The 144,179-nt window shown below is 37.5% G+C and overlaps 1 protein-coding gene across 5 annotated transcripts; it reads left to right on the top strand.

The window, feature by feature from the left end:
- Positions 1–45,854: 45,854 nt before the first annotated feature.
- On the top strand, positions 45,855–111,199 carry Gpbp1 (GC-rich promoter binding protein 1). Of its 5 annotated transcripts, XM_071612592.1 has the most exons (14): positions 45,855–46,080; positions 47,328–48,282; positions 59,878–59,970; positions 65,471–65,590; positions 81,864–81,987; positions 82,112–82,335; positions 86,199–86,265; positions 87,333–87,392; positions 94,797–94,981; positions 96,138–96,278; positions 97,697–97,864; positions 98,310–98,497; positions 105,650–105,752; positions 110,708–111,199. In XM_071612592.1, exons 4-14 carry the CDS (start codon positions 65,528–65,530, stop codon positions 110,864–110,866), a joined length of 1,482 nt encoding a protein of 493 aa, XP_071468693.1. In that variant the 5' UTR covers positions 45,855–46,080; positions 47,328–48,282; positions 59,878–59,970; positions 65,471–65,527; the 3' UTR covers positions 110,867–111,199. The 5 variants fall into 5 exon arrangements, with proteins under 5 accessions (XP_071468693.1, XP_071468694.1, XP_027793903.1 ...); XM_071612593.1 differs by lacking the exon at positions 59,878–59,970 and having other exon boundaries at positions 47,328–48,294; XM_027938102.3 differs by lacking the exon at positions 59,878–59,970 and having other exon boundaries at positions 45,856–46,080.
- Positions 111,200–144,179: the final 32,980 nt, after the last annotated feature.

Here is a 144,179-nt window from a genome sequence, read left to right as displayed (position 1 = left end):
TGTCACCAAAACAGAGACAAGCCACACAAATACAGTTCTCTCATACAAGACAAAGGTGTCAAAAACATACATTGGAGAAAAGATAGCCTCTTCAGCAAATGGTGCTGGCAAAACTGCAAATCCATATGTAGCAAAATTGAATTAAACCTTGTCTCTCATCCTGCACAGAACTAAATTCAAAGTGGACCAAAGACAGGTACTAGAACAGAGACCCTGCACCTAATAGAAGAAAAAGTAGGTCCAAATCTACATCACGTCAGCCTAGGATCTGACATCCTTAACAAGACCCCTAAAGCTCAAGAAGCAAAAACAAGAATCAATCAGTAGGATGGAGTCAAACTAAAAAGATTCTCAGCCAAAGAAACACTCAATGCTGGGTATGGTGGCACATGCCTTTAATCCCCAGTGGCTCAGGGGTCTGAGACGAGAGAATCTAGAGTTCAAAGCCAGTCTCAGCAATAACAAGGCACTAAGCATCTCAGTGAGACCCTGTCTCTAAATAAAATACAAAATATGGCTGGGGATGTGGCTCAGTGGTCAAGTAACCTTGAATTCAATACCTGGTACAAAACAACAACAAAAAACACACTCAATAATGTGAGAGAGAGTCAACAGAATGGGAGAAAATCTTTACCACATGCACATCAGATAAGGCATTAATCTTCAGGATAAATAAAGAACCCTGTGTGTATATATGATTACACTACCAGTGTCAGTCTACATCATGTGCAACCAGAAGAATGAGAAGTTATACTCCATTTATGTATGAAGTGTCAAAATGCCTTCTATTGTCACGTATAACTAATTAGAACAAATAAAAAAATAGACTGTTCAGTGTCAGGTCAATATAAGCTGCAAAGTCACAGGCATTTCAGTAAACCTTTTCTGTACTAAATGCAGAGTTCAAGAGGTCCCATAAGCCAGAAGGACCACATCCAAAGGGTTGTCAAACAAGTGCTTCCCAAAGTAAATCTTGAGCTGTGTGTGTGGCACTTGCCTATAATTCAGCAGCTTGAGAGGTTGAGGCAGAAGGATTGCAAGTTCAAAGCCAACCTCAGCAACTTAGTGAGACCCTATCTCAAAATAAAAAGTAAAAAAGGCTCGGGGGCTGGGGATGTGGCTCAAGCGGTAGCGCGCTCGCCTGGCGTGCGTGCGGCCCAGGTTCGATCCTCAGCACCACATACAAACAAAGATGTTGTGTCTGCTGAAAACTAAAAAATAAATATTAAAATTCTCTCTCTCTCTCTAAAAAAAAAAAAAAAAAGGCGGGGGATGTTGCTCAGTGGTTAAGTGCCCTTAGGTTCGATTCCTAATACCAAAAAAAGAATAGCAATGTATTTGGTTTGTGGTTCTGAAGGCTGGGAAGCCCAAGTCCATAATGCCCTTCATGCCTCCATGTCTTTATGTGTTGCTCCTACTCTGATCCTGCTTGCCTACCAAACCTATAAGAAACATCACCTTGCTTCAGGTTTATCCCAAATGTCTTCTGATTTTCAAAACCTTTACCAAAATATTTTTCTCTAACTCCTCCAAACAGAGGTTGTTCTCTTACTTCTTGTTTTTATTATGATTAGTTTTTATATTTGTCTCCCTTGATTAATTGCAAATTCATTCAAAGATGAAAATGGATCTTATCAATTATTTTCCTTCCCTATGGTTCTACTATTTCAATTCCTCTCCTGTCAGCACCTACAATCTTCATAACTCTGCCCTTATACAATACCATCTCTGCAAAGTATCTTGTCTTGCCCATTTCCAATGCCCACATTCCCATGGCATTTGTCCCCTTCCTAACTAGGTATTCTTTATTTTGCTGACTCCCAGCCACTTATTCTAAGGGAAGAGGTAATTACAGCAGGAATACTGACATAGCCATGGGCATCTGTGGAGGTGCCCTTGTCTTTTGTATCACTCAGCCTGATAGTTTTTTCAGTTCTCTGGCCACTGTACCAAGTGTACATAGTGCCTAAACTGGTTTGAAATGCAGATCCATTTTTCTGCTTATTACACCCAAATGCTAGTCCAGGTGAGGGATGGAGTACCTCCGTTAGATAAGGCTATGAAGAAACAAAGGCAGGGACACACAAAAAAAGTGAAGACGGAGGCCAAATGCTATTTGTGTTAATTAGCTTGGTTGTTGAGAATGTGCAAAACAGTGAGTGACTGAGACAAGAGCTATACCTGGCCCCTACCTGTTACTTTTTTTTTTTTTTTTTTTAATGTTGATGTACCTTTATTTTATTCACTTATTTATATATAGTGCTGAGAATCAAACCCAGTGCCTCACACATGCCAGGCAGGTACTCTACCACTGAGCCACAACCCCAGCCCTGCATTGCTTTTTGATTCAACTTTGTTTCTTTCTCTTGCAGTCACTGGCAAGGTGGTGCTTGAGACTTCCTGTGCTGAAACACATCGTGCAGAGTTTTCTCCAGGAATAGGTTAGAGGGTGGAGCCCTATAGAAGGGAAAGTATGGATATATGCCATGGTTACAGTTGAAGGAGTGTCTAGGTGAAGGAGTAAACCATGCAGCAATTCTGCATGGGGAGGTGGATAGACAGTTTTCCTAACAATAGAAAGAGTAAAAGACCAATTTTAGTTATTTATTAAGTTTTTGCAATATGCCAGATACTTTGCATTCATTTTCAGATTGATTCCTCGAAAGTCCAATGAACTATGTATTATTTCTATTTCACAAATATATAAAAAAAAGACACCAATTTATTGGGTGCCAAGTACTCATGGAAACTGGAGTTCAGAACAATTAAGTGAATTTGCTCAAGGTCACACAGCTATAAAGCAAAGCAGTATTTTGGATTCAAGCAGTCTGATCCAGAACCAGTACTCCTGAATGCTAATAAAGAATTTATAGCCTGGGCACGGGGCGTGGTGGTGCACACTTATAATCCCAGTGGCTCAGGAGGCGAGACAAGAGGATCTCAAGTTCAAAAGCCAGCCTCAGCAGTGAGACACTTAGCAACTCAGTGAGACCCTGTCTCTAAATAAAAATACAAAATAGGGCTGGAGATGTGGCTCAGTGTTTGAGTGCCTCTGAGTTCAATCCCCATTACAAAAAAAAAAAAAAAAAGGAAAAAAGAAAGAACTTACAAATTTCCAACTAGCCACCCTTATTCTTTCTGTGTTCTTGTTCTTGACCTCCCAAGCCTCTTCAACCTTCCATTTCTGACTTTCAGCACTTCCCTGCTCCCTGTCAGCCCATGGGGCCACCTTCACCTTATCTGGGATGGTACTTGCCACTCACCATTAAAAGCAACATAAAGTGAAAGTATCCTGCCAGTATCTGGGCCGTCCACTTGTTACCCATAGATGGGTCTCACTTTATCTCTGTGAAGCACATTTAGAGATAAAGCTGCTGAAAGGCAGTTTACTTAAGCTTTTATTCCCCTTCCCAGATGTTTGACCTGGCTGCTTCTAGTAACAAACCAAAACTCACAATGTCCTGGCAAAGAGCTGCTGAAGAAAATTGAGGTGAGAGGGGCTGGGGGGGTGCAGCTCAGTGGTAGAGTTCGTGCTGAGCATACACGAGGCCCTGGGTTCTGTCCCCTAAGCATACATGCATGTATGCACGTGCACACACAAGCACACACACAAAGACTATATCAATCTGCAAGTCTTTTCAGGGCACATTGTTAATTTATGTAAATGATCATTAGCACACCAGGTTAGTTAGTGTAATCAAAATAGTAATAAACTCAGTTTCAAATTCATGCACTCATTCATGTTCTTCCACAATCCGGTAATTTCTACTTATTTTCCCACCTTATGCAACCATGTTGACATAAAATAACAACTCTGTTTTAAAGGAAATGAAAAAAAAAATAAGTTTTTTAATCTAATCTGAGTGCCCATGGCCTGGGAATATGGATTCAAGTTACCTTAAATAATGTGTCCACTGTGGAAGAGGTTATGGGAACTTTTACAGTCACAGAACCAAAAATGTCAGAAGGGACATGAGTGTAGAGCACCTGACTAGCATGCACAAGGCCCTGAGTTTGGTCACCAGCAATGCAAAAAATAAGTCATAATCAACTCATTTATCAAATACATTGCTGGAATTCAGATAGATGGGCTACAGTATAGTGGGGGGAATCTATAGATTTTATAGCATTCTCAGCTTTAGAGTTGATGAAGACCACAAGGCTGCAAAGCTTAGCAGTATATTCTGAGACATTAACCTAATAATCATGAGAACATTAGATCAGATAAAAATAAGGTAAAAGGCCTAAGCTAGCCCAAGACAATTTGAGCCCTCAACCTATAATACTCCGTCTCTCCGTAATCATGATGTTCTAGTCAATCAAGGGTCAACAATCTATAGGATCTTTAACAGAGATGTGGCTTCTTTATAGAGCTTCCGTTTACAGCAACATTCTAAGGTTTTCATTTGCAATGAGTAATATAACTGCCAAATAGAGAAGTCGTGCATATTGTCTGGCCAGAGTATTCTACGTCTTGACAAAAGGTGTAAATGAGTAAAAGAAGAAATCAACTGGATTAATGTGGAATTAGAGCAAGAAATTAGATGATGTTCATATATACCGAGCTGAAAAATAAAACAGACACTCCTATCCATGAGAGAAAGTCTCATGTATCTATAGAAGGCACACACACCTATCTGGAATTTACAGATCCTTCTGTGGCTAGTGGGTGTGTACCCCTTTTGCTACTCAGATAAGAAGGTATGATATCAATTTTAGTTCCTGGGAAAGCAAAAAATATGCACATGCTAACCCCAAAACCTATAAATATGTTAGCTTCTATGTCAGGGTGTTTTTCTCCCACCAACCAATTCTTCATCATCAAACATTCCAATTCCATTCTGATACTAAATACCTGGCATTCAATCCCACAAGATTGTCCCTGCTCAGATTCCACTTGCAGGTCCTACACCTGGCCCCCCAGGAGTTCTGACTGATGAGTTCTTACCTGAAAGTTCCCATGACTGCCTCCTTAGCTTTGATAATTTTCTAGAACAGCTCAGAGAACTCAGAAAAACACCTTGCCTTTATTATTCAATTTACCATAAAGATAAATACAACTCAGGAATAGTCACATGGAACAGTCACAGGGCAAGGTATGGTGGGCAGGGACATGGTATGTCACCTCCATGTCCTCTCCAGGTGTGCCACCCTCCCAGAAAGCTGATGTGTTCCCCCATTTGGAAGATCTGTGAACACTGCTGTTCAAAACTTTTTTTTTTCCCCAGCACTTGAGAAGAGGCCGTGTCCCCGTGATGCCATGGGGGAAAGACTCCTCCAGCTAGGAAGAAAACATGAATCAAGGAATACAGGTGGCCTCTAGAAACACTTCTAGAGCAATGGCTCTTCCCTGGATCCTCCAGAGGGAACACAGCCTTCCCGAACCCCTTGATTTAGCCTAGTGAGACCCATTTTGAACTCTGAATTCCAAAGAGTAATGTGATAAATCTGTGTTGTTTAAAGCCACTAAGTTTATGGTAATTTGTTACAGCATCAGTAGAAAAGTGACTGTCGCTCTGAACTCACCTTTTACATAAGCAATATAGACCATTCTGTATGTCAAATCTTCCTTCAGAAAAAAAAATGCCTCATAATTGTATAGCAATAGTCTTCAGTGTCTAACAGAATGCCTAAATGAATGCTCAAAAGATATATTTTCCCTCCTTGCTTACTTCCACACATAATTGTATGATAGCATGTTCTAGGAGCTGGAAGAGATCCCTGCCCTCAAGAAGTTTACTTGTATTCTTAGCACTTAGCACATAAGACAGCGTTTATTATTTATAGTTCATGGCCTAATAGTGTATTTTATTTGGCCTGTGTATTGGTCAATTTTCTGTTACTGTAAAAAACACCTGGATTGGTAATTTATAAAGAAAAGAGGTTATTTAACCCACTGTTCTGGAAGGTCAAGGGCATGTACCAGCTTATGCTTAGCTCTGGTGATGGTCTCATGGTGCATGGTAGGAGTGCAGGTAAAAGAAAGAGGTCATGTAGCCAGATAGGTAGCTACAATGAGGGAAGGGGCTAGTCATGTTTTGGGGAGATTTGTTTTGTTTTCTTTTGGTACTGTGGTACTCTACCCCAGTGCCACAGTCTGGCTGGGCACAAATGCCGCAGTCTGGCTGGGCACACAATCACGAGCCACCACACAGCTTGTAGATTCAAACAGCAACTCTTTATTCCCGAACTCACACCAGCCGTCTACAATCACGTTCTGGGGAAATCCACGTTCTCTGCCCAAATCCACCTTCTCTGCCCAAATCCACCTCCACTGGGCTTCTATCTCCAAAATATACTGTCTGAATCCCGTGAGAATTCAAGGGGAACTCAGGCAGCAGGATACGCCCTATTCCCAGCAGGAATAATCTTAAACCTTAAACCTGGAACCTAAACCGGGAACGCCCTAATCCGCCTTGGTCCTTGAGCAAGGTCACCTACATTCAATGTCACTGCAACATGGGGTACGCTGGCAAGGAAATTGTCATACCTACTTGGCTAATGGCTCCCAGCACCCCAGAGCTACACCCCCAGCCCTTTTTATTTTTTATTTTGAGATATTCTTGATAAGTAGCCCAGGCTAGCCTCTAACTTGGAATCCACCTGCTTCAGCCTCCCAAGTCACTGTTCCCAGCACAGTCTTGTTTTTTTAATAACAACACTTTGGTAAGAATTAATTCAGGATACTATGAGAACTGCATTCCTCTCTTCTGAGGGTCACATCCCCAATGACATCCTTCTAGGCTCTGCCTCTTCAAGGTCCCACCACTTTTCAACCTCTTCACAAGCTTGGGGACCAAGCTTCCAACATATGAACCTTGGGGTAGAACATAGCCAAACATAAGTGGGTTTTTGGTTTTGTATTTCTCAGTGCTGAGGAGTAATGCAGGACCTGTATATGCTAGGCAAGCACTCCACCCCAGCCATAGATTGAGTTTAAAAGACTTTTAATTATAATAATTCCAACATAGAAAAGGAGAGTATACAAACCACTGTGTCCATCCTGCTGCTTCTACAATTACCAACATTTTACCGATCTTTGCAAATTGTATTTTAAATATTTGAGTTAGTTACCCATAAGTAATTGTCAGGAAATGTTAATGAAATTTCATATTGAAAGAAAAAAACAGAGCACTGGAGCACTGTTCAAAGGCACAAATCAACAGTGTAGATTATATTCACATTGTTATGCAATAATCTCTAGAACTCTCTTCATCTTGGAAAACCGAATCTTTGCACCCATGAAACAAGCCCCTCTTCTGCCTCCCCCCAGCTCCTGACGATCATTTCACATTGTCTCTATGGATATGACTATTTTAGATATCTCATATGTTTGGAATCATACATTATTTGGCCTTTTGTGACTGGTTTATTTCACTTACTATAATGTCTTTAAGGTGTGTTCATCTTGTAGCACATGTGAGAATAATATTCCAATATTATTAACACTAATATTCCAATTTGTGTATATAGCACATTTTGTTTATCCATTCATTCACTGATGGACACGAGGGCTGGTTTCCCCTTTGACTGTTATAAACAATGGGGCCATAAACATGTACATGTGCAAATGAACATGAACACGTACAAATATCTGTTCAAGTTCCTGCTTTCGGTTGTTTTATGGCATGCAAATAGAATTTATTTTACAGAAGTGATAAATTTATCTTTAATTTTTGCAGAACCTCTATACTGTTTTCTGTAGCACCTATTCCATTTTACATCTTCACCAATAGAGCACAAGGGGTTCCAACAACCTCATCCACACTTATTTTCTTCTTTTTGGCCTAATGGAATATTTTATTTGGCCTGTGTATTGGTCAATTTTCTGTCACTGTAAAAAACACCTGGATTGGTATTTTATTTTATTTTATTTTAAAATATTTATTTTTTAGTTTTAGGTGGACACAATATCTTTAGTTTTTTGGTTTTTTTTAATTTTTATATGGTGTTGAGGATCGAACCCAGCACCTCACGCATGCCAGGCAAGGGTGCTACCACTTGAGCCACATCCCCAGCCCTGGATTGGTATTTTATAAAGAAAATTAAAATTTTATTAAAAAAAATACCAAGTTTTACACTTGATCCTAGCCAAAAGGTCAAGAAGTGCTTGTACCAAAGCACAGTCTTACATGAACATTTAAAAGGAAAAACAATTGATTTTTAAATGTAACTTAAGATGTATACTTGTGGCAACCCTATCAAAAGTAAGGCTGGAGATTCTTGCATGTGAGTGCCTAATAATAATTATCACAAAGAACTCTAGAGTCACAAATGTGTCCTGAGTCAATTTGAGCCTTGATCTCATAGACCTACATAGCTAACTTACTACATAGATAAACTCCATCTGTTTTTCATTGGTATAATTACTGTCTTTTTAAAATTAAATTAAATTTTTTAAAAAGATTAAACTTTCTTTTTAAAATTAAATTAAATTTTTTAAAAAGAAAAGGCATATCTATATATATCTCTATCTGTATATATATCTATTTATCTATCTATATAGATAGATAGATAGATAGATAGATAGATATAATATATAGATAGATAGATAGATTTACTGTCTTATTTTCAGAGATTGGTTGAAATATGAATTGTTTTGTGCTAATTACTTACCAAAAAAAGTCATACTTTCCTGTCTTGTTTATTGTTATCTTAGCATGATTCATACTCTATATTTACTTTGTCCAGTCACCTGCCAACTGCCACCATGGACCACCATGGACTGCCCTGTTGCCAAATACTCTTAACTATCCATGCCCCATCTGATAGAGAATAAAGATTTAAGGTCATTTCCCCTAACTTTACCCTATTTCATCAGGAAGCAGCTTGGAGATGTCATTGCCCATTTCTCCACATCAATGGAATGTAGACATAACTTTCCCATGTTCATATATGAATATATGACCAGTGAAACTCTACATCATGTACAACCACAAGAATGGGAAGTTATACTACATGCATGTATGATATGTCAAAATACATTCTACTGTCATGTATATATAAAAAGGACAAATTAAAAAAATTAAATGAAATGTAGAAATTGACAGTGGGGAACTATAATAGTGGTCCACTTTATGCTTTGAATATAGCTCTTACAGTTCTGCAAAAAAATAGAAGTGATTGTCGTTTTTTTAAATAATAACTATCCTCATGGGTATAAAGTGGTATCTCAATGTGGTTTTCTTTTGCTAGTGACTAGTGATGAATAAATAAATAAATATTTTATTATATATAAATATATATACCAGCCATCTATATATTTTCTTTAAACAAATGTCTATTCTGGTGGCACATGCCTGTAATCCCAGAGACATGGGAGGCTGAGGCAGGAGGATCACAAGTTTAAGGCCAGCCTCAGCAACTTAACTGACCTAGGCAATTGAGTGAGAACCTGCCTTAAAACAAAAAAAAATAAAAAGGGCTGGGGATGTAGCTCAGTTCAATTCCCAGTAACCACGCCCCCCACTTCCCCAAAAAAAGAAAAATCTACTGTTATATATACCTAAAAAGAACAAATAAAAAATTAAATTAGGGGGCTGGGATTGTGGCTCAGTGGTAGAGAGCTCACCTAGCATGGTCAGGACCCGGGTTCGATCCTCAGCACCACATAAAAATAAAGGCATTGTGTTGTGTCCATCTACACCTAAAAAGTAAATATTTTTTTTAAATTAAATTAGGGGCTGGGGTTGTGGCTTAGTGTTAGACCACTTGCCTAGCATATGTGAAGCATTGGGTTCAATCCTCAGGTCCATTAACAACTAATAAAATATATTTATCTATCTATATCTATCTATCTATATCTATCTATATAGATAGATAGATAGATATAGATAGATAGATATAGATACAGATAGAGATAGAGATATATAGAGATATATATAGATATGCCTTTTCTTTTTAAAAAATTTAATTTAATTTTAAAAAGAAAGAAATATCTATTAAAGTGTTTTGCCCATTTCTTAATCTGAGTTTTTGTTTTTTGTCATTGAACTGAATAATTTCTTCACATATTCTGGACATTGGACCCCTATCAGATAACTGATTTACAAATATTTCTCACATCCCATAACTTGCTATTGTTTTTTAAAGTTCAGCTTATCTATGTGGTCCCTTTGGGAATTTGAATTTCTTAACCTGGCTGAAATTTTCTCATTGCAACATCTAACATACCTCATGAAAAGAATACATAAGCTACTTCCATTAAATTTTGAATAATTTCTAAACTCTTTGGTTAATATTTGAAAACAATTTCTTTTGTTGTGTCATTTATGTAAATCAAGTGACTGACCTCATCTATTACATTTTCTCTTTAACTTTAATTTTGGAAGCACCTTGCTGTAATCCTCAGGCATTTGTGATTTTAGCTTCACTGATCTTATTCTACCAATTATTTTTATTTTATTTATGTATTTATTTTTGGTACTGAGGATTGAAAATAGGGGTGCTCTACCACTAAGGAATGTCCCCAACCCTTTTTATTTTTTATTTAGAAACAGGGTCTCACAAATTTGCTGAGGCTGGTCTCAAATTTGTGATCCTCCAGCTTCAGTTTCCCCAGTAGCTGGGATTATAGACATGCACCACAGTGCCTAGATGATTTCTTTTTATTTTGTCCTGAATTTTAACCACTTACTTTAATTTTGACCTCTGTATCCTGGGGCAGAGGGGTGGACTTTCAAAGCCATGCTCAAGTTCTGCAATTTCACTGATACCTACTTGGTTAAATGCATTACTTTTCTGAATTTTAAAATTGTAAACAGTTGCTTCTTCTGGAAGCAAAATTAAATACACAATGGGAAACAGAGGACAGGAGCTAATAGAGATGTGATGTGCTTTTGATATTATCATTTCTCTTCTGAGTAAACATTTCTGTGTGAATACTCTGTGAAAGCCACAAATTGAATCCATCTAGCACTAAGCCAAAGAGATTTAAAGCACAATAGAATAGCCAAGAATAATAGAACAAAGCAACAAAATGAAAAGAATATTGCCTCTGAATCTCATAAGAGAGAAGAGTTATTTATTTTAATTGTTATAACAAAAACACACAGATTTTTTCAGCTGTCAAAAATCAATCTTCAGAATTAAATTCCATGTTCAGAATCTCAAGATCTCTTCTCCCTCAGGAAAAAACATCCTAAACACCATCATATCCTTTGCATTCAACACTGAATTCAAATGAAGGTTTTGAGGACCCCAAAGATCTTATTTGGGTCCAGACGATTCTCTCTGAGGTCAGACCAGTCCAAGTAGTCATTATTACTGAAAGCAGAAATCAATTCCTTGGACAAGTTGTGCACAAAAAGAGGAAACCTGACAGAGACTGCTGTAATTTCCACCAACCAAAATAACAAAGATTCCTTCAGGATTCTAGTTTTAGACTGGCCAGTGATCCTGTCCTTTAGAAAATAAGCCAACATCTCACTCAGATTTCTATGGGGGACATAATTCTACACAGGAGATGCTGACATTGTCGTTGGAGGTCGGGACCTGTCTATGACAAAAAGTAAAATTAGAATAATTTATGAAATTGAGACTGAAATATTCCTCCTTCAACTTTTGCATACCTCCCTTTGAAATTCTGTTGACCACTATGAAATCCACAGATTTCTATATGTTCTGAAGTTTCATTTGAAGACCTGAATCTTCTAAAAGCATCATGGAATATTTTTTCTACAGACTAATAAATTCTAGGTGGAAAACAGGATGACATGGGTATGAGTTCTCTTTTCGGAGATAAATGTCATGAGATTGCAGCCTGGCACTCTTTTTCTTGTTGTTGTTACCAGGGATTGAACCCCGGGGTGTTTTACCACTGAGCCACATCCCCAGCACTTTTTATTTTTTATTTTAAGACAGGTTCTCACTAAGTTGCTTAGGACCTCACAAGTTGCTGTGGCTAGCCTTGAACTTGCAATCCTCCTATCTCTTGCTATTATTATTATAGGCATGTGCCATTGTTCATGGTTGAGGGCTGGCACTTGAGTCAGACTTGCCTGGTTTCAAATCCTGGCTCAGTTATTGATAGCTCAAATGACTTTGGGCATGTTACTTAACCAATGCGAGAGATTTGGTTCTTCATCTACAATCTTATAACAAATCAAATCATTCCACTCATGAAATCATGAATGGAATTTTAAATATCTATAACTATGAGACAAATTACCCCAAATCCTAGTGACTCAAAACAACAATTTATTTACTTGTAATTCTGCATTGTTTGATGGCGCTGCTACCTTTATCAAATGTCAGGTCTCCATCTATTTCTGAGCTCTCCATTCTGTTCTACTGGTCTGTCTTCCTATGTAAGTTCTATGTTATCATTTCATTGTGACTGTGGGTAAATGTGACTGGTTGCCCTTGATCAATTTTTTAATAGATCGTTCAATGAAATTTTATGAACATTACATTTCTTCTTTCTTTTCACAATAGGTATAATTTATCTTATGGAGAGGAGCATATAATTATTAGTGAGACTTCTTTAAGAATGGTAGACGGCAAAGGGACTTGGTGGCCCACCTGTAATCCTAGTGACTCAGGAGTCCAAGGAGTACAAATTGCAGGTTCGAGGCCAACCTCAGCAACTTAGTGAGACCCATCTCAGAATAAAAAATAAAAATGTCTGGGGGCTGGGGATGGGGCTGGGGCTGTAGCTCAGTGGCAGAGTGCCTGCCTTGCACATGTGAGGCACTGGGTTCGAACCTCAGCACCACATAAAAATAAATAAACAAAATAAAGATATTGTGTCTATCAATAACTATATATATATATATATATATTTTTTAAATGTCTGGGGATGTAGCTCAGTGATAAAATATCCTTGGATTCAATCCCTTATACCAAAGTAATAATAATAATAATAATAGCAAGTAAGTTTTAGTCACAATTATTTCCCCCAAGAATAGAAAAATCATTAATTATATGTTGAGTGTCTTTAGGTCTTCAGATCCATCGAGCTACTAGATGACTTATTAAATCCTTCTCACAAGGATTTTTTAGGTTACGAATTTCTTCCTCATCTTTTATTCAGTCCCAGCAATATAGGAGCCCATGAGAGGAGTGGGTTAGTTATCTCATCTACTGGCTTCATTTTGGAGAGATTTGTCTTTACTCTTTGTTATTATTTGAATCTCAAATATTCCCAAAGGCCCATGTGTTAAAGGCTTGGTCACCAGCCTGTGGAACTAGGTGGTAGCACCTTTGAGAAGCAGGGTCCAGAGTAAGGAAGTTACGTCCTTGGGGACGTGCCCTTAAAGGACCTTGACTCCTTCATTTCTCTTTTTGCTTCCCAGCTTCCATGAGGTAAATAGACCTCTTCCATTACATGATAGTGTAACATGTAATCCTGTCATGATACACTATCCCTCCACAGGTCCAAAGCAATGTAAAGGTCAAGCAAACATCAGAGGAAAAGACCACCAAGAGACTGTCTCATGCAACAGCAAAGGGTTTATTGGGGGTCCAGCATGCTGGGGCTCCAAGCCTACCTCGAAGAGGTAAAGAGCAAAGAGCCCCGAGAATAGCTTGAGCAGAGCTTATATACATTCTTTGAAAAGGGCAGGGACTTCACATACAGCATAACACATCACCTCACGCTGCGGGAAAATCAAACAACAACTCTAAAACATGATTAGCACATTCACTGGAGGGAACAAGTTAGGTAGGGGTGATTGGTCAGTACAAAAGGGGTATTCATTTGAACTGATTGGTTTAAGCCAAGAAGGGTGTACATGCTGAACTACATGGTTTCCCAACACGTTATCAACCACCATAAACTACTGGGAGGGTCATCTGGCATCCCAGGTATTTCCCTGTCTCATGCTGATTGGTGGCTGCTAGGGGGCTGCTAAGGATCCCCACCTAGCCTGACTGAGTCAGGGACACCTGGCGCAGCAGATCTCTCCTGTAGATAAACAACTTAGCAGGGTGGGAATGTGCCTAGGAGTGCTCTGTGGGTTTTTCCAAGGACAAAGGCCATGTCCCTTCCTTGGACAGCTTTGATCTGAGATAGAGGCTGGTTTTTCAGCAATAGAGCCAAGTGGGGGGTTCGCCTCCCTGGGCGGAGGCGCGGTGCCGCGTTCCGCCCGCATTGGGCTTCCTGAGCGGTGGCGCGAGGCAGTGACGGTCCCTGAGCTCTCGGCAGGATGGAGGCGCCCGCAGCGAATGGCGGCCGGGGACGGCGCAGCCCGGGGCCCCGCAGGCCGGGACCAACGGGCTGCCGAAGCACTCGTACTGGCTGGACCTGTGGCTCTTCGTGCTCCTGGACGTGCTGCTCTTCCTCTTCGTGTACCTCCTGCCCTGATGGGTTTGCTGACATCCCAAGATCACTGGATTGTGGAGTGAATTCTGAAAATGAACTACAGTCTTCTTGAACAAAGAAGATGGGATTGTGCAGAATTTCAAGTCTCCAAGGGATCTTCCTTTCTTTTTACATATTCTTCTAACTCATTTGGGGAACTACTAAATGAATAGTGATCTTATTCATAGCCAAGTTCTTAAAACTAAATTCAGTGTTTCACATTTAAACTCTTTTCAAACACCTGATGTCTTTATAGGGGCTAGTGTAGAAGTAAAATTTGTACTTCAAAGCTTAGCATATTCACCAAGAAGACAGTAATGTCTTTACTGTTGTAAGGGTTGGTCTGGGTTTAATTCAGTCACATAAGGGGGTGTGTAACTAGGTGAGGTGAGGTAGTTGTAAATTCCAAAGTTATTCAGGAGAGAGAAAAGGATTGGTATTCTGAGATTGTGTAGAGGCTGTCACTAACACAATAGAGTCCACATATTGGCTCTACACATGCTGAGTTTTTAGGTCTTTTTGTGACCTTTGAAATGCTGGTGGATGAGGATCACAAAGGAGATGGCATTAGATAGTGGAAAGCCTGCCTGTACCCTGAAACAGGAATGTTTCAAGCCTGTTTTTTTTTTTTTAATTATTGTATAAGGTATGCTTGTGTCCAAAACATTTGCTTTCATAATGCTTGTAACTTACTTGAATACCTCCGCTGACAGTGTGATATTTACTCATCCTACAGAGCCCTCCTCTTTGGCCGCAGCATTTTAAACATAGCTGTAGGCCAGGCAAAAATTCTTTCCTTTGTAGAGATTGTTCTGTCTTTGCTGTTCTTTTTAAAAATCTAATTGGTATTAAACTCAAATCTAATTGCTATTTAAATCCAATTATTTTACTGATCTGGGGTGCTCAGCGGGCATTTCATCAGAAAGATCACGCGATTTGGCAGATGTGAACTGTGTGAAGTAGTCCCCTCCCTGTGATCAAGGCGTCAGATCCAGGGAACTCTGCATCCTCTGCCTTTCAGAAGGGTGCTCAGGGTCAGGGTCAGGCCTGGAGTTGCCCTTGGATGATCAGTTGGCCTGGTGACTCTTAGTTATGCCTTCAGGGTATTGTTGCTCTGCACAGAGAGCATTCTGTGGAAGGTGTGGTTGAAGCATCAGGAGGAACAAAAAAGGAGATTGTACTGAGTGTAATAAATGATTATGACCTGCTTTTCTGCTGCTAACAATTTTTATCTAATAAACATTTACTTACATAAAAAAAAAAAAATAGAGCCAAGTGATCATGAACTGAAACCTCTGAAACTGTGAGCCAAAAATCAACGTTTTCTCTGTTATATCTCAGGTATTTTGTCACAGTAATGGAAAGCTGAATAACAAACTTCGTTTCCTTTGATTTCTTTTGGATACAATCTTAATATTTCATTCCCTTCAAAATGGATTCCCCCAAGTTTTAGGTCTTCAACCTGAAACTGCCACTTAACAGTAGATACTTTGTCTCCAAATGTTAACCCCTTCCCTCTATCTAATCTCCCAGTTTATCTTCTGCCTGGCAGCTTCCTGCCCCATCTTCTTAGCTCTACCTGCCTTGTGCAAAGACAGGTAAAAATGAGAATTTGTAATCACAATGTCCTTCAAAGAAGGGTAGAGCCTTGTAAGTAAAAGCCTTTTTGTCCTCTTGAACATTTGAATGGGTTTGAATATGCAAAAATGGGTCCTGATCTTAGCTTGGAATTAGAGGCCAGTGAGAACTGCTGTGTTCCATATAAAGAATAAGAATTTGAATTTAGGGTCTGCAATACAGGAAGAAAAGGATACTAAGGTAATATGGAATCCAGAAAAGAGGAAGAGAAACAAGCAAGCTACTGTGTTGCTGAACCCCTATACATTTAAGAAGCCAATAGAGTAATTCTTGGAAACAGGACTCGTAAAATATTCCAGATATTTAAGGAGTTCATATTCTTGAGCTGTGAATATCCATATCCCATTCATCTTCCTCAGTTTTCACTAAAGTAAGATTTAAACAAACAAACAAAAAAAAACCCTTATGTTTACAGATACTCCTGTGTGGGTCAGGGTGGGGTAGGGGTGTTATGCATATGTATCAGTTGAGAGCCCCAATAGAATTGACCAATGGATTCAGGTGGTGCAGAATGAGACAGCCTGTGGAAAACACAGTGAGACAATCTATTAACTAACCATGTCCAGTGGAAGCAGGAATCAGAGTCAGAGGTCATAACAAAGACAAGAAGGAGAAGGAGGAAATAAAAGAGGAACGGGAAGAATATCCGAGCGGCTCAGGAGGCTGAGACAGGAGGACCAAGAGTTCAAAGTCAGCCTCAGCAACAGGTGCTAAGCAACTCAGTGAGACCCTATCTCTAAATAAAATATAAAATAGGGCTGGGGATGTGTCTCAGTGGTTGAGTGCCCCTGAGATCAATCCCCAGTATGAAAAAAATAAAATAAAATAAAGGAGGGGAAATAGATGATATAAGGCATCCAGGATTTGTTTTATATGTAAGGATGGCTGGGAGAAGGCCATACCTACCCCCAAGAATGCACCTGCCTCCCGGCATTAGAGATTCACAGAAATCCTAGGGAGGGCTTTGGACTTCCTACAGTAAAGCAATTTGTATCCAACTCAATCCTTTCTAGAGCTTATAACATAGGAGACTTAAGCCAACATTTAGATAGTTTTTGTTATTTTTATATTTTAGAAAGAAAAAAAATTATTTTTGTTTCTTTATTTGCAGCCAAATTTAAAAGTTAAAATATTGCATTTTCTTGTCAAGTTTCATGTTTTATAGTTTTCTTGCTATTAACATTAAAATATGTAAACAGATACTTATGTATTCTGAAACCTGTAAAAAAAAATTTATTGTGTACTAGTTAATCAAACTGCTCTAGTGGTCACCAGTGAAGAACCAAAGACTAACTGTAAATACTGCATAGTTATGAAAATATTGAGGACAACAAACCATTCTTGTTTTCTTTTTCTTGGTATGTGTTCATATAGTCAACTGTTCTCCCTACAGACAGCTTTAATCATTAGCCCTTACTCCCAAACAGGGAGGCTAGGCCATGGTATAAAAGTGTATCCTAATTTCCTTCCAGCTTCTAGTCCTAAAAGTACCCTCAAATTCATCATGAGACCATATTTTTATGGTGTTTTTCATGAATATCATAATCATTATAAATATTTTAAAAGGAAAAATGAGGTTTACCAGTCAAAATGTTTCTTCTGTGACCCTGAGTTTTGTATCATCTCTTTCTAATCCCTGACTTGGACACTTGCCAGCAACATTCTTCTTTTCCTTAATCGTACACTACAGTGCTGCATTGTTACTTAGCTTCCTCACTAACTTTCATTGCTGGTCTTTGCAAGTTTGAGCTCATCAGTCCCCAAACTGGTCTTACACCTCTCTAGGACTTTCCACAATGGACAAGAAACAGTTTTATAATTATCCTTCAAGGACTCATCTGATTATTTCCTCAATAGTTAAGGCAGCTCTTGGCTGCCCTCTTCTGGGATCAGGTCCCCAAGCCACCCATTCCTGTTGACCAGCAAACCTTTAAGTCCAAGGTGCCCTAGGAGATGGATGGGACAGGTGTAACAGTCATTTGGCTATATGTTTTGATTTTCTTCTGCTGCTGCCATAGGATCTGAGTAATGCTATTTTACATATATGTATCTATTTTTCATTTCTTAAATACCATAGCTATTTTACCAACAAGAAATATTATAGATGTGTACTATTGCTCGCAGCTAAGACATTTTTTAAAACTCTGTGTGTGTGTGTGTGTGTGTGTGTGTGTTGCTGGGGATTGAACCCAGAGCCTCACATCTGCTAGGCATTCATTGTATCACTAAGATACATTCTCAGACTCTTGTAAATTTTTCTAAAAGATAACTTCTCACATTATTCTGGGATGGCTATTTTTGTTTGTTTGTTTTTGGTACTAGAGATTGAACCCAGAGATACTTAACCACTGAGCCACATCCCAGCCTGCCGCAGTCTGGCTGGGCACAAATGCCGCAGTCTGGCTGGGCACACAATCACGAGCCACCACACAGCTTGTAGATTCAAACAGCAACTCTTTATTCCCGAACTCACACCAGCCGTCTACAATCACGTTCTGGGGAAATCCACGTTCTCTGCCCAAATCCACCTTCTCTGCCCAAATCCACCTCCACTGGGCTTCTATCTCCAAAATATACTGTCTGAATCCCATGAGAACTCAAGGGGAACTCAGGCAGCAGGATACGCCCTATTCCCAGCAGGAATAATCTTAAACCTTAAACCTGGAACCTAAACTGGGAACGCCCTAAACACGATTATCTTAAAACCGGGAACACCCTAATCTGCCTTGGTCCTTGAGCAAGGTCACCTACATTCAATGTCGCTGCAACATGTCAGCAACATGGAGTACGCTGGCAAGGAAATTGTCATACCTACTTGGCTAATGGCTCCCAGCACCAGCCTGTTTTTATTTTTTCTTTTGAGACAGGGTCTCTCAAAGCTGCTTAGGGCCTTATTAAGTTGCTGAGGCCATCCTTGAACTTGCAGTCCTCCTGTCTCAGCCTTCTGAGCTGCTGGGAGAGGTGTAAGCCACTGTGCCTTGCTGGGATGAATAATTTTTAAAGATTTAAAAAAAAAAAAAAAGAATATGCTTCTTTTCTTTTTTTTTTTTTTAAAGAGAGAATTTTTTAAATATTTATTTATTTTTTTTTTAGTTACCGGCGGGCACAACATCTTTGTTTGTATGTGGTGCTGAGGATCGAACCCTGGCCGCACGCATGCCAGGCGAGCGCGCTACCTCTTGAGCCACATCCCCAGCCCCAAGAATATGCTTCTTAAAGTTTCCAGTTTCTAAGTTGGCCCAACTAATCATCTAAGAACATAAAAGGCGTGTGCGCGCGCGCGCGCGCGCGCACACACACACACTTTTCTTTGAGATATAATTAATAATTAGATTGCATAGGATCTTTAGACTTTTACTTTCATCTATTCTTAAGTTAAGGACATAGTTTTTTCCTAAATTAAGAGCTCTCTTCTTGGTTATGTCAAGGCTATTTTGAGGTTGGAGAAGTGCAACAACAAAACAAAAAGAAAAGAGAATTCTCTTACATTGCTGGTGAGAGTATAAAATTACATAATTAGCAAACTCTGTGGCAGTTTCCACTACAGTGACATGTTTGCCATTCTATAACGCAGCATGTATACTCCTCAGTATTCACTCAAGAGTAATGAAAATGTCTACATAAAGCCCTATAAGAGAATGTTCATAGCAGCTCAATTTATAATTGCTCCAAGCTAGAAACAACTCAATGTCTACTAACCTTTAAACAAATAAACAAATTCTGATACACTCGAAGAGTAGAATACTAGTAACAGTAAAAAGAATAGCAAGGCATGGTGGCCCAGTCCTGTAATCCCAGTCATTCATAAGGCTGAGCAGGAGGATTGCATGTTCAAGTCCAGCCTCAGCAATCTAGCCAGATCCTGTCTCAAATTTTTTCAAAAATGAGAGAGGAGAGGCCTAGGGAATGTAGCTATGGTAAACTATTTGCTTACCATATGTGAATATGTGAGACTTGGGTTCAATCCCCAGTGCCACAGGAAAAAAAAGAAAAGAAAAAAAAAAAAAAAAAAAAAAAAAAAAAAATATATATATATATATATATATATATATATATACATACACACACTCTTTGACCCTATTTAGTATAATGTTCTAGAAAAGGCAAATAGGCAAAACTTCTAGGGTATAGTGGCAACCTTTGGTAGGGATTTGATAGTTACTGATGGGAATCAGCAGAGAAGAACTTTCTGAGAAGATGGAAATATTCTATATCACAGGTAGGAACCCATTTGGTACCTCAAAATTGGTGTAAAGATTATTTTGAATTAAGACATTTGAGATTCAAAAAATGCAGAAAGAAGTTTTCTTTGAATTTGCCTTATCTAATTAAAGGCCAAAACTTCTGAGAAATGAGACCCACCACCAATTTCCTCTTCAGGGAAGTTTCTACTACTAGAAAAGAGACCAAGGGAAAAAAAATCTACCATAAATCCCCTCTCCAAGGGAGTTTTGTGGTCCTGAAAAAGACAGAAAGACATGCTCATACCGGTGTCTTTTTGCTTAAAGACACCAAGTTTTAGCATGGTTTGTTATGAAGAAATAGATAACTGATAGACTCTTGGAATGACCACGAAGAAATTCTACTCCGGGAAAGGCAGGCTTGAGTTGGGCTGGGGTTGGAGAATTTCTGCCTGTGGGAGGTCAGTAGAGTACAGTGGTTAAAACAGATGAACTCTGCAGCCAAACTTCTCTGGTTAATAATCCCTGATCCACTACCCACCTGTTGCATGACTGTTGGCAAGTCACTAATCCTCTCTGTACCTATGTCTTCTCGTCCCAAAAATAGGAAAGGCTGGGCACAGTGATGCACATCTATGATCCCAGGAACTCAGGAGGCTGAAACAGGAGGATCACAGAGCCCCTGAGCAACTTGAGACCCTGTCTCAAAATTGAAAAAAAAAAAAAAATTGAAAAGGGGTTGGGGATGTGACTCAGTGACTAAGCACCCCTGGGTTCAATCCCCTTTACCAAAAACAAACAAAAACTAAAATGGTGGAGGGAAGGTGCGGAAATAATGGTAATGATTGTTGGGGTGGCAGCCTTCCCTTCCCTCTCCCCTTCCATGGTGGCCATGGGCGGGGACTTTCCACCTGGCTGAGGAGACAGGAACTGGCCAATCAGAAGCTGACATGACAACCGACCTCCACCACCACGGGTTCCTGCTGGCTGAAACAATTGCCCTGTCAACTTATATCAGCCCTGACCAACCAGCGACAGACAGATACCCCGTACTCGGCTAGGCCAACTTGCTGTCGGTAGCTGCAATTTAGATGGCATAGGCCTCCTACCTCCAGCTTCCCTATTAGCATTGTTCTTGCCTTTCCTGCCTATGACTTACCCAGCCCTCACCCTTTCGCGGACCAGTGAACCTCACCTGGGAGTGCCCCCCAATAAACCTTCTTATTCTTATCCCTTCTTATTCCTGTTCTGTGGTTCCTGATCTCACGCGCTCTTTCTGCTTTACAGTGATAACATTCCTCCCACATTATTGTTGTGGTTAAGTAAGTTAATATATATAAAGTAATTAGAGTAGTGTTTGGCATAGAGTAGGGTTTGGGGTTTTTTTGTTTGTTATTTGTTGTTCTGTTTGTTTGTTTGTTTGTTGGCTGGTACCGGGGATTGAACCTGGAGGTGCTTTACCACTGAACTAAATCCCCAGCCTTTTTATTTTTTTTATTTTGAGACAGGCTTTCACTAAGCTACTTAGGGCCTCACTAAGTTGCTGAGGCTGTCTTTGAACTTGTGATTCTCCTGTGTCAGCCTCCTGAGCCACTGGAATTACAGGCAGCATATGGTAAGTTTTATCTTTTTTTTTTTTTTTTCAGAGCAAAGATATCTTCATCATCTTTTAAAATTATCAACTGTGATTTACTCTCTATAGAGTATCTAGGCTTATGAAAATACTGTTTTGCCCTTCACATACTTAGAAATATTAAAAGGGTCTGGTAGTGTGGCCCAGTGGTACATAGGGCCCTGGATTCAAACCCCAACACAGCTAAAAGAAAGTAAAGTAAAACATGTATGAAAACATAAAATTACACCAAGTTTAGTTTAAAAATCTAGTTGATTTTTATTTGCAATTCTAGAATCAGGCAATACCTTTTTCCATAAAAGAGAATGAAAGCTTCAATCAGCTCAGCACAGGAGGCTGGTGTTGTAGGCAGAATAGTGATGAAGAAAGCAGAAACACAACAAAAAGAGATTGTCATTGAACTCAGGGGTGCGTTACCGTTGAGCAACATTCCCAGTCCTTTTTATTTTAATTTTGAGACAGGTTTTCACTAAGTTGCTGAGGGTCTTGCTAAAATGCTGTCCCTGGCCTGAAACTTGTGACTTCCCACTTCAGCCTCCTGGGTTGCTGGGATTATGGGCGTGGGCCATCATGCCAGATGGGTCCTTTCAAAGTTATTTTCTTTATAAAGCTTAAAACAGGTGACTTTCTTATCATGCTAAAACTGGCCTATTGGGGGACTTGGCTATTCTCTCCTTCTCAATATTAGATAAACAACTTAGTTTTAGCTTGGTGGCATGGAATTTTAGCATGAGTGACTCCATTTTGGTTTGATCTGTTTGGCCTAGTACAGGATTTCAGTCCAATCCAATAGTCTCCTTATAATTTTATTTAACACATTGCATGTGAAAAAAAAATGATATCAGGTCCTTCCAAATAAGTCAGTTATCAAAAAGGAATACTTGGTTTAAAGGCAGAAAGGTAAAATTTGAAGACAATCAGAATATTATAATGCAATGGTAGAAAACATACACTACACTTTTAATTCTATGTGAATATTTCATAACTTTGAAATTCTCTTTTCTTTTTTCCTTCTTTTCTTTTTCTCTCTATTTTCTTTCTCTTTCTTTTTTTCTTTTTTTTTTTTTTTTTTGTGGTACTAGGGACCAAGGGACCTCTCACATGCTAGTCAAGTGCATCACATGCACTGCCAGCTCTTTTTATTTTATTCTGAGGCAGGGTCTAGCTAAGTTGCTGAGGCTGGCCTCAAATCTGTAATCCTCCTGCATCAACCTCCCAAGTAGCTGGGATTTCTGGTAAATGCCACCACACCTGTCCAGAATTTTGCCATTCTAATTAGCAGAACCATTCACTTCATGAAATATCCACTCTCATAAAACAATTTTTCACTTTTTCTTTTTTAGTCTATAGACAGAATATTTTTTAATTTTTTATGTTTTAATTAGTTGATGGTAGAATGTATTTATACACTTTGATATACATAAATGAGGTATAATTTCTCATTTTTCTGATTGTACAGGTTGTTCGGTAGGCAGAATTTTTTTGTAAATTTATTTCTTTACTCATTTTATGAGTAATAAAGTTATCTCTATAGGTATTTTTACCAATTTATTTCCTTCAATCCAGGTGGATCTTTTGGGTGTTTAACATTATAATTATAATTCTGTTTCTCTCTAGATGGGAAAAATGGTGTGGAGATTTCACTGGAAGAGTGGTTTGGCTACCTAGCTTGCAGCAGAGGCAGAAGGAAGACAGGCTACTGAGGCGGTGTTGCTGAAAGCTCCATCCTTGTCCCCCAGGACAATCCAATAATGAGGACATGATTTTAAGAAAAAAGAAAAATGTTTATTGCTTTGCTAGCAAAGGAGAAATACAGGGGACTCCTGTCCCAAAAGCTGTGATTCTACTCATCAGCAGGAACAGGGAACTTTTGAAGAGTTCTACATGAAAGGCTACATTCCTCCTATTCTCTGTCTGAAGTTGTGATTTACTTGTTAATTTGGGGGATAGTCATTTCTGAGATCTTCTGGTACCATCCCCAAAGTCTGGATTACTTCATTCCCATGGTGGGACAAATAACTATGCCTAGGTTGGGGAATAAAGGGAACACTGTTTCCCCAGAAATTAGGGAGGGGGAGAGATTAGGGAGAAGCAGAGAAAGGAAGAGAAAGAAACACATTCATTTAAAAAGTAAGTTGTAGGGGTTAGGGTGGTGGCTCAGTGGTAGAGCGCTTGCCTAGCACGTGTGAGGCACTGGGTTCAATCCTCAGCTTCATGTAAAAATAAATAAATAAAATAAAGGTATGTATCCATCTAAAACTAAATAAAATTAAAAAAAAAAAAAAGTTGCAGTGGCAGAGCAGCAAGGGCTTTATTCAAAACATAAAGTGGACCACTGTTAGGTCAGGACCCAGACACACAGATGACACACAGATGGAATAGACCACCTCTACCCCTAATCAAGCCCCAGATACTGCCAGTTCACCAGCAACACTGTCCTAATAATACATGGTTAGAGACTCTAACCGTGTATTATTAGGACAGTGTATGATTTTGTGGTGTTTTTTGTTTGTTTGTTTTGTTTTTTGCTTTAAAATACTATGCCAGCCCGGCGCAGTAGCACTCATCTATAATCCCAGTGGCTCAGGAGGCAGAGTGAAAAACCAGCCTCTACCTCAGAGCAAAGCCTATCCAAGGAAGGGGCATGACCTTTGTCCTTGAAAAGACCCACAGAGCACTACTAGGCACATTCCCACCCTGCTAAGTTGTTTATCTACAAATAACAGGAGAGATCTGCTGCACCAGGTGTCCCTGACTCAGTCAGGCTAGGTGGGGACCCATAGCAACCCCCTAGTAGCCACCAATCAGCATGAGATAGGGAAATACCCGGGATGCTAGATGACCCTCCCAGTAGTTTATGGTGGTTGATAACGTGTTGGGAAACCATGTAGTTCAGCACATACTCCCCTCATGGCTTAAGCCAATCAGTTCAAAGGAATCTCCCTCTTGTAGTAACCAATCACCCCTACCCAACTTGTTCCCTCCAGTGAATGTGCTAATCATGTTTTAGAGTTGTTTTATGATTTTCCCGCAGTGTGTGGTGATTTACTAAGAGATGCTAAGATGTATGTGAAATCCCTCCCCTCCCCAAAGAGTGTATAAAACTGAGGCAAACCCTGGGCTCGGGGGCCTCTCAGCGTCACCAGTTGCTGTGTGCACGCTCAGAGGACCGAGCTAGCTCACAATAAACACCTCTTTGCTGCTTACATCGATCTTGGTCTCTGGTGGTGTTTTGGGGGTCCCAAATTTGAGCATAACAAGAGTCAGGAGGATCTCGAGTTCAAAGCCAGCCTCAGCAACAGCAAGGTGCTTAGCAACTCAGTGAGAACCTATCTCTAAATAAAATAGGGCTAGGGATGTGGCTCAGTGGTTAAGTGTCCCTGAGTTCAATCCCCAGTACCTCCCTGCCAAAAAAATACTATGCCATTTTCTTTCTTCCCAAATCTCATTTCCCAAAGACCAGATTCAGCTAGATGGGGATCACCCTGCTTATGTGAAATCTTTTTCATTTTGCATTCCATCTTTGGTCTTTTAATTTCCTTGACAGAATACAAGGATGCATGTTGATACAGAAAGTTGTTTTGGTGAGACAAGGAAATGGATTATCTCAGTGAGGTAGGACTTGAGTTTTTCCTTTGTTATGATGGATTAGCTAGAAGGGCTGAAAACAGGGGTAAGGGGTAGGAAGGATAAGGGTGAGGAAAATGGAAGAAAATGACTCAAGAAAAGAACACAGATCCATGAGAACTGAAATTAGAGGCTGGAAATTTGTAATAGGGACAGTTAGCATGGTTCTGGAATTTTTCTACAGAAAAGTCCCCAAATTTTGTCCCCAAACCATCAAGAAATGGTTGAAAACAGTCATTTATAATGATGAGTATGTGAGTGTGTGAGGACTGGAGAGTTTTACAACCTCCAAAATTCAATTTAGTTTTATGAGATAATTATATCTAGTGATCTCAGCTCATTAGCATTTAAAAAAAAAACTAGCATTCTCCTCAGCCCAAGGCATTCTTCAGAATGAGGAAAGGTGGGAGGGAGAGGTAGGCTGAATTGAGAAACCTGAGGGAGAAGTGGGAATGCCCTTCTCCACAGACCCACCCAGAGATTAGTGGTTGGACTGTCCCCTCAGGGTGATTTGGAAATTTATGAGAGTGTTTTTGATTGTTACAGGGACAGCATTCAGTGAACCTAAATTGAACAGCATTTCTTATGTGACTTTAACATACACTGAATTTTCTAAGAATGTAATACTGAATAAACCGAAGAAAACGTGCTCCACACTTTCTTATATGAGAAACTTTACCAAGAAACATTGAGAACTTGAGAAAATGATACCACTAATAACATGTCAGCTAGTTTAAGTCAATATAATACACTGTTTATTTCTGCATTTGTTGCTTTTCAGTCAATGATTTCCAAGTATGGGTACAGATGGATGACTATCCCAGTATGTATTCAAGTGAAACTGTGACTAAGCCTAAACACACGTGTGGAATTGTGTATTTTCTTATCCATCACTTCCAGTTTATTTATTATGATAAAGGGAACAATATCTATGTATGAGCTGGGTGTGGTGGCACACGTGTGCAATCCCAGCTAATCTGGAGGCTGAGGGAGAAGGGTGGCAAGTTCAAGGCCAGTTTCGCAATTTAGAGAGAAACTATCTCAAAATGAAAAGGGAGGGGGATGTAGTTCAATGGTAAAGTACCTCTGATTCAATCCTCTGTACAAAAAAATACACACACCTCATACGAAAAAAAGAAGGGTAACACACACACACACACACACACATTATATTTATATATAATACAATAAAGAGCAGGAGGTGTAAGATCTACAGAGTTGAAACCCATTGGCCTAGAGAAAGAACTTTTCACTTTGGGATCATCGTTTCATTTTGACAGTATGAAAATCAGGAACCCATCCATTTACACAGAAGCATAAACATTTGCATAAACAGCCTGTGCTGTAGTATATAAAAATACATGCACTTTTTTTTTTCCTAGTGCTGGTGATTGAACCTAGGGCTTCATGCATGCTAGGTAAATAATCTAAAGCTGAGCCATGTACCCAACCTGAAAGTAATGTCACACTTAGAAGGGATATTTGGAAGATAGGGTCACAAGAAGAGCACATGAATAGTTCAATAGCTATTTTAATAGCTAAACTTCATAGGGTACAAACAAACAAACTTTATTCCTTCCCACTCCTGTGCATTCTTGTCTGTCCCAGGACAAATTTTTAGGCATATTCTATAGTATTTTTACTTCTGGGGCATGCCCCATGGTATTCAGATAATAAATCTAGTTCAGTCCAATAATCTATATTCCAAGCTCTCACCAATTCAAGTTCTCCTCTCCTTCAAGCTCAAACCTGTTTTCAGGTTTAAAGCTTTGATGGGGAAAGAATATGGCTAGTGTTGTTATTGCTGTTTACCGTTGATAAGTCCTTGCTTCCCCGAATGCTGAAGGATAACACCAGAGAAGCACGAGAGGCAAGTGAAGAGTAGAAAGTGGAAGGCTTTATTAAAGGATAGCAGAAAAGACTTCTCCCAGAGGAAGAATGGGACCTGAAAGGTGGAATCCATGGAAGGGGGAGGTCTTCCCATTTTTGATAGCTAAGGTCTTCTTTCAGCTTTCCCACACTCCGGTCCTTTGTTTCCCATTATCTTGCAGTAACAGAATGCAGGTAGGAAGGTCTAAAAGGTGGGGGATAGGTGGGCTGAAGGAGATATCTGGGCAGGAAGGGCCTGGTGCGGTTTTGGATTAGCACTTTCCTGTTTGCAGGTAGCTGCTTCATTAACAGTTCCTTAGGATGGGTTCTGGGCCTTGGGGACATTAACATTTCAATTTCCCAAGTGCTGCTCTGGTTTCCTGGACTCTATTCTCTATAAAGGCCTCCATTTTATTTATCTTACTCGATATTAGACCTGATTACCTAACTACACCTAACTACACTAACTACCTATCTATAAATCTGGCTTCAGTGTCATCCCAATTTTCCACTTCAACCCCATCCCAATTTCAAGGTTGCATTGACTCCTTATATTTTCTTGGGGATGGGGGTAAAGAGAGGAAGCAGAAGTAAGGGATGGGAGGGTTTACATAGTTGAATCTGGTTTTGGTGCCCTTCAGATTGGACAGAGTCTTAATGCTGATTCTCTCCTGTGATGAGCTTTCCTAGATACTTTCCTACTTGGAGAATTTCTCACATTACAAAACAACCCCTAAAACGGTTTTCTAGGGCAATGGCTCCTCTAGCTGGTCACATGTGGTCTTCTCTTGGCTCCTGGTTTCCAGTGTCCCATATCTATACCGAAATCACCATTTCTTCCAAGCCATCTTTTTGGGCCACATCCAATTCTCTTCACTACTGAGTTTATACCTGGCTCTTCAGTAACTACTAAATTTTCTACTCCAAGAACTTTTAGGTGCAGGTAACTCTGTTGTCAGAAAAGTGGGTCACCACAGCCTCCAGAATTTCAAGTGTCTTGTGCTCTTCAAGCTCCAAGGGCAAATGTGAAGCTGAGTTTTTTTTTTGTTTGTTTGTTTTGTTTTGTTTTTGTGGTGGTGGGGATTGAACCCAGGGCCTTGTGCATGCAAAGCAAGCACTTTACCAACTGAGCTATATCCCCAGCCCCTAAAGTCCTTTTTACTGGCTTGAGGAAACTAAGCACCTTCCATCCCTTTCCCACTGCCAAGGGTAATGCCTGTCTATCACACGATCATGTAGTGGATGTTTAACATTCATCCTTCTTTCCTTCCTAGAATCAAATTTGCCTTTTGTAACTACAGATGGAGCCATAGGTATCTCTCTCCCTGTGGTACTCATAGCATTTATCCTAGTTCCTGGGCCACAGTAGGCAATAGCTGACTCTGTTTAAAGGATGAATGATGACTTCATTGGTAAAAATGTTTTCTGCATGTAATTTAAAGGAAAGACCAACACAGAAAATCCTAAATAAGGTTATTTTATGATTTTAATTTTCTTTATTTCTAATCCTCCAATTTTATCTTTTTATTCCAATTCTACTTTTCTCTCAACCTTTGATTCTTTTCAACTTCTTTTTCCTCAGGGCATATTCTATGGTACTTTTACATTTCACCTATTCATTTTACACTTTTGGAAGTTTGGCTGAATTTATCCTCTGCAGTAGAAAAGAATGTGAACAACAAGGAGACTTCTCAGAATCTTTGAGATTCCCTTTCATTCTGCTAAAGTAAAAAGAGCTTCTTCCCTGGATGACAGAGGAAAATTGCTGCCTTTTAAATTTCTTTCTACAAAAGGGACCCTGCTTTAAAGGGGAAAGTATTTATAAGTAGAATAAGTGGATTTGATTCTTCTTTTCGTGACTCATGTTGTTGACACAAAAGGAAAGAAAAGCATCAGAATTGTTACACTTACCTCATGGGTTGCTGCAGATAGCCAGTTCCTTCCCCAGAAGCTGAGGTCTTTCTCAATTGACTTTGGATACCAAAGATGAATGAAAACACTGCATAGTATCAGTCACCTTACTGGACAAAGGCCCTGTATTCATAGACACTCTTTAGAAAGAAAGTGACTGAAATCCAAAACACACTGTAAAGCTTTAAAGGAAATTCATTTGTTTGTGTCAATGTGAAGTCCAAAGATGGTCATTGCTTCAGGAAGGACTAGATCTAAAGACTAAAAAGATTCTAGGGCTCTGATTATGTTTGTGTCTGAGAGTTATGTGATAGGAAGAATGGGAAATTCAGATTTTGTTCTATTGGAAATTTCATATTTGCATTCTTTCCATCTTAGTAACCTACAGACAGAGAATGACCTCCTAATAACCCATATGATAAAGTTTTCGAGAATGTTCTGATTGGTCTAGCTTGAGGCATGTGCCTCTAAATTACCACTTGCGGCCATGGAGATGCATGTTTCTATTAGGCAGGTCAAGGACCCATACCTGCCCCTGGAACTGGAGTAGACATGGGGGAACAGGTAGTCAGGTGGGATCAGCTTCACCTACACTACACAAATGGGTTCCCTCGAGAAATGAACATTTTGATATCAGAAAAGGTTAAGAAATGTTGATCAACCCTGGAAAGGTTTTAAAAATTTTAAAAGTCTCCACTTTAAACTCCTTCCCAAGTTTGAGGATAGAAATTCTTCATACTATTTTATTATCCATTCCAATATTTAATATATTCCTTTATATCAGAAATCATCTCTAGGGGATAGGAGTATAGCTAAATGATAGAGAACTTTCCTAGTATGCAGATCCCCAGCAACAAAAGAAAAAAAGAAAGAAGGAAGAAAGGAAAGAAAGAAAGGGGGGAAAATCTCTTTATTTTTATTTCTAATCAAAATCTCTGGTTTTGATGTTCTGATTTACAAGGATATTTTCTTTTATTGGAATCTAGATACAGATATCAAACTTTCTCTCTTTTTTTAAAAAAATATCTTTTTAGTTGGACACAATACCTTTATTTTTATGTGGTGCTGAGGATGAACCCAGCACCTCACACATGCTAGGCAAGTGCTCTGCCGCTGAGCCACAATCCCAGCCCCAAACTTTTTATCTCTTGATAGAGATATCAAACTTTGCTTTAATAATGTTATGTCTTGGAAAAGGGGAAAACTAGAAAGAAAAGAAAACCAAAAGGAAAAGCGACATAAATAAAATCAGATGCAAAGTAGCTGTAAGTGTGACATCATGTGTTTAATCCCCAGCACTGACAGGGAAAAAGTAGCTATAAAAATGAATGTGAGAGGGGCTGGGGATGTGGCTCAAGCGGCAGCACGCTCGACTTGGCATGCGTGCGGCCCGGGTTCGATTCTCAGCACCACATAGGAACGGAGATGTTGTGTCCGCCGAAAACTAAAAAATAAATATTAAAAAAAAATCCTCTCTTTAAAAAAAAAAAAAATGAATGTGAGAGGCTAGGATTGTGGCTCAGTAGTAGAGCGCTCGCCTGGCGTGGGTGGGACCTGGGTTCGATCCTCAGCACCACACAAAAATAAAGTTACTGTATTGTGTCCATCTACACCTAAAAATAAATAAATAAATATTTTTTTCAAAATGAGTATGAGCCAGGCAGGCATAGTGGCACACTCCTGTAATCCCAGGTAGTCAGAAGGCTGAGGAAGGAGGACTGCAAATTCAAGGACCTCCTCAGCAATTTAGTGAGACACTGCCTCAAAATAAAATTAAGCTAGGTGCAGTGGTGCAGACCTGTTTGTAATCTCAGCACCTAGGAGACTAAGGCAGGAGGATGGTGAGTTCAAGGCCAGCCTTATCAATTTAGCAAGGCCCTAAGAAAATTAAAAGGGCTGAGGACATAGCTAAGGACATAGTAAGTGATAAGACATCTATCTGCCTAGGGTTTGAAGCTCTGGGTCCCCTCCCCAGTACAAAACACACACACACACACACATCTTGTCAAAATGAGGAGTGTGATTCTGACTGAGATAATCAGAAGTATTATCAGAAGTACTATCACTGGGGTGAGCACTGGCAATATGGACAAAGACTTCCATGGTGACACTAAGTAATACTGATGAGCATATCAAGCAATCCTTAATTACTGCTGGAACAAGAAACTAGGTATTGGAAATCCACAGGTAATCCAAGCATTTCATTTTCATCATTCTTTCAGCTCTTTGCAAGCCTTTAATTAACTTTGTTGATAAGCACTAAAGCTATTCAAGTTTCAATTCCTGTTCCTTTACCTGTCAATTTTGAAACAAAGATGTTATTAAAAGTTGAAATTGTTAGCAGGAGTTCACTTGATACTTTGACTATATCCCTTGTCACTTTGAAACTTGCATTTTTTTCTTTTTTTTCCCCCACTCTTCTTTTCCCTAAACTTCTCTCCCTCAATTTCTTTTCTCTAGCCTTCTCCTTCCTGATCTCTGCTCCCTAATCTCATTTTCTCTGAATCACCTCTATAAACGCCCCTGTTCCTGCTGATGGGCAGAATCACACAGCTTTTGGGACAGGTGTCCCCTGTTTTTCTCCTTTGCTGGCAAAGAAATTAATCTTATTTTTCCTTTTTCTCAAAAGCATGTCCTCATTAATGGATTGGCATCAGGGATAAGGACAGAGCTTTTGGCAACAAAATGCCTGAAAATATGGTAGCATAAGACAAAAGAAAAAGAAGTCAAGAACTTTTATTGTTCACCAAATGGCTCATAGCTGAATAAAACAGTAAAGTATAATATGGGAGGGTGAGATGATTATAAAACACTTTAAATAAAGTGGGGGATTTAACAATCTATGGATTATTTGTTATATAATTAGGTGGTAGCGAAATAAGCCAATACCCCCAAACAATGTGGAATGTTCTGATATGTGGATGCTAACACAAAACAAGGTAGGGAGGGGTAGAATAGAAATTCAGTGGATTAGACAAAGGGGAATGGAAGGAAGGGAGGGGGCACAGGAATAGGAAAGACAGTGGAATAAATCTGACAAGTTTCCTATGTACATATATAAATACACCACAGTGAATCTCCACATCATGTACAACCACAAGACTGGGATCATAATTAGAATAAGATGTATTCCATGTTTATATAAATATGTCAAAATATACTCTAGCCAGGCATAGTGGCACACCTGTAATCCCAGCAGCTCAGAGTTTGGGGCAGAAGGATTTCGAGTTCAAAGCCAGCCTCAGCAAAAAGTGAGGCACTAAACAACTCAGTGAGACCCTGTCTCTAAATAAAATACAAAATAGGGCTGAGGATGTGGCTGTAAGAATGGCCTTAGGTCTTAGCCTAAGCAACTCCATTTTAAAAGTCCAGTTTGAAACCTGCAGTCTCACCAGGCACAACTATGGAGCCCTCCAGTATGGCCCATGGGCACAAATAAGTTTCTTCTCCCCTCCCTGACAAACTCAGAGTGAAGTCTCTGGCATGTTGCTTTCACCCTGATAAGAGCTAAAATCGACAAGCAAGAAAATCGGGGTGGGGACCAGCAGACCAGATGCTTTAACCTCAGGACAAATGATGTCACTGAGAAATCTGGTAGCAGCTGGTAGGGATTGAAGGGATGGTTGGAAGCCCCAAAATTTAGTATAAATGATGGAGCAAATGAACAGACATTCAGCCAGCCAACGCTGATGCACAAAAGCCTGAGAGCCTGATGAAGATCTAGACTGACATCCCAACTCTTTTCATCTGCCTGATTCTCTGTGTTGTCTCACAATCTTAAATTCTCAGCAGCCCCTTGACTCTGGTGAGAAAAGGACTCTCCCTATGACAGCTTCCTCAGCCAGCCATCAGCTCCACCCCAGGAGAAGCCTCCCTTGGTTCCTGAGCTGATCACCTCAGCCTGATTGAGTGTGCATCTGCTGGACTTAAAGCCTAAGTCTTGAGACTTTTGATCTGACACTTGAGCTTAGCATGTAGAGGAAATTTCTGTCATGAGCCTGTCATGATTAAGTGTGTTTGCAGTGCTTAGAATTATTTGCTGTGAAGTGATTATGTCAATTGCTGTGCCTAGCATTAAGGATTGTCATTTTCTTGATTAAGGGCCTATAGAGAGAAATTGTATTGAGTGATTGGAGTGAATAAAGCATTGAAAAGGGCAGAAGTGCGTGGCCATTCTTTATTTCTCCCCCTGGACTGCATAAGTTTCAACTTTTGCCCATTGGCGACAATGGCTCAGTGGTTGAGTGTCCCTGAGTTCAATCCCTAATACAAAAAAAAAAAAAAAAAATAGCATTCCAATTTTATAATAAGCCCACCTAGAGAAGGAGTTTTCCAACCTTACATTATTGATATTTTGGTCCAAAGGATTCTTTACTGTAAGTTACTTAGCAGCACCACTAGTCTCTTTTCACCAGTCTCCATCCAACAGGACAACCAAAAATGGTTCTAGTCATTACTAAATGTCCTCTATGGGACAAGACTACCCAAGTTGAGACTACTCACCTGGATGTACATATTTGTTAAGTATCACTGACTAGACTCTTGTGATAACCTTCTAAGCAATCTCTCAGATTCCAGGCTCAATTGTTTTCAATTATTTCCAGAATATTTGTATTAAGTGTAAACATGACCACATCACTTTTCCACTTAAATTAATTAAAGTCTCATTTTCTCTATCTCTTTTTAAAAAGAAAACTTTTCTGTACTATTGGGAATTGAATCCAGAAGCACTTTACCACTGAGCCATACCTCCAGTCCCTTTTTTTTTTTTTTTTTTTTTCTTTTTTGGTGCAGGGGCTCAACACAGGGCTCTGTGCATGCAAGGCAAGCACTCTATCAGCTGAACTATATCCCCAGCCCACCCTTAGCCCTTCTTATTTTTTATTTTGAGACAGAGTCTCACTAAGTTGCTTAGGACTTAACTAAATTGCTGAGGTTGTCCTTAAACTTGTAATCCTCCAGCCTCAGTCTCCCAAATCATTGGGGTTACAGGTCTGTGCCACTGTGCCTGGAAAAGCTCCTTCCTTGTATAGAAAAAAGTCAAAACTACTTTGAATAAATTTTGCTTTCTTTTGTTTGACAATGCTGGGGATCAAACCAGTGCCTTGTGAATCCTAGGTGAGCACCCTACCATTGAGCTATATCCCCAGGCCCTTAAAACTACTCCAAATACCACAAAGACTTTTAAGATATATTAATTGGAAGTTGAAGTTGAACTCAGGGGAACTTAACCCTTGAACCATATCCCCAGCCCCCCCCCCCTCTCTCTATATATATATATATAGAGAGAGAGAGAAATATATATATATATATATATTTATATATACACATATATATGTATATTTATATATTTACATATATACATATATTTTTTAAATGAGGTAACTTTTTTTGGGGGGGGTATTGGGAACTAAACTCAGGGGCACTCAACTACTGAGCCATATCCCCAGCCCTATTTTGTATTTTATTTAGATACAGGGTCTCACTGAGTTGCTTAGTGCCTCTCTAAATTGCTGAGGCTGGCTTTGAACTTGTGATCCTCCTGTCTCAGCCTCCTGAGCCAGTGGGATTACAGGTATGCACCACTGTGCCCAGTTAACTTATTTTTTATTGCTTTATTTTAGTCATTTATATTTTTTATGTGGTACTGAGGATTGAACCCAGGGCCTCACATGTGAGAGGCAAGTACTACCACTGAGCAACAACCCCACCCCCCTTTTTATATTTTCTTTAGAGACCGGGTCTAAGTTCCTTAGGGCTTCACTAAATTGATGAGGCAGGCTTTGCATTTGCAACCCTCCTGCCTCAGCCTCCCCAGCCACTGGGATTATGGGCATGCACCACCTTGCCTGCACTTTCTTATCTTTCTTTGGTACTGATCCATGTTGGAAGTTATTAGTAATTATGTCTGTCTGTCTCTCTCTTTTCCTTTTTGTGGTTCTAGGGAATGAGTTCAGAGGCACCACCATTCAGCTATGTCCCCAACTCTTTTTATTTTTTTATTTTGAGACAGGTCTCACTAAATTGCTAAGACAGACCTCAAATTTGTGATCCTCCTTACTTCAGCTTCCTAAGTCACTGGGATTACAGGCGTGCACCACCATATCTTGTTCATCTTTGTCCTTTCTTGCTTCATAAATATCCTAATGCTGAACTGCCTTCTAAATCTTTCCATGGTACTTTTTGGAATCTTGGTTTCATGGGACATTACTAAGGAATGACTTAACAGTTGTAACTTTTATGGGCCAATAACCAGCATCAAATCAGGATGAGGATCTCTAAGCAGATTCCAAAATTGATAGGTGATTTAAAACTCTGCCCTTCCCTGAATCCTTAGCACTTCTCTCTCCAAATGAGATGCAACTGTTGGCAAGCAGGGAGGACCACAATATGGATTGAGATTTATGCCAGCTTATAGGGCTTATTATAGAAATTTAGCTTAAGTTTTATTTCTTGCCCCTTTGAGTTTATGGTATGAGATTCATACCCACATGTGTCCCAAATAGAACTCTTGGTTTCCATCTTCCACCTAACCTGTTTCTCAGCCTAGCTTTCCTTTCTCAGGGAATAACACCAATATCCACCCAAGTATGCAAATTAGAAACCAGGCATTATTTCTATTTTCTCTGCCTTATCATTTAGCATAACATTCTTGAAATTCTGTATCTTACTCTTAAATCTGTTCATATTGTTTCACCTCTCTCTGTCCATTCTTTGTTCATTCAGATGTTGTGGCAGATAACATGCAAATAACATTAATTTTTTAATTATGATCAATGCTATAGGGGAGTACAGGGGAACCAAGGGGTCAGGACCACCACCTGTGGAAGTGGCATTTGGGGCAAAACTTGAAAGCTTGTAATGTTGCTGAAAGCCAGGATCCTTGTCCCTGATGCCAATCCAATAATGAGGACACAGTTTTGAGAAACAGGAAAAAGGTTTATTGGTTTGCTAGAAAAGGAGAGACACAGGGGACTCCTGTCTCAAAGGCTGTGATTTTGCCCATCCACAGGTACAGGTTTTTTTTTTTTTTTTTTTTTTTACAGAGGTGACTCAAAGTCTACATTTCTCATGTTCTGTCTCTGGAGTTATAATTCACTTATTAATTTGGGAGATAGATAGTCATTTCTGAGATCTTCTGGTACCACCCTCACAGTTTGGATTACTTTGTTGCTATGGTGGGTTTTTACTCTGGGACAGATAACTCTGTTTAAGATGTGGAATAAAGGTAATCCTGTTTCCCTTGAGATTAGGGAGGAGCATGGAGAGAGGGAGAGAAAGAAAAATAAATAAAAATAAAAATAAATTACAGTGGCAGAGTAGCAAGGGTTATATTCAAAGCATAAAGTGGAACACTGTTACAGTAAAAGTTGGTGGCAGAAGGTAGGAGAGCACATATGTTCTAGAAAAAACTATTTGTGTGATAACTTTCATCAGGGTAAATCGTAGTATGCAGAGAAACCTGAAGGTGTCCAGGACAATCCCAGCCCTCATCAACTTTCACCTGAATTACTGCAATGGCCTCTTACCCTCTTTCCCTTCCTGGAGTCTAATTTTCCTTATCTCTTTTCCAGAGACTCAAAAGAACACTCTTTCTAAAGTATGAATCCAATTATGTGTCTCTTACTCAAAACAAGTCTCATTATCCTTAAGGCTAAGTATCTGATCTCTTTAGCATACCACCGAAACCCCGGTGATGTGGTATCTGTGTTGTTGTCCAACACTTTCTCATGGTTGCCAGAAACCTGGGTGGTGGCAGGCACTTCTCTTTGCATTTTTAGAAATACCTCACTCTGGCTTATCCCTGTATCTTTGTTTGTGCAATAGCTTCTAACCAGAAAGACTCTCCCTCCTGGAATTATGTTCAACTTTCCAGGCTTAACCTTTTAGGCTTCTTCATAGAATGTCCCCTTATAACACCCTGTACATGCCTCTACCATAGCACTTTGTACAAAGCCTTAAAATTCATTGACTCAATAAATAAATATTCATTCATTGGCTTCTTTTGGGAGATGCTAGAGGATACAGCAGTAAACAAAACAGATGTTACTCCTCAGGCTGGGGAATTTTAAATTTTAAAAGGGCTGGGGAAGTAGCTCAGTGGTAGGGTATTCCTGGTTTCAGTAACTTGGTAGGTGGGAATTGTTGCTTAATCATTTCCATATCCTCAATGGGTAGTACAGAAACAGTACCTAATTAAAGATAAATCTGATAATCCCAGTGGATGGGAGGCTGAGGCAGGAGGATCGCACGTTCAAAGCTAGGCTCAGCAATGGTGAGGTGCTAAGAAATTCAGTGATACCCTGTCTCTAATAAAATACAAAATTGGGCTGGGGATGTGGCTCAGTGGTTGAGTGCCCCTGAGTTTAATCCCTGGTACCAAAAAAAAAGATAAATCTGAAGTTGGGCATGGTGGTGCACACCTGTAATCCCAGAAACCTGGAAGACTGAGACAGGTGGATTGCAAGTTTTAGGATAGCCTGGGCAACTTAGTGAGACCCTGTCTCAAAATAAAATTTTAAAAGGGCTGGGGAAGTAGCTCAGTGGTAGGGCATTCCTGGTTTCAATCATCAGTACCTAAAAAAAAAAAAAAAGAAAGAAATATAAATCTGCAACCTGCATGAACTTGTAGCACAGGTGGAGCAGTGTTGGATTCTTTGTCTTGTGAATTTAAAGCATAAAATTCATGAATAGCAGTCTGTAAAGAAAAATGTAATTTATTAAAGCAAAGTAAAGTAAATCTCCTGTGACTAGGAGGGGACCCACGAAGGTTGTCAAAAAATGGCTCTTGTCTAGGGGTTTATATGGATCTGTAGATTTAAGGAAGTCAACCTCTGGCCCAATACTGGGAAAGGCACTCAGTATCCATGAGGCATTCATAAAGTCTTTAATCCAATCAAAATATTGATCAGGTGTTTTTCCTTCTTCAGAGGAATTATGGCCTCCAGGTCACGTATGTTCCTATGGACTCCAGGTCACATAAGTCCTGATTTAAAAACAACCTTTTTGCAACTCCATCAGCAAAAACCTGCAGTTGTTTGTGCTCTGATGCCGGGGAAATTCCCCTAGGGCCCATTTCCCTATCTGCCTAGCCTTATCTCTTCCTCCTGACCTCAAACTGAGGTAGGTTTCAGGCTCAGGTCTGTCCAGCTTCGAAGTCTATTCTCTTTCCATAACTATGTGGAGCCCATATTAATCTGAATAATTTAAAGGAAAAATAGTAACACTATTCATAAAAATGGTAGCACAGGTCATACATAAGTAGGATCTGGTTCATCCTAAGTGCTCAACAAATCATGCCATTTTGCTACTTTTTACTTTTTTTTTTTTTTGTACTAGGGATTGAACTCAGGATCACTCAACCATTGAACCATATCCTCAACCCTATTTTGGATTTTATTTAGAGGCACTGTCTCACTGAGTTGCTTAGTGCCTTGCTTTTTGCTGAGGCTGACTTTAAACTCTCCATGCTCCTGCCTCAGCCTCCTGAACTGCTGGGATTACAGGCATGCGTCACCTCACCTGGCTACATTTTAAATTTTTTTTTTTTTTTTTTGGTTTGTTTTTGGTACCAGAGATTGAACCCAGGGATGGCTAACCACTGAGCTACATCCCTAGCCGTTTTTTATATATTAGAGATAGGGTCTTGCTGAATTGCTGAGGGCCTACCTAAATTGCTAAGGCTGGCTTTGAACTAGAGATTCTTCTGCCTTAGCCTCCTGAGCTGCTGGGATTACAAGCAAGTACCATTCTTGTAATGCCTGGCCCCCAGCCCATTCTTATTTTTAAGTTGCTTAGGGCCTTACTAAATTGTTGAGGCTGACTTTGAACATGCCATCCTCCTGCTTCTGCCTCTTGAGTTTCTGGAATTACAGGCATGAACCACCATGCCCAGCTGCATTTTACTTTTTAAAGAGGTGATTCTGAGAAAATGAGATTAGGGAGATCTGGAAGGAGAAGATCAGGAAAAGATCAGGAAAGTTAGGGAAAAGAAGATCAGGGTCGAGGTCAGGGAGAAGAAGGTTGGGAAAAAGAAAAATACATAGTTTCAAAGCCATAAGGAATATAGTCAAAACATCAAGTGAACCCCTGTTACAGTGAGGGCATGGATGAAACTGATCATTATGCTAAGCACAATAAACCAGGCACAGAAAGACAAGTACCACATGATCTTTCTCATGTGAGATCTAAATAAATTGATCTCATAGGGGTTGAGAATATAAAAGTGGATATCACAAGTTGAGAGGTAGTGGTGGAGGGAGAAAAAGAGCAAAAGGTTGATTAATGGGCACTAAGTTCCAGTTAGATAGGAATAAGAAATTCTGGTGTTCTATTGCACAATAGTGTGACCATAGATAATACTTATGTTCCGTGTACTTCAAAAACCTAGACGGATTCTGAATGTTTTCACCATAAAGAAATCATAAATGAGGAGCGATATGCTTAATGTGATTTAAACATCACACAGCATATACATGTATTGAAATGTCACAGTGTTCTCCATAAGAACATACAATTATAAGCCTGGTGCAGTGGCACAAATCTGTAATCCTAGAGACTCTGGAGGCTGAGACAAGAAGATTTCAAGTTCAAGGCCAGTCTCAGCAATTTAACAGGGCACTAAGCAACTTAGTGAGACTCTGTCTCAAATTAAAAAAATAAAAAAGGTCTGGGGATATGGCTCATAGGTTAAGCAACCATGGGTTCAATCCCCGTGTATTGCCAAATAAATGCCAATCAATAATGAGGATACAGTTTTGAGAAACAGGAAAAAGGTTTATTGCTTTGCTAGCAAAGGAGAAACACAGGGAACTCCTGTTCCAGAGGCTGTGATTCTGCCCACCATAGGAACAAGGGGCTATTAAAGAGATGACTCAAAGGCTACATTCCAGGTATTCTCTGTCTGGAGTTGTAATTCATTTGTTAATTTGGGGGATAGTCATTTTGAGATCTTCTGGTACCATCCCCAAAGTCTAAATTACTTTATTCCTATAGTGGGCATGTATTCAGGGACAGATGACTCTTCCTAGGATGGGGAAAAAAGGTACCTGTTTCCCCTGCCATTAGGGAGGGGGAGAGATTGGGGAGGAGCAGAAGTCATCGTGTGTGCGCTGGGGATAGATTGAACCCAGGACCTTGTGCATGCAAGGCAAGCACACTACCAACTGAGCTATATTCCCCAGTGTGTGTGTGTGTAATATCTTTTAGTTATGGATGGACCTTTATTTTTATTTATTTGTATGTGGTGCTGAGAATTGAACCCAGTGTCACACATGCTAGGCAAGCGCTCTTCCACTCAGCTACAACCCCAGCCCACAATAATAGTTTTTGATATGAGAGCAACATGATTATATTTTCACTTACATCTTTGTTTTTTGGTACTAGGAATTGAAGCCAGGGTGTTTAACCATTACTAAAACCGAGCCCTTTATTTTTTTCAGACAATGTCTCGCCAAATTTGCCCAGGCTGGACTCAAGACTTCCATTTTCCTGCCTCAGCTTCCCTAGGAACTGGGATTAGAGTGCGTCATCATGTCTGGGTAATCCTTATTGATTTTAATAAAAGCCAGTGTGAACATGGCTCCTAGGCTCAATAAAGTTTTAATGACCTGTGATTACTCTAATTTTGATACTTAAAGGAAGGAGAAACTGAAGGGAAGAGCACTGGAGTAAGCAAGAATATGTCCTCAAAGACCCACATCCAACTAATGCCCTCCTCCTAAATTTCCACCAATTCCCAGTAGCCAGTTTTGTTATAATGGATTAAGTCATTGATAAGGTTACAGCCCTCATGATCAAGTCACTTCTCAAGGCCCCACTTCTGAATACTATTACAATAGGAACCAAGCCTTTCACACCTGAGCCTTTGGGGAACATTTCAATCCGAACTATAAGAACTGATGGTCTCCTCTTCGCCCCTAAGTGCTGGGAATTGAATCCAGCTTGCTTGACTAGTACTCTTATCTCTGAGGTACACTCCCAGTCCCTCCCTTATTTTTAAATTTTTAATCAATGAATGAATGAATTTTTTGGTACTGGGAATTGAACCTAGAGATGCTTTACCACTGACATGTCCAGCTCTTTTTAGTTTTTATTTTGAGACAGAGTCTTGCTAAATTGCTTAATTCTTGCTAAATTGCTGAGGCTGAGCTTGAATTTGGAATCTTCCTGCCTCAGCCTCCTGAGTTGCTGGGATTATAGGCATTCACCACTGGGAAGGGCTCTACTTTCTTTCTTTTCTTTTTTTTAAACAAATGGATAATTTCTATAATATGGATATACCTTAATTTTTTAAACTAGTCCTCAGTTGGTGAACATAAGTTTTATGGTTTTTACTACTACAAATACATGTGAAGTAAACATGTATTGTTTACACATCATTGTATTATACTCTGGCTAATATAATTTGGACCAAGTTAATTAACCTCTATGTGGCATTTAAAATCTATAAAGCTTTCAGTTAGTTCAACTAATGTATGTAAAATTTCTTGCAGACACCTTGGCTAAAGAAATGTTAGTTCTCATCTCAAAAATCTACATAATGTTATGCTCATTTATGTTACTGAAAGCTTGTTTCTTGTCCCCAATACCAATCCAATAATGAGGATACAGTTTTGAGAAAAAGAAAAAATAAGTTTTATTGCTTTGCTAGCAAAGGAGAAACACAGGGACTCTTGTCCTAGAGGCTGTGATTCTGCCCATCAGAGGGAACAGAGCGTTGTAAACTAGATGATTCAGAGGAATCCTATTTCCTGAGACTTAGTGGGGAGAGATTAGGAAGGAGAAGACAAGGGAGAAGAAGATCAGAGAGAAGATCAGGGAGGAGGTCAGTTTAATTTTAGAGCAGCAAGGGATATATTCAAGGCATAAAGTGGATTAACATAATTAACATAAAGATTAACATAATTAACACAATTATTCTCATTTACTATTATTCTAAATCCTTTGTTTAGATTTCATTAATGAGTAAAATGATGGAACATTTGTAACTGGGTGACAATATCACCAAGTTCCTGGGTTCTTGTAGTATCAGAAGAATAAGATAAAAGCACAATTAAGATGGGAATGAGACTCTATTCTTTTTTTTTTTTTTTTTTAGAGAGAGAGAGAGAGAATTTTTTTTTTTAATATTTATTTTTTAGTTTTCAGCGGACCCACATCTTTGTTTGTATGTGGTGCTGAGGATCGAACCTGGGCTGCACGCATGCCGGGCAAGCGTGCTACCGCTTGAGCCACATCCCCAGCCGGAGACTCTATTCTTTTTATTGGTACAGGGAATTTAACCCAGTCAGGCAAGAACCCAGTGGCTCTACCGCTGAGCCACATCACCAGCCTCAAGATTCTATTCTTATGGTTGGACATAGGGCAGGTAGGACTTGGGGCACAAAAAAAAAAAAACCCAGGTTGACTCAAATAAAGGACAAAAGTATACAGCTTTTATGGCACTTATGGAGTAGGCAGGTGCTCATTCTCTTGATGTAATCACATGTAGAGAGAGAGTTTTAACTGCTACCCATGGTCTTCTACATCGTGCATCTTCATTTGACTTATATCTCATTACCACCTCCTCTCCATTCAATAGTGAAAAATCATAAAAAAAAATTCAGGTAACAGTTTTTTAATTTACTCCTTTTTTTGTACTGGGGTTTGAACTCAGTGCTGTCCACCACTGACCCATAACCCTAATCTTTTTTTCTTTGAGACAGGGTCTCAGAATAATTTCTGACACTGGGTTCAAATTGCAAGTCCTCCTGCCTCAGCTTTCTGAGTTGCTGAGTCAGGTGAGCGCCATGGCGTCAGGCTGCCCCTTTGACTTGTGGTGTTACCATCTAAGGGTGCTGGGGTTGTTGTCTCTGTACAGCAAAGAATTAAAGAAGAGGACATAAAGAGAGCAAGCAAGCAGCAGGTCCAACCTCTCCAAAGAGAAGGGGCACTCCCTGCCCCCACAGAGCTGGGAATCGGTGGGGAGTTTTGGCTTCTTTTTATGATCTCTGGAATTTCCTCTTTTTCTTATCTCCTCTACTCATTTCTTATCTCCTCTAATATTATTGATTGGTGCTCCCTCTCTCCATGGGTCTGTTTTAGTTTTTCTATTGGATCCCACCCACTTAGGAGCACAAGTACAGGTCCCCTGCTGGTGTCCACCAGCATTTTTGTCAACCAGGAAGTTGACTTCCTTAGAAAACCATCTCCATGCTTCTTTTTTCTGGCCATGCTGTAATAGCAGTCCACTTTAAATTTTGAATATCACCCTTGCTGCTCTGCCACTGCAACTTATTTTAAAAAGGACCTGTTCTTTCTCTTCCTCTCTCTGCTCCTTCCTAATTGTTCCTCCCTCCCAAATCTGAGGATTTGGATTACCTTTCTTCACCATCCTAGACAGAGTTATCTGTCTAGACAAAGTTATCTGTCCTTGAGTACACACCCACCATAGGAATGAAGTAATCTAGACTTTGGGGATGGCACCAGAAGCTCTCAGAAATTACTATGTTACAACTCCAACAGACAACCCGAGGAATGTAGTCTATGAACCTCTTTTTAAAAGCCCTTGTTCCCTCTGATGGGCAGAATCATAGCCTTTCGGGCAGGAGTCCCTTATATTTCTCCTTTGCTAGAAAAGCAATAAGACTTTTTTCCTTTTTCTCAAAACCATGTCCTTGTTACTGGATTGGTATTGGGGACAAGGACCAAATTTTCCCTAACACTGACACTGACCTCCTCATTTGCCACCTTGCCCTGGCTGCCTAAGCCCTTCCATATCTCCCTCAGTGGCACAGGCCTGTAATTCCAGAAGCTCTGGAGATTGAGGCAGGAGGATCACACGTTCTAAGATTAACCAGTGCTACTAATCAAGACCTTGTCTCAAAATTAAAAATAAATAGGGCTGCAGATGTAGCTGACCTGTAGCGAGCCTCTGGGTTCAATCCCCAATACATGTGCCCCCCAACACCGCCCACCGCAAGAAAAAAAAAAAAGAAAAAGGAAGGAAGGATAGTGTGGTTACCTTCCTAACCATTTGTAAGATCTCTAGATGTATGCAAATCAAAACTAGATACAAGGATAGTGGCCAAGTATATGTAATTAAATATTGATCTATTTATTGGACATGCTACAATTATTTGTCCATTTCATTGTTTTTCAACCTTTGTCTTTGGGCATATGAAAAGCACAGCTTGTTGAGTTCAAGTTAGCAATATTTTCCTTGTTTCTTGGTTGGGCATCTTGCTTAGAAATGGCATAAGCCGGTTTCTCCCATTATAGAAATTATTTCCACGGTCACAATGTGGTGTGGTGAAAAGAACGTGGGTAAGATGTAAACAAACTCTTACATCTTGGTGCCCAACTTTCATACTGTGCAACGATAAATGTCAATTTAACATTCTGACCCATTTCCTCATCTGCAAAATGAGGAAAATAAGACCCACCTAAGAGGTTGGTAAATGATCGAAATGCCTAGTATCTAGTAAATTGCGCCCAGAGGGGCAGATATTGTAAAAAATGGCAATCTCCCTGGTAGAAGACTAAAAAGTTGAGGCACAAATTTTGGTGAGTTTACATTCCATACGTCTTTCTGGGAGCTTTTTATAAGTACTCCATTAAACTACAAACCCTATAATGCATGTAAAAGTTTCTGTGTATGAAACTCTATTGGCTCGGGGTAGGGCAAAGAGCTAGTCCCCCCCACCCCCCGAATTTTACCTATTTAAAACACCATGTCTCCACCTTTCCTTTAAGCGCGTGCGGTACTTTTTCTTTCTCCCCGAATGCCAACTGTACAGGTTTCAAAGTGAGTCTTCCAATTAGAGAAACTGTGACTATCATAACATACATTTTTAACAACATGGGCTGTGTGAGGCCCTGAGATTCTGTCTAAATAATTCATTCTGTAAGTTTAGAATGAAGAATAACAATCACCACGATCATATTTGGTAGTGCTTTTTACCCTCTGGGAACCTGGGTTCGTTCCCAGCCTGTTTCCTTCATGAGCCACCAGCCTCCTACACTTATTATTGATGTTTGACACACTCCCTATTTGCATACGAAGGTGGGCTGATTGCTCCAGAGCGCCCCATCACTGCTGCGCTCCGCTTGCGCAGTGCCAGTAGAGGCGACGTGCGCTCTCCGTTTCACCCAGGCGCGAGCGCGGCGGCCGGGAGAGAGGCGCGTCGCGGCTCCGACGAGTCCGCTCTGGGGAAGATGCCACAAAGTGTGTTGCCCAAGCTCGCGGCGTCTGCCGGGCGCCAGCGTTCCCCTCTCGCCCTCCAGCGGCCCCACCAATTGGGGTCGGGCGGCCGCGGGTAAGGGGAGGGGCGGAAGGTGCGGATCCTCTGGGAGCGGCGGGGAATTCCCCCTTCCACCGAACGTTCCCGATTGTTCACCGTCTTCACGTCAGCAGCAGGGGGTAATCCCCGACTCCAGCTGCTCCTGACGTCACCGAGCGGAGCCACCGCCCCCCCACCGCGTCCCTGCCTCCCGGGCCTCCTGGAAGCCCCGCCCCTAGTCGTAGCCCCGCCCCGCCCCAGCCGCCCGACGTAGAGGGCGGAGTTTCTCTGACCGGGGCGTGTGCAGTTGTTTGGGCCAGAAGGTTCTCTGGTGCAGGCGCTCCTCCTGCTGCCCCGCCCAGTAGGTTCGTTCGTACCGCTTCTTGTACACCCTTTCTCCCTCCTCCTTCTCCTCGCCCCGCCTTCCCTCCTCTTCTCCTCAGTCCCTCTAGTTCTTTCCCCGCCTCACCACCTTCCACGATCTCGCGAGACTTGGCCCAGAACATTGCGGATCGGGTCGGCGCCATTTTGGGACTGAGACTGGTTGTGGGGGAGGGAAAAGCGGCAAAAGGGGATTATTCAAAGTACCGAAAACCTCCTCCCGGGATCGAGCGCAGCGGCACCCCCAGGCCAGGGACACCTCTGGTGGGGCAGAAGGTAATATCGTCCTCTGTGCTCCACGCCGGAGTCTGGGGGAGGAGGGGGTTGCCCGTGTCGGCGTTGGGGTTTGAGGGGTCGGGAGCGGCGTTGGCGGCGCGAGGTGTGAGGCTGCCCGCGGCCGGGGGGGCGGCGGGGAGCCAGAGGGGCGAGGAGAGGGAGGCGCGGGGAGGCCTCGCCTGGGTGTTGACTCAGCCCCGGTGGCGCGGAGGTGGCGGTTGTGGGAGGGGGTGGGTGCTTTGCCTTGGCGGCTGCGTGGTGGGGGGAGTGTTTGGCGGAGGCTGGAGCGGTCCGGCGCCCTTCGCGCTCGGTCTGCCTTCCTCAGGCCTCTCGCACGCGCCCGCCTGCTGTGCACCACTACCCTTCTCCGAAGCTGAGGGAGTCGAGGCCGAGTTGTGGCCTTCGGCTGTTTTCTTCAGCAGCGCTTCCGCGCTCCCCGCCTCTCTCGGATCCTTGGCTCTTGCCGGGGACCGAGGCCAGTGCTACCTTGCTCCTCACGAGTCCTGTGGGGACTGAAGAGACTAATTCTTTCGGGAGGCGAGATCTTTTTTTTTTTCCGGTTTAGGAGATGGGCCTGGTACCTCTCACTAATTTGGTTTTTGGGAAAAACCTGTTTTCTGTATTTTAAGGAAATAGGAAGCTATATCTTTATCCCACTGCCGCCCTCCAGAGCGGAGAAGTCTGACCCTCAGGCGAATTTAAGAAACATTCTTGGTCCACTCCTCCACCTCTCTAGCTTAGTGGAGAAAACATGCCTCTTTTAAACATTCAAATTGGAGGGAGCGTCTCTCTTCTGTCCCTCATTCTCCCAAGTTACACATTTACTAATGCTTCATGGTAGCACAACTATTAGTTTTCCTTTGGAACATTGAATAGAATTGGAGAAAATCTTTTGTAAGATTGTCAATTTCATAGTTTTAGTATTTATTCAGAAAGGTTAGTTTCGCTCATATGATCCCCCAGTTCCCCAGTATTACGTCCGCACGCTGTTCCCAGTTCGAATCAGTACTTGTCCTCCTGCTTCCATTACCCACTGGTGCCCCCCACTCCCTTCCTTTTCATTCAGTAGACTTTTATTTAAAGAGTGCTTGCTTTGGCAAAGCCCTTTTCCAGGTTCCTGTAGGATTATACAGAAGTGAATTTTGCTTTAAACGTTGATCTTTAAGATGGGGATAGTTTTTTTTTTTTTTTTTTTAGTTCAAAACCCAAACTCTGTGTAATTTAATTTTTTAAATAACTTTTTACAGGTGATTGAATTATTCAGATATGAAGATCATCTTCTAGGTTTTGTGTAAAAGGCCCCGGATATTTCAAGTGGCCATTTTGGAATTACAATGTTTTTGGATAATTTTGCCCCTGAAGTTTATTAAAATTGGCAAGAATCATCTCTGAAGTGAATTGATAGTAGTGAACAGATTCTACAAACTACTTAAAAAGAGACCCAGGCATTTCTTCAGTATTTTGGTTCAAACGGATTATATAAGTGGTTAAAAGTATTTCAGCTGGTGATATTTTTGCCCCCCCCACCCCCATCCTGTTGTTGTTCTTCAGCCAAACTGTAAGATATGTTTGATTTGTGTACTGAGTAGTTTCAGCAGCTTCAAATTACTGTTTTGAGTATTGCTAAAGTTTCATGGCAGTTTATTTTTACCTTTATTAAAACTTTTAGGAATTTTTGACCTCAGCCCTTTTCATGTCACAATGGGACAGCTTTTCTAAATGAAGACATTGAAAGAATACAGAGTTTTTTTCTTTTTATCTTTTACTTACGTGGAAATTTAAGATGTTGCAGTTTTCCACCAGCATGGTAGTATTGAGATAGCTATTTGTGTCTTTTTATGTGCTGATGTTTAGGAATACTCTTCAGATGTGAAATTTTCTGTTCGTTTCTGCTTTTTGGCTCATAAGTTGGATATTTCATCTGGAGTGGATAAGTACAACAGTTACAAGTACATGGAATAATAAAGAAGACTTTGATCTTAAATCCGAGGAACTTGGCTAATTCTGGAGATAGCCATATGAAAACTTTAAAACAGAAGTATGGGTAGCTGACTTGAAATAACTCTATGTCAAATAGTCATAGGTTAAGCATCTTCAAAGAACTTGGATATTTCAGAGGATACAAAATAAAAAAACAAACTGGAAAACATAAAGATTACAGAGAAAGAACCAACACCTTCGTGGGCAGTCCTGTTGGAATTTGTAAGTATTATGGTGAGCAAATCAAATGTTCATTTGTTAACTGTGATGAGAGTCAAATTTATCCTGTATTCTTGGAAACCTTTCATTTTCTTGCAATAGTATTGCTTGGCTTCAGTTTCCTGGACAGTCTGAAAAACAACCATTAACCATTGAGTAAATTGAAATGCAGAAAAAAGATTTAAGGATTAGAAATATTTCAGAAAAAGTCCTAAGTTAAAGGTCTTGTGCTTTTAAAAAACTAAATCCATATGGTCAGTGTTCACTTTGGGCTTGTGGATTCACAGAATAGTAGAAAATTAGGGAAAAACGCAATTAATATTTCACAATTCTCTAAGCTGTTTTACGTATTAAATGTATGTTTTTTGATGGACAGTTTGCTTTCTAAATGTGGGCTTAGACTTGCAAATAAAGTTTAGTGTTCCATATTAGTTGATTAAAACAAATTATAACAGCTCTCGGTTTTTAATCTATTTCATGAAATAGCTTGTTTTAAGGCACAACCCTTCCATAACATTTTAATCCGTTATTGGAATTAACTTTTTTTTTTTTGGTACTAGGAATTTAACCCATGGGTGCTTTACCACTGAGCCAGGTTCCTGCCCTTTTGTTATTTTGACAGGGTCTCCCTGAGTTACCTAGGCTTCACTAAGTTGCTGAGACTGGCTTTGAACTTGGCAATCCTCCTCCCTCAGCCTCCAGAGTAGTTGGGATTACAGGCATATGCCACCATGCCAGGCCAGAATTAACTTTTTGAAACAATTTGTTGAAGTGGTTTTGTATTTCAAATTGAGTTAGAATTTTAATTTTAAAAAGGAAACAAATGACCAGGAAAGAAAGAGAAAGGAATGGAGCAAGCAGAATTAAGAACCTTTAAAATCTATGACTGTATCCCCCCCGCCCCTCCCAGGAAAGGTATGCTGGTTTAAGATTATAAGCAGTGTTTTTTTTTTTAAATGTTGTGACTATTAATTGCTCTAGTACAAATCCTTTGGCTAATTATGTTTTAATAATATGTTTTTCAGCAATGAAAGTTTTTAGTGACCATTAGTTACTATATTTAATTTTTCAGTGAATTGTGGGCACTCATGGGCGTTGTTTTTAAAAGAAACTTACTGAAGTTTATGTTAAGGCTGTTAATATTAGTGAACAGAGGGCTCATCTGGCATGTGAGATGAGCATCACATAAAAATAAAAGTATTGTGTACACCTACAACTAAAAAAAAAGTTTAAAAAATAAAGTACTTTAAAAAATATTAGGGAACAGGTCAGTGTAAGTAAAATAAATTTGAGCTTATTTCATCTAATTATTTTTCTGAGAGAAAAGATGACTTGTCAGTTGCTCCTTTCATTCTTTTTTTGGGTACAGGAAATTGAACCCAGGGACACTTTACCTTTGAACTACATTCCCCAAGCCCTTTTTTTTTTAAAAAAAATATATTTATTTTTTAGGTGTAGATGGATCCAACACAATGCATTTATTTTTATGTGGTGCTGAGGATCGAACCCTGGTCCCGCCCTTGCTAGGGGAGCGCTCTACCACTGAGCTGCAATCCCAGCGCCCCCAAGCCCTCTGTTTATTTATTTATTTATTTTTGTTCTTTTTTTTTAAAAATTTTTATTGTTGGTTGTTCAAAACATTACATAGTTCTTGATATATCATATTTCACACTTTGATTCAAGTGGGTTATGAACTCCCATTTTCCCAAGCCCTCTTTTAATTTTTTTTTTTTTTTGCAACAGTCAGCCAAGTTGCTCAGGGCCTTGCTAAATAGCTGAGATTGGCCTCAAACTTTATGTTCCTCCTCCCTCAGCCTCCTGAGTCTCTGGAATTACAGACCTGTGCCACCACGCCTACCTACTCATTTATTACTAAAGAAACTTTTGCTAACCTGTTGAATTCTGTTAGCTCTGCTAGAGCAAAAGAGGTAGTAAAGTAAGAATGTAAGTAGTCAGATAATCATTGTAGGATTTACTTTCTGTTCTAGAATTGAGATCAGAGAGTTTTACAACACTCTTTTGTCATAATAGACTGGGTTGTCTGTGTTTTCTTCATTACATATGTGTGTAGTATTTCTAATTTGAGTTTCTGTTTCAATTTATATAAAATTTGAGAACATTCTACTCTTCATCTGGGGGAGCTTGTATTTTATGCATTCCAACCTAATGACTTTTCAAGTTGTCTAAGAATATACATTTGAGATGTGATTATGAAGTTGGACTGGAATCATATGACCTTTATTCATAAAGAAGTTTATAGCATTTGTTGTTTATGATAGTTTTTCTTTAAATTCCCTTATTGTTAATCTCAAGCAGTAGTATCAGAATAGAATAGTCTATAGATACTAAAGTTTTTTTTTTTAAACAATTTAATCCTTGTATAGTCTGACATTTATAAACTTTGCTTATAATAGTTGTTCAAGGACACATTTACTTAAATTTTGTTTTGTTTTGTTTTTGGATAGTGTGAATTGAACCCAGGGGTGCTTTACCACTGAGCTACATCCCCAGCCCTTTTTTAATATTTTATGACAGGGTCCCCCTGTTGCTGAGGCTGGCCTTGAACTTGTGACCCTCCAGCCTCAGCCTCCCTAGTCACTGGGATTACAGGTGTGTTCCACCATGCTGGCCTACTTGAATGTTTTGGTAAATGTTTTCAACATTTTATTTTCTGAGGGTTAAAATAATGGTATCACTAGTAATTGGAGCGATTGCTGGACTGCTTCCCCTCTTCTCTGCATACCTTTTTTTAAAAATTCCTTTTTGAGTCCCCCTACCCCCTTTCTCTTATGTATAAACTATAGGTCTAAATAATTTACAAGGTATATGGGTGATAGTGGTGACAGGTGTTTTTTCAGTGGGCTTTATGTGATATATCTTTGTTTTGGTACTGGGGGTTGAACCAAGGGGTGCTTAACCACTGAGCCAGTGGTTTTTTTTTTTTTTTGGTACCTGTGATTGAACACAGGGGCGCCATAGTACTGTTCTCTTTTTAAAATTTTTTGAGACAAGGCCTTGCTAAGTGAGCTTGCTCAGACCCTTGCTAAATTGCTTAGGCTGGCCTGAACTTGCTATCCTCCTGCCTTCTTAGCCTCCTTGGTTTCTGGGATTATAGTCCTGTGCCACCACCCCTGATTGAGAATTATTTCAAATTGATAATTTTGTGGAATTTGTATGTGATTTTTGGGAAGTAGTTCTATTAATTTCAAGCCAGACCCTCATGAAAATGTTAATTACAGGTAAACCTTTTTGTGAGGTGTCAGATAATCATTATAGTAGGACAAACCTTTTTATGTGGTAGGGTCTCTCAATTTTACCTGCTTGCTTTTTCCTTTTTTATCAGCTGGTGGGGCAGCTAGCCCTTGAAGTAATTGTTACACAGGGTTTCCCACTCACTTTTTAAATTTTTGTTATAGGGAGAATTGAGTGAAGGAGCATTCCACACTGAGCTACTACACTCCAGCTCTTTTTTATTTTGAGACATGGTCTCACTATAAGTGGCCTCAAACTTAGGCTTATCCTGCCTCAACCTCCCAAGTAGCTGGGATTGCACCACCATGCCTTCCTCATTATTTCAACAGTAAATCTGGGATTCTTATGTCTCCCCTCTCCCCCCAAATTTAACAGTTTTATTTATAATTGTTATGAAGTTGAACTGCTGAAGCATGTTCACTGAAACATTTTGACCACGTTAATGCTTTATATCCCATATTTATATTAAAAATTCACACAAGTGAAAATAGAAAAATGGCCAGTACCTGATTTCTGTACCCTATTTTTCCACTCAGTCATATGTACTATTTGACCCCATAGGGGGAAATGTCTAATGTTCAGAACTAACAATAAAAGAAGAGAATGAAATCTTAAGCATGTTCTCCACTTATGCTGCGTGCTAGTTGGATATCTTTTGGCATAGTTGTTACTTGTTTGGCATGTATAGCACACAGGTTGGTGTCTTCAAAAAGGCTAAAAACCAGGTAGGCCTCACTTGCTTTCCTTCAGAGCACTAATAGCTGTGCTCTGCATGTGCAGGTCTGTTTTGAAGTCCTGAGCAATTTGACACACAAGACACCAGAAGGGGAGTTTGTGAATCAGAAGTTCAGTGGACTTCTGGTAACTTGTAATTTCAGGGAGTGCTACAGTACCAGTGCTGTAACAGTAAGGTTTCTTCACCACTCCAGTAGAGGGTGTATTCCTGTGAGTAGCTTTTGTAGTCATTTGTTTCCTGGGTACTTTACCACTGATTAGAGAGTGATGGTGGTGCCATTGCAGTGGCTGTGAACACTCTTAAAAATCTCTTGAGTGCTAGTTATGCTAGACAACTCAGCAAATGAGTGTCCACTTTGTGGTGTACTATCATTTAGTAGTGAACATAGCAAAAATGTTAAGATCTTTCTGTTCTGAAGTTCTGTGAATATAGAATAAAAGAATCATTGAATTTAAATCATGATTCCATCCCATTGATTAGGTAATAAATATGTGATGTTGATCAAGGCAGGCTTTTAATTTTTTTTATTTATTTTTTTGGTACCAAGTATTGAACTTGGGCATTAAACCACTGAGACACATCGCTAGCCCTTTTTGTATTCAATTTAGAGACAGGGTCTCACTGAGTTTCTTGGGGCCTCACTAAGTTGCTGAGGCTGGCTTTGAACTCTCTATCCTCCTGCCTCAGCCTGCTGTGATTACAGGTATGTGCCACCATGCCCAGCCCAGATTTTTTTTAGATAAGAATATTCTTGTTATTCAAAATAATGCTTCATAAGGTTATCATTAGAATAAAGTGAAATAATGAGTGCTAAAATGTATTGCAGTTGTAAAATGATAATAATAGTAGTATATAGCTGACTACACAGATGACAGTGATTGAGGACCATGTGATGATCCAGGAGGGAGAGTTTGGAACATAAAATAAATGTAGAATGGACAAAATTCATCAGAATTTAGATTTGCATTTTGTGACATTAAAATTGTTAAAATATGCATTATACTTTTCTGGAATCATATTATTGTAATCTGTGATGTGACATAGCTTACAATGGCATCTTTATGCAGATTATCTTAAATCTCCAATCTTTGCCCCATATTCTATACTTACATTTTAACTACTTTCTTGAATGCCCCACATGTTTAGATTAACTTCCAAAACCATGCTCTTCTTTCCTAGTCTTGTACCTTTTCCATTCTTTCTTAGTAAATGGCTCTATCATCTATCTCGTCAGATTAAAACACCTGGGAACCATCTTCAAATTTCTTCTTTCCTCCATCTAATCTATTTGCTCTATCTCCATAGTCTGTCAAATATATCTATTTCTATCCTACTATCACTAGACTTGTCCAGTACACTATCTTTTCTCATCTGAACTATTGCAGTAAATGCTTTCTTCCCTGACCATTTGTGCTGTATAGTTTATTATTTATAACAGAGTAAACCTTCAAAAATGATAATCAGATCATGTCATTTTTCGCTTAAAATCCTTGTCTTCTACTGGGCACAGTGGCGCATGCCCATAATCCCAGAGGCTCAGGAGGCTAAGACTGGAGGATCATAAGTTCAAAGCCAGCCTCAGCAAAAAGCAAGGCACTAAGCAACTCAGTGAGACCCTGTCTCTAAATAAAATACAAAATAGGCTGGGGATGTGGCTCAGTGGTTGAGTGCCCCTGAGTTCAACCCCCAATACCCCTTTCCCTCAACAAAAAAAAAGCCCCCAAATAACTCTTGTCTTCCGTTGGACCTAAGTAAAATGCACTGTATCCTGCAAGGATCTGCATTGTCCCCCTACTTTTTCTACAATTCTGTTTATATTACAGTCTGACTGGTCCATTGAACTTGTGGCTTTTCTCTTCCTTGAACACACCATGCATTTTCCTTACTGTTTTAAGGCCTTTGTTACTTTTCCCCTCTTTTTTCTTTCTAGCTCAGGTTTGAATTTTTTTTTATTCTTCTCATTTATTTATTTATTTGGTACCAGGGATTGAACCCAGGAGTGCTTAACCACCGAGCCATATCTCCAGTCCTTTTTTTATATTTTATTTTTAGACAGGGTCTTGCTGAGTTGCTCAGGCCTTCTCTAAGTTCCTGAGGCTGGCTTTGAATTTGGGATTCTCCTGCTTCAGCCTTCCCAGCTGCTGGAATCACAGGCGTGCCTCACTGTGCCTGACTGCCAGCCCTTTTTATTTTGAGATGTCTCACGTCTCACTAGGTTGCTTACAGCCTTCTAAATTGCTGAGGCTGGCTTTGAACCTGGGATTTCCCCTGCTTCAGCCTTCCAAGTTGCTGGGATTATAGGTCTGTGCCACCACACCTCTTTCCTTCTTTCTTTTTAATATTTATTTTTTAGGTGTAGATGGACACCAACACAATGCCTTTATTATTATTATTATTTTTTTATATGGTGCTGAGGATCGAACCCGGGTCCCGCCCATACTAGGCGAGCGCTCTACCTCTGAGCCACAATCCCAGCCCCTTTCTTTCTGTTTTTTGTGGTTCTGGGGATTGAGCCCACGGCCTTGTGCATGCGAGGCAAGTGCTCTACCAACTGAGCTATATCCCTAGCCCTCTTTCATTCATATTTGACACAGGGGTCTTACTAGGTTGCCCAGATTGGCCTAGAATTCCTTGAGTTGAGATCCTCCAGCTTCAACCTTTTCTTTCATTTTTTTTTTTTTTTCTTTCTAGTACTGTGGATTGAACTCAGAGGTGCTAAGCCACGGAGCCAACCCTTTTTATTTTGAGATAGGGTTTAAGTTGCTTAGGGTCTTGTTAGGTTTCTTAGATCAGCCTTGAACTTGTGATCCTCCTGCGTAGCCTCCTGAGTTTCTGGGATTATAGGCATGTGCCACTGTGCCCAGCTCTACCTTAGACTGTCAAAGAAATGGGACTATGGGTGCCTGCTACCATACCTGACTAGCTCAGTGGTTCCACTTTGATACTTTCTCTGATTACTGTATGTAGTTGGGAATCCCCTCTCTATATCCTTTTTTTTTTTTTTTTTAAATTTTTTGTTTTAGTTGGTGATGGACCTTTATGTATTAATTTATGCTGAGAGTTGAACCTAGTGCCTCACATGTTAGGCAAGTGCTTTACCACTGAGCTACAACCCCAACCCCTCTGTATTGTTTAATTCATTTTATTCTATTTAGACCCTAGCTTATAAGTATCATGTTTATTCTCTTTTGCTTGTTGTCTTCACACAAAACATACTGTCTGAGGGCAGGGACCTTGTCTCATTTGTTTACTGTTGTATTCTCAGTGTAGGTATTTACAGAGTAAAAGAATTACTTATGTCTTAGATAATTTAGTCTTTTTGAACTGAGTAAACAAAATTGGTATTTTTATCATAGAGCCACTGTTAACTGCTTGGGGACTAGGTGAAATTTGTTTTTAATGGATATTTATAGACAGGCTGGTTTGTTGTCAGATAATTTACAAGATATTTTATTTACTTAGATTTAAATAATTTGTTGCATCTGCTTTTAAAGTTTGTTTACTAAATTCAAGACTGGTGTTGGGTTTGCTATTATCTTTGTGCAGATATTGCCTGGTTAAAGAGTTCTTTACCATGAAAAATTTAAAAAATCTTTAAAAAAATTGCCCCAATTTTCAACTGTTGAATCAAGGATAGAAACCAGGTAAATTGCCCTCCAGTTTAAAAAACAAAAACATTTACTTTTAGGTTACAAGAAATGGCTTTGAAATATATGGGTGAACAGAATTTTCAGTTCCTCATATTCAGAATCAGGAAGGCCATGACTTTTTATACTAATAAGAAACATGAGGGAGATTTATGACTATAGAGTTTTGCTTTCTTGGTGTTTAAGAATTTTTCAGTGCAATCTTGTTTTGGTTTGTGTGAGAAAAACATGTTTACAAATTCCTTACAAGCAAGGGGCTTTCTTATTAAAGTTTTACAAGACCATAAATGTGAAGCTCTTACAGTATCATAAAGTTTATTATTCTTGGGACACTCACTAGGTTGAAGTCTACTGCAAAAGTGGATTTGCATGATAATTAAGATGTCTTAGAGGATTTTCCCTATGCGATATAGGTAATTTTGTTTTTTCCCTTTAATTCAGTTGGTGGTTTTATATTTTTCACAAGTTATTCTTCAGTTGCTCTACCATTAAATTGAGTTATGTGGAAAACATGGGAATGGGGAAAATTTGAAAATGTTTTTACATTAGTCCTATTAAATTAGGACCTTCCAAGTACTTAATTTTCAGGGAAGACAATAGCCTAATTTGAAGGTGAAGGTGACTGAGTTAGTGGAAACTGATTGCAGTGGCAGCTTATACTCCTTTTTTATTTTGGCACTTGGGATTGAACATGGGCTCTTAATCACTGAGGCCCCATCCTCATTTTTATTTATTTATTTTTTTACTTCAGTCTCACTGAGTTTCTTAGGGCTTCACTAAGTTGCTGAGGCTGGTCCTGAATTTGAGATCTTCCTGCCTCAGCCTCCGGAGTTACTGGGATTATAGATCTGCACCATCGTGCATGGATCTCTACTCATCTTTTATTTGTATAAATTGATTCTTCTGTTTTGTATGGTTTGATATAACCATAAAAAATTGAGTTTCACCCTTTCAGGTAAGACTAAAACTTAAAATTTCAGGGAATTTATTTATGTAACTATTAGGCCAGTGTTTTATACTATTGGATAAAACGTCTACCTAATGGGTACTGTATTATTTGTAGTATGTATAGGTACGTAACAGTGATTAACATTTTTGACTACTACTGACTAGCATTGGGATCTTGGGAACTTAAAATGTGCTTTGCATCTATTTAAAAACCTGTTTTTCTTGTTTTAATAAGTATATCAATATTCTGGAAATGTAGTGAGGACTATATGAGATAATGAGATCTAAGCATATGCCTAGGAAATAGTAATTGTATTCAGTATATATTTTTAGTTATTTTCATGGCCATTTATGTCCTTAAAATAAGGAACTTTAATTTCCGTCTTTTTACTCATATAAAGGATCCTGTTTCTGTTAGCATTTGTCCAGACTGAATTGTTCATTGGGTTAAACTCATTTAAAAATTCATTTTTTGAAACTTCTTCGCTGTTCTTGGAATGATTGATCTTCAGGCTAATTTAGCTTCACAAAAATATTGATTATGTTGAGTTGAAGGAGTCATATTAAAAGGATTTAAAGTTATTTTGAATCCATGTGTACAATACAAATAAAAGAAGATGCAAAAATTTTTAGGGGAAAAATCACCCCAGCTGTTTGCCTTTGAGGAAACTGCTGTTATTATCTGTTTCCAGAGACCAAGGGGAGGTGTGTGTGTGTGTGTGTGTGTGTGTGTGTGTGTATTTGTGTTATAAGCAATAGCATGGGGCTGGGGTTGTGGCTCAGTGGTAGAGCGCTTGCCTAGCATGTGTGAGGCACTGGGTTCGATTCTCTGCACCACATAAAATAAATAAAGGTCCATTGACAACTAAAAATACTAAAAAAAAAAAAAAAGCAGTAGCATGATATTTAACTGCTTACTGCCTTTTTAAATTAAGGACATGTCTTGGAAAATTATATCAATGATATCCCCTCCCACCCCCATGCTGAGGTATGATGCAGAGCCTCCTGAATGTTAGGCAGCTGCTCTACCATTGAGCTATACCTCTGCCTCATTGCTTTTATTGACTGCATAGTGATCTGTTTAACTCTACCTTATTTATGTACTTTAGGTTATTTCTTGTTCATTCTTGTTTTGTTTTTGCAATTAGGAACAATGATAGTGAACATTCTTATGAATTTGGGGTGAATGCCTATAAATTATTATTTTTGTGATTTTTGAATGATAGCAAAATTAAGAGGTATGCCGCCTTACATTTATAGCACTAATGGGATGTCAGATGTTTTTCCTTTGGCATTTTGCCTTTCTCTTTCAAATGAGAATGAAGATTTTTCATCTGTAAGGTGTTTTTCTGTGGACCTCGTTTATATCCTTTGACCATTTTTCTGTTGTTCTTATTTTATTGATTTATAGGAACATTTTAACTCTGAGTGAAAGTCAGTTTTGTATGTAATAGATATGATGATTATTTTTCTCAGTATTTTGCTCCCTTTGACTTGTGTTTAGTGTATTTTGTTATTTTTTTGTTGTGCAAATATATTTGAATATGTAATTTTTAATTTTTATAGATTTTGTGGCATACCTGCAAAGGCCTTCCTTCTTTCTATCTCCATTCCCTTTCTTTTCTTTTTTTTTTTGGGGTATTGGGAATTGAACCCAGGGACAGTCTTGCCAAGTTGCTTGGGGCCTTGAAAAGTTGCTCGGGCTGGTTTCAATTTAGGATCCTCCTGCTTCAGCCTCCTGAATTACTGGGATTACAGGTGTGTGCCACTGGGCCCGGCACAGCAATATAATTTGACCAATATCCTTTTTACCTGCCCTCCTCCCTTCCCCTGGTCCTATTCCTCTACTGTGCTGATTTACTTTTTATGAGATCCTTCTCCTTTCTTTTCCTTTTCTCACTCTGGCTTCCACATATGAGAGAAAACATGACTCTCTGAATTAGGCTTATTTTGCTTAACATGATGTCCCCAAGTTCCATCCATTTTCTTAGAAATGACATAATTTCATTCTTCTTTATGTGTGAATAAAACTTTTATCCTTTCATCCATTAACAGACACCTAGGCTGGTTCCATAGTTGGGCTATTGTGAATTGTGTTGCTGTAAACATGGGTGTGAATGTATCACTTATAGTATGCTGATTTTATTTAATTTTTTAGGATAAATTTCAAGGGTGTATAACTGGGGCATACTGTGTTCACATTCCTAGTGTCTTTTTTCTTTTGATAAGGATTGGGCCCAAGGACATTTAACCACTGAGCCACATTGCAGCCCTTTTAGTTTTTATTTTTTAATTTGAGGCTGGGTCTCCCTAAGGCTGACCTTGGATTTGAAGTCCTCCTGACTCAGCTTTCCTAGTCACAGGGATTATAGATATGCAGCACTATGCCTGGTTGGTGACTTCATTTCTTGTCTTTTGAGGATGCTCAATACTGATTTCTGTAGCAGTAGTACTAATTTACAATCCCTGATGTATGGACTTTTTACTCTTTTTCTGTCTTATGCTGTAGCTATGGTATTTTAATCACTTCATTTTTAAAACCATGTAATATTAAATAAGAGTGATTTAAAAAATTTAATATAAAAGGAAACTGTTAATAGTATTCTATTTATAAAGATTTTGTAATTCTAGGAAGTTGGTTTAGCATTTGACTTGCAGATTAAAACCCATTTTGTTGCAAATAGAAGTTATATTTTCATAAATGAATTCTGGGGGGGGCAGGGTGTGAGGGGGTTGTGTAGCTTAGTGGTGGAGTACATGTTTATTATGCAGGAGGCTCTGAGTTTGATCCATAGTACCACTACCACCCCCCCCCCCCAAAATAGGTAAAACTTCCATAAGCCAAAGGTAGAAAACCCGTTTTAAAAATTTTGTACAGTAGGAATGAAATACCTTTATTTGTAAAATGGAGGTGAAAATACCTTTATCTCATGAGGATCAATTGATATATGTGAAATGTTAATATGATTTTTTATTTCTAAACCAACTTTTTTTTTTTTTTTTTTTTTGAGACAGGGTCTCCCTAATTTGCTTAAGGCCTTGGTAAATTGCTGGGTTCTCTGAACTTGTGATCCTCCTGTCTCATCTTCCGAGTTGCTGGGATTACAGGTGTGTGCCATTACACCCAGCTTTAAAACAACTTTAAAGAAAATTGCATATTAGATTATACCATCTTCACAGTATTCCTACAGAGCCACCATGCTATCTGGATTCATGTTTCACCACTAAATAACTGGTAAATTAAAAAAGTAACTATTTGTTAGCAGAGCTGGGTAGCACACACCTGTAATCCCAGCCATTTGGGAAGCTGAGGCAGAAAGATTGCAAGTACAAAGCCAGCCTTAGCAATTTAGGTGAGACCCTCTCCCAGAATAAAAAGTAAAAGTGCTCAAAATATGTGGCTCAGTGATTGAGCACTCCTGGGTTTAATCTGCTGCACAAATTTAAAAAAAAAAGTGGTTGTTAGACTACAATTTAGAGCATGTTCTTTCATGTTATTTATCTTCATTTGAGAGAGTCGTTATAATTAGTCTTAATTTGCAGACCCTGATCAGGAACCTTAGTTTGCTCAAGGGGCCCAGTGAATATCTTTTTTTTTGGTACTGGTGATTGAACCCAGTAGCACCTAACCATTGAGCTACATCCCCAACTTTAAAGACAGGGTCTAGAGAAGCTGCTGAGGCAGGTTTTGAACTGGAGATCCTCCTGCCTCAACCTCCCCAGCTGTGGGGATTTACAGATGTGTCCCATTGCACCCAGTGAGTATCCTGTTTTTAAAGGTGTGTAGATCTCCCAGTGATAGGGGAAATTGAAAGAGAATAATCTTTTTAAAAAATAATGTTACTACTGGGTCTAGGGTTGTAGCTCAGTTGATAAAGCGTTTGCCTTGCATGTTTGATGCACTGGGTTCCATCCTCAGCACCACATAAAAAACAAATAAAATAGAGGTATTGTGTATGTCTACAATTAAGGAAAAAATCTTTTAAAAAGTTACTGTATTTTTTTATACCTTTATTTATTTTTATGTGATGCTGAGGATCGAGCCCAGTACCTCTTAAATGCTAGGCAAGCACTCTACCACTGAGCTATGACTGCAATTCTGAATGAATAATTTTTTGCTTGGTATTTTATTATTTTTGTTTTGATTTAAATCATTTTATTGTTTTGCATGATGTCTCCTTTTTTCCCCTCTTTTTAGGAGAATACTCTCCTTTTGTTCTAGAAGTTATTTGTTTTCTTTAAAATTTTGAAAAATTATATCTTGCTAGTTATTTCTTTAAATTACTTGTTTTTGTTCCTTTTAACTATGTATGTATTATGGTACTGGGGATTGGACCAGATGCCCTCTACCATGGAAGCTTTCTTATTTTGAACAGGGTGTGGTTGTGTTGCTGAGGCTGACCTTGAACTTGTGATCCTTCTTCCTCAGCTTCCAGAATTACTGAAATTACAGGTGTAACCATGCCTGGCTTGTGTTAATTTTATTTATTTATTTATTTTGGTGCTGGGGATTGAGCCACATCCGTAGCTCTTTTGTGTATTTTATTGAGTTTCTTAGGGCCTCACTAAATTGCTGAGGCTGGTTTTGAACTCATGATATTCCTGCCTCAGGCTCCTAAGCTCCTGGGATTATAGGCATATGCCATTGCATCTGGTGTGTTACTATTGTATTTTTTTGGGGGGTGGGGGAGTGGGAGTACTGGGGATTGAACTTGGGGCACTCAAATACTGAGACACATCCCCAGCCCTATTTTGAATTTAATTTAGAGACGGTCTGAATTGTTTAGTGCCTTGTTTTTTACTGAGGCTGGCTTCTGCTCCAACTTTGAGCTGCTGGGATTACAGGCCTGTGTTACCCCGTCTGGCATGTTACTGGTTTTTAATGATCTCTAACATGTTGCTGCCTACCTTAAAACTTCAGGTGATCCATTCCTATTGAAGAATGAGGTGATAAAAATCTGGGAGTTGTGTGTATATTTGCTTATTGAATGGCTGCTAGGTTGTAGCACCCCAAAAAGCCACAACTCTTTGTGGTGCTAGCGCCCTAAATTAGCTTGTTATTTACATTATGAGATAATCTACTTTTCTTTTTTGTATGGTTGCTATGCTTGTGTGTTTAATCATATTCGTGTACACTATGATATGTTGAGTTTGTTCATGTAATTTCCTTTCAATCATTTGTCCCACTCTGCCTCCTTTTGTATCAGCTATACCTAGATTTTCTCAGTCCCAAATATCTGGGCTTTCTAATGTATATGTGTTTTGCCTTCCACACCTGCATTTAGGCCATGGCTCCATTGTCTTATTTCATCAGTTATTGGGCCTCCAGACAGATCAGGAATGACGAATGGCCTCCTTTTCATTATCACAGTTTTACTCTTTTATAATGATTGAACGTCTTTATTCTTTTTTCCCCCTTTTTACTTTTCACCTTTTGGTTTTGGGAATTGAACCTAGGGCCTTTAACATGCTAAGTATGAGTGCTACCACTGATGTACCCAGTCTTTTTTTCCCTTTTTCTTTTTTGAGTTATTGCATATTGAACCCCGGGGGTGCTCTACCACTAAGCTACAACCCCACATCTTTTTATTTTTTGAAAAGGTTTCACAAAGTTGCCGGTGTAAGCCTTGAACTTGCCACTGTCCTGCTTAGCCTCCCTAGTCACTGTGATTACAGGCAGTCATCACCATGGCAGGCTGTTTTCCTTTTTATTTTTTTTAAAGAGAGAGAGAGAGAATTTTTAAAAATATTTATTTATTTAGTTTTTTAGTTTTCGGCGGACACAACATCTTTGTTTGTATGTGGTGCTGAGGATGGAACCCAGGCTGCACGCATGCCAGGCGAGCGCGCTACCGCTTGAGCCACATCCCCAGTCCTCTTTTCCTTTTTGATAGACTGGATGCCATCATGAACTCCAAATGTATTTGTGAGGATACTAATGAAGAGACTAAACAAGTCCAGTATCTGAGTTTTTATATTTTCGTTATGACAGTGATCATAGTTTCCTGTAGTTTTGGCAGTATTGGGGTTTGAACCCAGAGCCTTGCACATGCTAGCAAGTGCTGTACCTCTGAGCTAGGCAAGTGCTGTACCTCCTTTTTAAAATTTTATTTTTGAACAGTGTCTTGCTTAGTTGGTGATGGTGGCCTCTAACTTGGGATCTTCCTGCCTCAGCCTCCCCAGTTGCTGGGATTATAGGAATGCGCCACTGTGTCTGGCTTTTTAAATTCTTTTGGGGGGCGGTGGTTGTGATGGTAACTGGGAGTTGAATTTTCAGAGCTTTTAGCCATTGAACTACATCCACACACCTTTTTGTTTTTTTATTTTGATATAGGTCTCACTAAGTTCCTGAGGCTGGCTTCCATCCTCCTCCTTTTGTGATCCTCCTGCCTCTGCCTCCTGAGTCTTTGGGATTACAGGCATACGCAGCCATGCCTGGCTGCTTTAAGTTGTCTTGCTTGCTTTCCTGCCTTTCTCTTTCTCCTTTCATCCTCCCTCTGTCAGAGAGATACAGTGATTAATTCCATTGCCTTTCTATATATCATTTTCTGCTCAATTAAAACAGTATAAAACATTGTAGTTTTGAGTCAGAAAGTTGAAAAATATTAATAATGGCCACCTTTTTATCTTAAAAGATGGTTCATTAGCAAACAGCTCAATGGTAATTATTGATTCTAGTGTATAAACCCTGTTTTTAAAAAGAATCCCCATGTCAGTCATCAGTTCTTTTTGGTCGTACCATAGCCATATAGACATATGGTTTTTGTACATGTTGATATTCTAGTTGAATTAAGCCATTTCTGGGATTTACGCGATCTATCAGTGCTTTCTCATGATGGAAGAAACTCAAGAGTATAAAAGTGCTTCTTGCTTCATGTCATATTAGTGTGGTTAACTGTGTGTGTGTGTGTGTGTGTTGGGGGGCACTGGAGATTGAACCCAGGGGCACTTAACCACTGAGCTTCATTCCCAGCCTTTTATTTATTTTTCAAAAAAAAAAAATTTTGTAGTTTTAGATGGACAGAATGCCTTTGTTTATTTTTATGTGGTACTAAGGATTGAACCAGTGCCTCACACATTCTAGGCAAGTGTTCTGCCATTGAGCTGAAGCCCCAGCCCCCCTTTTAATTTTTATTTTGAGACAAAATAAATTGCCTAGGGCTAAGTTGCTGAAGCTGGCTTTGAACTCATGATCCTCCTGCCTCAGCCTGTGGAGCCAGTGGGGTTACAGGTTTGTGCCACTGGATGGGGCTCATTAAAATTAACATGTAGATATAGCACATTCAAAATTAACATGTACATATAGCACAAATTTCATGAATTTATAAAATAGAACTCAAAGAAGTTTTGATTACTTTCTGACAGTTTTTTTTGGGGGTCAGGGTACTGGGGAGTGAATCCAGGGTGCTTAACCACTGAGCCAGTCCCCAGCGCTTTCTATTTTATTCTTTTTAATTTTGAGACAGAGTCTTGCTAAATATCTTAGGGCCTCATTCTCCTTAGCTGCTGGGACTACAGGGATACAGCATCAATCCAGCTAAATAGGCCATCAAAGCAAATAAATCTAGAGGGTTTATTCAGGTTTTTCCTTCGGTTTCATGACCTGTTGCATATCTGTTGTTTGGATTTGGTTGATTACTCCCTCTGTTCCTATGTCCTTTATCTTCTTGTTCTTGAATTTCCTGCCAGATTGGTAGTTAGCTTGTATTCAAATTCCATTTGGGGTGTGGGCAAGAATACATCATAGGTGGTACTGTGTACTTCATAATGTATGATGACATCAGGAGTCACTTGATTCTAGTTGTCTATTTGATCTTTAAAAATGATCTTTATGGAAGTATACTTTACAAAAAATTTCTCCAGTTTTAAGTGTACAATTTGATCAATTTTGACAAATGTGTACAGTGGCATAACCATCACAATCAAGTTATTGACCTGTTGTCCCCAAAATTCTTTTTTTTGCTTTATAGTCATTCTCTTTACTCTCTGCAACTGATCTAATTTTTATCACCGTAGTTTTCCCTATTCCAGATTTTTATTTGAAAAGACAAATTTACAAATTTTAAAATATTAATTGGCTTTATTTGCTATTCTAGAATTGGGCAACATTTTTATAAAATAGAGAACAAATGTTCTAATGGGTTGAGTCTATGTTGGTTTTATAGACCGAAAAGGGTTGGAGGAGAAAAAGCTTGTTAGTTATTTCAAAGTTAATCTTATAAGGTGGGGGGAGGGGATAAAATAGGTTACTTCACGTTTTTTAAAGCAGGGAGAGTGTCAGTATTCTTCTGCCAGTTTGAAACTGGTCTGTTTGGAAAATTTGGCTATTACCTCTCTTCCCTTGTTATTTGGAAGGCTTCATAATAAAATTTATTTAGTTTGGTGATATGGAACTTTAGTATGAGTGACTCCCTTTTGATTTCTGTTCTGGTCTTTTAGGGAGTAGAGCAGGAACTCAGTCCAAAAATAGTGGCTTTCTATAATCACTACTTAACAATTAGATGGAATCTTATAGTAGTAGGATTATTGTAATTTAAAGGAGATATAGTATAAGGAGATGATTTTGGCCAGGAGCTAAGGTCTAATTCCTTCCATTTTTGTATGACAGGGACTTGCCATGAGGTGTTGAAGCCTTGTTTCACTGAGTTGGAGAGACTGGACCTAAATGGCGCAGCATGACTTTGCTCCAGCCTGGCTTAATTTTCCTACTCCACCATCATCAACAAAGGTACTCTTTCTTGCATCTCTCTTTCTACTTCGCTTTTGGTCATGTTATACTCAAATATATTCAGAATGTGAAGGCATGGGCTGGGGGTGTGACTTGTGTATAGGCCATCATGCTGATGATTTTGATTCTGAGAATTTGGAAATGGCTAGTCTAAAGTCTGAATTCTCCTAATTGAATATTATCTCCTGAATGTGATTATTACTCTGAACTCTTAACTTTTGAGTATTTGAGATTTTTTTCTCCCTTACCCAAAGTGTTCTGACAAACACAAGCATTTGCTGCCATTTTCTTAATTTTTGCAGTGCTGTGGCTTGAACTCCGGGCCTCAAGCACGCTAGGCAAGTGCCTTACCACCAACCTACATCCCCAGCCTGTGATACTTCTTTTATAATGTCTTCTCCCTGCTCTGTCCTTTCATCTTTTAAAATCACTAGTCATATATTTCCATTTGTAATTACTTGTTCTCTGCTGGAGACTTTTGCTTGCCTGTATCGTTTCTCCCCTTTTAATCTTGTCCTGAATAAATGGAACAGACATTAATAAGTATTGCATTCTCTTTTTTAGTGTAATGGTAGTCTTTCATTTATTTTTGTTTGGAACGGAGATATAAAAACTTTCGAATTATGAGTAAAAATGTTTTCAGAACTACACCTCTGTGGTTTTCTGAGATGTGTAGAATTTTAGCCCCATCATGTGGTGAAATGCTAAATTGCATGTGACTTATTTTTTCTATGGCTCAGGGCCTTGGCTTTTGAATTGCTGTGAGTATTCCTATAAACGATTTAATCTTTCGTTAAATTGATTTAATCTTCTTGGCCTGCAGTTTCAAAAGTAGCATCTTAACTATTGGTAGTTATAGATGCTGAAAATTTTAGCTAACTGGAAAATTCCCTTGTTTTAGATGATTCTCATTTCCATCAGTTTACTTTAGGACAGATGCTAAAATAATTCTGTAAACAGGCAAATCAATCTTTTCAGAATAGTAATTATTCTGAAAGAAGATACCAGGAGTGTTGTTTGTATTAAACGGTTAGATGGGTGGTAAGAAATAAAAACAAAGTAGGGAAAGTTTTCTTCTTTCTAAACACAAAATAAACATGTTAAGATATTCTGCAGTGGCTTCATTTTCATATTTGTATTTTAATATTCTGTAATTATTATTCTGTGGCTGGAGAGTGTAGATTCTTTTATGACAGTGTTTAAAAAGTAATGATCGGGGTGGGGATATAGCTCAGTTGGTAAAGTGTTTGCCTTGCATGCTCAAGGCCCTATGTTCAATCCCCAGCATCATCTCAAAAAAAAAAAAAAAAAAAAAGGGAATGATCAATAATATTGTACTAACACTTTAAAAATATAAGCAATGTCAGCATGCATTGAAAATGTGTTTCTATTGATATTTTTAGACTTAAAGAGAATTAGCAAATTCAGTGAGCCTTGATAGTTGATCCATTGAAACTTTTGAGTTCATTGAAACCTTAGGTAGAAAAGTTTACTATGTAGATTTTAAAAAATTCTAGTCATCAGAGAAAATTGTAAAATAAACCATGCCCTGCTAGTGTTTACTTCTTCATAGTACTTTTTCCAGCTTTAGTTTTTTTCCCCAGTGATATTCTCAGTGCACGTTTTTATTGCTATGTGTTGAATATCCATAAGTAGTATTACAATAAATAGTTTAAAATTTTAAACTATTTTTAAAAAATCTAGAATACAATAGTGTAAGAGAGTGGATGAAGATGATCTCTTCCTTGCCCCTTATAATAATATTTCTTTAAATATTACTGCATGCCAGTCACTGTGAAAAATAGTTTATATGAAGGTAACAGAAATCATAAGTGGTAGGCAGTTGCTTATCACCCCATTTACAAACAAGGCAACTGAGGTTGAGAGCATCTAAGTAACTTGCCTGAAAGTATTAGGGCCGGAATAGGTGCCTATATGTGCCCAGAGCTTGGTACATGGTAGGCATCATTCTGCCAGTAAGCCACATCCCTCAGTCCCAAAATGCATCAGCTTAATAACTTTCTTATTAGGAAGTAGACTCATTTTCAAAAGTGAAGTGCCATGATGTTTTATGCATATACTTGAATATTTTTTTGCTGTTTCCCTCCACACACAGTACATGAAACATGGTACTACTTTGTTTTGATCTGCTTTGTTTAATTATGATCAATATTTATATGTGTGGAACTGTTTCTTGATGATTTGTAATAACTTTTTATATTAAGGGACTCATTTGCCATTTATGTTGCAGATATTTTTCTTTCTTTCTTTTTGGTACTTGGTGTTGAACCTGGGGGTACTTGGGCCACTGAGCCACATCCCCACCCCTATTTTATATTTTATTTAGAGACAGGGTCTCACTGAGTTGCTTAGCACCTCGAATTTGCTGAGACTGGCTTTGAATTTATAATCCTCATGTGTCAGCCTCCTGAGCTGCTGGGATTATAGGCACCACCATGCCCTGCTAGTGTTTACTTCTTCATAGTACTTTTTCCAGCTTTAGTTTTTTCCCCAGTGATATTCTCAGTGCACATTTTTATTGCTATGTGTTGAATATCAATAAATAGTATTGTTTATAGTTTAAAAACTTACATAAAGGATTTTTTGTTTTGTTTTTATACTGGTTATATCTTTGACCATTGTTACCATGTTAATACCTGGAGATTTAGTGTTAATTTTTTCAGACTTTGTGTAGTATTCTATTTTGTGTCTTTCTTTCTCCATTCAAGTTTAAATTATTTATAACTTTTGTCTACTATAGAGAGAGTATTGCATTGAATATTCTTGAAATAAAAGTACAAAAAAATTCTTTCATGCCTGATTCCTAGACTTTAATGGATGTGAAGAAAAAACAAAAACAAAACACAAAAAACTTTAATGGATGTGAAAATAACCTGGAATTTTTAAAAATTATTTATTTATTTATTTTAATTATAATTCTTAATACACCATTATACAATAATTTATCATCTCCGATTATATATAAGGTATGTTGACACCAAATTCACATCTTTATACATGTATTTTGTATAATGATGAGAGTCTCCTTTCAACATCCATGCTATTCCCCTTCTCCCTGCCTTTCCCTCCCACCCCTATTCCCTATCTAGAGGTAATCTTCCTCCCTTGCTCTCCCTCCCAACCTCATTTTGAGTCACCCGCCTTATATGCCTTATATCAGAGAAGACATTCGGCATTTGTTTTTTGGGATTGGCTAACTTCACTTAGCATAATCTGCTCTAATGCCATCCATTTCCCTGCAGATGCTATGATCTTATTTTTTTATATTGCTGAGTAATATTCCATTGTGTATAAATGCCACATTTTTTTTTTATCCATTCATCCACTGAAGGACATCTAGGTTGGGTCCTCAGTTTAGCTATTGTGAATTGTGCTGCTATAAACATTGATGTGGTTTGTGTCCCTATAATATGCTCTTTTTAGGTCCTTTAGGTATAATCCGAGAAGAGGAATAGCTGGGTCAATGGTGGTTCCATTCCCAGTTTTCCAAGGAATCTCCATACTGCTTTCCAAATTGGCTGCACCAATTTGCAGTTCCACCAGCAGTGTATGAGTGTACTTTTTTCCCCCGCATCCTCTCTCCATGGAAATTTTGTTAAAATGCAGATTTTGATTAATTAGGTCTCTGGTAGTGCCTAGATCTTAATAAACTACCAATGTGATGCTGATTTCTGCCTGTGTAGGTCTCTGGTAGTGCCTAGATCTTAATAAACTACCAATGTGATGCTGATTTCTGCCTGTGTATAGACCATATTTTGAATAGTAAAGCTCTAAGTAGGGGCTGGGGATTGGCTCAAGTGGTAGCGTGCTTGCCTAGCATGTGTGAGGCACTGGGTTCGATTCTCAGCACCACATAGAAACAAAATAAAGATATTGTGTTCACCTAAAACTAAAAAATAGATATTTAAAAAAATTAAAAAAAAAAAAAACTCTAAGTAATAGAAGTGAAATTGCTGGGACTTAATTCGACATTGCCAGATTTTTTTCCCATGTGATGAATTAATTTATACACCTATGCTATATATAACTGTTTTCCTTATGTTCTTGCCAAATTTTGTCAGATTATTAGAAGTAACATTTTGCTAATTTCTGTTACAAAATTTCTGTGATTGCCTGTTTATAGCCTTTGTAGTTTTTCTTTTGAGTTACTTTCACTACTCTTCAGGAATATGCACAAAGGCTATATATACTTGGGTACATATCATCTTTAATGTCTTTAAAATTACAATTTTTTTGTTTTGCATATATTTGAGTAGAATTTATGACTTTATAGGACTTGCTACTATTTTAGTTTTTGGTGTTGGGGATTGATGTTTAACCACTGAGCCACATACCCAGCACACCCCCCCCCCCTTTTTTTTTTTTAAATTTTTACTTTTGATACAGGGTCTTGCTGAGCTGCTTCGGGCCTTGCTAAATTGCTGAGGCTGGCCTTGAACTTGTGATCCTCCTACTTTAGCCTCCCAAGTCCCTAGGATTACAAACGTGTATGCCACCATGTTCATCATTGTTGCTATTTTAAATGTTTTAAAAACTTTCTAGTAGATATATTCTATCTTATGTTAGTCTCATATCTAGCAACCTTGATTAATTCATAGTTTGTAATAGTCTGTGTTGGCTTTTGATGTGGATGATAATATTTTATCTTTCCATTCACTTAGAGTTTACTGTTTGTGAAGAGTCTTTGAAAGGTCTGGATCCCTCCCTCCCCCATACACACACACACACAAGCTAGGCTGTTACTATTTCAGGGATGCTGGTGGAAGACAAGAGATGCTTTGGGCATAGACAAGTTTATTACTGAAGATGTAGCAAGCAGTAAAAATGCATGATGTAGGCACTGGTTCTTCATGTCTCCTGAGATCCTTGGGAGTTAACAAGAAGGGGCCTCACTGGAGACTGCCTTTGCACTGAGTTTAGGGAATCCGGTAATTACATTTATAGTCAGCCTGGTCTCTTTGTTCCAGAGGAGAATATACTTATCCTTCAGTGTTGCTTGCTGCAAACATAGCCCTAAGAAGTGACCCACACAAGAGTGGTCACGGATTTGCATTTTTGGTGTACAAAGAAGAATGTATAGGGATGTTCAGATCTCATGATAGATTGCCTATCCCAGCAATCTACTTGTCAGCCCTACATGTTCTTGGCCTATTTTAAATTTTCACATGATGTTCCACTCTTGTCAGCCACTCTGATTAATTGACAGATACTAAAACCAAATCCATTTGATTTTGTTGCACAGCATTTAATTAAGGCTACTGTCAATAAACCCAAACAACAAGGGGAGACTGGGATCCAGGCAACTGTGAAAAAGTCTTTGGCAGTGGAGACAGTATGACATTTTCCAGACAGCCACTACAGGGGCTGGTCACTATATTAGCCATTAGAACCACTTCAGGAGAGTTTAAATTGACTTGGTTTTTGGTGGTGTTACGTAGAAGTATAGAGCCAATAGTTGGGTCAAAAAACATCCCATATTTGTCAGAGACAGATATTAATAGCTCATTCTCCCCTACATAGAAACTTAGCACTCAAAGGGACACGACCTAAGTCACTCCAGTTAGGGTTTTATTGTTAAACATAATTTAGATTAATATTTTATTATTTTGGTTAAGAATCACAGTGTCACAAAGCAGTTGCAGCCCTACTTTTTGTCGTATATGCTACAGCCTAAGATTGCTTGGGTGTTTGGAGAAGCATATGAAGTTTTATCAACCAGAAACAGGGTTATGCTGTTCTAGTGTTTAAATGCAGAGTTAGGAGCTGCTTTTGATGTCATCAGGCCTACATGAATTTTTCTGAATTGAAAACATGTGGATAGGGGTGATGAATCCAGCATTGTGTCAGTGTCATCCCCAGCTCTTGTGTGTCTCAAATTATGGTGTGTGTTCTATGGGATGGTTCACCTTTCTCTTCAATTTTGGGGGTAAGGCACTTTCTCTCTGGGTATTGGGGCTATTGCTCTCCTTTTACGGCTATGATTTTTTTTTTTTTTTTAATATTCCATTCCAATAGCTGTGACTTTGCTTTAGAAAAAAATCATCTCACACCTAGACTTTTTTTCTGAAATAAGTGGGATTGGGAGGGTTATTTTGGCCTAATTCACATTGATCCATTATGTCTTCTCCCTTGATTCACATTGGACACTATTACATGGGAATTTGGTGCTCAGTATGCTTAATCAGATGATCAGTGTCTTCATGATTTAGGACCATGTCAATTCAAGAGAATCTTGTGGCTGAACAGAATAAATTTGAATTTCTCAAATTTTACTCTGGCCAAGCTATCACCCATTGGAATGAGCTGAACTCTTATGATGTTAGGGGGAAGAAAGAAACCATTATGTCTGTAGACAGTCAGGATATAACTTGAATTATAAAATGTCTATGTAATTTTATAATTCCCTTTTCTTGTTATGCTGATTGTACCTAGGAAGTGGTTGTGAAGATAAAATCCCTTGGTTATGCTGCCTTCACTGACTAAACTGTTAAGTTGTGTGAAGAGGTGAAGGAAGATGAGTTTTAAACTTTGAGTTGAATTTTGAGAAGGTTGTTCCAATGCTTGACAATACTGGATATGCCATTGGATGGTAGGCAATATAGAGTGTCCATTGGATATGTGTAATATTGGCCCTATTTGTTCATTTTAAGTAGACTAGCCTCTAGGGAATTACATGGGTGGCTAGGAATCTTTTTGTTCCATTTCTGACTCCTCAACTAAAGATTATGATTGCCTTTTCTTCTCTGGCTCCAGCTAACAACCTAGATTTGGGCCTTTCCTAATTCCCTATTTTCTACACTGCCATGGCTTTTGCCTACGTGATCAGTAATTTTAGCTACCCCTGTGCTTAGCTCTGTCTTCTCCTATGGAAGTTTTTAGAAGAGAGTTGGGTACTTGTGTCTAACAGAGCTGTGAATGTTTAGTTTCTCTCTTTCATTTTGAGTTCTTTTACTGAACTTACTTGTCAAAGCAGGTGGGGCTAAAGTAGAAAGGGAGCAGAAGGTGTGAGTTTTTTCTCCTTCTTTGGACGTGAACTAATTTTGATACCAATTGGGTGTTTTAAAGACTCAAATCAGGGGCTGGGATTGTAGCTCAGTGGTAGTGTGCCTGCCTAGCACTTGTGAGGTGCTGAGTTTGATCCTCAGCATCACATAAAAATAAATAAAGGTGTTGTGTTCATCTACAACTTAATAAAACAAAACTCAAATTCAATTCTGATGCTACCCAGAGTATCATTAGACTCCTTAAGTTTAAAGGGTTAGTACTATAGAACTTACCTTAATTGAGACATCAATAGTGGCTCCTTATGATACCCATACTTCTGTCGGATTTAGCTACAAAGTCAGGGGTTTCCATACTACTGTTGATTCGATAGTTTTTCTTGAACAGCTCACAAAACTTAGTGAAATGTGTTTACCAGTTTATTATAATAAGGGTGCAAATGAACAGCCAGATGAGGAAATTCATAGGATAAAGTCTAGTATGGTACTGAAAATAGAGGTCCTGTCATGTGGAGTTGGGGTTACATTACCCTCCTGTCTTGTGAATGTGTGCAACAGTCAGAAACTCTTTGATCCCAATTTAGGGGGTTTTTAGGGAGGTTTCCTGTTAAAAGCAAAATTGGTCAAATAGTTGGCTTTTGATGATTAACTCTCCAACCCCTCTCCCCTCAGGTGAGAGGGGGAGGCTTTGGGGGAAGAAAGAAACCATTATGTCTGTAGCCGGTCAGGATATAATTTGAATTTTAAAATGTCTATGTAATTTTATAATTTCCTTATAGAGTTCAAGTTCCAAGCCTGTAGTCTGAACCTTGATTAGACCATTCAGGAAATTCCAAGGGTTTTAGGAGCTTTGTCTCAAGGAACCTCAAGACAGGATCAAATTTTTTTTGTATGATAACTACACAGAGAATGCTCCATGGTAGGAATCAAGGCACTATAGTTTCCAGCCGGCCACAGCAGAGCTCAGGCTCAACAAATTTGCTTCTTGGCAGGGAGGTGGTACTGGGGATTAACCCAGGTGCAGTTTACCACTGAGCTGTGCCCAATGCACTAGGTTGCTTAGGACTTCCTTAAGTTGTTGAGGTTGGCCTTGAACTTATTGTTTTAATCTACCCAGCTTCTGGGATCACAGGCATATATCGCTGTGCGCCTGGGCCATAACAAATTTATTTTTGATGTTCTTAGTCTTTCCAAAACTGTCCTCACTGCCTACTATGTTTATTTGCAACTTTGGGGACCTCTTGACCTAACATCTGAAGCCATATTGCCCTTGGGCTGGAACAGTTGTCTTCCTCCTGTATCTCAGAGGAGAGTGATCAACAACCCAACCATCTTTTGGACATGGTATATAATCTTAACCTTTCCTGTCCTCCCCTCCCCAGGGCCTTGTGAATGCTACATGTCTATTTGACTTCCTAAGTTTATTATTTTTCAGGCTTTTGTAACATAAATTTCAGTTTATAACATTTGTTTTCCAGCTTTAAACTCTGTATGCAAATATTTTTATGTAGCATAGTTTTTTCTTAGGTGAAATTTGAGGCCTTACTTTTTTCAAGATTATACAAAATAATTTACCAACTCTTCTAGAATTTTTAAGATTTTATTCCTAAATTGAAGTTTTAACTTTATCTGGACTTTTGTTGTTGTTATTGTTGCTACTGGGGATTTAACTCAGGGATGCTTTACTACTGAGCTACATCTGCAGCCCCTTTTTATTTTTTATTTGAGACAGGGTCTCTCTGGTTTGCTTAGAGCCTCACTAAGTTGTTGAAGCTGGCCTCAAACTTGCCTCAACCGCCCCAATCACTGGGATTATGGGCGAATGCCACTGCACCCAGCTAGATAGTATCATTATTCTTAACTGACTCCCAGATGATCACAAAATTTATGTCTGGCATGGTGGTGTATGCCTGTAATCCCTGTGACTCAGGAGACTGAGGGAGGAGGATTGCAAGTTTGAGGCCAGCCTCAGCATTTTAGGGAGACTGTCTCAAAATAAAAAAATAAAAAGGGCTGGGTATATAAGTTCTGTGGTAAGCACCTGTGGGTTCAATCCCAGTAACAACAACAACAACAACAAAAAATGGTGGTAACTAATGGTAGTATATAATGAGGTACTACTTTATATATTGGGCACTGCCCTGTTTGGTCACATCATTGTCTCATTAAATACTTAACACTTCATAAGAGCAAGGAGGGTATTTTGATGTATATAAACAGAAGAAATGAAATATTAGAGAAATTTAGTTACTTTGGGAAAACTGTAGTTAGTTCCTGGTGTTATGAAGACTTTGAACACAGCATTGATTATGGAACCTTTTCTCTATAATGCTTTAGAATATCAATGCTGTTTAGTCCTCTAAGTTTTTCTTCACCCTTCTCTATAGTTCCAAAATCCAGAAATCTGAAAAAGGAAACTTTTCATAAATTACTTTTGCTTTAAAATCTGAGGCTGCACATTGTCCCTTCCCCTTTATGAAATTCTAATAGGTATGCATATTCATGTTTACTGTCAAAAGGTATTGTACATATTTGATTGTAGGGTATTGCATCATATTACATTTTTAAAACCTGTAAGATTTTCAGGAGTTTTAAGTGAGGAATCAACAAATACTCTTTTCCTTGCTTTATTTGGATCTATTGTTAGAAATACTATTGTTTAATGATATGTTCCTGTATCAGAACCAAGCCCTTAATTATGGTGTTCATATGATTCATTTTAATATTCATTATGGCTTGAAATCTAAATTTTCAGTATTTTTTCTATGACCCTTTCATGTTTGTATTTATAGATAAACTAATTCATTTGGCTCTTCAGAGGATGATAACTTATTGGTGTGTTGGTTAGGATCACAATGAGTTTGTAATCAAATTTAGGGGAGAAATTGGTATCTGTGATATCAAGCTTTCTGGGTAGTGGGAGGATTCACATTTTCATGACATTTGCCAGGGTTCTAAAGTGGTTCTTTGTTTTTTAAATTTTATTTCTGTACATCCCTGGTCTCTTGCTTCTTGGGGTTATTTGGTTGCTGTTATGAAAGTCAACTTCCATTTTACTCTTTGAGTTTTTAAAGTAGTCCTGTAACCTTGACTTTGCATTTAAAAAAAATCAGTTAAAATTAATTAATTACTATGTTAAATTTGATTTATGGTAAATAAATACCACAGTGCAGCCATAATCACAATCTAATTTTATATTTTTTTTTGTGTGGTGCTGGGGATTGATTGAACTCAGGACCCCTTTCATGCTAAAATCTCTACCACTGAGCATCCCCAGCCCCATAATGTATGGTTCCCCCCCCCCCCCTTGGGTACCAGAGATTGAACCCAGAGTGGCTTAACCACTGAGTCACAAACCCAGCCTTTTTTTTTTTTTAATTTTGAAATAGGGTCTCACTGAGTTGCTGAGACTGGCCTTGAACTTGTGATCCTGTTTCAACCTCCTGAGTTTCTGGGATTACAGGCATGCAACACTGCATCCAGCCAAAATCTAAAAATTTCCAAAATTTAAAACATGTAACCACCATACACAGTTCCTCTATACTTTATCAAAACCCAAGTTTGTTTATTGCTGTTCCAAAAGGTCCCTTGACTCTGAGACAAATTGTTGGGGCAAGGAAAATGATTTTGGAAAGTCAGCAATCCAAAAGATGGCAGGCTATTTACAATAAAGACCATCTTAATTCAGCATTAGTTTCAAGTACTTTTTCTTTTTTAATATTTTTTAGTTGTAGATGGACACAATACCTTTATTTTATATATTTATATTTATGTGGTGCTGAGGATCGAACCCATTGTGTCAGATGCTAGGCAAGCTCTCTACCACTGAGCTACAACCCCAGCTCTCAAGCACTTTTTTATCCTTTGATAAAGAGGACTTAAGAAGGGGGACTAAGGTAAAGAATGGATTGATGATTGGAGACTTTAAGGCATCACTCTGGCAATCTGAAAGGAGGTGTTGTGAAACCTGGCAGCTGCATGTACGTGTGGGGTCCTGGGATTTGTGTGATAATTGGAAAATATTTTAGTTAACCTTAATCTTGTCATCAATCTGAGGAGGAGGAGAAAGGAAATTAGAGAAGTTTCAGTGCATCAGTTTGTACTTCAGGTTTTGGACAAACATTCCTTAAATGATTACTAACATGTCTGCCTGTGGAGTTGAGCAGAAATCTGGCTCAGAGGTTAAGAAGACTGATAGAATAAGAAGGCATAAGTGCCAATAATTTTTACGCTGTTTTAATTACCCATTGGCTCAAGTGAAGAGTCGGTGCTTTCAACAAAAGTGGCCAAGTCCTTGAAAAGTAATGTAGGCAATCTTTACTCATTGTAACTCACACAGCAGAGGTGTTAACCACAGCAAAGTTAGTGGGAGACAGATTGCTCAGCTTTGTGACCTCCAAAATCAGTAATTTGGCTTTTTTAAAGTCAAAATAAAGCTAGAGGGTTTATTTTAGTTTCTGTCTATTACAATACCTGTTTGCAATCATTTCCTACTTGTTTCTGGCAAACCAGGCAACTATGAATCTGCTCTTTCTACTGATGTGTCTTTTCTGAAAATTTCACAGAATGGAATCATAGAGCTGGGTGTGGTGGCCCACACCTATAATCCCAGTAATTTGGGAGGCTTGATACAGGAGGATCCCAACTTCAAAGCCAGCATTAAATAAAACTTCTTGAGGCCCTAAGTAAGCAACTTTAGCAAGACTCTGTGTCACAATAAAAAAAAATTTAAAAAAGGGTTCACTCATCATGATTTTAAAAAAAACTTTATTATAGTGTATCATGTATCAGTACTTTTTAAAAATGATATAGTTATACCATAGTTTCTTTACCCATTCACAAATTGATTGACATTGAAGTTTATTGCAGTTTCTTGCTATTATGAATAATGCTCTTTAGAATATTAGTATGAGTTTATGTAGTTACCTGGAAGTAGAATGGCTGGTTAGAATAGTGTATAAATATATATGCCCAGCATGGTAGTCCACTCCTGTAATCCCGGCTACCCAGAGACAGTAGGATTACAAATTCATAGCCAGCCTGGGTTATTTAGCCCCCATTCTCTGTAAAAGGGCTGGGAAGGTAGCTCATTTGGTGGAGTGTTTGTCTAGCATTTCTACTGATTTGTCCTGAGTTCAATCCCTAGCCCCATTAAACAAACAAACAAAAAACAGTGACTTTATGTTTAATGGTTTAAGTGTTTTAAAAGTTACCAAACTGATATGTAAAGTAGCTGTACCATTTTCCAGAGAGAGAAAGATGGGGCGGGGGGAGCAGAGAGGGAGGGAGGGAGGGAGGCTAGGAATGAGAATGTGAGATTACACATACAGGGTCTTACTCCCATAACACTTTTACTGTTATACTTATTCCTTACTTCGTATTTGAATTTTATTTTGGTTTCATTTTCTTGTAGCCCAAAAGGTAGGTCGGCTAGTTACTAATTATCTTGGGTTTTGTTCATCTGTAAATGTTTTGCCTGTATGACTGATAAAATTGTCCCCGTCCGTCCCCCCCCCCCCCCCCCCCCCCCGTATAGGCTTAGGTGACTCAGATGATGGTAATATTTACTAAGACATAGAAACATATGAAATTGATGCAGAAGTTTTGAATATGCTTAAATTTGAGATGTTCAGGAGACATCAATCTGAAATCAACAGAGTTCAGGAGAAAGATCTGGACTAGAGAGAGGATTTGGATTATTCAGGATGTACTTCAATGTTGGAAGTAGACAAATGCATCCGAGAAGATTATACAATGAAAGACCCGGGGCTGGGGCTGTAGCTCAGTGGCAGAGTGCTTGCCTAGCATGTGTGAGGCACTGGTTTGATCCTCAGCACCACATAAAAAATAAATTGATAAACAAAGATATTTTGTGTCCCTCTACAACTAAAACACTATTTAAAAAAAAAAAAAGGAAAAAAGGAAAGATCCTTGGTCAACATTTAACATCACAGAAAGGACAGATTGGTTAAACATTAAAAGAGGAACACATGGTGGCACATACCTATAATACCAGCCACCAGGGAGGTTGAGGCCATGGGAGGATTGCATATTGAAGGACAGGCTCAGCAGTTTAGCAAGGTCCTAAAGCAATTTGGCAACCCCGTCTCAAAAACGGTCTGTGGATGTAACTCAGTGGTAAAGTGTTTGCCTTGAATGTGTGAGGATATGGGTTCAATCCCTGGTACTAAATAAATAAATAAATAAAAAAGAGTTCACAATTTAGCATAAAAGACAAGAAAGGCTGCATAAATGGATTGGATTGGTTAGGGACTCATGCATTTTTCAAATTGCAGTTGTGGCATAGTGAGTGCAAATGAGAGACTCCTGGAAATGTAATGGGAGAAATAAGGTGACAGCAGTGGAAGATGTGAAAATAGCAATGGCTTTTTACTGCTGTCCTCCCTAGAAAACAAGTAAGGTATACCTTTGCTTCTTCCTGTTGACAGTATTGTTGGGATAAAATAACTGCGAAAGCCATTATTTGGAGAGTAACAATTTGTTTTAAAATATTTGATGTAACCAATGAAACTTCCTTTCATTGCAGACAACCCACCTTAAACAATGGTTGTCTTTACTGTGTAATTTTAAATTTATGTCAGCTTTCAGTAGTTAAGTCCCATTAAGCTTAATACAAATAAACAGTAGCAAAGTGGAATTATCGGATCATTTTTCTGGTGGACTGAGTGCAGTCCTAGTAGGAAATTAATAAAACTATTTCATCTTCAGCATCATTTAAAATTTTGTTATTGGTGGACAGAATAAGTCAGTCTCCCTCCCTGTTTTTTCTCTCATTTAATGGTCAGAGTATGTTTTCTATGGATGGAGGGATCTGTCTCATTTGGTAATGCAAAATAGCTTACTATATTCAGAGATCATGATTTGGCATGGGGAGAGAACACAAGAGTACCCAATCCTTTCAGAGTTTTCAACCTGAGCAGAAGGAGCTGATGGGAAGTTGAAATTTTGTACTTGAGAGCAGATTTCAGTGATGGATATCAAAGTATGTGAAACTGAATTGGGAGAATGTGTAAAGTAATAAGCTGTTGAGAGGTACTATTAGGACTTCTTTTATTTAATCTAGTTTGTGGTGAAAGGGTTAAAAAGAGTAACATTTGGCCACAGCTTTAAGAGATGTAACTACTATGCTAGATGATTTAACAAAAATAAAAGAATTTATGCTATTCCAGCTGGTCAGTAAATGAGAAAACAGAATAAAGAAAATAAGTTATATGGTTGATCCTGGGTTAGAGCTTGATAAGAGGATGATGAAGATAATCTTGATTATGGAAATATAGGCGAAAGTTTGAGTATACTACTCATGTTGGGCCTGAAAGGTTCTAGCATTTGGAGGTCTCTTTTGATGATTATTATTCTTCCTCACAAAAACAGATATTATTATTTACATCACCTTAGCTTTTATAATAGCTGAAATTCACTGGTTGTTTACTAGTGTATCTAAGGCTGAGAAACAGCAAGGTTGAGTTATGTGGAGTAATGTCTAGGACCTGGAATTTTACTGTTAACTTTTTAGCTTTGTAATATTTCCACATAAATATGTGTATTCTTCCATATTGGTGAACCTACTAAGTTGAAATTAGATGATGATGGTATTGGAAGACTGTACATTTGGTAGAATTGTGACCATGTAGATTTTCCACACTAATTTGCTGAAGACTTAAAGCGTTGTTAGTACGAGGCTAGCCTGGGCAATTTCATGAGAACCTCTCAGAAAGAAAGAAAAAAGAAGTAGTACATTTATAATTCAGTAAATATTTCTAAATTAGGATTTTCCAGTTTAGAGTAGGACATGGTTTTCAAGCATTGTCTGTAAATAAGATACTAAGAGAGAAGTCTTTTGTAATTCAAAACTTCAGGTACTCAATCCAGATTTTTTTATGGAGTTAATTCAGAAGTAGGTATAGGAAAAGAAAAGAATGGAGAAGAAAGAGAAGGGCAACTTGAAAGCTCTTTTTATTTTTCACCAACATCCTTGCCATTACCTGATTGACATTCAAGTAAATTTAATTGGCCAATCAGTTACTTCCTAACTTTATGAAAATTTCAAAAGATACTGGTTTGACTACTTCACTTAAGGTGTTTGGGCAGCTGGGTAATTCCTCTCGGTTTCGTTAGACAAGCCTTACCTCTTTATACTTACACCAGCAGCAGATTATATCATTAGATTTTGTCTTTTTCATTTAAGCCTGTTTGATGGACAGGAAAATACTACCTTGTTCCAATTTCATTTTCTTTTTTCACTTTGTTTCCAATCTGTGTTTTCTTTATTGCTAAAGAAACTAGGGTTTTCATTTGATTTTACCTCCCTTCATTTCTTTGAGAATTGCTTTTTGTATTCATTTTTTTTTTTCTTTTTGGTTGTCCTTATTTGTTTGACTTATACAGGTCATGTATATTTTGTTTCAAAATTTTGTGTTGAGAAAATTTTTTTCTCAATATGTACATAAGCTTTATTTGTTGTATACTGTATCAGGTTTTTCGAGTCATGTTTATTATAGTTTCTGCATTTTAGATCTCACCTAAGAAGACCTTCCCCAGGAATATGAAAGTATTCTTTATGTTCTTTGCTAAACAGTGCTGTTTCAGACTTTTTAAGAAAAAATTGTTTTGGGGAATTCTTTTTTTTTCACCCTTACCTGTACCAAGGATTGAATCCAGGGGCATTTAACTGCTCAGCCAGATCCCCAGCCCTTTTTATTTTGTTTTTTTTTTTTAATTTTGAGACAGGGTCTTCCTAAGTTGCTTAGGGCTCGCTAAGTTGCTGAGGTTGGTTTTGAACCTGTGATCCTCCTGCTTTAATCTTGAGAGCTGCTGGGATTACAGGTTCATTTGTGAAGGTCAAACTTTAATAAATTATTGGGAATTGTAATTGTGATTTTATCTGATTTGTAGATAATTGGGATAATATTGGTACTAAATAACAACCATTATAATTAATGGAGTTATCTGTGTTGCTAATTTTTTGGACTAGTTATTGGACATTTTATCCTTTTCATATTTTGTTTCAAAATTTCAAAATTCTTTTCTTTTTACATTTTTATTTTGTATAAAGAGCCTACAAATAAATCTCGGGAACTTAAAATTTCAGCTGACAGTTCTTCTCTGTTATAGTAGGAAACTTTGAGTTAAACATTTGAAGTTCTTGGAAATAAGTTGGAGCGTTACTAATTTCTAAAATTATATTTAGGCCTTATAAGCATATTTATCTACGTGTTTATAATTTGTTTTAGTCATCATTGAATTTTGAGAAGCATTCTGAAAATTTTTCATGGACGGAAAATCGTTATGATGTGAATCGTCGAAGACACAATTCTTCAGATGGCTTTGATTCTGGTATTGGACGTTCTAATGGAGGTAAAATTTGCTGAGAAAAGATTTATGGATAATTTCCATAGTTTTTAAAGGATGCTTTGATTGCTATCAATCTTTATGCATAACTATCTTTGAATTTATATTAATTTACTGTTATCAAATGAAGGTAATTTTGGAAGGAAAGAAAAAAATGGATGGCGTACGCATGGCAGAAATGGTACTGAAAACATAAATCATCGAGGAGGATACCATGGTGGAAATTCCCGTTCTCGTAGCAGTATTTTCCATTCTGGAAAAAGCCAAGGTCTACATGAAAACAACATACCTGACAATGAAACCGGAAGGAAAGAAGATAAAAGAGAACGCAAACAGTTTGAGGCTGAGGATTTTGTAAGTTTCTTGTTATTTTAATACAAAGGATGTTTCTGCAATTGTCTTTGTAGCACCAAGACATGCTTAGGTTTTATTAGTACAAGTCATTTTCTGTAAGGATCACACTTGATAAGCATTTGTCCAGTTATTTTGTAAGCCATACATTTTGCAAATATTTTTTTTTGCTCACTATATTCCCCTCTGTTCCCAACCAATTCTTGCCCTCTCCTTCAGTGTGGTTTTGAAAACATTTAGTATATTCATGTCAACTTTTATTACTTATAGAAAGTTGAACAGTTTCCCTTAGAATAGTAGCTGGCTTCTTTGCTAGTATAATGTAAAATTATGTTTAATTTTAATAACCATAATGTAAAATTATGTTTAAGAAGCTATCAACCTTTTGGAAACAGAATGTGATCAGTACTTTTTATTTATTGATCGAGAACTAGTTCTGCTTGTCTCCAACAAGTGGGCTCAAGTGATCCTTCTGCTGGGGCTACCAAGAGCTACCAAAAGCCAGGTGCGGTGGCACACTCCTGTAATCTGAGCAGCTGAAATGGCCAAGGCAGGATCGCAAGTTCAAAGCCAGCCTCAACCAAAAAGTGGGGTGTTAAGCTACTCAGTGAGACCCTGTCTCTAAATAAAATAGGGCTGGAGATGTGTATCAGTGGTTGAGTGCCCCTGAGTTCAATCCCCAGCCCCCCCCCCCCAAAAAAAAAAAAAAAAATGGAACTACCATGACTGGCTCTGCAATACATTTATTTAGATTGTTGTCTTTATTTTTTTATTTTTATCTTTTTTGTTTTTGGTATTGAGCATTGAACCCAGGGCCGCTTGCTTAACCACTGAGCCACACCCCGAGCTCTTTTTATTTTTTGATACAGGGTCTCACAAAGTTGTTCAGGGCCTCCCCAAATTGCTGAGGCTAGTTTCAAATTTGCAATGCTCTTTCCTGATCCTCCTGAATCATTGGATTACAGGCAAGAGCCATCACACCCGGTTTATCTATTTATTTTTAACAAATATCTAAAAAAATTTTTTGCAGTGCTGGAGATCAGACTTAGGACCTTGCCATTACTAGGCAAGCAATCTACCATTGAGCTACATCTCCAGGCCTAGAATTTGCCTTTTAAATAACACTTGATTATTTAAATATGACTCTTAAACTAATCCAAGGATAGTGCTTTCATGTTTTACACCTATTTCCTTCCCAATTCAAAGTTAGTTGGGTTTTTTTTTTTTTTTTAAAATACATTGTTCAGTTGTAGATGGACAAAATACCTTTATTTTATTTATTTATGTGGTGCTGAGGTTTGAACCCAGTGCCTCACACATGCTGGGCAAGTGCTCTACCACTGAGCCACATCCCCAACCCCCCCCCCCACCCCCCTTCCCCTTTTTTTTAAGAAGGGATGGAAGACAAATTGTTTTTCTAGGCCAGGTGCAGTTAAGAATGTTGACTCTACTAATAATAAGTAAGTTAGCAAAAAGCCGGGTTTTCATATTTTTTTCCTATTCTTAAAATCTAACAGTGTGGCTCATCTAAACGGTGTGCTGCTCAAGTCACAGTAAAAATGATATAGTGAGCACTTCTGCTTGTTATTCTTATGATTCATTCCTGATAACTTAAATCTTATCCACTGTAGGTAGAGACATTTTGCACTTTTACCTTTTTTATATATTTGCTGTTAATTCTTATTCATTATATATTTTGAGTGACTGTGTGAGACAGTTGCTGTTCTTGGTACATAGAATATATATGTGAATAAGACAAGCAGTTCCTGCTCTGAGTTTCTATTCTAGTGGTAGCATTTAGAACATAAAAAGAAAAAGTAATTTATATTTTGGAGAGAATTTTGACAGGAAATAAGTAGGTGGGCTCTTTGGGAATTTGAGAGAGTCTTTTCCAGGAAATTGGCATTTAATCTGGAACTTGATAGGGAAAAGAATAAGCTTTGTTAAGTGGGAGAAGGTTGAGGGTGGTAGCTCATTGATAGAAGTGTGCTTAGCTCTGCGTTTAAATTCCAGCATCACCCCTCCTCCCCATGATTAATAAATAAAGACTGGAAGGAATAAAGAAATAAGGTAGTGCAAAGGATTTTAGGTTTGTACAAAAACTATTCCAGTTGTTAGATCTTGAGTGTATTTTAGTGGTAGAAGGAAGACTTGTTAAAAAAAGTGTTTAAAAAATGGGGCTGTCCTGGGCTGGGGTTGTGCCTCAGTGGTAGGGCGCTTGCTTAGCATGTGTGAGGCTCTGGGTTTGATTCTCAGCACTGCGTATAAATAAATAAATAAATAAATAAAGTCCATCAACAACTAAAAAATGGGAAGTAGTTTAGACTTTAAGCAAGGAAAGATCCAAGGTAGGTTGGATCTAGGGCAGAGGAGTGATAAGAGAAAAGAAGAATAAAAGATTACTTTTAATATAGAATCTATTTGCCTTTCCATTTGAGTATATTTTTTCCACTTGATAATCACCATAAAGTTGAATTTTTATAGCCAAACTGAGAAGTAATGCTTTCTGTTAGTGTTGTGAGGGTTAAATGAATGGTCAGATGAATCAAAAATAGTGAACAGCATATAACAAACATTTAATAGAATAGTTGTTGTTATTATCCCCCACCTCCTCTCCCAAGGTGGTGGTTATCAGTTATTATAATCCTAGACTTGTAATGTAGGCAGTCTAATTTCTAATTATATATTTAATAGTATAATTAAGACATACACACATCCATCCACCAATAAAGTATTAACTGTATTTAGTTTATATCTGTGAAGGAATGAATCATACTGATATGCACATATACTATTGAGGCTTTACAGTAATGTCAGTTCAGTGCTAATAATTGTTTTACTTTGGGTGATTAAAATGTTTATATTTAGGTTAATTTTATTTGATATGTATTGAGTGTTTTCTTTTATCGAGAGAGGCTGTGTTGCTAGGTAATATGAAGAATACAATACTGGAAGTGTTAAGATTATAGTTATCTAACCAGATGAACATCAGAGCTGGACATAGTTCTGCACGCCTATAATTCTAGTGGCTCCGAAATCTGAGGCAAGAGATTTGCAAGTTCAAGGCCTAGCCTCAGCAATGTAACGAGGCTGTAAGCAATTTAGGGAAATCCTGCCTCACAATAGAAAAAGAGCTGGGATGGAACTCAGGGTAAAGTGCCCATGGGTTCAGTCTAACTGTATGAAATGAATAAACAAATAGATTAGCTTTGGAGTGCCCATACAGTGCTCATCTCTTTTCTTGTTAATGATCTAGAGCACCACTTGTTGAAATAAAAATCTGCACCTTTTGAGAATGACTGTATTCACTAAAGCAATCCAGTGATAAAATGCCAGTAGAATTGGGAAGTAGTCTAACTTTTCTCTTATGTGACCTCAGTTTTATGTTGAGTAGTGATTAAATCTGAGATTGCAATGACTACTTGTATTGTTTGCTGCTGTGTTGAATTCCTGGACTACAGGCGGTGGTGGTATATGAGTGATTTAGTGGTGTTTGGGCTTCAAACTTGGGGCCTTCATCCATGCTAGGCAAACACTCCGCTACCACCAAGCCACACTCCCAACATCTTCTCTCTCCCCAGTTTTCTTCCTCTCATAGCCATGGATAAGGATAATGCTTATAGTATAATTAAGACTATAAGAGTCTAGTTCCATAGACACTGTTACTTTTCCCCTTTAAGTAACAGTGAATATAGACAAGGATTTTAATTGTTAACATCAATTGCAAAGTAGGGTTTACCAGTAATTGGTCATTATTAATAGTTAAAGAGTTAATATAAAATTGTTTTTTATGAGGAAATCTGTTTATAAATGGGAAATGTTTGATTACTTAAAATTTTTTTTTTTTAATTTCAATTTTCTTCCAGCCATCTTTAAATCCTGAATATGAGAGAGAACCAAATCAGAATAAATCATTAGCTGCAGGTGTATGGGGTAAGTGCCTTTTGATCTATCTTTGAGGGGTACAAAATGTTGATACTTTTAGGTTTCCCTTTCTTTTCTTTCTTTTTTTTTAAGTAAAAAAGTTAGAATAATACTTTCTTTTAAATACCTGTTTTTGATATGCTAAGCTACAAAAAGGTAACACTTTTAAAGAGGAAATTTGAGGTAGAAGGAAAGTTTGATTTGAAATAGTTGATTTGCACATTACCACCAGTAAGTATACTCAGTTTGATTGAGGTTTTGGAAATAATTGTTGAATTGATGTAATTTTGAGCACAGTGTAATAATTATAAACAACAACAACAAAAAAGTTTAAATTTTTAGTTTATCATAGTTGAAAACCTAGTTAACTGGAAAGATAAGTACTTGTGATTGATTATAGTTTGTCATGAAATTAATCTTTACCTATAAAAATGGATTAGACATAGTGTTAAAAATAATTCTATAAATTTGTCTATGGAAATAGACTCTTTGAAATTATTTGCCTTTTTGAATTTTCAAAGATTAATGAGAGTTTCTGGTAATATTTCCCCTTTCTTTAAAATTGCTGAGTTTTTAATTTGATAGCATCTTACAGAAGAGTATACTGCACTCATAGTACAAATTAGACAGCTTTTAAAAAATTCAAGTGAAGTTTAAAATAATGGAATATTTTATAATAAATTTTTTAAAAAATCAGATTTGACATCTGAAAAGTAAATTTAGTCATTTGAAACAAATCCAAAGTGGTGTATCCACTTTGAAACTTGTGCACATGTTCTTTGTATTTTTTCCATTGAATATTAATAACTTAATAAAACAAAAGGATTGTGGCTTATGATAGCATACTCCTCCTAATAATAAAGGCATTATTTTAAACTTTGCCACTTCCTGTGCTGTTCTTAATTGTATTTATGGGGTGAAACTCTTGGGAATTATTTTGTTTTCTTTTATCTCCCTCTTTACTTATGGGCTTTTTGAGGGTGAGGGGTGGGGGTGGTCAGACACTTTTGTTAGAACCATGTGAATGGCATTGTTTTTTCTGTATTGCAAATTAGTATTTCTACCACTCTCCCCAGGCCTACACGCCCAGACACACACATACCCAACCAAAAAAATCTCCCAAGCTCCTCTCTTAGGTATGTTTCCTTATTATTCAGTTTTTCTGGGAACAGATGATTGCATAAGAATATAGAACCACCTGGAAGGTGTTAAATAGAATTTCTAAGAAATTAGGAATAATTTGGATTTTATTAGACTGAAAGTAAATTTAAAAAGTCAAGAATTTCAGTGAACATTTGTCATATAAAACTACCTGTCGATACTATTGGTACTGATCCTTGGTTGATTTAATTTTAGAAATGATTTAAAGGCAAAGACATCTTTTGAAAATAATGAGACTAAAATGTATTAATATAAAGATTTTTTGGTTCTACTGTTTCAGTGTTGATCTAAGAATTTTTGAGTGTTAGTTGAAGAGATGTTTAAATGGAAGGTGTACTCTGTGTTTAGGTAAACTAAGAAATGTGTCTGCATTTATAAAAAGAAAAAAAGAAAACCGGTTAATTATGGCATGGTTAATTGTTAAATTCCCAGTACTTCCCATAAGAATACAATGAAACTTTCATTGTATGGCACTTCACTATTCCTCTCTCACTTTCCCCCTGGGTTCCCAAGTATTGTTTTCCTCATTGCAACATTTAGAATAGCTATGTTCCTGAGGAAGACGAGAGAATTTTAGGAAAGACTTCAATAGAACTTTTCTAGTGCTACCTCCTTCCAGGTAAGTAAAAATTTACTAATGAAAATGTAATCTGTATAAAAAGAAAAAATGATTTATTCTTGAAACTGTGACTTTATATAGCAAAAATTGGTAGATCCTGAACATAGTGTCACAATTTAAAATAAAACACCTTGAGGGAAAGTAAGTCATTAAAATAAAGTTCACATTAATTTTAGTTGTATTTAGAACTCAGTTGATTATTGGAAATGCCTTCATGCAGCTTATACTTGTGACTTCCATAGTGTTTTGTCTTAACCAGGACCACAGCTGTTTGGTACATAAGAATAATGATTATTAATAATCTTATCTCCATGTTTTTAATAATTTAAGATTAAAACAACCTGCTTGAGGGCTGTATTTTGAGGATGTCATGATACAGACTATGATTGTGTGTATATCTAGACCAAAATATTCACATAGCCTTACGATTATGCCTTTAAATAGTTTTGAAATACTAAGCTATTAAAAAAAAAAGTTTAAAACAGGAACTCAACATTCTTTAGTGTATTCCTGAGAATTTAAAAATAATTGTGTTAAATTATTTGGGGAGTGAGAAAGAGAAAGAGTGATGAGTGTTTAGTTATATGTATGCAATTTGAGATTCAATTAGTAGCTCTTGACTTGTAAATTTTCATAAGCCCTATTCCCTATTTTTATGTCAGAGTGACCCAGTATTCAGCAACATATCTTTGGCAGAGCTTTCTTAATATTTATTGCTTAAGATAATAATGAAAAATTTCAGTCACTAGTAATTAACTTAGTAATAAAAATAGTTTGCTTCTGTTCATATGTGTGTTCCTTGATAATTTGATGAATTTTCCTGAATGTTGCTTTTATTTGATATACTACTTACAAGTATAAAGGTTCCTTGTTATTATTTATTTTTGCTTAGCTTTCAAAATCAAAACATATTATCTGGATTGGTTGTTTTTAATCTAAATTCCAATAATAACTAGCCAGAATCATTCATGTAGAGTGAGGTAGTTGTATTAAAAAAGGTGGATAGTGATGAAAAACAGTGAGATTGTTTTTAGGAAGTATGATAAATAGAGCTAAAGAAAGGTAATAATCTTTGGTATTGTGCTGATGGGTCATTTTGTTTATATATTGAAATTATCCCATTTTCCTTAATGTCTTTCTCATATGAAAACAGTTAAAATTATAATATTGGAAGAAGAAAAAGGGTAATATAACACATGTTCAAAGGTTGAGAAGGGAAAAAAAGGTGCAAGTAGACAACTTAATTCACATACATTTCATTTGATCAGAGTTATAAATGTCATTTGTTTATCATGTTTACATTTTCATGGTATATTTCTTTAAAGCTGTTATTTGTGAATACTGTTGAACCTCATTTAAAGAAAAAATTACTGTATTGGTTGCTATTGACAACAATTAGTGAAATTCCTTTGATTAAAACTTTCATAATACTATGAACCAAAACAGATTCATTAATTTAAAAAAAAAAATCCTAGCAAAATTGACAAAGCATCAAGATTTTAAGATACCTTTTAAAATAATCTTATGACCAACTATTATAGCATGTGCTTATAGTCCCAGCTACTTTGGATGCTGTAGTAGGCGGATTGCAAGTTTGAGGCCAGAGTGAAAACCTTTCTCAAAATAAAACAAAATGAAAATGACTGGGAATGCAGCTCTGTGATATAGTGCCTGTGGGTTCAAGCCCCAGTACTGCCCCCCCTCCGTCTGCTAATAAAAATTGTTAAGTAGATAATTTTTCTATACTAAAATTTTTATTCACATTAGGAGTTCAATTGCTTGGTATAGATCCCCTGAATCTGATAGGTGGAGATTGTATTATGACCAAGTTTTCTTCAAATTGGTTTGAAAAATTAATCCAAATATTATTACCCTTCACTGCTTATCTGCATTTGTTTACAGATTAAAATTGCCTTTTGTGTTTAGAGAGTAACTGTCTTCAACGTGTAGTGACCCTGACTTCACTTGGTAGTGCACGCTTGCCTCTTATCCAGACCATTCAGTATAGTAATTTTGGTTGAGAATGGTAAACATTGTTAAATATCTGGCATGGTAATATCTTAGTTTGCATTTTCACCAGTAATGTAGTGGCTAAGGACAGGGGTTTGGAATCAGGTAGGGAAAGCCCTAACATTAGATCTTTTACTTATTGGTTATTTGGATTTGGACATATAATTTAATTTCTGTGAGATGAGGATGATTACAATAATGAGAAAAAGCAGTGTTAAATTGTCTACTTAAAAAACTTTTCAGGCCACAGGTGCTTAGTAAATGTCAGCTAATTATTTTGCTCAAGTCCAGCAATTGGAGGGAAAGTCTATTTGGGATTATTAAGAGGCAAAAATGAAATTTCCGGATTATTAGCCAAAGAAGGAAGTTCTTAATGTAGTGATTGAATCAGAAACTTAGTGTATATAGTAGGTAGCTGTGCAGATAGTATAAAGAAAGAAGTTTGAGAAGTCAGCTTTGAATTATCTGTGACCAGATAATAATATGTTTTATTATATGTAGCAGTATTCTAATTTGTTTTCTCAATAATGTGATTGCTTTTCTTCTACTATTGATGTCCTATTTAAGGAATAAAACTAATGCTTCTATTCATAGGTATGGGGAGAGCATACAATACAAAATGGTACTTAAAAGTCATTTATTGTCAGAGTACAGTTATTTTTGAGGCTAGAGGAAAATGATTGAAAATCCAAGACACGTTTATTTTCAATTTTTTTTAACTTAAAAAATTATCTGAATATCTGCTTACAAGAGATTGAGATAATAAACATGCAGTTTATGGAAAGAAATCACTAAGGTCATTTATTTTCTAATTCTTTTATAGGTGTTAATATTTTTTCAGTAATAAAGGACTAAGCACTCTGAGTTCATTATGTTTGCCAATTGAGAAAACGGACATTGGATAATATTTGAATCTAAAAGCTTAAATCCTGCTGGGTTTGAATGGCACACATCTGTAATTTTAACTGCTTGGGAGATGAGGCAGGAGAAACCAAGTTCAAGGCTGGCCTTGAGCACTTACTAGATCTCCTCTCAAAATAAAATTTAAACAAAGGGCTCGGTATGTAGCTCAGTGGTAGAGAGTCCTTAGGTTCAGTACCCAGTATTAATATAAATAAAAAAAGCTTCAACACCTCAAAAGTTTGTTCGAAGGCAGTTTGTGGAGATAACCTGTGAATAGATAGAAAATAATAAAACATACAATAGATATAAGTGATGCAAATTGAAAATTTCTTTCATCCCTTTAGGCAGTTACTACCGTTAAGAACAATTTCTTCTTAGGGCTGGCTTTGTGGCTCAGCAGTACAGCGCTTGCTTAGCATGTGTGATAACCCTGGGTTTGATCCTCAGCACCACATAACAATAAATAAATAAAATAAAGGTATTGTGTTCAACTACAACTAAAAAAGAAAAATACATTAAAAGCAAAACACTTTCTTCATCTTAAATGAGGTGTTAGGTTATTCAGAATAATTAATTTACAACATGGATTGATTTTTATCAAGTCTCTCTTTTTCTCATTCTTCTTTACTCTCTAGTGTTAACCTAAAATTCGTGGGAAAAGACACTTTGAATTGTAACTATATTGAAGAAAGTATATGGCTTCTTTGTCATTATTTAAATGTTAAACATTTTGCATTTAACTCTAACTCTTGTAAAAAACTGTTCCGATTTATAGTTGAAAGATAAAGTAACATGCAAAGTTGTACATTTAGTAAGGTTGGAGCTAGTATTGAAATTTGGATAAATCATTTCCAAAAAGCATATTAACCTGAGCCATGATGTTTTTATATGAATGCTTAATAAGCCCAATAGTTTTGTCTCTGCTTCTCTTATCTCAATCACTGTCTTCCTTCAGGTACCTCTCTTCATCTCTTACTTTGCCACCTACTCTTCTGTGAGTAATTTCTTAGGCTTCACCTTTCTTCTTTATAGGGTATTCCATCATTCTTGCACTGAGGACCTCAATGAAGAAACAGTAAGAATATATCTTGCTCCAAGGAATCCAATTTTAGGAAAGGTGAAATTGCTAGTCAGAAATGATTTGAGGCTTGAAGATTATATTTGCTTGCTTATTTACCTTCCATTTCTTCTGTCTCCCTGGTTTTAATCATTGATTGCATATATATGATATTTTTTGTTTCTTGTATCTTTAACCTTCCACATGGGATCCTTTTCTTTCTGTGTAAAACACATTCCTTGGAATAGGATCTTCTCTTGGTGCATTATTTGATTTTATTTATCTGGAAAGTTTCTTTTCTGCTCCCTATCATATTTGGCATGTCCAAATCTCAATCTTTTGAGATTCTGCAGGGGAGAATGGATTGCTTCTGATCTGTTAAATTTTTTGGTGCAGATTCTAAAGCTGAAGTTTTCCCTTTATATGTCCCTTTGGAAATGTGTGCTGAGATCATTCCCTTGATGATGATCCCAGTCCCATTTATACTGTTTTGACTTCCTTCCCCATTATAAGGGAAGAAAGATATATTTGTGTACTTTGCCACATTGAACTAGAAATCTTCATCAGTCATGTTTAAACTTAGATAATTTTGGCATACAAAAAGAACAGCCCCGTGTTTCAACATCTGGATTCCTCTGAGATGAGGCCTTGCAAACATATTACTTTTTCTTGTTTTCTAAGCGATTATTCAGATTCTTGGGTTTTATCTAGATTTTAAGTTATAAGCTAAGTTTTTTTTACATATTGTTAATTAAAAAGTTTCTTGAAATTAATTTGGTGGTATTTGGTGTACTTGGGCCTGAACCCAGGTTTGATTTACCACTGACCCCCCCCCCCCCCCCAACACCCCTCCACTTCCTTTCATTTATTGTTTTAAATTTTGAGTCAGGGTCTTGCTAAGTTGTTCAGGTGGGCCTCAAACTTGTGATCCTCTTGCCTTGATTTTCCAAATAGTAGTTGTGTGCCACTGTGCCCAGCCAAGAACCTTTTAAAAATACTCTATTCATGCGGTCATCATCTATTTACTATAAGCGATCATTGGAAAATTTGTATTATTTAGTATGTTTTAGTGTTCATTGTTCTGTTATGATGCCTTTGTTATTTTTTCATTTACTTCATTGTATAATATCTTCAGAAAAGCTATGTACATTGATAGTAATACTTTTCTGAGTCATTGTGTGCTTGAACTTTTTTTTTTTTTAAAGCTCTTTAATCGGGCATTTTTAGGTAGCCAAGAATTCGGACTGATTGCCCTAGCAGATCAGCAGGTGCTAATTTTTGGAAAAATGAATCTTTTCTCAGTTTGTTCTAAGCCTTTATTCTCTTTAGAATGGCAGTAGGCAAAGTACCATACCAGCTTTATTTTTTAGAGAGCTTGAAACTTCACATGAACCTGAGATTTCCTCCAGGTGTTCTTATATAGTTATGGTGAGGTGATCCAGTAGGAAGTTTGGTGTAGTTTTAGGGCAGGGGAGTACCACAGATGTCTACCTAGCTCACTGGTTCATAGGATATCTTTAGTATGTGGAGCTATTTTTTAGATTTAGATTTTCTGAGATTTCTTAAGTTGATTCTTCTGAATTTTTCAAATATGAAACCGGTGCTTTCAGAATTTTTTGAGGAAAGAAAGACATACTTCACATACAATAAATGTGAACATGTAAATATGTAACACATGTTTGACTACACATACAAATTGATTGAACTCTAGGAATAGTGTTTCATACTTTTAAACAAGTGGAAGTCTTGAAAAGAGCCTCCAGTTAGCAGTTATTTCTTTTAGTATCTTCAGAAAACAAATTTGTTGGTTTCTCTTGAACTTATATGATATCTTGAATGTATTTGGATGGTTAGTAGTATTTGAATGTATTACTATTATGGAAAATAGGATTCTTTTTATTACTTATTTTAAATAATTTAATTCAGTATTTAGAAGGAGAGGGAGTGTTGGCTGGGGCGCGATGGCTTACGCCTGTAATCCCAGCGACTTGGGAGGCTGAGACAGGAGGATTGCGAGTTCAGAGTCAGCCTCAGCAAAAGCGAGATGCTAAGCAACTCAGTGAGACCCTGTCTCTAAATAAAATACAAAATAGGACTGGGGATATGGCTCAGTGAGCAAGTTCTCATGAATTCAATCCCTGGTACCTAGGAAAGAAAAAAAAAAAAAGAACCCCCCCCCAAAAATAGAGGGAGTGTTGTCCTTGCTTACTGATAATTTTATAAGTGAAATGAATGAAAAAGGAATTGAAAATTTCGTTCTTTTTAAAATGGATGAGGGGGCTGGGGATGTGGCTCAAGCGGTAGCGCCGCTCATTTGGCATGCGTGCGGCCCGGGTTCGATCCTCAGCACCACATACAAACAAAGATGTTGTGTCCGCCGAAAACTAAAAAATAAATATTAAAAAAAAAAAATAAAATGGATGAGGGGAAAATACAAATGTATTTTATATTCTACATGTTAAGAGTCATTAGGATGAAATTTGCATTTTTAATAAGTTAATAAAATGTTAGAATTTCATCTTGGCTTTTCATTTATGTGTAACTAAATTCATCTGTATTGACATTGCTCAGTTCTTGCTATATTCTGTGAGATTATGTTCTAGCTTATTATGTTCTAACTGATATATAGTTGTACTTATTTAGCTTAATAACTTTTGCCCATGAAGCATCTGCTGTTAGTATTGTTTTTAAAATGTAATCAAGCTTTGAAATATAATATTCTTAGGTGGATTTATTTTAATCTAAAAGTTGAGACTGTGTGTAACTCTTATTTGTGCTTTATTTATACAGAATATCCTCCGAATCCTAAATCTAGAGCTCCAAGGATGCTGGTCATTAAGAAAGGTAATACAAAAGACTTACAGCTATCTGGATTCCCTGTAGTAGGAAATCTTCAGTCACAGCCAGTTAAGAATGGAACTGGTCCGAGTGTTTATAAAGGCTTAGTCCCTAAACCTGCTGCTCCACCTACAAAAGTAAGTTCTAAATTGCTATACATGCAAATTTTGAGTGTTTTTTTTTTTTTTTTTTGAGTTGTTTAATTTTGGGGGGAAATTTTAGAAGCATGATATTATGATGTGGGTTGTTCATGGGGTGCTAGCAGACTTCTAGGTGGAAAGAATTGGCCATTGTGTACTATAAATTTTAATTCTCTCTCTGTGTATTCCTATGTGTTTTTGTTGTTGTTTTTATAGTAGTAAAGGAAGTTTATATGAGTTTTGTTGTCCTTGTGGTACTTGTGATATATTTGCTTAAAATGTATATATTGTATATATGTAAGTTTATGTGTATATGTTTACTTGGTTTTTCAGTTTTACGTTTTTGAAATCGTCATGAGTTGAAAAATCCCCTGCCTTTGGATTTATAAAACTTTGAAAAAATAGTGAATTAATTAGATGTTTCTCTCTCTCTCTCTTTGATTTGATTTTTTTTTTAAATACACAACAGCGGAATGCATTACAATTCTTATTACACATATAGAATACAGTTTTTCATATCTTTGTATATAGAGCATGTTCATGCCAATTCAGGCTTTTATACATATACTTTGTTTTTTCTTTTGCATTACAATTCTTATTACACATATATACCACACGTTTTCATATCTCTATTTATATATAAATAAGTATCTTGACACCCAATTTGAGTCTTCATACATGTACTTTGGATAATAGATGTTTATATCTCAATATCAAATTTTGAATTTATTTATAGGAAAAGGAATAGAAAACCATGTAGGGATGATGGAGTAATATTAAAAAAAATTTTTTTAAGCCAAATGTAGTTATCTTTATTGTGTTTATTTCCTCTATAGTCTGTTACCTGTGTTTTTTCTAACAATTTTTAAAATTGATTTTATTTTTTTAAATACACCAAAGCGGAATACGTTACAATTCTTTTTACACATATAGAGCACAATTTTTCATATTTTTGTATATAAAGTATGTTCACACCAATTCATGTCTTTATACATGTACTTTGGTTTTTTTTTTTTTTTTGCATTACAATTCTTATTACACATATATAGCACAATTTTTCATATCCAAGTAGGTTGACACCCAGTTCGTGTCTTCATACATTTACCTGTTTCCTGTTTTTGATAACCATTAATGTTTGTGTTTTTTTCTTTAGCCTACACAGTGGAAAAGCCAAACTAAAGAAAATAAGGTTGGGACTTCTTTCCCTCATGAATCTTCATATGGTGTTGGCAACTTTAATGCTTTTAAATCAACTGCCAAGAATTTTAGTCCATCACCAAATTCAGTGAAAGAGGTAATGTCATTAAAAATCATTGAGGAATGTAAATTTTGTTGTTATTGAGATGGATTTTCCTTGTGTTGCCAAGGGCTGGTCTGAAACTCCTGGGCTAAGGTCATCCTTCTGTCTCAGCCTCTTGGGACTACAGGCATTTGCCATCATGCCCAGCTGCTCAGTTATGATAATTTGATAGCTGATGTTCTCTTTTTGCTAACTTGTTTGTATTCTGAAAAAGTAGGAATATAATGTTAAATCCACTGGTCATTGTGGAGTATGCTTGTTATCCCAGGGGATTGGGAGGCTGAGGCAGGAGGATCTCGACTTCAAAACCAGCTTTGGCAAAGTGTGAGCCCCTAAGCCACTCAGTGAGACCCTATCTCTGAATAAAAACATGGGCTGGAGATGTGGCTCAGTGCTTAAGTGCCCCTGAGTTTAATCCTGGTATCAAAAAGGAAAAAAAAGGTAAATGAAAAATTCCAAACATCCTCAGCAGTAAAGAAAATAATATAGTGAAGCCTCCGAATACCCATTAGCTAGAAAGAACTTTTTTAAGTAAAATAGTGAAAATTGTAATTTCATTTGATTTTTGTGATAGTTATTCTTATAGGGCTAAACCTTGACTAATAATGAGAATTTGTGTTATAATCCTGTTTTGGAATGATGAACATTTTATTAGTGTTAACACTGAGGCAAGAGAGAGGAAGAGGGAAAGGTGTTAATTTTTCTTGCACCGAAATTGAATAACTGGTAGCTCAAATATCCCCTTAACCCACCCATTTGATTAGGATTTTGAAATTCTTAGATCAGGAGTTACCTGAAGAGTTGAAGGTCACTTGACTATATTGTTATACATGAAATTGCTTTGTATGCCATATTGGAACATCATAATACTTCTATTGTATTCCATTATGAAATCACCAAAGAACTGAAAACAAAAGGACTCAAGTTAACATCCATTTTGACACCCTCTCCTGCAGAAGTTTTCTTTGTTGAAATCTAACCGAATACACTCTGTGTGTGTGCGTGCGTGCATATGTATGTGTTTGTGTGTAATCATTAAATAGGTCCTTTTGAAGCTGTTAATCAAATCTAGAATTCTGGAATGTAGCTTGAAGAACTACTCCTCTGTGCATTATAAAATATTTAAACTATTCCAGGATACATTTATAAATTAATATTTAAATCCCTTATGTAGTATCATAGTTCTGAGTATCCAGGCTTTCATTGTCTTTGGGTAAGAAAATCTTTTGTTGACTCGTTGAATGGGGAAGAAAAAAATTTATAGAGACGGAGAAAACTAGATGTTGAAAAAGACCTTAAATCAATTTTGCATTGTGAATAATGGTAGAACAGGAAACTGTGATAATTGTGAATTTATATTGGCATCAGTTCTCTGGTCACATATTCATCAGTGTTTCTGAATTTCCTCTTAGTGTAATCGTTCAAATTCCTCTTCACCTGTTGACAAACTTAATCAGCAGCCTCGTCTAACCAAACTGACACGAATGCGCACTGATAAGAAGAGTGAATTTTTGAAAGCATTGAAAAGGGACAGAGTAGAAGAAGAACATGAAGATGAAAGCCATGCTGGCTCAGAGAAGGTAATTAAATTTGCAATGCATGATTTTATATTGACATGTTGTTAAAATACATGAGCAAATATTTAGAAACTTGGAATAAATTCTAATAGATTTTCACCTTAGAAAATAAAGGCCTAGCCAACTATTTGCATAAGTAATGGCTTCTTAGTTTTCCATTCATATGAGACTGTCTTCTAAATTTAGTGATTGTAAGTATACTTTTATGTATTCTAAATGGGAATTGACCCAGGTTCTATTAAAAACGTTCTTAGTAACTATATATACTTTTTTTTTTTTTAAGTTGTGGACGGATACTATATCTTTTTTTTTTAACTATTTTTACGTGGTGCTGAGGATTGAACCCAGTGCCTCACACATTCTAGGCAAGTGCTTTACCACTGAGCTACCACCATGGCCCAGTAACTATATTCTTCAGAATTAATTTTTTTTAATCCTCCCAAATTAGGATGAAGACTCATTTAATTTGCATAACAGCAATAGTACTCACCAAGAAAGGGATATAAACAGAAACTTTGATGAAAATGAAATTCCACAAGAGAATGGCAATGCCTCAGTGATTTCCCAACAGATCATTCGGTCTTCAACCTTTCCACAAACTGATGTTCTTTCCAGTTCACTTGAGGCAGAACACAGGTTAGTTTTTATTTTTACTTTTTTTCCTCTGGCATTTTTAGCATAAGATTTTTATATTATAAAACTCTTATGTAATTGATTTTTTGTGATGCTAAAGATTTAACCTAGGTTGTTGAACATGCTAGGCATTTTATCACTGAGCTAAGCCCCAGCCCCTAATTTATTTGTTTTTCTAACATGTTCATTAGGTGCAATTTATATACGGTAAATTTTACTTCTTCTGATTAGTACAGATGAATTTGATCTATTCAGAGTTGTGTAGCTAATTAGTTTTAGAACATTTTCATTATCTTTGAAAGCTATGTCCATTTGTGCTTATTCCTCAGTTTTAGACTTTGTCATAGATAATCAGTAATTATTTTCTAACTATAGATTTGCCTTTCATGGATGTATTGTGAGTGGAATCATATAATATGTGGTCTGCTGTGTCTAGCTTCTTGGACTAACCATATTGTTTTCAAGGTTCATTTGTGTTTCAGCACATGTTACTTTTTTATTGCTGAGTAGTACATTGTATGACTGTACCTCTTTTTGTTCATTGATTAATGGATATCAGTGTCCACTTTTCTGTGGATAGTGTTACTATGAACATTTCATGTACAAATTTTTGTGTGAACATTCCTTTATTTCTTTTGAGTACATTCCCAAGGGTTGAATTCTTGACATAAGGTAACTCTGTGGTAACCTTTTTTTAATCTTCATCAGCAATATATAGAGTACCAGTTCTCTTTTATTTTGCCAACAATTGATATTGTCTGTCTTCATTTATAACCATTCTAATGGTTTGAATTGGTTATCTTTTTGTGGTTTTTACTGTGCATTTTCTTGATTTCTAACAGTATTGAATATCTTTTGATATGCTTATTTACATGTTGTCTTTAGGTGAAACACCTATTCAAATACCTTGCCTGTTTTAGAATTATATTTCGTTTCTAAGTTCTGAGAGCTTTTTATGTATTATTTGCATAAGTCTCATATATATGACTTGACAATATCTTCTATCCTGAGTTGTCTTTTCACTGTATTTATTTTTAATTTATTTCTTACTTAGTTGTAGCTGGACACAATGCCTTCATTTTATTTATTTTTATGTGGTGCTGGGGATCAAACCCAGGGCCTTGCATGTGCCAGGTGAGTGCTCCACCACTGAGCCACATCCCCAGCCCCTCATTTCACTTTATTAACGGTGACATTTGAGTTTTTATCTTAGTCCAGTTTATGCATTTTTTTCTTGTATCACTTAATGCAAATGTTGGTATGATATGAGGAAGGAGTCCAAATTTATTTTCTAGGTGAATATCCAATTACCTCAATAGGTGATTTATTTTTTTATTGCAAACTCTTTAGCACTTTTGTTTCTATTTTTATCATTTCTAATGTTTTAAAATCGTAATTATAAGGTTTAGTATTAGAATTTAGAAGAGAATTCAAAAGAGGATTCCCTCCCAAAATTTTCTTTTTTAGTTGTACTTGGACATTTATTTTATATGGTGCTGAGGATCAAACCCAGTGCCTCACACATGTTAAGACGAGCGCTCTTCCACTGAGCCGTGGCCACTGTCACCATTTCCCCATGACTCGCAGAAATGTTATACCTTTACTATTGAATTGAAACAACAGCCACATGGTTCAGCAGCAAAACATAAGTCTTCTTCTCTCCCCCTTTTTGGCATTTGGAGTCAAACCCAGGGTAAATACAACTGAGCTATATCCCTGGCCCTTCTTATTTCAGTTTTTTTTTTTTTTTTTTCTTTTGGTACCACAGATTGAACTCAGGAGCACTTGACTACTTAGTCACATTCCTATCCCTGTTATGTATATTATTTAGAGTTGGGGTCTCACTGAGTTGCCTAGCGCCTTGCCTAGCTTTTTTGCTGAGGCTGGTTTTGAACTCACAATTCTCCTGCCCCAACCTCCCAAGACACTGGGATTACAGGCATATGCCACTGTACCTGGCCCTTTTAATATTTTATTTTGAGAGACAGGGTCTTGCTGAGTTGCCCATATTGGCCTTCAATTTTGTCTCTCTGCTTTAATCACTCAAAGTACTTGGGATCACGAGCATGTGCCACCATATCTGGTTTCAGTTCCCTTTTAATTACTAAAGAGTAAGCTAGGAGCAGCAGTGCATTCTTATAGTCCCAGCTACTGGGAAGCTGAAGCAGGAGGATTGCTTGAACCCAGGAGTTAAGGACAGTCTTGGTAATAATAGTGAGACTCTTCTGTCTCTCTACCCCCAAAAATTAAATTAGAAAATTAATAAAAATAAAAATATCAAAAGGATTATAACTTTTGAACAAACAAGAAAGTTAACTTGTTAACATATTGCTCTACAATTTCTTTGTGTATATCAAATTGTTTTCCTACCCAGAATTCTTAACATACTCTAAGAGCAGGCTTAGCATGGGGAAGTTCTTGTCAACAGTTCATTAACTTTTAAGTTTTTGCCATTTCTTTTGTAACCTCATTTGATTTTAGAACAGTAAGGAACTGCTGATATTTACTGTGGAATAATTTTTGTGGAATTCAGCCTAAGCTCCACAGGACAGAAATTTTGTGTATTTTATTGGCTGTATCTAGCACTGAGAGTGGTGTACCTAAATTAAGTGAGTGAGTGAAGTAAAAGTTGAAGTATTTTCCTACCTATTTAGTAAAACTGTATTCATTTTTAAAGGGAGTTTTTTAACTTTTTATTTGTTTCAGGTTTCCCTTCCCTTCTATTTTCTTAATGCTTTTCCCTCTTTCAGCTTTTTCTTTCCTTATCCTGGGGAGTGAACCCAGAACCTTGACCATGTTAAAACACATGCTCTACCACTGAGCTATGGTCCCCAGCTATCCTTGCCCACTTAGGTTTCTTACATTCTAGTTTACATTTCTCCTCCCATGAAACTATTTAATTTAATTAATCAAGGTTGTACCTTGATTGGTTGATGCCAGCGATTGAACCCAGGGACTTTTAACTACTGACCTGCACCCTCAACCCTTTCTATATTTTATTTTGAGACAGAGTCTCAATGAATTGCTGAGGCTGGCTTTGAGCTTGTGATCCTCCTGCCTCAGCTTCCCTAGCAGGTAGGATTATAGGCATGCACCACCATGCCCTGTTAGAAGATTGTACCTTTAAAAGTCTCTATAAATCTTTATCTTTATGGCTTGAATTTTACATTATTATTACTTTATTTCTGTGATCACTTTTGTTCCCCTTCTCCAAATCAGGTCCTCTATGTATGTGAGAATGTAAGCATGTGGTTTTATATAGTCTTAGACTTTTGCCTTTAAAAAGGTTTGCTTTTTCCTTTTTTATGTGGTGGTGATTGAACCCAGGGCTTCATGCATGCCAGGCAAGTGTTCTACCAATGGGCTTTATGCCCAGTTGTGCCTAAAGTAATATAATGGGCTAATGATAAATGTGAAAGTCCATTTCATGAGAGTTAAGTTTAGCTAGATTAATTTACAGAGAACTCATTTGTGTGATATCTATATTTAATTGCATTTAATATGAATAGATGAATGAGTTACTACTATTTTAATCCTTCTCAGCTTGTGGAACTCCTCTTTATCACATAATCTGGTTTATGACTTGTAACTGATTTAGGCTGTCATGGCAGCTTTGTCAAATCATAGAACATAGTAAACATCAATTCCTTTTACTGTTTTATTTTTGTGTTTTTCAAAACTGTGACATTTTGTTCTTTTCAAAAAGACTATAGCATATAGGAATTCCAGATCCCCCCTTCCATCATTCTAAGGTGTCATCTTGTATCATCCTTCTTGAAACTATTCTGTACTGTAGATATAAAATTGTGAAATTATTTTTCTGTTGACCTCAGTCAAGTTTTGTACATCATGCTGGTATTAATATCCTTGTGTTTGTGTCCTCGAACATGTGCATAAGTGTATTTGATGCTAAATTACTAGGTGTGAAGTTGATTGGTCCAGTGGCATTTATTACTCCATGTCAACCAAAAATGCTCTAATTTTCACTCTCAATTAGTCAATTAAATATTTCTAGTCAGAATTGGTAGAAAGAATGCCTGTGTATAAAAAGGAAAGTATACAAATAAATCTCATGATAGTTAAAGATGAGTAGTAAAAGTTCTTTACCTAGGGCTGTAGTAAGAAAGTTAATGTCAGAATGCATGCATGCATGCGTGTGTGCATGTGTGCATGTGTGCGTGCATGTGTGAGAGAGAGAGAGAGAGAGAGAGAGAGAGAGAGAGAGAGAGAGAGAGAGATGTGATGTGATTCGATGCTGGGGGTCAAACCTAGGGCCTTAAGTATGCTAGGTAAGTTTTCCACCACTGAGTTCCATCCCTAGCCCTGTTGAGTACCTTTTTGTGACCTTCATGTTTCCCATCATCAGTACTTAGTAGTAAAAAAAAAAGTAAAAGGTCCACACCCCTTAGAAATATTCTTAAAATTCCTAAAAGTCACATTGAATGTTTTAACTGTTTTTTTTTTTCTTTCAATTTGTAGAGTAGATATTTAGTACACAAAGAATTGTGGTGGTTTCTTGTCATTCATGAAGACTTAGGGACAGGAGACCTGAGTTCCATACTTTGACAGTGTTTAGTTCCCCTCAGTACTAACAGGAAAAAAGGAGAGAGTGGGATTTAAGAACTAAGCCAAATGAATTAAGCTGAAAACATTCTAAATTAATAACCTCTGGGGAGAAAACAAACAGACCCATGCTGTGTATATATAGTAGAGATGATATCAGTGATAACTAAAGACATATACATATCTTTATTCTTTTGGAGACCTTAAATATTATTATTTTTGTCCTTTTTAAAACAGACTTTCTTCCTTTCGTCCTTCATTTCTTCATGCCAGGGATTGAACCTAGGACACTTACCTATTATGCTACATCCCCAGTCCCTTGTTATTTTTTATTTTCAGACAGGGTCTCATTAATAGTTGCTGAGGCTGGCTTTGAACTCGTGATCCTCTTGCCTCAGCCTCCTGAGTTAACTGGGATTACAGACATGTACAACCATGCCTGTCCAGCTCAAAGCTCCCTCCCACCCCTTATAGACAATGCCAGTTTTGTTCTAAAATTAGATTTATTGAATTCTGCATAGGAATGCAATTGCCTAGTGTAGAGACAAAGGCGAAGAAGACAATAAGAGCATTTTTTTTCTTTTTTTTTTACTATTCATGTAAAGAATAAAGTTACATATTCAAGATTTCAGATTTGGTAGGTGCTAGAATTTAAGTTTCAGTAAGTATCCATCAAATAGAGGAGTAGTTGTGGAAATGTTAGACATGTTCGAAAATATCCCAAGGTGGAGAAAGTAAAGGTGTTGGTGATATGGAACCACTTTAAATTCTTAGTTTGAGTTTTGAGTGCCGAAGTATAATATACATTTATAATCCAAAAATATATCCATACGTTTTTTTCCTTAAGCTAACAAAGGTACAGCTTCTTTTAGATTTGAGATCTATTTTCCTCCATGAATATAGTGATACATCTTTTCCATGGCTTCAAGTTTTTGGTAAACTTTAATTTGTAATTCTTAAATTATATACCTATTACCTACTCATATCAGTTGACTTTAGCAATAAAGTGTTAGCAATACAATTCTTAAGGATAATTCTTTTGTAAATGTTAGGCAAAAGCATAAATATTAGGTACACATATCATTCTGAAGAGTTAGGAATATTCACTTCCCTTTTCCTCCCTTTTACTTATTTTTTGTTTGGGGGATTGAGCCCTGGGCCTTGTACATGCTCAGCATGAGATCTACCACTGAGCTACACCCTCAGTCCAATACTTGCCCTTTATTATATTCCCTTTATAATATTAAAGGTATTTTTTCCATCTGTATTATTGTTTAGTTAATGTTCGGTTTTTAAAAATAAGTAAAAGAAAAGTGAACCTAGCAAAAAAGTTTTGTTTTACTAGTCAAGATCTACACACTAGAATAGTGGTCTTGAATGATGAAAGTTTGAGTGGAAATGTCATTTCAAAGGAAGGCATCTTGGCTAAGGAGTAAAAACAGTGCTCGAAAAAAGAAAATTTTAAGTCATGAGTAGGAATGAAAGAAGAAATGATTAATGCTGACTGTGACATTTTGGTTCAGAGACTGAAAATAATTGGTAAAACATTTAATTTGGTGACAGAGAATCAGAATTCTGTTTCCTTCTTTGCTAACAAAGTTAAATTGTTTTACTTATGAAATTGATTCTTCTGTAAAATATGGATAGCATTTAAGTTTTATTCAGGGTCTTTGAGAACTGAAATTCTATAGATTTTTTAAAGGGAAAAAAAGATACGAAAGTGTATAAGCAGTTAACACAATGACAGGTGCAAGGTGAAAGATGAGTAAGTATAAATGGAATTAACAGAAATACTTAAGGAATACAATTAAAAACAAAACAAAACAACACATCATCAGATCAGTATAAGACAAGTGACCTGTACCAAGGGTAAACTTGTCATTGAGTTAAATACAATAGATCCTGCTACAGTGTTCACATTTACTCAAATAGAGAAAAGTGATGTTTCCTGTCATTGTTTTCATAGCTCCACTTGCCTAAGATGGAAGTATCTTCAAAGAATATAACTTTATGGTCTTTTTACTTATTTAAGATCCTGGTTTAGAGCTTTCTAAATTCATTATTGTAGGATTTAACTTCTCTTTCATATTTATTTGTGTTGGGGAATGATGATTGGCATATATCTAAGAGGTGATATCAATAGAAGTATAAATTATAAAATGCAAGATAGGTTAGGCTGTTTCACCCTTTCTTTTCAAAATAGAAAAACTAATGAATAGGCCACAATACATTAGATTGTGGTGATATTGAGAAAAGGGAGAAAAATATCACTATTAATCTTAATGGAGTAATTTGGAAATTTTTCTTCAGGTCTCCCCTATTGCAAGTTTCTAGCCTACCAAACCTTTGACACCAAAGGTTAAAAATCAGTTCATTCTTATTTTACTTCCAAGAATGTTTATTTAACTTAATCTATTAATTTTTTAGAAAGATATTCAAAGCAAAAACACAAAAGCCCTTTCAATATATCTTGAGAACTGTATACAATGGATCGTGGATTATTATTATTATTATTTTTTGTACCTACTCTAAATGGAATTTTCCCATGCAGGTTAAGATCTGATTAAGCTTAATTATCTCCTTTCTTTTTAGATTGTTAAAGGAAATGGGCTGGCAGGAAGACAGTGAAAATGATGAAACATGTGCTCCCTTAACTGAGGATGAAATGAGAGAATTCCAAGTTATTAGTGAACAGGTAAGAAAAACGGAATCATTCAAGTGCTTTTGGTGTTTTTTTTTTGTACCAGGGATTGAACCCAGGGGTGCTTACCACTGAGCCACCCCCTGTTGCCCCACCTCCATGCCGTTCCCTTTCTCCCCCAATTTTATTTAGAGAGACAGGGTTTCGCCTCAGCCTCCTAAGCCCCTGGGATTACAAGTATGTGCAACAATGCCTGGCTTTAAGTTTACTTTTAAAGTGGCCTTTAAAAAATTAGGATAGCGTGATTTTTAAGTAAGCTTTCAGGTGCTGGATAACAATTTTATTTATTAATTTATTAAGATATCACATTGGAATTATCTTTGTTTTAAAATCTCCAATAGTTAGAAATGAATAGAAACAGTATATCCATGATTGAGCATATTCCAGGTGTTTTTATTTGGTGGTGGTTTTGATTTGTTTTGGGGTGGCAAGTCTTTATAGCTTCCTAAGGAACTTCACCTTTGATGATTTTCCTTGCATAAGAATATTTCAAATTCTTATATGTTTGTGTAATTTCCTTTTTGATAAAGAACATTGGGAGATGTTTAGTAGAACATAAAGAAGTTAAGATGTTCTTCCAGATCCATTAAAGAATCTTTGTGACATGCAGAGCTAATTTTCTTTATGGAGGTAACATTTTCAGAGCCACTTCAAATGGAATTTTTGAGTAAATTAGTCATTAAAATTTTAAAACATAAGAGACTTAATCCCCATTCCTTCCTTCTGTACTGAGGTTAAACCCAGGGCTTCATGCATACTAGGAAGTGTTCTATCACTGATCTACATCCCCAGCTATTTTTAAATTTTATTTTGACTCAGGGTCTTGCTAAGGTACCCAAGCTACCCCTGAACTTTGGATCCCTCTTGCCTTAGCTTTACAAATAGCTGGGATTATAAGCATGCACCACTATATATATCTGTCTATTCTTCTTTTTTTAAAGAGTAAATTTAATATATTGACTTTACCCCCTCACATTGTACTTTTGAAAATTTGGGTTTAAAAACATAAAATTTACTGTTTTAACCATTTTTTTTTGCATTTACTGTTTAATGGCATTACGTTCATTCATCTTGTTTTGTATCCATCACCCACCTCCGGAATGTTTCTCATTACCTTTTGCAGTTGAATCTTCATACCCTTTAAGTAAGAAGTCTCCATTTCCTATTCCTTTTGCACCAGAAGCTGCTACTCTTCTACTTCTGTCTTTTATGAAAAAATTGACTGTTTTCCATACCTCATATGTGGAATCAGAGAGTATTTATCCTTTTGATGGGCTTATTTCACTTAGCATTAAATTCTCAAGGTTCACATATTTCGCCTTCTTAAGGCTAAGTAGTATTCCATTATGTTATATATCACATTTTGTTTATCTATTCATCTATCAGTAGACACTGGGTTACTTCTTACTTTTTGCTATTGAGTATAATTTTTCTATGAAAATAAGGGTACTACAGCTCCTTACTTTCCACTATTTTGAGTGTATATCCAGCAGTAGAATTGCTGGATTTAATGGTAACTGAAAACATTTTTTTTTGTTTCTTTCTTTTCTTTCTTCCTCCTCCTCCTTCTTTTTTTTTTTTTAAGAGACGCTGCCTTACTACTTTTCCATAGTGACTGCACAGTTTTATAGTGATGCACAGGAGGTCATTGCACAACTGAACAGTGCACAAGAGTTCCACTTTCTCTTTGCTAATGCACAATTTCTGTCTTTTGAAAAATAATAATCATTCTAGTTCTTAACTTACTGTGCTTTGGATTCATGATTAATGGTGTTGAACATTTATTAGGCCATTTCTTTGGAGAAATGTTCATTCAGTTCCTTTGCCCTCCCCTCCTCCGTTTAATGGTGCTAGAGTGCCACACACATGCTAGGCAAAGTGCTCCATCACTGAGTTTAAAACCCCTAGCATTAGCACACAACTTCCCATATTTTAATCAAATCGTTGTTGCATAAGATGATTTATTTTAGATATTAACTATCACAAAAATGACTTGCATATATTTTCTCTCATTCTCTGAATTGCCTCTTCACTTCCATTGTCATCATCTTCCCCTGCCCCCACCCTTTTTTTTGGAGTTCTAGGTATTGAATCCAGGTATATTCTGGGTATGAGGTGCATACCAGTCTTTTAAAAATTTGATTTTAGACAGGGTCTGGCTAGTTACTCTACCCAGGCTGACCTCAAACTCCTAGGTTGCTGAAATTACTGGCATGGGCCACCATGCCTACCTGGATTATCTTTTGATACACAAAAGTATTTAATTTGATACAGTTTAATTTCTCTTTTAAATTTAGGTGTCATATACAAGAATGCCACATCCAGTGTCATGTTTTCCCCTTATGTTTTTGAAGGGTTTTATAGTTTTTAAGCCCTTATGTTTAGATCTTAAGTCAACTTTGATTTGTAATGGTGTGAAGATTCAGCCTCATTCTTTCGTGTGTGGATTCTTTATCTCTAACACCATTGTTGCAAAAATTGTCCTTTCCCTATTTAATGTCTTGGCATGGCTGACAAAGATCTTTACGGTTACGTAAGGGTTTATCTCCGTTTAATTGGTCTGTGTCTTTTTTATGTTAAGACTACACTGTTTTGATTACTATAGCTTTGTGATAGTTTTGGAATTAGGCTCATACAGTTAAATAGTAGAGCTGGAATTTGAGCCCTAACTGGGCTGATTTCATAGTTTGAGGATATAGATATGAATAAAATATTGTATTAAAGAAAAATATGTTAGGATCAGATTATGAAGGACTTTAAATGTTAGTTCAGGAGTATACAGCATGTCTGTGATAGTCAGTATTTCATCCCTGTGACTGACACACCTGATAAGAACAATTTAAAGGAAGAAAGGCTTATTTTTGGGCACCTCATTCAGAGGCTCAGTCATGGTTGGCTGACTCCATTTCTCTGGGCCAGAAGTGAGGCAGAACATCAGGGTGGAAGGCGTGGAAGAGGGAAACTACTTAGATTGAGGAGCCAGGGACAAAATACAGCCCAAGACCACATTCTCAATGATGATGTCTCCATCCCCATCCTACCTGTGTAGTCACCACATAATAATCCACTCAGATTGTTAATCAGTCAAATAGATCCACACATGAGGTTTCATCTCTCATAATCTTATCATTTCACTCTAAGAATCACTACATTGGGGGATGATTTTTTTTTTTTTTATTTTAATAACACGTTAGCCTTTTAAGGACACTTCACATCCAAGCTATAACAATGTCTATATAGTTTCTTCTTTGGAGTTTTTTTTTTTTTAAATATGAAATAATCATTTTTGTTTCTTTTTATACACGAGAAGGTGCAGTTGTAGTGTGAAATATATTTTGGGAGTATAATTTCTAAATTTCTAAGAGTAGAATCAGGATAATGAATTGTGAATATATTGTAGAAATCAGAGGAGGAATAAATGGAGGGCCCAAACTAGGGAAATGATAGTAAAAATGTTCTTGATTAGCAGAAGAGATCTGAAGTAGAACCAACAAGATTTTTAAATTCTGGCCTTTGATCTGCTGATAACATAAATAGGAATGGAAGAAGAGGAACTAGTTTTAGGAGGCTTTAAAAGATGTTAGATGTTTTAAGGATGTCATCCAGGTGTTTAGAAAATTGAGAAATAGACTCTTAGGTTTGGTTTTCATTGAAATTCTCTTCAGTTGATTTCAAGGTATGGCAAGATTAGGTGTATCAGCTGATAAATCGCCCGAGGCAAGGATGAAATTTTGGTGAATGAAAAAGAGACACCTTTAAGAGGGGCCAGATGTCTTTCTAAGTATCATGCTGGCTGAGAACATTGGAGTTGCTTGCTTGTGTGGCTGCTTTTATTTTTCCTGGTAAAAATGATGAGGTCCTTTATTCAATTTGAAAGGAGAGGTAGCATTGGCAAGTTAGAATTAAAGCATGATAGCAAAGAAAATTACAATTAAAAGGGAAGAGAAACTTAGAGTCAAGACTGTAGACGTGAATTGTACATAAGTATTAGCCATGGTGGAAGTGGCATTGGAATTGAATTTTAACAAATTATTTGTAAACCTCATGATTAAAGAATTCTCTGGAATATAAAATATTAGATATTTCCAACTATTAAGTTAGTTAGGTAAAATTGGCTTTATAGAAAATTGCATTTAGGTATTTACTTGAAAATCACTTATCTCTCATCGTTAGGCCTGATTTTATTTATCTACATAAATAACAAATATTATCATTTTATTTATACATATATAACATTATCATTGTTTTGTATTTTTATTTCTACATTGAGCTTACCATCCGATTTTCCTTCTGATAAATGATCTTCTGACTCAGTTCTTATTATTACCAAAGTCTTTGTTTCTCATTTCTCATTTTCAGAAATAAACAAATATTATTTTTCTTGAATCTTAATTTCTCTGGCTAGGCAAAGAACTGTATTTGATTTTGTTAATTTGTATACCTCATTCTACTTAGTCTACAGAGTATGAATAAAGCAGATAGTGAGTTGTGTTAACTTAGATATTAATATTTAATCGATTACTGATTACATGTTTCACAGCACCTGAAGGTGTATTTGTTACAGTGTTCATGTTAAGGAAATGAGGAAAGGTCTAATGCCTTAGTGGGATACTTAATGTTCTCACTACCCTGTTTGGATTTAAAATCTGTGCTTTTATATTACACTATATACTTTTTTTTTTTAATGGTCTGATAGAATGATAGAAGGTATATATTATATATTGGTGGTTCTTCAAAAGAAATAGATTGTTTTCTAGTATTTTGTTAGATCAGTTGGATCAATTACCTGTATCTATTTAAATAGCTTATCTCTGGACATGTTGTCATTGCCTGTGAAATGCTGAGGATAGGTTACAAGTTAAATTTTTTTTTAAAAATTTTATTTGTGGTTATACTTTATAGATAATTTTTGGGGAAAATAATTAATTTATTTATTTTTGACATTTTAGTTGCAGAAGAATGGTCTGAGAAAAAATGGTATTTTGAAAAATGGCCTGATCTGTGACTTCAAGTTTGGACCCTGGAAAAACAGCACTTTCAAACCCACAATTGAGAATGATGACACAGAGACAAGTAGCAGTGACACATCAGATGATGATGATGTGTGAAGGATTTCCTAACAGCTTTAGAATTTTTAGTGTGATACATCTCTCATACAGTTTGGGGTGAATTGTAAAAATGAAGAACTATAATTTATGTAGTGAAATACCCCATTAGAAGATGATTTTTTTGGGGGACTTCAATATGAAGAAAACCAAGAATGTTTTGTTGGGCTGGGTTGAACATTATTTCTTTGTAAATGAATGTTGTAGAAATGAGGACTTGGTTGATCCAACATTGACTTTCTTCATCACTGCAGCATTTCTCTGACTAGCAATGTGACGATGTAACAAATGAGATTTTCTCATTTAATAATAAAAAATTGTGTAATGTTTTGCAAAGCTTCTGTCTTAAAATGTCCAGGTCTTAAGGGAAAAAAAGGCAGCTTACACTGTTTTGCTTGCAGAGTCATATCTTTTTCATATAGTGGAAATCTTCAAGTCCGCTTTGTGCGCCTCCCCACCCCACCCCACCCCCAAACAAAACAAAACAAAAAAACGAAAAGGAAAATGTAGCATGTTGGCTGAAAACTGGTGCAAAGTGCACTAAAACATTAATTTCCTGAACTCAGCTGTTGTACTTGTCACCTTTTAAAACAAATTGCTGTTTAGCCATTTGTAGTGCAGTAAGTGTTACAGGAGAGACTCGCCACATTTTCTTCCAAATTTTAAGAGATGTTTTTCAAGAGCTTTATTCGGGTTATGTTGTCAGAGCAGGATTTTCAGACTTGGTGGAAAAGACTCTTGGGAAAACTTATTTTGATAAATTATTACACATGCAGAAAAAATGATCAAACTGACTGGATCTGTCCACAACATGGAAAATAAACTGGATTTTCAGAATATTGCTCTCTGTAGTGTTCAAGGTATTGGTCTATAACAACATGCTTTGTTCACTTCTGAAAGTTATACTCTCTTCATTAAAAATGGTGGTTATTTTCTGAGGTTAGAAAATCAAAATAAGTCTTTCAATATTGTATACACAGGTTTATTGAATGAATTTTGATTTTCCATTTTCACATTAGTTTTGGAATCAATTTGTTTTATGGCTGACTGCAAGAGTATTTTAGCTCTGTATAATTTTATTTTGATTTTCTTGACTTTGTTTACCCTTAGTTGGTTTTAAGCTTCTTCCATTCCATGTATAAATATATTCTAATTGTTAAGAGTGTTACATTTGAGTGAAAATGTGTGAGGTTATATGTTACATTGATCTAAACCTATGAGGTTTTTTTTGTTGTTGTTGTTTTAAGGAGGTGGCTGTTTTTTTTTCCGTTTCCACATCATTCCCCAGGCTTCCCCAGCTTTCACTAGAGACTGTTACTTTTTTCCTTGTATGTTTTTGTTTTTGTTGTTCCCCTGAGATTGATAGGTGCATGGTTGCATCCTAGTAAAAATTCTGAGGAGAAGTTAAGAGAAGATAGTAAATATTTGAATTTTTAAAAAGCCACCCCCCCAATGTAATTTGCGACTTTAAATCTAATCAGCACCTGCTTTGACAAAGCTGTCAGTATCATATTGAAAGTCTTTGGAAGTCTTAGATTGCACTATTTAATAGGATAATGAAATACTGTTAGGTGCAAACTAATATTTGCTAAAACAAGTATAAGAGAATTGAGAAATATGATTTATGTTTAAAATTTTGGGGGTAATTTTTGTTTTGTTTTCTGGCATTTTCTTTATATTCAGACAGTTCTTTCTGCCATAATTCCCCATTTACAAGCCATTAACTAATGTTTATTGTGCTTCCATGAATTGTGATATGGAATATGTTTGGTAGTTTACTTTTTGTAAATATGGTAAAGTGCATTGGCATAGTTGTTCTATCTAGTAACTGATGACATTAACAAGTTTAAGGTAACTAAGGGGACAGAACCATATATATAAAATTTGAGAGTGGCTAAAGTTAACATAGTTTTAATTTTATGTCCAAATAATGGACAGCTATTAAAAGAGTTTGGACCTTATTGTTGGGGAGGGAACCCAGAAATACAGAAAGTAGTTAAACTATAAATCTAGTGTGGAATTATTAAATTCAGAATTGGGCCGTGGTGATCGGGAAAAAAAAGTAATTTTGACCACTTAAACTCAGTAACTCAGTGGAGGGTTCCCCCGCCCCCTCATATAGACTAGCATAAACATTCCTCTTACTGTCACCCCCTCACCACATTTTTTGTAAAAATTGTAATTAGTAAAATTCATATAACAGTGATTTAAATTAGTATTTCAAGAATTGTATATTTTTCATTTAATTTTAAGATAAAGATTAGAATAACTGATATCCACCAATATTTTTATTTGAAATAAACAACTGATGACATAAAAATAATCACTTGATTTAATAATATATTTGTATTAAGTAAAATTAGTATGTTGAAGGATCTGGTTTCTAAACACTTTTAGTTCTTTTTGCTAGGGCTTATAATTAATTTTGTTAGAATATGGTTATATAAACAGTACTAAGAAATTTATTTAGGGATATGTTAAATGACTTTTTCACTTAAAAGTTACTCTATCAGATTCTATTATCATGCTTGATAATCTCTTAGAAATTTTATAAAAGTTGTTTTAAGAATTCAGGTCACTTAGAAAAAAAAACACTTTTTTCCGTAAGGGGAGATTTTTATTTTGGTTTACATGATAGCGGATGTAAACTACAGCTTTAAAATTTTAAAATATCACTATTTGAGAGCAGGGTGTTGTGACTTTTTCTTTTGGGCAGTTTAGTTTCCTGAAGTTAATGGTTACTTGGCTGTTGGGGAAGGCATGGGCAGGGGGTATTTCCAGTAATAGCAAAATCCCTAAAAGCCTCCAGTGCTGCCAAGAAGCTGGGATTATTCCTTTTTGCAGCCTAATGCTGCATTTCTTTAGACAAGGCTGTGAGGACATACTATATACTATATGGCTGTAATAGCATACTTTAGTGGCCTGAGCTGTAGAATAATTTAAAATTCTGGTGATTGTAATATATTGATTTTGGCTGTATAATCATCTTAAATTTACAGTAGGCTGTGAGTACATACATACTTTAGTGAATTGAGCTATAGAATGTTTTAAAATCCTCCTAATGATTTTAGTGTATTTAATATGGCTATATATGTTGTTATTTTAAATTTATTGACTTGCAGTATTGTAGAAATAGTCACATCTGGTTTGGAACTTTGCTTTGCTCCTTATTAGCTTGGCCCTTAATTCAGATACTTAACCTCTGCAGACATTAGTGTCTCTTCCTCTGGTTTATTAGGAAGATGAAAAGCCTCATTAGAAGCACCTGGTGTAAATCCTGGCCCATAGAAGACATTTCATAAATCTCTCATATTATTCAGCAGGAACCTGTAGCATGTAGTACCTGCGTATTTTTCAAACAAATTTTTTAGTTGTAGATGGACACAATACTTTTATTTTTATGCGGTGCCAAGGTTTGAACCCAGTGCCTCACATGTACTAGGTAAGTGCTCTTTCACTGAGCTACAACTCCCAGCCCCTGTAGTACCTTTTTTTTTTTTTTTTTTGGTGCTGAGGATTGAACCCAGGGCCTTGTGCATGCAAGGCAAATACTCTATCAACTGAGCTATATCCCTAGTCCTCTATAGTACCTATTTTTGAAATTAATTTTAAATAGGCAGCTATTATTCTAAATGGTTGTAAATAGTGTGGTCTGAGTTCTCAGTAAATTTAAACTGAGCTGTGTGATATTTCCTTCGTTTATTTGGCATGGTCAATTATGAACTAAGCATGGTAATCTAATTTTATTGGTCCTTTAGAATGGAATCAATTTTCTCAAGTGTGCCCATTGAACTTTTAACTCATATAGCAATGATTTAAAATAGCATTTTCAGAATTGTGTATTTTTCATTTAATTTTAAAGATTTAATAAGATGGTAAGTCATATTTGTATGACTGATTTCAAGGATGGGATTCTATGCTTTCAAATCTTTTTTTTTTTAAAGAGAGAGAAAATTTTTAATATTTATTTTTTAGTTTTCGGCGGACACAACATCTTTGTATGTGGTGCTGAGGATCAAACCCGGGCTGCACACATGCCAGGCGAGCGCGCTACCGCTTGAGCCACATCCCCAGCCCAGCTTTCAGATCTTTAAAAATAGAATTATCTCATCATATTTTTTTGTGGAAATAAGCATTCCAAAAGGTAAAGTGGTTTTGACTTGTACCTCTGCTCTTCCTCCCAAGATATGTCCTATTTTCTGGAATGCTATGGGTGAAAAAAGATAATGGACTGGAAAAGTTTTACAAGAGGGAGATAACACTTCAATCCTATTTCAGTTACTCACTTTTAATGGACATGATATTCGAAAATAAGCAAAATATAGTGAAATTGGTATCTTGAAAAAATTAGATTATAGGTGTTAAGTCTTGTGTAATATATTTATTCTGTAGTGTCTTTTCTGATGCTGAGAGTATCTTGGACATACACTTTGATTATAGCTTTAGTACCATTTTAATATGGTTTTCCTTAATTGCTTAGAGAGAAGGGAAAACAATTTGATGAACCCAATGAAATTTCTTTTTAATTAATCTATAGTGGTTGTAGTCGTAAGAATTTGATTTGGCGAGGTCACAGGGTGTTAATTTTATTTGGAGTTAATATTTTTCTCCTTGAATCTGAACTTTACGTTCTGGCAGTGTTCAGTTTTTAAAAAATAATTTTGATGGATTTAGTAGTAAAGTCTTTGGCAGAATAGATCAAACCTGGGTAATGAGAAGTGAGTGTAGGAAACTCGGTCTATTTCTAGATAGTGAGGCTTCATTCTGTCTATTAAGATGGCTACAGTTTCAATTTTGAAAATTATTTTCTAAATTAGGTGTTGGCAGACTTTCAGTGTTAAGTAACCAGCGTAGACAAAGTGATCTCTGGTGCGTTTGTGTTCCAATAAAACTGGCTTACTGGAGGCAGTAATTTGCAGTTGTCTGTTCTAAATCTTAATACCTAAGCTTTTGGAAACTTCATTTGTGTTTTGGTACCACGGATTGAACCCAGAGGCACTTAACCACTGAGCCACATCCCCATCCCTTTTTATTTTGAGAGTTTCACTAAGTTTCTGAGGCTGGCTTTGAATTTGCCTTTGCCCCGAGTCTCTGGTATTACAGGTGTGTGTGCCACCATGGCCCACTACACCCCAATTGTAAAACCCGATTGCAATGTGTCTACACAAGACAAAGTATATATGCATCCAAATCACAAAGGTAAATTTATCAGTGTAATGCAAAATAAGATCTTCTGAGAAAATGGGAAAACTGGTGAAACAGAAGCAGTTTTAAAAATATTTTTTTAGTTGCAGATGGACAAAATACCTTTATTTTATATATTTTTATGTGGTGCTGTGCTTGGAACCTAGTACCTCAGATGTGCCAGGTTAAGTATTCTACTACTGAGCCACAACTCCAGCCCCACAGAGGCATATTGAACGACAGACTTGCAAAAGTGAGGTATTTTTTTTTTTCTTGGATTCTGCAGCTTTTCCCAGCATTCTCTACTTAAGTATTTACTGAAATAAAACTGTCTCAACTGGATAGTGCCAGTAATAACCTGGACCATTTATTTTAAAGAAGAGCCTTAACCTTTGGTGGAAATTACATCTCATTTTTCTCCACAAAGTTGGGGAGTTTTTGGTGAAGAGAATGTGTTCCTCTTTGTTTTGAAAATGATGAGAACCAGAACATCTCTTTACTAGCAAGAGCATATACATAGGATAAGAATTTTGAAACAAGGGTTGTTTGGTGTTGAAGGTTGATTTACAAGGTATTGGTTTCTAGGATTTTGTTTTGAGGTCTAGCAGATGTTGGTGTTGAAACTGATGTCTTGCATGGTCTACCAGCAAACAGAACTAGGCACATTGTAAAAATTCTTTCTGGGTAGAGATGAGCAGAAAAATCTGTGATGGGGCCAAGTGAAACACAAGAATTAGAGAATGGGAGCATCTTCCTCACCAATGAAGCCATTGTAGAGGTACCCTATGGGGTTCTACTTCACAAGACAGAATACGTAATCATCTTAGCTAGAGTCAGGTCTAATCAGTTCAACTGGTACCCAAGTTTAGTCTGCACTACCCATCCTGGACTAAAAAGGATATGATCTAGGAGGAAGCAAAAGTGCAGAGTGAAAGCCTCCCCTAGTTTTTCTTTAAATATGACCAGTCAACTTCTTTGGTAGTGAATATTTCTTGTAACTGCAACTTCCCCAGTTAAAACAACTAAGTAAAATGAAAGCTGTCTAGGCCAGATCCTGTGTTGAGTACAAAGAATAATGATTAATGTATGTATTTATCATATGTATGATATTATGTATATATGAAAACTTGTAGACCTAACAAGTTTTCAGGTGTGTGGTGTACAGTTAGCATTAGTACGGCTCAGGAAAGCTTTCCAGAGGGTATCAGTTGGTTTTAAGGAATGAGCAACAATTAGTATTAAGGCACATAACAGGGTAGAAGTGAATTTTAGGCAAAGGAATTGATGTGTGCAAAAGGCATGTTACAGCTTTGGAACTGTAGGAGCTCAATATAGATGAAAAGTGGGAAATGAGGGTGGTGAGGCAGCAGGACCAAATCATGAAGAAGCTTTATTATTTTGACCAGACTTGTCTTGCATGCAATGGTAGCCGTCAAAGATACTAAAAATTGAATGTCAAGCTTAATGACATTAAATAACATTGAGGGTGAAGCTTAAAATTTCAGGGTGAAGCTGGGAATGCCGGTCCGCACCTGTAATACTAGCTACTTGGCAGGTTGAAGCAGGAGGATCCAGACCAGCCTCAGCAAATTAGACCCGTCTTCAGAAATAAGAAGGGCTGGGTGTTTAGTTCAGTGGTAGAGTTCCCTGGGTTCAGTCTCCAGTACTGCAAGAACAAAAACCCAAAAGCAACTACAGGGAGAGGCAGAAAGGAAAACGTGATTGGTTTTGACTTGCTACCTCATTGGTACATGTTGGCCATGAAAAGCAAACCATTCACTGGGATGGAGAGAAGTTGAACAAAAGATGTCTGAAGTTGCCTGAGGCAGTCCATCAATAAATAACCTATCAAAATGAGCTCACGTATGAAGCCATATTTGTTCTAATAATTTTTGCTTCTCTTATGTTAAACAACAAGGCCTTTATTATTGCATATACCATAACAATGTGAGGCAGACAGTTGCCAGGCCTATGACATGACTTGAATTTGGAATGTCTTTCAAGAGTTCATGTGTTAAAGGCAATGCAGCAATGTCTGGAGGTGGGGCTTCTAGGAAATGATTGGATCATGATGATTCTAACCTCATTTATGCATTAAAACTTTTGATGGACTAATAATCTGAATGGACTACCAGATGGGGTGGAAGTAGGTCACTGAGGGTGTGCCCTTGCAGACTATATCACATTTTTGCACTCTCCTGTGGTCTCTCTCTCTGCTTCCTGGCTGCCATGCCTTTCTGCTATGATGTTCTCCTCACTCAGGCCCAAAGCAATCGACCCAACCAATCATGGACTAAACCTCTGAACTGTGAGCCAAAATAAGCTTTTCCTCCTTAAACTTTTTTATGTTAGGTATTTTGGTCACAGTGATGAAAAGTTGACCCAGAGACCAACAATGGTGCTTATTGCTGAATGTGTCCCCTTATCTACTAAAATTAGTCCTTCTCCAGCTTGGATTTTCTGATGCTGAACATATGTGTAATGGAAAGCCTTCCTACATTCAACCACATTTGTAACTCTTTTCATGCTGAAAGGCCTCTTCCAACTTGGTCACCCTTGTAAATGATCTGGTTTTGAAAAAGGCCCCCATTGAACAGGAAGTCATTCCCAGTCTTCCCACAGGTGAAGGGCTTCCCTCATAAGGACACATATCTCACAGAGATGAGCTTTCTTCTCATAGGCACTCCTTACTCAGATAGGTGCCTCCTCTATTCTCTCCAGGCCAACAGCCAGGTGTAGACATAAGTGCAAAGTACTCCAGCATCATACAGAAATACAGGTGTCAGCCTCATCAAGGAGACTCCATTTTTCTAGTACCCTTCTAGTACCCTTCCATCAGTTGATCTCCTACAGCCTGCTCCAGAACTGTGTGATTCAACAAGCTTCTATTGTTTCAAGTCACCCAGTTTCTGTGTCTTAGCCCTAGGAAACTAGAAGAGGATTCTTTCTTGCCTCTTTCTAGTGTCCTGCAGTCCTTGACATTCCTTGGCAGTATGATTCAGAGTCTCTGCCTCCATCTTCACATGGATGCTTTCCCTGCGTGACTCTGTTTTCTCTTGTAAGGATGCCAGTTGTTGGATTAGGGCTCAATCTTACATAAAGTTATATTTTGAGATTCCAGTGAGACATGAGTTTTGGGAGGATACTCTTTAATCCCATATAGTATTTAATTCCTTTTTCTTTAAACTGTGGTCTAAAAACAACGTAGCACCTTACAAGCACTACAACTATTTGAAAATGTTCTGCTGCATAAGACATAATAAGTAATTAACATGAAGCCAAGGGAGCGATAGCTGTATTAGTCAGGGTTTTCCAGGGAGACAGAACTAATATGATGGATAGAGAGGGAATTTAAGAGGGGAATTGACTCATGTGACCAAGTACCATCCAGTATGTGGCACTTGGTTAAATGAGCTCTAGGAAATTAACACAAATGTTTTAAACAGATGTGATGAGATCTTCAAAAACTAAGAATAATTTGTTGCAGTTTTTCCAAACTAGAAATGAAATAGCCACCAAAACATCTTATAGGTTATTATATAACACTGACTACTGAAGCTCGTACTTTAGCTAAGATTTTATAGTTAAAGACCTGATTCAGTTGTCATTGCTGAATACCTGAACATTCAGTAAAGAAATCACAGGAAGCAGAGAAGACCCACAGTAGGCTCCTACAAGGTTGAGAACTAGGGAAGCTGGGAGCATGGCTCAGTGTAGGCTCTAAAGGCCCAAGAACAGGGAAGCTGATGGCTTAACTCTTAGTACAAGGCTGAAGGCCTGAAAAACTGGGTGGGCAGAGGGGAGTTCTGAGAGAACTTGAGCTCTGGTGTCCAGCGGCAGGAGAAAATGGGTGTTCCAGTTCCAGAAGACAGGATTTGCCTTTTCTCTACTTTTTTGTTTTTTCCAGCTGAGTGCATGGTGCCCACCAACATTGGGTGAGGACGGAATCTTCCTTCCTGTCCACTGATTCAAATACCAGTGTTATAGTTAAAGCTTCCTCCCAGGGTTTCATAAACTGACTTCCAGACCACTCACGTATTATTGAATTAAGCCTTTATTGAAGCACACCGGTGGCGGCTGACCAGAACATAAAGCTGTTCCCCTGATCAGCCCCGAACAATTGCAAGGGCACTCCTTATAAGCCTGAAAACCGCAAAAGGGATGTTCAGGGGGTCTAGCCAATGCAAGCAAGCCAGGTTACAGAAGTGGGACAGTGCAGTCAAACGGAGGGAAGCCTAACCAATCACAGTTAGCCCAGTCACCCCAGTTACAGAAACAGAGCCCTGTTACCCTAGTTACAGAAACAATACCCCATTAGGTACTTCCATGTTCTTAAAGGTTTCTATAGCAAAAGGAAAAGAATATCTTGCCCCAGTCATGACTCTTCTACTTGGCATGGTTGTTTTACCAGATGAAGTCATAAAACAAAATGGAGTCACATTTGCTCCTACTATCACATTCCCCACTGGTTTTAGTAGGTTTGATGTCAATCTTGCACATCATTAGACCTCAGTTTTTGTTCCAACCTTTTGTGTCTAAGGGACTATACTGGGCTCACAAGACCATAAGTTTGACCTCACTTACATTTTTTTGTATATGGTTTAGGAGGGTTTTTAAGAGGCAGGGTCCTACAGTAATCCCAATCAGGAGAAGGACTAGGGGCCTAACTATGGCTGAAATGATGGTATTCAACCAAGGGGACCATGAAAATAGGTTTTGGAACCAATTGCCTGAAGTTTTTAGTGCTTCATCTCTTTCCTTTAACCTGTTTTTCACAAGCACCAAACAGTTCTTTATTATCCCAGAATGGTTTGCATAGAAACAAGTTTTTCCTGGAGCCATACAAAGTCCTCCTTGTTTCAGAAAGAGATCATCTAGACCTCATCTGTTTTGTAAGACTATTTCTGTCAGAGAGTCTAGTGAAACCTTTACTTTGGAGATTGACCTTTCTAGTTTTTCGAAATCTATATCTATTTGACAGCTGAGGGACTTCCCAAACAAGCCAGGAGGGAAACTAAGATGGGGGCAGCCAGTCTATGTTGATAAATCAGTGGGCCCTGGCCTTTTAATAAGTCCAGGTGTTTTTTTTCCTTTACTCCATCAAAATAGTAGGTTACATAGTTCAGGGTTATTGACATTTTACAGATTTAGGCAAGGAGTTTGAAGTGGGACCCTGGAAGCACAATTTTTGATGAACAGGGTGATCTTGGGACTAGTTTCCCAGGTATATCTTCCTGAGATAGACATATTGGTGAACATCTACGTTGACCATAATTTTCCCTCTAATATTAGGGACCTCCTACTGCTGTAAGGGAAAAGGGCGATGACTGTTCTTGCTACTTCCAGCTGAAAAGGGGCGATGTGCAGTGGGCAAGCAGTTTGGAGTCCCTTTTTAGAAACTGAGTGGGTCAAGGAGTCCATGGTAAAAATCTGGCTCAGGAAGAACAGGATGTAATTCACCTGGGGTGGGCACGTCTATGAGAGAAACAAAAAGACATGAGTGCTGAAGTAAGATTAATACAAATAGCAGTTGTAGCATCTGGAACCTGTCCATGAATATCATGAAAATGACAGAGATTAATAATTGTTTACCAGGAGGCGGAAGAAAGACCTGAGAATTTGTCCCCATAACAAGGCCTAACAAAGCTTAATAAGGCAGTTTTTGGGGAACATAAATTTTTAACATTGTCAGAATTATCAGGAATGTAGACACAACATTTAGTTAAATTAGTTAATGTCATCTGATTTTTGTAAAAATACCTTTTTGGCATGACCTCTGTATTTAGTAAAGATCCTTTTGTTACTTAGGGCTAGATAATTATATTAATAAACATGGATTACATCTATCTATGTAGGAAGTTAGGAAGATCTGTAGGCCTTAAATTGACTAAAAACTTCTGGCATTTATTGGTAGTTATCAGGCATTTTTGCCTAAGAATTTTTTGTTGTTGTCTTCAGTCTTACTTATTTTGGGGGATGCTAACACTAGTGTAGATTTTAAGTTACATTAAAATAACTGTTGTTTCTTTTTAAATGTCCAGGAATGGCTGTGCTTTGGTTTTAACTGTTTTTGCTAGGTGTTTAAGACCAAGCTGGTCAAACTGACCTTGTTTCTATCTATTGGTAAGAGTCAGCTGAGTTTCCTTGGAAGACATTTTTGGGGAACTTGTGAGCAATATTTTAGCTCTGTTAGTGTCATCTGCATTAGGATGGGTCAAGGTCTTGCTGACCATATGGCTTCCCTTGGAAGCTTTAGGCATGTCTCCCCTTTTCAATGACCCTCCTCTTTTGCAGCATGTACACTCATTGGCTTTTTGTTCTCCAGTGGTCTCATTAATTTCCCTTATCAGGAGGTTATGTAGCCCGGAGTTGCAAAGCTTTCCCCCTGTCCTGGTAAGTTTAGGCTGACTTAGAGGGCAAGAGCCAAATATTGGTTTTTTTGTCCCCTTTATTTTAACCTTAATATTTAAATTTGGCCTTAAACATTTAGCAAGTTAGTTTTTACCAGTTTTAAAGTAAGAAAGCTGGGCTTTAACTTTAATGTTTATAAAATTTGCAGTTAATTTTTACATAACACAATATCCTTATTTTATTTATTAATTTATGTAACATTGAAGATCTGCCTGAAGGCAGAAGATGACACCTTAGCATCTACTGTATGATCCAATCACTATACACCAACAAAGCAGCTTGCAGACCCAGAGACCCCATTACATTTTGGCTATAAAAACTCTCTCTTGCCAGGTCCTCCTCTCTTGCTCTCTCTTTTTTCTCTCACTTTCTCTGTCTCTCATTCTCCCTCTCACTTTTTCCTTCTCTCTCTCTCTCTCTCTCTCTTGCATTTTTTTTTCTCTCTTTTTTGTTTTAATCAGACACTGTCACAGTAAAGGTCTCTTGGTTGCTCTGAGTGTAGTGGTCACATTTTTTTAGTTATAATGAAAATACAAAGTGAAATTAACAATAGTAAAAACATATTTAGCTTACATATAATTTTGAACTTTGGCTGAGTTATATATTATATTTTTTATTTGAGATCACAGTAATCTTTTTAATAAAATTAATCTTTGAATATAACTTTAAATTAACTGAAATCTGGCCTACTTTAAAGTTATTTTGACATACTGTAAGGTGGGAGGCAGAGCCTTATCTCAGGTAAGGTGGGGCTCTTTACAAATCTTAGGTAAAGTGTTTTAGTTCTAAAGCTGATCTTTGTCTCTCTTTTTAGATCTCATTTTATAAAGTTTACATATATTGTTTCCTGACTCTGTATGAATGTTAGCTAGCACAATATGACATACATCTGAAACATTAATTAAGGAAAGGCTGAGAGCCCTTAACATTTTTTTTCATGTGTTAAGTGGCAAAACGTTTTATAATATTAATCTTTAAATAGGTTAGGCTCTCATTACTTTTAAAAATATCTTTAAATTTTTATATTTTAGTGTAAAATGTAACATAACATTTGCTTACAAAACATCAAATAATATAAATAAATTTTTAATAAAATGTATTATCTTTATAAGTTTAAATTACCATTACAGAAAATTTTAGTTTGGAGAATACCAGCTTGATAAAATGTTTCTTTAAATCTTTTACCTTAAAGACTTGTATACCTAAAAGATATGAACACATTTAATCTGTCAAGAAGAGTAATGTACCACACTTTTATTAATGTTTTTATATTAACCAAGGTTAGCTTTTAAAGGAAAATCTAGACTTTGTAATGTAGGACAATACTTTAAAATAACAGTTGCTCTTTAGCCACAGATGTATAAACCTTAATTTTTTTTAAGATTACTTGTTCTAGGGGATAAAACTTAACAGACATAATATAATTAATATTTTTAGAAGTTTTTGTCAATTTAACATATAAATATATCAGTACATTATTATTTGTCCTTAGGGAACAACCTTGAATAGTTTTAACTATTTGTGTTACATATATAACCAACTTAGTTACATATAAACCTTTTAATATTTGTTTTTTATTTATAGACCTTTATATTACTTAATTAGACCCTTTTGTTGTTTACTTAGATGTATTATAATTATACTTTACCACATAAAGACTTTTTACCTGGAAACGTTTTTTTATTAAATATATTTTTATATTTAGAACTTTTTAATAATTTTTTAACCCATTGATCCTTTTTTTTGTTTGTACCTTGAAATAACCCTTATAAATTTCTGAGTTTAGATAAATTAATCTATTTTAATAAGATGAACTATTTGTTATGTACAGTACTTTAATTGAAATACAGTTGAAACATCTTGACTCTTTGTATGTAGAATTACACTTGTTGGGACTTTGTAATTTATAGTAATCTTATTTTTATAATAACAAAAATAATTAAAAAAATTTTTTTAGTTTATCAATTTATGAAAACACCAACATTGTTTAAATATTTTACCTTATGGAATTTAAGGAGTTAAGAGTACTTGGTATTATATTTAACAGTCAGCATTTTAACTTTGTAAACTAATTAGATGTTTCTAACAAACATATCCATGATTAATTTCATATACGTTTAGATGAAATTTACGTATCTTTTTTTAAAAACAAGGTATCAGACAAGTGTATTGAATAGTATTAGTAATCTTTTTTTGTTGTTGTTGAATAAGAATCCTAGAGATGATGGATATCAGACACTTTATAGACATTAACATTTTAACAGCTGTTTAACCATCCAGAAACAAAACTGCATTAGTAACTTTAAAGACATTTGTACTTTTATCTATTTTTTCAATTTGAATTGAACCTTTTAAATTATATTAACCAAAAGTATTTGGATCCATTTTTTAAAATTTTAATTTATGAGCTCATGTTAATTTTTTTGTACCAAATATATAGACAGGCAATACATATAGACAGACAGTACACCGGTGCACCCACACAAAGCAAACAGACAAATAAAAGCCTTGTAGCTTATTTTTAAAAACCTATTAGATTGAGAGTTAACTTTTGTAAATTGGCCTTAGAATAAAGCAGAGCATAATCAGAAAAACATATTAACTTAGGCATATTGGATCAAAATTATGAGTTTAACAAATATAGAATTTTAAAAGTTTTCTGACCTTTTTTTCTGAGGTGGTCCTGTTCATCAAAGTTGAAAAGAGTTGAGGGAACATAGACAAATGAAGGGGGTTTATTTCTCCCTGGAGGAACTTCCCAAAGACGCAGCTTCATTGGTCTCCTTGGGAGAGTCCCCCAGGTTGGGGTCCCATTTTAAACTGGTTTTTCTGGTTTCTTGGATAGCGGCCACCAACTTTTAGCCTGACATTGAAAAATCTTTGGACTATTTTTTAATAGTTGGGAGTTATTTATGTTTGCAAATACTGAGAGACAAAAGCCAAATTTTTAGACAAAATTATGTTTTTTGTTATACAATTTAGGAATAATAATTTTACAAAACAATTTAGTTTTAATCTGTCCTCTATAGGAAGTGACATGATTTACCCAGTTGGCCACCTGGCCCAGTTCCTAAATGAAGGCAATCTCTAGAATGCCTTTTTTTTTTTTTTTTTTTTTTTTTTTAACCTTTAGCTTTTACTTTTGACAATTTTTTTAGTCCTGTTGGCAGCACTTTACATTTTAATGCAAGCTGTAGTGAGCACAGTTAAAACCATTTTAACCATTTTTTTTTCCATTAGAAACAAACTGAGGTAGAAATTAACACAGAACACAAAGGGAACAAACAAAAACCAACAGACAAAGTCCTGAAAATTATTAAGAAAACAAGTAAAAGGGGCCCAGGTGCAGATCTCTGTAGCGCTTCCTTGTCTCTGATGTCGGTGGAGCGAAGGAGTCCTGATGAAAGAAGAGCGGTTATGAGAACAAGAAAAGGGCCCGCGCACAACACTCGGACAGATAAACACAAGACACAAGGCCGGCGAACAGACACTGGACAAATGACAAACAGCAAGAAGACGCTGGAGAAACGACAAACAGCAGAACACAGAACAAGCAACAATCACTGAGATCACACAGAGAGACCTCTAATGGGGCAGAGATCACGTTTTGTCTTGCCCCCAGACAGATGAGGCCCCACAGGGAGGCCTCCAGTGGGTCAGAGACGACATCTCCTCCTGCCCCCAGACAGATGAGGCCTCCCAGGGAGGCCTCCAATGGGCCCCAAATACAGACAGATGAGGTCTCACAGGGAGACAGTGACAACGTCTCATCCTGTCCTGGGGAAGGTGTAAGCGACTGCGTCCAATCTGACCTTTTCCCCCAGAGAAGAGTCGGCTCACCAGAACTGACAGCTGGCAGGAGGCTTTTCAGAGTATCCTAGGATGGATTGGAGTAGTCCTCAGAGTGAGGCTGAGGAACGTCTCTCAGGAGCTCTCCTCTACTCCGGCGCCGAGGTCCAAAGGCAAATTTGGCATGAGGGTAGGGAAGAAATGGATCCAGGGCGAGCCCCCAAATGTTATAGTTAAAGCTTCGTCCCAGGGTTTCATAAACTGACTTCCAGACCACTCACGTATAATCGAATCAAGCCTTTATTTGTTGTGTCCGCCGAAAACTGAAAAATAAATTTTAAAAATTATAAAAAAAAAAGGAGATTGAATGTACTCAGACCTAATGTCAAGAATTAATTCAACAGGACATTTGGTCTGGGATGTAGCTCAGTGATCCAGTGCTTTCTAAGCAGGCATAAGGCCATGGGTTCAATCCCCAAACACCTCGACAAACAAACAAAAAAACCCCAAAATGATCTATGACAATCTCTGCAGCTCTAAGCCCCCAACCCCTACCCTGCTGCCACCTGATTTAGATAGAGCTCACTGACCAAGGACTATGATCATGTTTAATTTACCATTTTATCTTAATATAGCTACCTGTCTACGAAACATAACAATCCTCAATAGATATTCATTGAAGAATTTGAAATCTTATTTCAGCAGAATACATGGTAAAAAGATTTTTTAGAGCTTTGCCGCCCCCAGGTGGCATAATATTGCAAAGCATCTTAGAAAACATTTTTAATATCATACCCTATTTGGATTTTGGTTGCCTCTTCTAAGTATTAAAAGGACTTTTCTTCCACTCCAAAATATTTTGCACATCAAATAAGTTATTATTTACATCCCTGCTTTCTATTTCATTTTGATACAGGTTGAAATGATGGTGTTTATTATGAAGAAATTTCTCATTAGATTTCCCAAACTGACTAACCTACCATAACTCTTTTATTTATTACTCTTCCATTGCAAAAAAAAAGTTGAGTGGTTCTCACTGTCACAGTTTTCTAAGAGGAATGTGCTGTATACTTGGCAGTGCTCTTAAGCTACCTATGGTCTTTTACTCCAGTTTTGTTTTACCCACCTCTGCATGGATTCTCATTTCTTTTGAGAGTATACACATATTTCATAATAGGAATGTCAAGCTTTTTTGTGTTTCTGTTTTCATTTAACTTTTTTTTTCTTGTTATGCTTCTTCCAAAATAGATGAATATTTTACTTTATGAATTTGTAGGTTTATTTACTTCTATTATTTACTTCTGTTTACCAAGAGTGAGGGTGACTATATTCACAGGTAACTTTTAAATATGTGGAGAATATATGGTGTTTGTCCCAGTTATTACTAGGAATTTAGCAAATCTGATGACATGCTGTAGACATATTGAGTTCTTTTTATTTCCCAAACTATTAAAAAGACTTACAGTTCACTCAAACGGCCAGAAATGTCAGCCCTCCATTTCTGCAAGTTCCAAATCCACAAATTCAACAAACTGTGAATTGAAAATATTTTTTTAAAAATTGTGTCTGTACAGAGCATGTATGTTTTAGTCTGCTTTTTTGCCGCTGTTACCAAAAGATTTGACGAGAATAATTTTAGAGGAAGAAAGTTTATTTGCATCTCATAGTTTCAGAGGTCTCAGTCCACAGACAGCTGACTTCATTGCTTTGGACCCCAACATGAGGCAAAATATCATGGTGAAAGTGTGGTGGAGGATAGATAGCAGCTCAGGACATCACACCAGGAAGGAAAGGGAGAGGGAGAGTAACAAAACTAGGTATCAAAGGAGTAGAATACCGGTTATTTGCCCACGATGCCGTAGAGGGTACTCCATTATCAAAAAACGAATAAGGACCAGGTGTTTATCCACAATATCATGGAGAAAGGCATCGGGCTCCGTTGCCAAAAAATGGACGGGGGGCCCAATGCTCCAGGGCCCAAGACCACAAATATATGGAGCATTGGAGGAACCCAGCAACCCCATCAGGGTAGTGCCCAGGACACATTGTCCATTAGATCCCTCATCAGACAAACCAGAGGGAGCGCAGGGTTGGACATCTGCGCCTCCGCCAGAGCAGTACTAACTCCAGAGATGGGAGTTCAAATCATTCCCACAGGGGTAAAAGGACCTCTTCCCAAAGGAACAGTAGGCTTATTATTGGGACGCAGTTCTTCTACTCTAAAAGGACTTATGATAAGTCCTGGGGTAATTGATCCCGATTATGAAGGTGAAATAAAAATTATAGCCAGTTCTCCAAAGGGTATATCAGTAATTTCACCAGGAGATAGAATAGCACAGTTACTAATAATACCCAGCCTACATGATAAATTTTCCAGTCGTACTGTAGAAAGAGGTTCCAAGGGATTAGGCTCCACAGGTGTAGATTGGGCTATGCTTTCTTTAAATTTAGATTCTCGCGCCATGCTAAAACTAAATATTCAAGGACATGGATTTAATGGGCTACTGGATACAGGTGCAGACCTTAGCATCATCTCTCATCAAGAATGGCCAAAACATTGGCCATTACAACAAGCCACTCAAATGCTTCGAGGCCTAGGAGTGGTGAATAATCCCCATAGAAGTGCAATGGTATTAGATTGGAAGGATCCTGAAGGATGTGAAGGAACTATACAGCCTTATGTATTGGATCATCTTCCCGTAAATTTATGGGGACGAGATGTCCTAGATCAATTAGGTTTGACATTAACAAATAACATCAACCAAAATGCACCCACTATTATGACTAGACAAGGTTTTAGGAAAGGAAAAAGATTAGAAAAACAAGAACAAGGTATAGCAGCACCAATACAAATAGATCAAGGAATGGACAGACATGGGTTGGATTTTCAGAAAGGGCCACTGAGACAATAAAAATGACTTGGAAATCAGAAAGACCAGTATGAGTTCCTCAGTGGCCCCTGACTAAAGAAAAGATTCAAGCAGCCCATGACCTGGTCAAACAACAATTAGCGGAAGGACATATACAACCTTCTGTATCTCCCCATAATACTCCCATTTTTGTCATCAAAAATAAATCTGGTAAATGGAGATTATTGCAAGATTTAAGAGCCATTAATAATGAGATGGTTATTATGGGACCTGCTCAATTGGGGATTCCTTAATTGTCTGCTTTGCCAAAAACTTGGTATGTTTTAGTTATAGATATTAAAGATTGTTTTTTTTTCAATTCCAATTCATCCTGAGGCTAGTCCACGTTTTGCATTTACTATCCCTGCACTGAATCATGAAGGTCTTGATCAGAGATATGAATGGAAAGTACTCCCTCAAGGGATGGCTAACAGCCCAACTATGTGTCAAATTTATGTTAACAAAGTAATCCAGTCACTTAGAAATCAAAATCCTGAACTACAAATATTTCACTATATGGATGATGTATTATTAGCACACAAAGATAAAAACACATTGCTAGAATGTTATGCCACACTTACAAACTTATTAAAAAATTATAATCTAGAGATAGCAATAGATAAAGTACAATTAAATTTTCCAATTAATTATTTAGGAGTTCTATTATCCTCAACCATGGTCCGTCCACCAAAAATTCAAATACAAGTAGATCAACTCAAATCACTTAACGACTTTCAAAAGTTATTAGGAGACATAAATTGGATAAGGCCTTATCTAGGTATACCAACAGGAGAGTTGGGACCTTTATTTGATATCCTAAAAGGTCCATCAGATCCAAATTCACCCCGAATGTTAATGCCTGAAGCAAGAAAGGTATTAAAAATCATTGAAACATATATGGAAAATATGCATTTGGATAGAATTGATATAAGTTTACCTTTATTATTTATTGTACTACCAACAAAAAATATTCCTACAGGAGTATTTTGGCAAGAAGGTCCATTATTATGGATACATTTATCTTATTCTCCTAACACTATTCTTACTAGGTATCCTGAGGCTGTAGGACAATTAATACTCAAAGGAATAAAAGCAGCAAAGGGAGTGTTTGGAATTTCTCCCAACAAAATTATTACTCCATATACTATGAATCAAATTGATGAGTTAGCTAATGAGTTAAATACTTGGGCAATAATCATGTGCAAATCTAATGTTTCATTTGATAACCACTTACCATCTAATCCTTTATTGTCTTTTTGGTCATCGCATCCTGTAATTTTTCCAAAAATGACAAGAAAAACACCTATTATGAATGCTCCAAATATATTCACTGATGGGTCAAATAACGGTACAGCAGCAATAGTTACACCTGATCAAACTTTTACATTTTTAGTACCCAAACAATCAGCTCAAAAGGTAGAGCTTAATGCAGTATTACAAGCCTTTGTGATGTTTACAGATTCTGTATTTAATTTATTTTCCGATAGTCAGTATATAGTTAATGCTATAGTATCCCTTGAAGATGCTGGTAGGATTTCCCCTTCCTCTACTGTTATCTCTTTGCTTTCCACTATACAAAGTCTAATCTGGGACAGAAAAGATCCATTCTTTATAGGACATATCAGGGCACATACAGGATTGCCTGGAGCCCTTAGTTTGGGCAATGATTTAGCAGATAAAACTACACATGACATACATATTTTCTCTACACTAGAAGAAGCTACAAATTTTCATAAAAAGTTCCATGTCAATGCTAATACTTTACAAAAGTGTTTTAAAATAACTAAGGAACAAGCTAGACAAATAATAAAACAATGTCAAAATTGTGTGACCTTTTTACCACAAGTTAATCTTGGAGTCAATCCTAGAGGACTGATACCTAACCATATTTGGCAGATGGACGTCACACACTTGCCAGAATTTGGAAAATTAAAATATTTGCATGTTACAGTTGATACTTCTTCTGGATTTTTGATGGGCTCCCTTCATGCCGGAGAAAAAACTAAAGATATTATAGCTCATTGCTTACAAAATTTTGCCACTGTGGGCATTCCAAAACAGTTAAAAACAGACAATGCCCCTGGTTATACTTCTACCTCTTTTAAACAATTTTGCTCATCATTTGGCATTACTCATATAACAGGAATCCCATACAATCCACAGGGACAAGGCATAGTTGAAAGAGCTCATCAAACTATTAAAATGTACTTATTAAAGCAAAAAGAGGGAATTGGGAAGGGGTATATATTCCCCAAAGATAAACTTAAAATAACCCTTTTTACTTTTTACTTTTAAAATTTGGATTCATCAGGACTTAGTGCTGCGGAAAGACATATGTGTCCAAAAAATGTACATAAGCCCAAGGTACTTTGGAAGGATATTCTAACAGGACAATGGAAAGGTCCTGACCCAGTAATTGTCTGGAGTTGGGGGTCTGTTTGTGTGTTTCCACAGGGAGAACAGCAGCTGATTTGGATTCCAGAAAGATTAACTAAAGCGATTTCTACAGACCAAAAAGAAGATGATTTGGCTCAAATCCATAACAACTGATATCCAAAACTCCAGTTTGGCTATTCTAACATCTGTGACAGAACCAGGATGCTTTTTTCAATATCTATTTTATTATTACCCTTTCCCACATCATGAAGTTCTATTTTGTTTATTGAGCTCATATAGACCTAGGTTAATGTTTTGCTGATCAGTTCTATTTTTTGACTATAGAGTTTTTAAACATTGCAATGGAGATTTCACCTGTAAAAAGTTATAAGGCCTTTACTATTATGTTATGTGTTTTATGTATTATATTATGTGTGCACACTTGTGTTTTATGTTGTATGTTTGTATGTATGTATGTCCATATATCATATATGATGAGCGCTCATGAAAAAATGGATCCAAATATTTTTTTTTTATTCACGTGATTTAAATGGTTTAATTTAAATTGGGTAAACAGCTGTTGAGGATTGTTTTAATATGTGAACCAAAAAGGGGGTTAACGGATCTGTTTGCTTACTTTCACCTTTCCTTTTCATTCTATTTAATAATTCTGTTCAAGATAATGTAATTTGTTCAGAAAATTGTTTTCTTTTAGTGCCTTCTGGAATGTTACATAATTTTTTTCTTTAGCCATTATCGCCAGAATTCCTATCTTCATCCCAGTGCCGGTGAAGACAAAGATAAAACCAATCTACAGCTTCTGCAATAGCCATTACTGAACTGTTTGTAGAACTTGCCTGGACTATGTATCACTTGTATGCATTGTGAACTCACTTGTATGCATTGTGAACTATCTGTTGATGCAGCGACTTGTGGTAGTGTTGGGGTATTTTTGCTGATGGTGTCATCGGTGGTACAATTTTTCCAAAAGGAGCTGTCAATTGGCTTGGTGTATCTTCCTCCTTTCTGCTTGTCATGGTCGTTCAGCTAAAATTTTGGGGCCAACAGAGGTGAGGCAAAGAACCCCCCCCCCCCCCCCGCTGGTACAAAGACCTATCCACAGGTGTGGCTGTATACTGGACCGGTAGTCAATGACGGGTAAGATCCAATTGCAATGGTACCAACCTAAGACAGGAGGCTGACGCCTTGAGGTCAGCTCATCTGATGACGGGTAAGAACCATATGTACTATTGGACAACCTAAGGCAGGCATGGTCCTAAGCCACATGCTTGTTTAAACAGAGAGGGGGGAGATGTTGAGAGCCACAGCTGAAGGGGTCCCAGCAAACTTCCAGCTACCCAGCAAACTTCCAGCTGCCAGCAAACTTCCAGCTGCCAGCTGATGATTGGCTCACAGCGGCCCCAGCAAACTTCTATCTGCCAACTGATTGGCTCCTCTGCGGTGATGCTCATTGGGCTGTTTCCCCGCCCTTTCAGACCACGGAGCTGCTCATTGGGGGACTTTTTTTGGCTCCGCCCACACGACCCAGCCAATCGGCCTCAAGAGCAGGAGGAGTGGGGGAGGTTGAGAGGCTTGTGGGAAGCCGGTGGTGGCAGTTGGGCTCTGAGGGTTTTTCCAGAGGAGCTGTGTGGTGTGGTGTGCGTGTTCTAAAAATAAAGTTTGTTTCTTTTGACAAGTGGCTCCTGAATTGTGCCCAGCCAGACTGTGGCAGGAGAGGGAGAGGAAAGGGTTGGGGGCAGGGGGAGAGAGAGATAGAGATAAGAGATAGAAATAGAGATAGAGATAGATGTATATATATTCTCTTCACAAAATACATACCACAAAGACATGCCCCCATGCCTCTAGCCACACCCTACTTGCCTACAATTACCACGCAGTTAGTCTCTATCAGGGAATTAATTCACTGCATAGGTTAAGATGCTCATAACCCAATCAATTCACCTCTGATCTTTCTTGCATTGTCTCACATATGAACTTTTGAGTGACACCTAATGTCTAAACAGTAATAATGTACAAACTTTTTTCTTGTCATTATTCCTTAAGCAATATCATAACTATGTGACATTTACATTTTATCAGGTATTATGAGTAACCTAGAAATGACTTAAAGTATTTGAGATGTGCATTGGTTATATGCAAACAGCATGTCATCATACAAGGGATTCTTGGATTTTGGTATCTGTAGGGGCCCTGGTCACAGAGGGATGACTGTATAGTGGAAATGAGCAGGAGTGAGATAATTACTGTAGAGACGTGAAGTTCAGGTTCAGGACAAAGTGAAGAACTTGGAGACATTTATTTATTTTCCGCAGGTTCACCAAAGTGATTAAAAGGAAAGTTTAGAAGAACTAACATTCTGTGACTAGGGATGTCTGAGGTAGAGGTTTCTAACAAATACATTTACAAATGGCTGGTCTTCTGTTATTTAAACATTTAAAAAGTTAATTTGTTTAACATAAACTTATGGAGAATTTGCTATGTATCTACCATCATGCTAGGCTCTGGGAACACAGGTAATGAAAAGGGAGGCCCATCTTTCTTTCATCTAGTGAGGAGACGGGGAAGTTAGTAGGGTGGCATCATTAAGTGCTATGACACGCATAAAGGCCAGTAGAACATTCTCTGCAGAGATAAAAATTGGATCGTTGCTTTGAGGAATAAGTAGGTGTTACCTAGAGGATGGAGGAAAAGGAGTTACAACAAAGGGGCTGGTGTGTGAATGGCACCAAAGGGACATGTAGAAATAGATAAAGGCAAGAATGGCAGGCAGAGATCTTGACAACCTGAACATCTGTGACACTTTTTGGAGGCCATGAGGAATGAATGAAGGATGTTCTGTAAGGGTAAAAGAAATTGAAGTTAAAGGGTAAAAGACCGGGTGTTGTAAAAGTTTCTAAGCTGCAAGGTCTGAGTTAAAATGTAAAGGAGGTATTGTTAGGTTTCTATGCTACCTGCAAAACCTGAAATTTCTGTAGCTGTTAAGACAATGCTTAGAACCGCCCAGTAAACATTTCCCCTGACTGTTTGGTTGTTTAATAACTGAAGGGGTCTGTGTGGTTGCACGTAGGCCTTGCAGGGCCTGAACCAATCAGTTTGAATGTGTACCCTGTTTAGAAATGACCTATCACTCCAGCCTGACCTGTTCCTGCCAGTGAATGAACTAATCATGTTTAGGAGTTGTTGTTCAATTTTCCCGCACCTCATGATGATTTGTTCTGATGTATACAAAGCCCTCCGCCCTCCCCCAAAAGTGTACTTAAGCAGTGCTCAGCCCCTGCTCGGGGCTCTGGGCTGCTTTCCCTTCTTGAGTGGGCACGGAGCCCCAGCATGCTGGTTCAATAAATCTCCTTCTGCCAATTGCATGAGTGGTCACTTGGTGGTCTCTTTCTCCGACGTTTCGCGGGACCCTTACAGTTCAACAGAGTAGTGATGTGGTAGACACATGTGAAACATCGCTTTGGCTAAAGTGTGGAGAAAAGACTCCAGTGGGGGATACTGTGAAATGGGAACAGTTATGAATGTTGCAGCAAGACTGGCAAAAAATGAAAACAGCCTGCAATTGCAATGGCAGTTAAATTGAGGTGTTAAAGGGACAAATCAATAGGATTTGGTTGGTAAGGGAGTGAAGAGGTCAAGGATAAGTGTCCTGTATTTGACTTAGATGGTTGTGCTGTTCATTAAGATAAGAAATTCAGAAAAAACTAGTATATAGTTCAATTTTGGATGTTGAATTTGAGATGTCCAAATGAAGCCAGATTTACAGATAGGTAGTTAGTGTAGTTAGGTAAATCGGATCTAATATCGAGTAAGATAAATAAAATGGAGGCCACTATAGAGAATGGAGTCCAGGAAACCAGAGCAACACTTGGGGAAATTGAGATGTTAATGTCCCCAAGGCCCAGGACCCATTCTAAGGAACTGTTAAAGAAACAGCTCCCAGCAAACAGGGAAATGCTGATCAAAGCTGCCCCAGGCCCTTCCTGCCCAGATTACTCCTCCAGCCCACATATTTCCCACCTTTTAGACCTTCCCACCTGCATTCTATCACTGTAGGATAAAGGGAAACAAAAGACATGAGTGTGGGAAAGCTGAAAGAAGACCTTAGCTATAAAAAAGGGAAGACCTCCCCTTTCCACGGATTCTGCCTTTTGGGTCCCCTTCTTCCTCTGGGGAGAAGTCTTTCTGCTGTCCTTTAATAAAGCTTCTACTTTCCACTCTAAACTTGCCTGGGCGTGCTTCTGTGGTGTTGAAGCCAGATTTAAAAGATAGGTAGTTAGTGTAATTAGGTAAATCGGGTCTAATAATGAGTAAAATCGAAAATGAAGGCCATGTTGAGAATGGAGCCCGGGAAAGGAGAGCAACACTTGGAATGTTAATGTTCCCAAGGCTCAGAGCCCATCCCAAGGAAATGTTAATGAAGCAGCTCCCAGGAAATATGGAGATGCTAATCCAAAAGTCCTAGCTGCTCAGACTACTCCTTTGGCCCACCTGTCCCCCACCCTTTGGGCCTCCCCACCCACATTCCATCACTGAAAGATAACAGAACAAAGGCCAGGAATGTGACAGGAATGCGGGAAAGCTGAAAGAAGACCTTAGCTATAAAAAGGGGAACACATCCGCCCTTCCATGGATTCTACCTCTTGGGTCCCAGTCTTCCTCCGGGGTGAAGTCTTTTCTGCTGTCCTTTAATAAAGCTTCTACTTTCCACTCTAAACTTGCCTCGGCGTGCTTCTGTGGTGTTATACTTAAGCATTGGGGAAGCAAGGACTCGTCACCGGTAAACAGCGGTAACAGTGTTATACTGCAGCATTCAGGGAAGCAAGGACTGGTAACAGCGGTAACACAAATGGCAGTGTCTGGAAGGCAGTTTAGTCATGTAGATTTGGAAATCAGAGGAGGGGCACTGGAGAGAGACCAGCCAGCAAAATCAGGAGGAGAGGTGACACTGCAAGAAATGAATGGCGCTATCTGGGTGTGGTGTGCACACCTGTAATCCCAGTGCCTGATAAGGTTGAGGCAGGAAGATCATAAATTTGATGCAGGAGGATCTCAAGCTCAAGTACAGCCTCAGTAACTTAGTAACTTTATTCAAAAATAAAAAGGGCTGGGGATAGAGCTCAGTGGTAAAGTATCCTGGGGATTCAATCCCCAGTACCAAATAAAAACAAAAACAAACAAACAAAAACCAAGGCATTGGCTGAGTTTTTCCTGTTTCATGGATTCTAACCAGAGTCAGGCCTTAGTCAGGGACAGCTAAAACCCCAATTGAAGGCTGGGTTGTAACTCAGTGCAGAGTGCCTCCTGTGAGATGTCCTAGATTCCACTGCCAGAACTGCAAAAAACAAACAAATAAACAACAACAACAAAATCCAGCCGAAAACCTCCAGTCTTTCTGGCTTGAAGAATCACAGGACACAGGTTGAGGCAATTGTAGTTTTGGGAAAGGTGGGAGATGGAAATTCAAGAAGGAGGAGACTCACAGAGAGAGAGAGAGAGCATTCTAAAATGGAGCCTGAGGTCGCACGTAGAGTCAAGGCACAGAGCTAGGCTGGGAGGAAGCATTAACCTTTCCTTGGGGTTTTTTCCTGTATCTGCACCTGGAGACTGCTGCTGACCAGTCAGCTTTGGAGTCATGGACTTCACACTCTCCTGCACCTTTCATTGTAGGTTTTGCCTTCTTAAACCCAGTCCTGTGTTCCTGCTTCAGAACACTGCTTTCATTTTACCTGAATTTGTGTCTCCTGATTGCAATTTCTGGGACTTCAAATAAAATGCTTTTATACTTTGCAGTCTCACTATTGATTAGTGATCAACATTAGATAATCTCCTTTTCTCAAGATGCTTACTTTAATCACATCTGAAAAGTCCCTCTTGCCAGGAAAGTAACATATACAACTTTGCGAGGATATATCATTCTGTCTGCCCCACCCCTCTGCCCCAATCAGGTGAAGGAGGAAGTAGATGCCAGGCAAGTGAACTTGAGTTCTAGTTTTCAGCTAATTTATTTAGGTAGCTGTGTGATTTGGGTGAATAACTTCATGTTTTTAGGTCTTAGCTTGCCCAGCTCTAAAACAAGGAGGTTGTAGTGGGTGATCTTGCTTAGACTCCTTTCTAAAGCTTGTATCAGGTCATAGATGAAGAACATTCATACCTCGTGAGTGTGTGGGGGAAAAGGGAAACTTCAAGCAGTGTTGGTGGGAATGTCAATCTTTGGTGGGAATGTCAACCTTTCATTATCTATTAAAGTCATAAACATGTATCCCCCTTGACCCAGAACTCCTAGGAAAAAAGTGCTAGGATGTAAAGATAAATAGTTGTACTTTTAAAAATGTTCCAAATAAGTATATATTTCTATATATGTACCTGTATTTTCACCATACTATATATGAATTGCAAATGTATATATACCATATATACAAAAAGCACTAGAAACAGTTGAAATGTTCAAAAATAAGGAAATTTTGAATAAATCATGACATCCATATTATGGATTAGTATAAAACATTTCAAAAGATTGAAATATATCTATATATTACCTGATGAGATATCTTTGAAATCTTAAATGAAAGAAAACTGTATAATATTATGTATAGTCGCATCCTATCTTAGAAAATTTTTAAAAAGAAGAGAAATAGTATACGTGTATGTGTGTTTGTGTATCTTTGAGCACAGAGAAAGTTATGAAAGGCCTCTGAAGAGTAAGTACTTCTGGGAAGGTGGGATTGGATGAGGGTAGAGTGATAATTATCCTTACATTAAGTTTTTTTTTTTTTTGGCACTGAGGATTGAACCCAGGGGTACTTAACCACTGAGCCACATCCCCAGCACTTTTTTTGTATTTTTTTATATTTATTTTTTAGTTATAGTTGGATGCAATACCTTTATTTTATTTATTTTTATGTGGTGCCCAGACCCCTGCATGTGCTAGGTGCACACTCTACCGCTGAGCCACAATCCCAGCCCCACTTTTTTGTATTTTATTTAGAGACAGTGTCTTGCTAAGTTGCTTAGGGCCTTGCTAAATTGCTGAGGCTGGCTTAGAACTTGTGATATTCCTGCCCTAGCCTCCTGAGTTGCTGGGATTACAGGTGTGTGCCACCTTGCCTGGCTTTACCTTAAGTTTTAATACCCCAGTAATGAACAGGTTCATTATGTTCGTAAACAATTAAAACATTAGATCCAAAGCTGGCCTCTTTTAATGTCACTCCAGGATGTCTTTCTACTCCCTCCCTTCCTATCCATTTAATTTGTGTTCTTTCTTATATTTTCTGTGCATTTACCTATATACAAGTACATGTAAAGAATTTATAGCATTTTTGAAAATATATGATGCTGTATTGTATGGCTCTTTCTATAATAATGTATGGATCTTTCTTTAACATATCTTTCTTCTCACAAGTATTTCTCTCTCTCTTTTTTTTTTTTGATAGATAGATGTTCCCCAACTTACCATGGTTTGATTGACTTGTGATTTTTTTGACTCTTACAATGGTGCTAAAGCAATACATGTTTGTATAATCCATAATTAACTGGTGTTTTGTGCTTTCCCTGGGTGGGTGATATGTGGTTATATGTGTGATCTACAGTGCTCAGTCAGCCCTGTGATCACGAGGGGAAACAACCACACTGCAAGGTTTTGGGTGGCTAAGTGCCATGGTCAGAGGTTAGGCAGATCCAGTGCATTTCTACTTATGATGGATTTATCAGTCCATAACCCATCATAAGTTGAGGGTTGTGGCTTATATCCATGTTAGTGCATGTACATTTACCTTATTTTTCATTGCTGCATAGGATGCCATCTATTTGACTATTCCTCACAGTTAGATTTTTTCCTTGTTTTAGTCCTTGCAAAAAGTGCCATTCTTAGTGAGGGGAAAGGGAAAAATAATACAAGGGGGAGAAATGAATGACAGTAGAGGGGGTAGAGAGAGAAGAGGGGAGGGGAGGGGAGGGGAGGGGGGATAGTAGAGGATAGGAAAGGCAGCAGAATACAACAGAAACTAGTATGGCAATATGTAAATCAATGGATGTGTAACTGATGTGATTCTGCAATCTGTATACGGGGTAAAAATGGGAGTTCATAACCCACTTGAATCAAAGTGTGAAATATGATATATCAAGAACTATGTAATGTTTTGAACAACCAACAATAAAAAAAAATAAATGAAAGAAAAAGAAAAAAAAAAAGTGCCATCCTTGGGGTTGGGGTTGTGGCTTAGTGATAGAGTGCTTGCCTAGCACATGTGAGGCCCTGGGTTTGATCCTCAGCGCCACATACAAATAAATAAATAAATAAATAAACTAAAGGTATTGTATCCAATTAACAATTATATTGATAATAATAAATTTAACAAGTTAAAACATTTTTTAAGTGCCACCCTCGCCACTCTTGTATGAACCTCCTTGAATATTTGTTCCTCTTTCTCTAGGGGATTCACCAGTATTGAAACTGCTGGGTCATTTTGGTGTGAAACTTAAAAAAATGATGTTGAAATACATTCTGTAGAATTGTCTTTAAAAAGAGCTGGGCCAATTTACATTTCATAATTCGAAGGAGATTTTTTTTTTTTAAAAAAACATTGTCTAGCTTTTAAAGTGAGTGTGCATTATTGTCAAATGTCACTTTATGGGAAAATCCGTAAAATAACTGAATTTCTTGAGGTCCTCCAGATATGTGGGAGATACTAGGTGAATTTATCACATTTCCTGGCTCCTGCAGGAAGTCCTCCTGGCTAGCAAGAGGTGGGGAGCAGCCTCAGCCTGCAAAGACAAGATGGATGAGTCTCCAGAAAGCTGGCTTCTGAGCACACAGCCTCTAGTACTTACCTGACAAGTAAGAAAAAGTCACAAATTTGTTATGTGGTGTTCTACTTACAATCACAGAGTGAGAAAACAACATCTCTGAACTATGTGAATTATACTGGTTGAGGGAAAAATATGGCTTTTGGAAACCACAAAAATGGAAGTGCCGCCTTCTCTGACGTGACCAGTGCATGTAGAAATACCTGGAGAGTTCAATGGGATTTTTTTTTTTTTTTTTTAACTGAAACAAAATTACTCAACTGATGAATTGTTTAGCCTAAGTGTGGTTGTTAGATGAAGACACGTTTACTATTTCGCAAGTGCACCACTAACCAGCAGAGGGGGCCAGAGAGCTATCCATGATTTGGGTATACCTTAGGGCCTCTGAGTGTACTTTAGGAGAGATGGCAGCATTGCTTAGCCTGCCTGATGGTGCAGCACATGTAATGATGTTTAAACTCGGAGTCCAAGAAGAAATGCCATAGTTTTTATTAAGGAAGTAAGTTTAATTTATATATAGAATGATATATGCACATTGTTAATACCAAATTTAGTACAAAATTCTAGAGGCTCAGGAGGCAGGAGGATTGCAAGTTCAAGGCCAGCTTTAGCAACTTATAGAGGCCTGAAGCAACTTAGTGAGACCTTTTCTCAAAATAAAAAATAAAAAGGACTGGGGAAGTGGCTCATTGGTTAAGGACGCCTGGGTTCAATCCCTGGTACTAAAAAACCAACCACACACACACACACACAAAACCAAAAACCAAAACAAAACATTTTTTTTTTTTGTATATAAAAATAAAAAAATGATGCATAAGATCCTTCCCCTCTCCACCCCTTCATTCTCTCCAATCCTACTCCCTAGAAGCATCCACTTAAAATTCCTACTTCTTTTTGCCTTGGGGGAAAAACCATGTATCTTTTAAATAACACAATAACAAAGTACAGATTTAAAAAGTACAGAAGAGAGCTTGATGAAATATTTTTCTCTTCCTCTTGGTTCTCCAGGTAACCATTCCCTTTCACTAGTGTCAATCGCTCTAAGCAGTTTGTTGAATATCCTGCCAGAGAGATCCCGTATGATGAGTCTTTTGGCAAATATAAGAATTCTAAAAAAAGCTATACATTTGCATGGTCCAAAATCCAAAAAGCTTCCAATAGAATTCAGGTCTTTCTCCCACTTCTTTTCCCCAGAGGCAACATACTAAAGTTATAGTTGTCTACTTATCAACATGAGACATTAGCTACTGGTTTCCTAGTATGGTAGATGATTTATATTACAAATAGAGGGATAGAGGATAGTTTATATTCATATTATGGCAGTGAGGGTTTGACTCCTACACTTTCCATTCTCACATCTTTCTCCAACTTTTTTTTTCTTTGTACCAAGGATTGAACCCAGAGGTGCTTAAACACTGAGCCTCATCCATCCCTGGACCTTTTAAAATTTTTATTTTGAGACAGGGTTTTGCTAAGTAGCTGAAGGCCTCACTAAATTTCTGAGACTGGCTTTGAACTCATGATCCTCCTGCCTCAACCTCCCGAGGCTCTGGGATTACAGGTGTTCATCATGGTACCTGGCCCTTTCTCTATCTTCTGATGGCAACATTTTTTGTTAACTAATGGTCAGGCTTTAAATATTATTTTGGGAGCTAATATTCACTGCTGAATTAAGTATGGGGGTAGTTTCCTTTCTTTTTTTTTTAAAGAACAACTTTTTTATTTGTACTCTAAATTAAATGTCAAATGCAATCTTTTATTTGTATGTGGTGCTGAGGATCGAACCTGGGCCGCACGCATGCCAGGCCACATCCCCAACCCCTAGTTTCCTTTCTTATGTATTTGATTTTCCTGAATAAAGGTACATCCAGAACTAAATATATAAATATATATATAATATTTAAATATATATTATATAAATAGTTATATAATATATAAATTATATATATTATATAAACATATATTACATAATAATATTATATATAATATTTATATGTGATATAAATATTATATAAAAATATATATTATATAAATATATATTTAAATACATATGTAATTTTTTTAAATTAAAAAAAATTCTTTTAAAACATCAGTGACATGTTTATTAAAAAGCTAAGCCTGGGCTCAATCCCTAGTAGCAAAGGAAAAAAAAAAGTACAATTGTAAAAAAAAAAATTAAAAACTGTTCTGGTCTTATTTATTCAGAATCTTTGGGGCTAAGGCCCAGGACTCTGTGTTGTAAACCCTGCTCCTCAGATGCCCCGCCTTGTTTGGAAACCAGTGGGGCAGCTAATGACTTCTCAGGTAGATCATTACTTTTTTCTTGAGAGACCCATTAGAATGGCATGAAAGGTGGCCTTGTTTTTCTGGATTTTTGCTTCCCACCCTGTTGATGATGGCTGTGTAGGGGATCGTGCTTGTAGGAGAGGCAGAAAAAATGTTACAGTGTGAAGCAACTGTCATGTATGTGTTAGTTATGGATAAGAAGGTGCAGGTCTTTAATGAACACATGTTGTGATTTAACTTGGCTTTTGCAATGTTAGTCAAGAGATGATTAGCTTTGAATAGACTGGGAGGGAAAGGAAGGGGATACCAATTAGGATTTGTTCAACTCCTTTTTAATAAAAGTTGGCCGCTAGGGGGCAGCAAACTACTGCTCAGAAGAGACTACATAAAATTCAGTCAGGTCCAAAGACTTTTTTTCCTGAAAAGGTGATATGTTTGCTAAATATCTTCTGAAAAGGGCTCCTTCACCTGAATGATGGTGCTAATCTTTATGCTATCTTTGTTTATTTAGTGTCTCCCCCCCCAACTATCCTGATGTCTTTCAGGAAGTACTTTCAGGTTCTACATTTTACACATGGCTCCCCCATAGGGAACTCTCCTAGCTCCTCTCCAAGACAGCCATCATTGGTCCTCCAAGGACATGCCACCTCTTCTGGGGAAAGGCAGCTTAAGCAACTCATTTCCTGCATCCTGAGGGATGAGGAGCTGGAGATTTCTATCCACTGGGATTCTCAGTTAATGTGGATTTTATTAAGACCACATAATCACTTGGAGGATAGAAGTGATAGAAGATTCTAGAGCATTCAGGTGAGCACATTTATGGGGGATGATCCTGCACTGTCTTGAGGGACATTCTGTATAGTCAACAGCTAAACTGTGTTTGGCTAGATGTTTTATTCTAGATCACCTAAGACTGTGGTCTGCTCATTTTGAGAATGATCACCCAGGATATCTTCTTATTAAAACTTGCCATATTTCAGCCAAGTTGTATGTATGTGTGTGTGTGTGTAGATGTGCTACATTTTGATTGTAGAAGATGGCCAAATATAGTTGTTATGGCAAAGAGTGGAGCTTCTCATCTAGGACTCATATGGCCTTGGTGCTGTGATGTTTTCCAGTACAGGGTTATGGCATTGTTCTCCCATGAGCTGTGGGACCTTGAATAGGTCATATAGCCTTTATATCTTCATTTGTAAAATGAAGTCAGCATAGATAGTGGCTCCTAAACAAACTGCACCTCTGAATCTGATTGGAAGCAAATAGCTCCCCAGGTTCCATCCTTTCCTACAGAATTGCTTTTTGGGTGTGTGTCCCTTGGCATGGATTTGGGTTTATGGGTAGGGGAGAAGGGTACTCAGGTCACTTCAGGTGACTCTAGTTTGCTCCCCAGAACATGAATATGCAGGCTAGATCATTGCTAGTATTCCTTCTAACATCCATGCCACTATCCATCCATCCGTCCTTTTATCCATTCACTTATTCACCAAATGTTTCTCAAAAATATGCTGAAGTATACTTTGGAATATATGAAGGTCTTC

The sequence above is a fragment of the Marmota flaviventris genome, chromosome 5 (assembly GCF_047511675.1).
Source record: "Marmota flaviventris isolate mMarFla1 chromosome 5, mMarFla1.hap1, whole genome shotgun sequence".
In the NCBI taxonomy this organism is placed as follows: domain Eukaryota; kingdom Metazoa; phylum Chordata; class Mammalia; order Rodentia; family Sciuridae; genus Marmota; species Marmota flaviventris.
Note: the sequence above shows the minus strand (reverse complement) of the source record. Positions and strands in the feature narration are given on the sequence as shown.

What these genes read in the sequence shown, in the direction of transcription:
- Gpbp1 (XM_071612592.1), top strand. Translation starts at nt 65,528, where the DNA reads ATGGCGCAGCATGACTTTGCTCCAGCCTGGCTTAATTTTCCTACTCCA. An exon ending in CTCCACCATCATCAACAAAG is followed by an intron (nt 65,591 to 81,863) that starts GTACTCTTTCTT and finishes AATTTGTTTTAG; the next exon opens with TCATCATTGAATTTTGAGAA. An exon ending in ATTAGCTGCAGGTGTATGGG is followed by an intron (nt 86,266 to 87,332) that starts GTAAGTGCCTTT and finishes CACTCTCCCCAG; the next exon opens with GCCTACACGCCCAGACACAC.